The 112,176-nt window shown below is 51.3% G+C and overlaps 5 protein-coding genes and 2 long non-coding RNA genes across 11 annotated transcripts; 2 read left to right on the top strand and 5 right to left on the bottom strand.

The window, feature by feature from the left end:
- Positions 1 to 13,910: 13,910 nt before the first annotated feature.
- Positions 13,911 to 14,972, bottom strand: LOC144285330 (uncharacterized). The gene is made up of 3 exons (XR_013353634.1): positions 14,693 to 14,972; positions 14,218 to 14,416; positions 13,911 to 14,136 (listed from the first exon to the last, which is right to left on the bottom strand). It is a non-coding gene; the product is annotated as an uncharacterized LOC144285330 (long non-coding RNA).
- Positions 14,973 to 45,910: 30,938 nt separating this feature from the next.
- Positions 45,911 to 62,935, bottom strand: OSBPL7 (oxysterol binding protein like 7). Of its 2 annotated transcripts, XM_077852965.1 has the most exons (24): positions 62,344 to 62,935; positions 61,063 to 61,174; positions 59,595 to 59,749; positions 59,338 to 59,463; positions 59,095 to 59,148; positions 58,357 to 58,470; positions 57,932 to 58,042; positions 57,696 to 57,813; positions 56,926 to 57,029; positions 56,472 to 56,564; positions 56,253 to 56,385; positions 56,076 to 56,170; positions 55,787 to 55,882; positions 54,490 to 54,627; positions 53,828 to 53,921; positions 52,910 to 53,157; positions 52,631 to 52,768; positions 49,294 to 49,357; positions 49,109 to 49,187; positions 47,871 to 48,015; positions 47,623 to 47,767; positions 47,409 to 47,535; positions 47,110 to 47,232; positions 45,911 to 46,960 (listed from the first exon to the last, which is right to left on the bottom strand). In XM_077852965.1, exons 3-24 carry the CDS (start codon positions 59,667 to 59,669, stop codon positions 46,852 to 46,854), a joined length of 2,529 nt encoding a protein of 842 aa, XP_077709091.1. In that variant the 5' UTR covers positions 59,670 to 59,749; positions 61,063 to 61,174; positions 62,344 to 62,935; the 3' UTR covers positions 45,911 to 46,851. The 2 variants fall into 2 exon arrangements, with proteins under 2 accessions (XP_077709091.1, XP_077709092.1); XM_077852966.1 differs by lacking the exons at positions 59,338 to 59,463; positions 59,595 to 59,749; positions 61,063 to 61,174; positions 62,344 to 62,935 and adding an exon at positions 58,584 to 58,630 and having other exon boundaries at positions 59,095 to 59,130.
- A 139-nt stretch (positions 62,936 to 63,074) lies between these two features.
- MRPL10 (mitochondrial ribosomal protein L10) lies at positions 63,075 to 68,997 on the bottom strand. Of its 2 annotated transcripts, none has more exons than XM_077852970.1 (5): positions 68,874 to 68,997; positions 66,436 to 66,605; positions 65,429 to 65,593; positions 65,022 to 65,166; positions 63,075 to 64,061 (listed from the first exon to the last, which is right to left on the bottom strand). In XM_077852970.1, the coding sequence occupies exons 1-5, from the start codon at positions 68,923 to 68,925 to the stop codon at positions 63,805 to 63,807; spliced, it is 789 nt and encodes a 262-aa protein (XP_077709096.1). In that variant the 5' UTR covers positions 68,926 to 68,997; the 3' UTR covers positions 63,075 to 63,804. The 2 variants fall into 2 exon arrangements, with proteins under 2 accessions (XP_077709096.1, XP_077709097.1); XM_077852971.1 differs by lacking the exon at positions 68,874 to 68,997 and adding an exon at positions 68,400 to 68,801.
- A 20-nt stretch (positions 68,998 to 69,017) lies between these two features.
- LRRC46 (leucine rich repeat containing 46) lies at positions 69,018 to 74,427 on the top strand. Its single transcript, XM_077852969.1, has 8 exons — positions 69,018 to 69,395; positions 69,495 to 69,600; positions 71,450 to 71,558; positions 72,445 to 72,491; positions 72,764 to 72,873; positions 73,052 to 73,121; positions 73,439 to 73,587; positions 73,917 to 74,427. Exons 1-8 carry the CDS (start codon positions 69,386 to 69,388, stop codon positions 74,282 to 74,284), a joined length of 969 nt encoding a protein of 322 aa, XP_077709095.1. The 5' UTR covers positions 69,018 to 69,385; the 3' UTR covers positions 74,285 to 74,427.
- A 518-nt stretch (positions 74,428 to 74,945) lies between these two features.
- Positions 74,946 to 78,556, bottom strand: SCRN2 (secernin 2). Of its 2 annotated transcripts, none has more exons than XM_077852967.1 (8): positions 78,435 to 78,556; positions 77,927 to 78,100; positions 77,516 to 77,697; positions 76,738 to 76,937; positions 76,073 to 76,288; positions 75,781 to 75,946; positions 75,508 to 75,688; positions 74,946 to 75,250 (listed from the first exon to the last, which is right to left on the bottom strand). In XM_077852967.1, the coding sequence occupies exons 2-8, from the start codon at positions 78,098 to 78,100 to the stop codon at positions 75,092 to 75,094; spliced, it is 1,278 nt and encodes a 425-aa protein (XP_077709093.1). In that variant the 5' UTR covers positions 78,435 to 78,556; the 3' UTR covers positions 74,946 to 75,091. The 2 variants fall into 2 exon arrangements, with proteins under 2 accessions (XP_077709093.1, XP_077709094.1); XM_077852968.1 differs by having other exon boundaries at positions 78,397 to 78,537.
- A 3,663-nt stretch (positions 78,557 to 82,219) lies between these two features.
- Positions 82,220 to 90,196, bottom strand: SP6 (Sp6 transcription factor). Of its 2 annotated transcripts, none has more exons than XM_077852963.1 (2): positions 89,160 to 90,196; positions 82,220 to 85,872 (listed from the first exon to the last, which is right to left on the bottom strand). In XM_077852963.1, the coding sequence occupies exon 2, from the start codon at positions 85,812 to 85,814 to the stop codon at positions 84,684 to 84,686; it is 1,131 nt and encodes a 376-aa protein (XP_077709089.1). In that variant the 5' UTR covers positions 85,815 to 85,872; positions 89,160 to 90,196; the 3' UTR covers positions 82,220 to 84,683. The 2 variants fall into 2 exon arrangements, with proteins under 2 accessions (XP_077709089.1, XP_077709088.1); XM_077852962.1 differs by lacking the exon at positions 89,160 to 90,196 and adding an exon at positions 87,989 to 88,136.
- LOC144286474 (uncharacterized) lies at positions 88,200 to 89,690 on the top strand. Its single transcript, XR_013354529.1, has 2 exons — positions 88,200 to 88,731; positions 89,552 to 89,690. It is a non-coding gene; the product is annotated as an uncharacterized LOC144286474 (long non-coding RNA).
- Positions 90,197 to 112,176: the final 21,980 nt, after the last annotated feature.

Below are 112,176 nucleotides of genomic sequence, written 5' to 3'. Positions count from 1 at the left end.
AGAGGGAGAAGCAGGCTCCATACACCGGGAGCCCGATGTGGGATTCGATCCCGGGTCTCCAGGATCACGCCCTGGGCCAAAAGCAGGCGCCAAACCGCTGCGCCACCCAGGGATCCCTGAAGACTAATTTCTAAGGAGACAATGATCCAGAAGTTTAAATGCCTGTATTTATGATTTACACAAATGCCTCGTGAGTGTCTATGGTTATAGCTATTTCTTAGTTTATTGTTTTATAAGAGCTAATAATAACAAGAGTTATAAATAGCGTGGTTTAAAAGTAACTGTTGGAATTAAGAGGTGAAACCAGATTAAGCACTAGTTTAGTCTTTTCTCAGACTCAGCCAAACCCAGCTTGTATGAATTACTTATACTTAAATTACCAATGGTTTCTCCAAGTAGGAAAATGGGATACAGGAATTATTGCAGGAAATATTTAAGAAAACACAACTGCCTATGCTCATATCATTATATGACAAGTATCCCTTTTTAAAAAAAGAAAGTTTTATTTATTTAAGTAATCTCTACACCCAAAGTGGGACTTGAAGTCTACGCTGAGATCAAGATCTACTCTTCTGACTGAGCCAGCCAGGTACTCCTTATGACAAGTATACTTATCTGATGAAAGAGAAATTGTGGCATAGATACGTGGTTGAATCATATCCAAACACACCAAATCAGAATGGTCTTTCACTACAGTTACTTAGTTTTCCTTCAAATCAGTTGTGCTCTTTAGAGCCTTCATTGAGAGTTTAAATTCTGTGACTGAATTTTAGTTTTCTTTTCAATTTTGTGTTATGTCATCTCTCTCTCCTTTATTCCGGCGTATATTTTTGTATCTCAATTCCCTCCTAAAGATTTCTTTTATTTCTTTGAAAATGTTGAATAGTTCCCTGGAATGTTCTTTTGGATCTTGAAATGGCAAGGTAATTGAGTGAAGCAACTTACTAATTGGTATTATTAACCAAATCAGGGACGCCTGGGTGGCTCAGAGGTTGAGCGTCTGCCTTTGGCTCAGAATGTGATCCCTGGGTTCCCACAACAGGCTCCTCACAGGGAGCCTGCTTCTCCCTCTGCCTGTGTGTCTCTGCCTCTCTCTCTGTGCCCCTCGTGAATAAGTAAAAATAAAATCTTTAAAAAAATAAAATAAACTCTTTAAAAAAAACTATAAGTCAGTCAAATGAGTAGTTGAACTATAATACTTTGGGGGCAGAATAATAGATATTGTATCTTTAGATTATACTCCTCCTTTATGAAAACTCTACCCGCACTCCCTTCTTTCCAGTGATCAGCCCCTGAAGACCATGTTTATATGATCCTGCTCTATCTCAGACCTCATCACAGCTATTTGGAAGAAGGTTGACACATGAAGGAATTGAGGGTAAGGGTCATTAGTTTGGGATATCACTTCAGTTTGGGTTGTATAAATTCTGGTGCAATAGGGAAGGGAAGCTCAGTATTTGAAGATATACTGAGAATGCAGAGAATGCAGTTTGAGGGGACAGGAGCAGGTGATGTGTGAAGAGATAAAGTAATAAAATATGAGAGAGGAAGTGAGTGATTGTTAGAGTGAGAGTAAGGAAGAACTTTCTGGTTCCAGTTCCTCTGAAGGTCCTACTAAACCTCCTCTCTTCCTCTGAGCCATACCCACGTGTTAACTATTTCCTTTTAGTTCGGAGTGGGAGTCTGGGACTACTAAGGGAACTCTGATTAAGACATCCATTCCAAGTCATAACAAGCAAATCACATCATTGTGAGTAAGAGGATGAAGAAAATGCTGCACATTCAGTTCCTATAGTGGGAGGATGTATATCCAGCTCATCCCGATGATTAGGAAACAAGGTGAAAAGATGTGGGAGTGGGTTAGGGTTGGGGGACAGAGACCATATCCTCATTTTGCCCCTGTGGAAATTATTTTTTGATCAGTGAGAAGGTTGATCCTGTCATTCCTAGGTCTTAGTGAAGTATTAAAGTGCAAGTTCTGTATGAGTAGCAAAAGCTTGTAAAGCTTAGCTTATGGCCAATTCTTGTTCACGGAGTTAAAGATGAGAGAAAGCAAAACTTCTAGCTTGGTGGTGAGGACCACAACCATAGTCTGAAGTGGAGGGTACTATTAGAGCCTGCTGCCTACCTGTTCCTCATGTTCAATCCCAGCCAGAGAAACCTAGGGTTGCAGGTTATTGAAAAAGCAGTGGGTGTACATTTGGATGGATGCTGTGGCTTTGGAGAAACAATAGATTGACTACCTTGTAAAAACAGAGAAGACTGAGTGAGATTCACTTGGATGGAAATCAAGCCTTGGGCTGACAGCAGGTTGGTAGGGACCGGAGGGCACTTGAACATCACCAGGGCCAGGAAAGTTTCTTGGATGCTGTACTATAGCATCTTTGACAGCTTTGTCCTTTTGAAATTTGAAATCATGAAAAATTTCAAACATACAAAAAAACTCTCAAATTTAATAATTATTAACATTTTCCCATGTTGCTTCATCTATTTTTTCAGATACATTTTAAAGTTTATTATGGGGATCCCTGGGTGGCGCAGCGGTTTGGCGCCTGCCTTTGGCCCAGGGCGCGATCCTGGAGATCCGGGATCGAATCCCACGTCAGGCTCCCAGTGCATGGAGCCTGCTTCTCCCTCTGCCTGTGTCTCTGCCTCTCTCTCTCTCACTGTGTGCCTATCATGAATAAATAAAAATTAAAAATAAAATAAAATAAAGTTTATTATGAACCTCATGATAGTTCACCTCCAAAAATCGTGGTTTGCATCTCTTAAAAATAAGGATATTTGGGGGACACCTGTCTGGCTCAGTCGGTAGAGCATGCAACTCAGTCTCAGGGTTTTAAGTTTAAGTCCCATATTGGGTATAAAGATTACTTAAAAATAAAATATTTTTGATATTTATTTATTAATATTTTATTTATTTGTTCACGAAAAACACACAGAGGGAGAGAGAGGCAGAGACACAGGCAGAGGGAGAAGCAGGCTCCATGCAGGAAGCCCGATGTGGGACTCGATCCCTGGACCTCAGGATCACTACCTGAGCCAAAGCCAGCCTCTCAACCACTGAGCCACCCGGGCATCCCCAAATTTTGTTATATATTCAGGAGAGACACGCAGAGAGATGCAGAAACATAGGCAGAGGGAGAAACATGCTTCTTGTGGGGAGCCTGATGTGGGACTCAATTCTAGGACCCTGGGATTGCTACCTGAGCCAAAGCCAACCTCTCAACATTGAGCCACCCAGGCATCCCTTAAAAATAAAATCTTTAATGGGATGCCTGGGTGGCTCAGCAGTTGAGCATTCTGCCTTTGGTTCAGGGCTTGATCTTGGGGCCCCAGGATTGAGTCCCATATCAGGCTCCTCGCAGAGAGCTTGCTTCTCCCTCTGCTATGTTTCTACCTCTCTCTGCATCTCTCATGAATAAAATAATATAAATATATAAATAAAATCTTTTTTAAAATAAAATAAGATCTTTAAAAAACATAACATTTTCTTACACAGCCACAAGGTCATTATTACACCTTACAAAATCAACGATAATTCCTAATATGCCCCCATATTAAGTCCCTACTCACATTTACCTAACTAGTCCATTAGTTCTTCACTTGCAATGCCATCATTATCATATGTCAAATTCCAAAGTATATATGGGTATCTTTCTAGATATTTTTTCCTTTTATTCATCTATTTGTCTATTACTATGCCAATAACACATTTTTTAAATAAAATATTTTACTTTGAAATAATTGTATATTTACATGCCATTGTAAGAAATCATAGGGAGATTTCATATACCCTTTACCCAGTTTTTTCCAATGGCAAAACTGGCAAAACTATAATACAGAATTACAACTTGAATATCAGCATTAATACAGTCAAAAGACAGGACGTTTCCCAGACCACAAGGATCCCTCATGATCCCCTTTTATATACAATTCTCACTTTTCTCCAGACCCAACTGACTCCTTAAACCCAGAGGGTTAGTCACTGATTAGTTTGCTGTCAATTTTTCCTTGGTATGTTTGAGGGGCTCTCTTATTAGGTGTTTATATGTTTATTATTGTTATTGAAAATTTTATCAGTATATAATGTTCTTCTTAGTCACTTATAACATTTAAAAACAATTTAAAATCTACTGACAATGATATAGCCACATCAGCTCTCTTTTGGTTACTATTTGCATGGAATATTTGTTAGATATAAGGACATTATTATGCCCTTATATCTAACACGAATCTCTTGGAGACAGCATATATATATGGATATTTTTTCAAACCCTATTGTAAACTCTGTCTTCTAATTGATGAATTTGGGTAATTTAAATTTAATGTAATTATTGATATATTATTGCTTAAAATTAATTGAAAAGTGTTTCCTCCTTTTCTGTTTTCTGGGAGAGATTGTATGAAATTGATTTTTTAAAAAGATTTTATTTATTTATTCATGAGAGATACACAGAGAGAGAGAGAGAGGCTGGGACATAGCAGAGAGAGAACCAGGACCCCCGCAGGGAGCCCTATGTGGACACGATCACCAGACCCCAGGACCATGCCCTGAGCCGAAGGCAGATGCTCAACCGCTGAACCACCCAGGAATCCCTGAAATTGATATTAATTCTTCTTTGAATTTTGATAGAATTCTCCAGTGAAATGATCTGAGCCTGAAGATTTCTTTTTTGGAAGTTTTAATATTATGAATTTAACTTAATAGTAGTAAGTCAAATTAGATTTCCTCTTTTATATTGGGTGAGTTGTAGATTTTTTTGAGAAATCAGTCCAGTTTATCTATATTATCAAACTTATGTGTGTAGAGTTATTCATAGTATTTTTATTATCCTTTCAATGTCTGTAGTGTCTATAGTTATATACTCTGTTTTGTTCCTGATATTAGTAATTTGAGTTTTCTTTTTTTCTTGCTAGAGTTTTTAAATTTTTATTTCTTTTTTTTTTTTTTTTTTTTAATTTTTATTTATTTATGATAGTCACAGAGAGAGAGAGAGGCGCAGAGACACAGGCAGAGGGAGAAGCAGGCTCCATGCACCGGGAGCCCGATGTGGGATTCGATCCCGGGTCTCCAGGATCGCGCCCTGGGCCAAAGGCAGGCACCAAACCGCTGCGCCACCCAGGGATCCCTAAATTTTTATTTCTTTTTAAAGAGTCAGTTCTTTGTTTCTTTTTCTTTTGTAAATTTTTATTTATTTACGTTAGTCACACAGAGAGAGAGAGAGAGAAGAGGCAGATACACAGGCAGAGGGAGAAGCAGGCTCCATGCATCGGGAGCCCGACGTGGGATTCGATCCCGGGTCTCCAGGATCGCGTCCTGAGCCAAAGGCAGGCGCTAAACCGCTGCGCCACCCAGGGATCCCCAGTTCTTTGTTCCATTGATTTTTCTCTATTGTTTTTCTGTGTTAAATTTCATATATGTCTCCTCTTTATTACTTCCTTCCTTTTGCTTGCTTCAGATTTATTTTGCTCTTCTTTTTTTAAGTTCTTGAGGTATGGATTTGAGACTTTTCTTCTTAAAAAAAAAAGATTTTATTTATTTATTAGAGATAGAGAGAGCAAGTAAGAGAGAACAAGCAGGGAGAGCTGCAGAGCAAGAAGGAGAAGTAGGCTCCCCGCTGAGCAGGGAGCCCAATGCAGGGCTTGATTTTAGGACCCTGGAATCATGACCTGGGCTGAAGGCAGACACTAAACAACTGAGCCACCCAGGCACCCCTCCTCTTTTCTAATGTATACTATGTGTTATAAATTTCTCTCCCTCTCTCTTTTTTTTTTAAAGAATTTATTTATTTATTTATTTATTTATTTATTTATTTATTTATTTATGAGAGAGAGAGAGAGAGAAAGACGTGGCAGAGGGAGAAGCAGGCTCCCTGTGGGGAGCCATATGTGGGACTTGATTCTAGGACTCTAGGATCATGGCCTGAGCCAAAGGCAGACACTTAACCACTAAGGCACCCAGGCGTCCCTAAATTTCTTTCAGCACTACTTCATTCCATATGTTTTATGTTTTTTTTTTTTCATTTTCATTTAGTTCAATTAAAATTTAAAATTTCCTTTGAGACTTCTTTGACCCATGGATTATTTAGACATTTGTTGTTTACTTTTCAAGTGTTTGGAGATCTTCCTATTATCTTTCTGTGATTGATTTCTAGTTTGATTCTAGTTTGATTCTCCAGGTGGCTGAAGAACACATTCTATGATTTCAATTCTTTTTAAATTGTTGCGTTTGTTTTATAGTCCAAGATATGATCTATCTTAGTACACATTTTGTGGACACCTGAATGTATATTCTGCTGTTGTCCAGTGGCGTGTTCTATAAATATCAACTATATTCTGATAGTTGATGGTATTAAGTTCTGTATACTTGCTGATTTTCTGCCTACTTATCCTATCAATGGTTGAACACACTGAAGTCTCCAGCATAATCATGAATTTGTCTATTCTTTCCTTTCAGTTATATCAGTTTTTGATTCACATATTTTGTAATTCTGTTGTTGGGTGCATACACAATTAGTATTGTTACATCTTCTTGGTTGATTGCTCCTTTCATCATCTTTGTTCCAGTCACTTTCTTTGCTTTGAAGTCTACTTTATGATATTAATATAGCCACTTCTGATTTCTTTTCATCTCCTCATGACTTATATTTTTCCATCCTTTTATTTTCAACCTGCCAATAATATTATATTTGAAGTGAATTTCTTGTAGACAGTGTATAGTTATGTCATAGTTTTTCATCCACTGTGCCAATCTCTGTCTTTTAATAGGTTTATTTATACCACTTGTATTTAATGTAATTACTGATATATTATGGATTAAATCTGTCATTTTATTTTTTGATATAAGATTGTTCAATTTTTCATTTTGGTTTTGTTTTTTCTGCTTTCCTGTAGGTTACTTGAATATATTTTTAGAATTACCATTTGATTTATCTATCTATATGTCTAAAAAATCAATTAATTTTAAATTAAAAATTTTAATGTTATTTATTTGACACAGAGAGAGAGCACAATCGGGGAAAGTGGCAGGCAGAGGGAAAGGGAGAAGCAGGCTCCTCAATGAGCAAGGAGCCCAAAGTGGGGCTTGATCACAGAACCCTGGGATCATGACCTGAGCCAAAATCAAGAGCTGACCACTTAACCAGGCACCTGCATTCATTGAGCTTTTAATTTTTTTTTTTTTTTATTTACAATAGTCACACACAGAGAGAGAGAGAGAGAGAGAGGCAGAGACACAGGCAGAGGGAGAAGCAGGCTCCATGCACCGGGAGCCCGATGTGGGACTCGATCCCGGGTCTCCAGGATCGCGCCCTGGGCCAAAGGCAGGCGCCAAACCGCTGCGCCACCCAGGGATCCCCTCATTGAGCTTTTAAAATTTCTGCTACTACATTTCCATCTGGTTCTTTTTAATGTCTTCCATTTCTTGCTAAAATTTTCTATTTCTTGGGGTGCCTGTGTGTCTCAGTTGGTTAAGTGTCTGACTCTTGATTTCAGCTCAGGTCATAATCTCAGGGTCATGAGTTTGATCCCCACATTGGGCTCAGTGCTGAAGATGGAGCCTGCTTAAAATTCTCTCCCTCTGCTCCTCTCTCACTTTCTCTTTCTCTTTCTCAAAAATAAAAAACTAAAAATAAACATTTCTATTTCTTTAATGAAGGTTTCTGTATTTTCTTTTTTTTTATTTTTATTTATTTATTTATTTATTTTTGGTTTCTGTATTTTCAGTCATTTCATTTGAACTATTTTTATCATGGTTGCTTTATTTTTTTTTAATATTTAAAATATTTTTTAAAATATTTTTTAAATATTTTATTTATTTATTCATGACAGAGAGAGAGAGAGAGAGAGAGGCAGAAACATAGGCAGAGGGAGAAGCAAGCTCCACACAAGGAGCCCAGCGCAGGACTTGATCCTGGGACTCCAGGATCACGCACTGAGCCAAAGTCAGATGCTCAACCGCTAAACCACCCAGGCACCCCTATCATGGTTACTTTAAAATCTTTGTCAGATGACATTAACATGTCTGTCATCTGTGTTGGCATCTGTTGACTTTCTCTTCTACTCAGTTTGACAACTTCCTTGTTCTTGACATGACAAGTGACTTTCTACTGAAATTTCTACATTTGGGTATTATGTTATGATACCCTGGATCTTATTTAAACTTTCTGTTTTATGTGGCTTCTTCTGACACTGCTCAGATAAGGAAAGAGGTGGTATCCCTTTCTTACTTCCAGGTGAAGGTGAATGTCCAGATTCTGTACATCATTTCCTCTGATATTGTGTATCTTGGGGGTGGGGATTGCCTTCAGCGGGGATGAAATTTCTGACTCTAGATTTAGCCTTGCCTTGACACCAATCCAATGGGTTGGAGAAAGGGAAAGTCAATCACCTCTTTACAGCCTGGCAAGGTTAGAAGTCTAGACTCCCCACTTGGTCTTTGCTACATGCATGGGAATTAGACCATAGTTTTTACTGTACCACTTAGCTCTAGTAACGTGGATATTGCCCAAAATGATCTGTATTGCTAAGTTGATATCCTTTAGCTCAAGAGAGCAAGCTTTCATAGGGCTTGTTGTTTGTTTGTTTGTGTCTGTTGGTGTTTCCAGGTTGCTGGCTTCTTTAGGGATATATGGAGCAAAAAGAAAACCCAGAGATCTCACCACCGTATCATTTTTCAAGTCACTATCTCCGTACGCCAGTCTGCCTTCTTTCCATCTTTCAGAGCCTTGTAATTTTTGTTTTATATATAATGGTTTTATATATATATATGAGATCCAAGGTTTTGTTTTGGTTTGGTTTGGGTTTTTTTTTTTTTCTGTATTTATTAGGAGACTAAAGAAAAATATGTCGAGGTGCCTGGGTGGCTCAGTTGGTTAAGTGTCTGCTTTTGGCTGCTCTGCGGGGAGCCTGCTTCTCTCTCTCCCTCTGCCTGCCACTAACCCTGCTTGTATACACACTCTCTCTCTGTGTCAAATAAATAAAATCTTTAAAAGAAAAGAAAAGAAAAATATGCCTCCTCCATCTACCTGGAAACTGAACCATGCCCAATAACATACTTTTAATTATTGATTATGTTGGGACCCCTGCGTGGCTCAGCAGTTGAGCATCTGCCTTCCGCCTAGGGCGTGATCCTGGGGTGCCGGGATCGAGTTCCGCATCGGGCCGCACGGAGCCTGCTTCTCCCTCTGCCTGTGTCTCTGCCTCTCTCTCTGTGTCTCTTATGAATAAATGAATAAAATCTTTAAAAAATAATATTATGTTTTGACATTTGGTAGCAATTCCTCTCTTAATTCTTTTCTTTTTTTTCTAATTGTCTTGGTTGTATGCATGCACTTATCTTATAGATTAACTTTAGACTCAGTACTTCACGTTCCCTTTTAAAAATCCCATTTTTAAAAAAGATTTTGATTGAGATTATGTCAAATTTATAGATTATTGGAGGGAGGAATGTACTGCATTGGAATATCGAATCATTCCATCTAAGGTCTCTACTTTTATTCATACCTTATTTTATGCCTCTCATTGAAGATTCAGTTTTCTTGTACAATTCCTATTTTTTTTTTTTTTAAGATTTTATTTATTTGTTTGAGGGCAGCCCAGGTGGCTCAGCAGTTTAGTGCCGCCTTCAGCCCAGGGCATGATCCTGGAGACCTGGGATCGAGTCCCACGTTGGGCTCCCTGTGTGGAGCCTGCTTCTCCCTCTGCCTGTGTCTCTGCCTCTCTCTCTCTGTCTCTCATGAATAAATAAAATCTTTACAAAAAAATATTTTATTTATTTGTTCGAGAGAGAGAGTATGAGTGGGGGAAAGGAGCAGAGGGAGAAGCAAGCTCCCCACTGAGCAGGAAGCCCGATGTAGGGTTCAATCTCTGGACCCCAAGATCATGACCTGAGGTGAAGGCAGATGCTTAACCGACTGAGCCACCCAGATGCCGCTGTACCATTTTTTTTAAGATTTTATTTATTTATTCATGAGAAACAGAGAGAGAGAGGCAGAGGGAGAGGCAGGCTCCCCACTGGGAGCCCAAAATGGCACTTAATCCTAGAACTCCAGGATCATGACTTGAGCCAAAGGCAGACGCTCAACCACTGAGCCACCCAGGCGCCCCCCTGTGCCATTCTTATTAGATTTGTTCTTACATAGTTACAGGGTTTTTGAAAATTATAAATGGCATATTAACTAGCACTTTGTAATTGGTATTAATGTATATAGAGTCATCAGTTTCTATATATTTATATTTCGATATATTTATATTTCGATATTTCGATATTATAACTTGCCACTGTACTCAATCTTTTCTTTCACTTTCCTCAGTGGCTGTTTTTTTTCCTCTACGAAATGTCCCCTTCCCCCACATTTCTTCAGATAACAGTCCTTCAGGTAACTCCCACCTCATTTTTTCAGGTAACTTCTGAAGAGCATGTGTAATTTGTTACAAGTCACAGCATCTCATGCTCCTGGATGAAAGGTGGGCATACAACCCAAGACAAACCAATCAAGACCCTTTCTGGAATTTTTATGGCTATGGTTGACAGGGAAGAGGTTTGTTTCTTCTCTGGTCATAGAGTTATCAGATACAATTGTGGATGCCAGCAGTAGCCAATGTTCTCTAATTGCATAGACAAAACCATTCTAATTTGGAAGACAATGAAACTGATACAGAGTATGAAACCAAGACAATGAGAGAAAGAGAGAGAGAGCAGTATTTATCCTCGTTTCCAATATACCCCTGCCATTCCTATTCCATGAGTCAATAAGCCACCTCTTCTTCAAGTTACTTTGACTGTGGTTGCTTTATTTGCAACTAAAAGAATCTTGACCATACACCACTGATACCAGAAGTGGGGTGTTGTAAGCAACAGGATTTTTTTTTAAAGATTTTATTTATTTATTTATTCATGAAAGACACAGAGAGAGAGAGAGAGAGGCAGAGACACAGGCAGAGGGAGAAGCAGGCTCCATGCAGGGAGCCCGATGTGGGACTCGATTCCGGGACTTCAGGATCATGCCCCGGCCAAAGGCAGGACCTAAACTACTGAGCCACCCAGGGATTCCCAGCAACAGGATTTAAAAGGTGGACCTGGATAAGTGGTAAAGTAATGAGTAATCATTTCTTAACCAATCTGGGAAGATTATTATCCTCGAAATGGACCATCTAGCTTATTTCGTTTTTAAGGTTTTTTGTTTTTTGTTTTTTGTTTTTTTTTTACTTTTAAGTAATCTCTACACCCAGTATGGGGCTCTAACTCACAACTCTGAGATCAAGAGTTGCATGCTCTACTGACTGAGCCAGCCAGGCAACCCTGGATCACCTAGTTTAATCTCCTACTGTACTTTAGGGCTCAGACTATGTGCCAAATGGTATTGAAATCCCTGGGGATTCGATAGAAAAATATGATATTTAAGGTGATATACTATTGGGGGGTCTTCAGTATGGTGCTACAAAATAACAAAAATCTATCTTTTAAACTAGACCACCAGAGGAGGTTGGAAAATTAGCTTTGTTAAGAAAGATCTATTCTTGGGACGCCCGTGTGGCTCAGCGGTTGAGCGTCTGCCTGTGACTCAGGGCGTGATCCCAGTCTGGAGATCCATACCCACATTGGGTTCCCTGTGAGGAGTCTGCTTCTCTCTCTGCCATGTGTGTGTCTCTGATGAATAAATAAATAAAATCTTTAAAAAATATGCCTCTCTCTGTGTGTCTCTCATGAATAAAATCTTTAAAAAAAAGAAAGATCTAGTCTCTTTGTGACCAATGATCACTTAGAAACAATTCTGTGCTACATGTAATTGCAAAAGCTAAATTTTATTTTCTATGCTGAAGTAAGGAGGAGCCAGAGAAAACAATCCATAGTAATCATAATCTGTTTATTATCCCTTCTCTTTTCCATCTTTCTCTTATCCTACCTCAGTGTTGGGTAACTTGCCTCATAGTCTCTATAGCCCTCTTGGCTGACAGCAGCTTCTGTGGCTACAAGCTTTCTTATTCAATATCATGAAGAAAGAGCAAGATAATGTCCTAGCATTTTCAGCAAAAGTCCTGTGATTCACTCTGATTGACCTGCTATAGATCAAGTGTCCACTCCTGAACAATCATTGGCTGGGTAGATGGGAAGAGACCGACTGGCGTACCCCTAGATTTGGAGGTAGAAAGCAATCCCAGATTAAAATCCCAAGATTCTCTTGGCAAAAAATGGAGGTGGGGGGAATGGCTCCCAAAGTAAATTCAAGGTCTCAGTCCAGAATGGATGCTGGACAGTGTACCCCAGAAGTCCATATACCAAGAGAGAATCTTAACTTAAGGCCTAGATGGATAATCAGAGCCTGTTGCTAAGAGACAAACCACAAGAGGCCGGCTCCGAATCAAGTTTCATGACTGGGCAAGATTTCTGGCATTGGTTACTTGCACATGGCATCCCTAGGAATTGAAATGGCAGACAGCCAACTAGGATTTAAGGGAGTTGTATCACTAGAGAAATCCCAAGCCTGGCAAACAGGGGCCTCTGATTGCTCAGTCCTGAGATCATTCCAACTCTAACTATGCCAGAGGAAGTGGGGCACTTGAGCAGGACACCTCCCAAGAGGGGAATTCTCTTTAAACTCCTCTCAGGTCTGGCCATGGAGGACAACAGATGAGATAAATCCAGGCAGCAACCAAAATCAGGGGCAATCAGACTTGCTAAGAGACACCTTATTTCACTGCTAGGGAAGTGAGTTCTTGTAGGTCCTGTCCTTCTGCTTGTTGTGTTTTCTAGACTACAGATCTCTATTATTTTCCCTTCTTCATTCTCTTTAAAAAATATATGTTTAGGGCACCTGGGTGGCTCAGTGGTTGAGGGTCTGCCTTCCGCTCAGGTCATGATCCTGGGGTCCTGGGATTGAGTCCGGCATCAGGTTCCCCACAGGGAGCCTGCTTCTCTCTCTGCCTATGTCTCTGCCTCTCTGTGTCTCTCATGAATAAATAAATAAAATCTTATTTAAAATTTTTAAAAACTCATATTTTTTATGTTTTATGCATCCCTAAAAGATATATGTTCACTTTTTTCCCAAAAATTATAAGTGCTCATTTTTATAACACCAAATTTAATAGAGAGAGATTATTAAGTGAGGTCTTTATCTGTTTTCCAGACCTTCCTCCATTGGTCCCCTCCTGCCCACTGAAGGGTTACACCATTAAGAGTTAGGTATGTGTCCTTCAGAGGTTCTCCTACATACACGCAAATACCAACACACATCTAAACTGTGCAGGAGAGTAAAATTGAAAAATTAAAGTTTCCCTCTATCAGTTCCAAGGCCCGTTCCCTAGAAGTAATCATTTTCAAGCATTTCTCTCTTTAGCCTTCTGAAAGTACTTCCATAATGCCAGAATATATGTTAATATCTCTGGGCTTAATTCACCAAATTTAAACAGTATCTCCTGACCCCCCTGCAGTGAAAGGTGATGTATTTAGCTTTCTCCCACTGCTTCTCTTCTTTTCCTAATCCCTGCCAGTCACATACCTATTTACTTCTTCTATCACTTGCTTTTAGGGATTTAAACAATATATTTAAACCTCTATGTCCTAACTTCTCTTTGGATTGTTACCGCTATAAAAATGACTTTATTTTATTCTCATACTTGATTGTTATTTTGACTGGGTGTAATTTCTCTCTAATATCAGTTAGGGTTAAGTTTAGCTATCTATGGGACGCCTGGGTTGCTCAGTGGTTGAGCATCTGCTTTTGGCTCTGATTGTGATCCTGGGATCCTGGGATTCAGTCCTGCATGGGGGTCCCCACAGGAGGCCTGCTTCTCCCTCTGCCTGTATCTCTGCCTCTCTCTCTCTCTCTCTTTGTCTCTCATGAATAAATAAATAAAATCTTTTTTAAAAGTTTAGCTATAAATAAGAGACCCAAAATAGCAGTGGCTCAGACAAGTTGAAGTTTATTTTATTCTCATGTAAAAGACTTCTGGGGACTAGGCTCCTCACAGTTTTCTACTCTGACACATGTAAGATGTGGTTCTTGTCCTCATGGTCCAAGACGATGGCCTCATATTGGCTTTCCAGGAGGCAGGATGGATGAAAGAAGGTGCAAAGAAGGAAAGGGACAGCTGGAACTTAGGTCACATGGACACACTTAGCTTCAAGGGAGGCTGGAAATGAAACCTTGATTATGGATGGCTGTGTGCCCAGCTAAAAACCCAAGGTTGTATTACTAAGGAAGAATTACTTACATGCTGCAGCAACTGTCCATTTGCTGGCCATCCTCTGGGGGAACAGATGCTAGGGATAACAAGTAGTCTTGCCATTTTCTTTGCCATCGGCAGGTTTTGCTCCACCCTTTTCTTGTATCAGGGTTGCCAATGAGATGTCTGATGACAATCTGATTTTCGTTCCTTTGAAGGTTAATTTGTTCTTTCTCCTGGATGCTTTCTTTAAAAAAAAAATAAAAGATTTTATTTATTTATTCATGAGAGACACCGAGAGAGAAAGAGATAGAGAGAGGCAGAGACATAGGCAGAAGGAGAAGCAGGCTCCATGCAGGGAGCCCGATGTGGGACCCGATCCCGGGACTCCAGGATCATGCCCTGGGCCAAAGGCAGGCGCTAAACCACTGAGCCACCCAGGTGTCCCTCTCCTGGATGTTTTCAAATGAAAGAGAATTGCACATGCAGAGGACAAATCGGGTGCTCACAATTTGCTACTAACCTGCACTTGTTCTTCTCTCAGACGCCTTCCTTCCTGTGCCCTCTGCGTTCACCCCTCAGCTCCTGTGGGTGTTCCCCAGCTCTGCAGCTTTCCGCACTCTCCCTGAGCGAAAGCATCCTCCTGTGGCTCTAGCTGCCACCCAGTGGGATGAATCCCAACGATCTCCATAGCTTAATCTTTTTCTTCTACCTCTAGATTCAAAACAATCCACTCATCCACTGACATGACTGACCTACAGCCAACCTCCTCCCCCTCCACCCCACCGCTGCCGCCACCAAATCTGCCATCTGAACTCACCACTTCCTCTCCCTGCACAGAATGTCCTTCTTTCAAGGAAACGCCAAACACTGTACTCTTTTGCCCATGATAGAATCCTGCCGTTTCTGTGTGGTCTAGGACTCTGTATGTTCCTCCTTCTTGAACTTTGTTCTTCCTTTTTCCCTTGGCTTTTTTTTTTTTTTTTTTAATTTGAGAGGAAAGAGAGAGAGTGGAGTGGGGGAGGAGAGGGAGAGGGACAAGCAGACTTCCTGCTGAACCCAAAGCCCAATGCGGGGCTAGATCTCATGACCTGAGTTGAAACCAAGAGTTGGATGCTTAATCCACTGAGCCACAGGGCGCCGCATTCCCTTGGCTCATTCTCATTCATCTTACATAAGTAGGTCGGGGATACGTTTGGGGGAAGTGTTTCCCTGGGTTCTTTTTGCCTTAGTCTCAGTGGGGTGCCTCTTTCTTGGGTTCTCAGGGTATCTGGAGAGTCCCCGTATGCCATCGTCATCATGATACTTTCTAATTCTCCAAACCCTCGTCTGGATTGGGAGCTATCCGACAGTAGAGAAAGGATCTTGTTTCTGAATCCCCAACATCTAGTAGAACACTCGGCACACAGAAGTGGTAGCTTCTACATTCTGCAATCTGGCTCATTTCCCACATACCTCCTGCTAACAGCACCCCCTTTTCTTTGGGGGGGAACTCCTTCATCCACTTCACATGGTCCTGAGGAGCTGGGCTGCTGCCTCTGCTCCTGCCCACTCTACGGTGGTAGACGTGTGGTCCAGGCTGAATTAAGCACGGTCTCCCACATCCCGGCCACACATATCAAGGACCCGAGCAGGACCAATAGGACTCCTCCTTGGGGTCAGACAGGGGAAGGAGGTCCTCTTCATGCTGAGATCACTGGTTGAGGTTTTATAGGCATGAGGCCATGGGTGGCATCTTCCTTCCACGGGAGAGGAGTCTGCAGAACAAAGCCAGGCGGAGATGAGTGGAAGAAAGTCATGGGCAGGGATGGAGGCCTGGTGGCCTTGAGTCTCAGCTTCCAGCAAGGTCAGTTCCTGTGCTCCCTCCCTCCCTCTTTCTCTCACAGTACCTTCCCCAGCTATGCAAACCGACAAATTCCCTTCTCAGTTTAAATTGCTTTGAGTGGGTTTCTAACACTTGAAAGTGAAAGAGTTCTGACTAATAAGGAACTCCCTAACAGTTTAATGAAAACTTTAATAGATGAAGTGAGCCATCCCCAGTGCTTCTCTCCCTGACCCTCGCTCCCCCTGAGTATGGCCAGATGCCTCCTCATCTATGCTAGTTGGAGAGGGTGACACCACTTACAGCACCAAGTCGGAAGTCCTCAGCCTGGCAAGTGAGAACTTTGCGAGCTGACCCCCAAAAGCCAGCCGATGTCCTCTCCTCTCCCTAGACAGCTTCTGTTCCCGCCAGATAAATGCTCGCCACCATGTGCACTTGCCCTGTTCTTAAAGACTGCCACATGTATGCATGAGCCTCAACCAAGAGTACTTTTCTGCCCCTCCATGAATCCCAATCCACCATCCAAGACCAATCCCAAGGGGTATCGTCTTCACAGCCTCCCTGTCCCAGCCTCAGCAGAGTCCAATCTCCTTTGCTGTAGCAGTCACCCCCTTGTACCCACCACACTGACTGCAATTATGATTTCTTCATCTGTCCCTCCCTCGTGAGAGAGTTCCTTTAAGGGCAGAGAGCTGCTCTTCGCCCACCTCTGTGTCCCTGTTTCCCAACACCCACAGTGGACTGTCAGCTAACATGTGGTGAGTGAGTGGAGGTCTTAGGAAGAAGCTTCATTTCCTTATCTGTATTTCATAGAAAAGGAGTTCGTTCTTCTGACCACACACACCCATGTTTCAGGTTTCAGAAGAGAGGCAAGTCCTACGGTCACGCACCAGGACCTGCTCCATGCCACGAGGGTAGAGAGTGGGAAGGCAGTGTGATGCCACCTGACTGGCCTGCATCTACACTGGCTTCTGCTTTAGTTAGTGATGGCACCATATTGTCTTAGAGAGCCCTGATGCTCCCTGAGATTCTGAGTTTTAAGCAACCCTGCCTCCTTCCTCCCTTTCCACTTCCCAGCAGCATTAGAAAAAACCAATAAGTTCAAAAAAGAGGGGTTCTTGTAAATCCCTCAACCCAAAAAAAAAAAAAAAAAAATCCCTCAACCCATTCACATGGTAGGACAGACTCATCCCAGGGGGGCATGAGGTAGGCTTTGAGAGAGTCAGAGGAGAAGACTGGGGAGAGTCTTCCTGTCACATGCACACCCGTCCTTTGAGTGTGCCTCTGTGTTGCTGTATGAGGCTTCCCACACCAGTGAGAGGCAGCGTGGTGACGGTCTAGAATCGAGTGGCTGTGTGACCTTAGGTAACTCACTTAACTTCTCTGGGCCACAATTTCCTCATCTGTAAAGTAAGATTGATAACAGTACTTACCTCACAGGGTAGCTGTGAAGAATAAATAAGCTGATATTTGTGAAGTGCATAACAAGTCCTATGTAAATGCTTGTTTAAACTATATTAGGATTTCATGCATTGAAATCCAATTTTGGGATCCCAGAAGACTTTTTGTCCTTAATAAAGAGACCCCCTCCATAGGCCTGTGGGTGGAGTGGAGGTGGTGGTGGTGGAAATGGTCATAGAACAAACTCTGGGGGATGGAAAAGAGAGAGTGAAATTTCCCAAGTGTCCACAAGAGGGCACCCAATTGCGCAAAGGAATTCACTTCATAATGGGGCACCCAGGAGCCTATTGCTTTCATTTACTGTTCCAAAGCAGGTCAGTCAGACCCAGACCCTAAATGTGTGATAATGGCTGACAGTGATGCCTAGTCATGATAAATGACTCCTATGGAAACATCTCAAATTCAGGCTCTATTTACCCCAAACACACCACTCTTGGTCCTTAGAGATCCAGATGTCCCAACCCTTAGCGCTGTCCTTGAACCTGCTATCCTGAGGACTGTCTGGATATTTAGGAAAAGGAGTGTCAGGTACTTCCATGGCCAGATATGCTGGTCCTCTCACCTCGGCCCTCACCCCTGGGAGTCAGACCCACCCACGAGCCTCACCCATTGGATCCTCAAATGGTCCTAAACACACCGTCATGGAGTCTTCTCCTACCCATCCCCTAGCTACCTGAGCCTGGGAGCCACCAGAGCCTGGGCTGGGTCACTTGGATCCAGTTCTGGTTCTCATCTATAGTTTTTCAGAGAGAGAGCTGTAAGGGGGGAATGGGGGAGGTAGTGGGACCAAGAGGCCTCCATCTGCCCACTGACAGGGGGTGGCTGAGGTAGAGGAGAACAAGCCCAGTGCCCGATTCTGTAGAGAACTCCTGAATGACAGGAGACATCACTGCCCTTGGGTCACCAGAGGTAGGGAAGGTGGAGGATTAGGGAAGGGAGGTCGCACAAACTCTTTCTCCTCCTCTCCCTTCCTCCCCACAGTCCAGGCCCAAGGCCACCTTCCCCGCAGCCAGGAACTCCAGGAGGAAGCCCTCCAGCCCAGAGAGGACAGGGTCCCTCCTGACCTCTGCCCACCGACTCCCCCACACCGAGGGAGTCGGGGGCAGAGGAAAAAGCGCCGGGCTCTAGAAGAGATGGGCTTCCACCCCTGGCACCGTCATCTAGGGCTGCGGCCGCCCTGAGCCCGGCTCCTCATCTGTAAGGGGGAGGCGTATGTGACAATAAGGATGCCACCAGCTCAGGCAGTGCAGCGGCAGACTGGTTCCTTCGGGGGATGGAGTCGCCCTTGGAAGGTTGGGAGGATCAGGGATCCTGCCAGCCACAGGTGGAAGCCAAACGCAGTTCCTAAAACCTGCCTGACAGTTTAGTTGGGGCGGGAACGGAGGAGACGGTCCCTCATCTCCGCGGTGCGCTCACCAGCAGCGTCCTGTCCGGGAGCTGTCTGGCCCCTCCCCAGTGAGGGAGCCTCGGGCCGCGGACCTCGTGGCCCAGCCGCCTCCCACGCCCCGGGACACCCGGCCACCAGGGGCCAGAGAGCCCCCAGGCCCGCCGCCCGGGCTGACGGCGGGGCAGGTCGCGGCCGCGGAAATGCGCGCGCGCTCCCGGGCAGCACCTCGGGCGCGCGCTCTGGGGCCCGCAGCCCCTGGCCTGGGCGGGCGCGGGGCCGGGGCGCGTGCGGACGGCGGGCGCGGCGGGAGCCCGGGGCGGAGGCGCGCAGCCCAGCCCGCCGGCCGCTGCAGCCCGCCCGGCGGCCGCGGGGCGGAGCCCGAGGACCGGAGACGCCCGAGCGCCCGGGCCTCCCTCGGCCGCGCGGACGGAGCGGGCGCCTCTGCCCCGGGCGGCGCGGACGCCGGGGTTGTCCCGGTCGCCCCGGATCCGGGCTGCGGGGCTGCGGGGCTGCGGGGCTGCGGGGGGAGGCGGGGCGGCCGTGCTCGCACCCGGGGCCCGCGGCAGGGAAGCCCGGCTGGGACGCGGGAGGGAGGCGGCGGGGAGCCCCGGCTCCGGGCGGGACGGAGGGGGCCCGAGTCTCCGCGCCCGCAAAGGCGGGTCCGCTCCCAACACCGGCACACGGGGCCGCGCCCCCAGCCTGCACCCCTGCACACAGAGCAGGCCCGCCGCACCCCTGCCACTGACAGCCACTAAGGGGAGGGGGAGGCTACGCGACCAGACGGACGAAAAAGGCACCTCGGGTCCCACAAATTGAACGACGGAGGGTCCAGAGGTGGTGGGATTGGGGGCGCGGGCACTTTGGAAGAAAAGGTGTGTGTGTGTGTGTGTGTGTGTGTGTGTGTGTGTGGCGGCGTGGGAGGTGTGGGAGGTGTGGGAGGCACGAGCCTCTGCGAACAGCATTTTATGCAGGGTCTGTGGACCCCTTCCAGGCTGAAATTCTCTTTGCATGTTTCTAATTAAATCGCGGTTGGTTTTTCTCGTGCAGAGAAGAGCGATGCAAATCGATTGCAGAAAATTTGAAAATCTGCAACAGAATTCAGAAAATTCTGAACTGCTCCTAATCTTATCACCCAGAGACGGCCATTTGTAACCAAACTGTATTTAAATCCCTATCCTGCTTTTGAGCTGTAACGTGCTATCAGGATCATTTCCCCATCTCATCACATACTTTGTGAAAGCATGCTTTTTGAAGTTGTATCATATTTAAGTGGACCACTTGTTTAGCCAATTCTTTATTTGCTGGAAGGTTAGGCTGTCAATCTCTAAATAGTCTCCCTAGAGCTGCAGCCAACATCCTCTCACAGGAATCTGTGCCAACGTGTAAGCTTAGTCTGTTAGCATAAGAACTAAGAGGAGGATCATTGAGTGAATATACAAATTCTCTTCCTCAAATTTATCTGAATTCTAAAAGAAGTACCAGCTCCTTGTGAAATAGAAAAACAATTCTAAGGGTTCAAAAGAGAGCACGGACACCCTACCCCCCACTCCTTGTCTAACTGCCTGGGAGGTGATGCTCACTGTAGGTTTGTAGTGAAGGTTCAAGATTTTCCCATATGCACCGAGAGAGAGACATAGCCTATGGTGTGTATGTGTATATGATAGGGCAACACAGATCACACAGCCAAAAGTCAGATTTACTTGAAATTAAATACATCATTGTAAGAAAAATACATATTCCCTATAGACAGAAACAGCTAATCCAGTAACATTAGGAAAGAAAGCAGAGTCAGGACTGAGAGTCTGTTTCTGACTCCCAACGTCCCCATGTCTGCTTTGGTGGGCATAGTGGTAAAAGCCCTATCCACTCTCTGTGAGGGTCTAGCAGAGAGGCCCTCGGACTCCTGAAGCTGGGGTGTCAGAGGGGAGACCCCAGAGTGGGTTGGTGTAGGTTGGATGTAAGCTATGATACCAGTGCCATTTATGGCTCATGATTCTAGAGGACAGGGGCCCCAAGGGTCGGGGGAAGGACTAGTCTTTTTGTGGGAACTGGAGCAAAGACTTGCAGGTTCTTGGCCCACCTGGGAGCCTGGCCTTCCAAGCCGAGAGTTGTTTTCCCTGTCTAGATATGGCTGCCCCTGACCCTCACAGCCCTGCTGGACTAAACTGCTCTCTTCCAGGTGGCTGGGGAATAAGTGCCTCCCCTCCCACACTCCCATAGCAGCATGAAAGACCAAAGGCTTCCTCTACTTTCCTCAGGCAGAAAGACATCTATCTTTATGTTAACCTCAGAGCTGAGAAAATTCCAGCAACTGGACGAGCAAGCTGAGCCTTGTGGTCACAGGGTTTAGTGTATGTGGGGAAAGAAAGGTTACAGATCATTTAAGATGACACAGTAGTTTGAGGGATCATGTAGCAGGGTCCTGGGGAAGGCTGGAGCAGTGGGTCACCAATGAAGGGGACCCCCAGGCTACCAAACCCTGAACTACCCTCAGAAAATGTGCCATGGCCCCGGGATGGAAGCAGATGACCAGCAGGTTGGCCAGGGCTGCCCAGCACTCTGTGCTTTGAGTATCAAGGCAGAGGGCCGTTTTCAGCAGGCACATCTGGGCTTCTAATGTGCTGGGGTAGGGGGGTCTGTGTCCCCGTCTGTGTAAGGAATGTCTGTCCTCTGCCAACCCTCACTGCATATAGGACAGCACCCTCCAGCACGGTCCTTTCCCAGGGCCTGGCTCCAGACTGGTGGAGAGCTGAGCCTAGGAGGGCGCCCTGTGCCAGTACTGAGGGCAGTGTCTTGTGAAGCTCTCTCACCCCGGCCCTGGCCACACCCTAACGTGCCCTTCAGGCCAGACTTCTTCTTAGAAGCCTATATGTATCCCCTTGCTCAGCATGTTCCAGGTGCCCCTGCCTGGGCCTGATAAGAGAGCTTCAGTTAGATTCCATCATTTGGAATCACAGCTGGGACATCATCTGTGGTCTCAGGGATGACAGGGCCCTACCTCCCAGGGCTTGTGTTCTGGTGAGGTGCCAAGATAGATAATGATACAGAAAGATGAAGAGGTCCTGGGTGTAGGGAGGACATTGGCCTTGATTTAGTACTTTTTCTTCGTAAAATGGGGAAATGATGTTCACCAAACAGACTGTTACAAGGATTAGAAACAAAAAGGCATATGAGGTACTTCAGCTCCTCCTCAGTGTGTTCCTTCCTTTTCTGGAATGTCTTTCCACCTCCTACTTAAGGGACTTTTAGATGATGCTTATGACAGTGCTTGCAGAGACGTGAGTTTTTCACACTGCCTGTTGACAGTGGTGGGTCTGATGAGGTGGACTCCCTCCTGCTCCCTAGCTCTGAAGGCAGAGTTGACATCCTCCAGTGAGCCCCCAGGGTGGGGTTCCCCCCTCCCAGCTAGGCGGGTGAAAGGGCAAATGACTGCAAGTCTCAACTCAGCTTGCACCTAATTAAGTTCTCAGGTATTCATCATTACCATAACAATTATGTTCTTTCCTAATGTTATTGGATTAGCTGTTTCTGTCTCCAGGGAATACTATTTTGGGGGTGAAGCCTGAGTGGCTCAGCAGTTGAGCATCTGCCTTTGACTCAGGGCATGATCCTGGAGTCCCAGGATGGAGTCCCACATGGGGCTCCCTGCATGCAGCCTGCCTCTCCCTCTGCCTGTGTCTCTGCCTCTCTCTCTCTGTGTGTCTCTTATGTATAAATAAATAGAATCTTTAAAAAAAAGAGTGTATTTTTCTTACAATGATGTATTTAATTTCAGGTAAATCTGACTTTTGGCTGTGTGATCTGTGTTGCCCTATCATATACACATACACACCATAGGCTATGTCTCTCTCTCGGTGCATATGGGAAAATCTTGAACCTTCACTACAAACCTACAGTGAGCATCACCCCCCAGGCAGTTAGACAAGGAGTGGAGTGGAGGGTAGGGTGTCCGTGCTCTCTTTTGAACCCTTAGAATTGTTTTTCTATTTCACAAGGAGCTGGTACTTCTTTTAGAATTCAGATAAATTTGAGGAAGAGAATTTGTATATTCACTCAATGATCCTCCTCTTAGTTCTTATGCTAACAGACTAAGCTTACACGTTGGCACAGATTCCTGTGAGAGGATGTTGGCTGCAGCTCTAGGGAGACTATTTAGAGATTGACAGCCTAACCTTCCAGCAAATAAAGAATTGGCTAAACAAGTGGTCCACTTAAATATGATACAACTTCAAAAAGCATGCTTTCACAAAGTATATGATGAGATGGGGAAATGATCCTGATAGCACGTTACAGCTCAAAAGCAGGATAGGGATTTAAATACAGTTTGGTTACAAATGGCCGTCTCTGGGTGATAAGATTAGGAGCAGTTCAGAATTTTCTGAATTCTGTTGCAGATTTTCAAATTTTCTGCAATCGATTTGCATCGCTCTTCTCTGCACGAGAAAAACCAACCGCGATTTAATTAGAAACATGCAAAGAGAATTTCAGCCTGGAAGGGGTCCACAGACCCTGCATAAAATGCTGTTCGCAGAGGCTCGTGCCTCCCACACCTCCCACACCTCCCACGCCGCCACACACACACACACACACACACACACACACACACCCCTTTTCTTCCAAAGTGCCCGCGCCCCCAATCCCACCACCTCTGGACCCTCCGTCGTTCAATTTGTGGGACCCGAGGTGCCTTTTTCGTCCGTTTGGTCGCGTAGCCTCCCCCTCCTCTTAGTGGCTGTCAGTGGCAGGGGGGCGGCGGGCCTGCTCTGTGTGCAGGGGTGCAGGCTGGGGGCGCGGCCCCGTGTGCCGGTGTTGGGAGCGGACCCGCCTTTGCGGGCGCGGAGACTCGGGCCCCCTCCGTCCCGCCCGGAGCCGGGGCTCCCCGCCGCCTCCCTCCCGCGTCCCAGCCGGGCTTCCCTGCCGCGGGCCCCGGGTGCGAGCACGGCCGCCCCGCCTCCCCCCGCAGCCCCGCAGCCCCGCAGCCCCGCAGCCCGGATCCGGGGCGACCGGGACAACCCCGGCGTCCGCGCCGCCCGGGGCAGAGGCGCCCGCTCCGTCCGCGCGGCCGAGGGAGGCCCGGGCGCTCGGGCGTCTCCGGTCCTCGGGCTCCGCCCCGCGGCCGCCGGGCGGGCTGCAGCGGCCGGCGGGCTGGGCTGCGCGCCTCCGCCCCGGGCTCCCGCCGCGCCCGCCGTCCGCACGCGCCCCGGCCCCGCGCCCGCCCAGGCCAGGGGCTGCGGGCCCCAGAGCGCGCGCCCGAGGTGCTGCCCGGGAGCGCGCGCGCATTTCCGCGGCCGCGACCTGCCCCGCCGTCAGCCCGGGCGGCGGGCCTGGGGGCTCTCTGGCCCCTGGTGGCCGGGTGTCCCGGGGCGTGGGAGGCGGCTGGGCCACGAGGTCCGCGGCCCGAGGCTCCCTCACTGGGGAGCGGATAAGACTTAGAATATTTGATGTAAAATTTTGCTTTCTTCGTGGAACGCACTGTGTTCAAGCGGGGGGTTGGTATTCCTGCCTGACTACCAGAGAGAATGGGAACCTGACCAGGAGGCAGGTGGGCGCAGAAGGGATGACTGTCCAGGCTGATAAGATCTCTAGTCTAGTGTCCCTTTCTTTTTCTTTTCTTTTCTTTTCTTTTCTTTTCTTTTCTTTTCTTTTCTTTTCTTTTCTTTTCTTTTCTTTTCTTTTCTTTTCTTTTCTTCTTTTCTTTTCTTTTCTTTTCTTTCTTTCTTTTTTCTTTTCTTTCTTTCTTTTCTTTTTTCTTTCTTTCTTTCTTTCTCTTTTTTCTCTTTCTTTCTTTCTTTTATTTTCTTTTATTTTCTTTCTAATTTTGTTTATTCATGAGAGTCACATAGAGGCAGAAACACAGAGAGAGAAGCAGGCTCCCTGCAGGAGTCCCAGGCATGAGTCCATCCTAGGACCCCCAGGGATCAAGCCCTGAGCCAAAGGCAGAGGCTCAACCACTGAGTCACCCAGGCATCCCATAGTCTAGTGTCTTCTGAAGCACACTTACTGCTTGTCTGGCAGTCCAGTGTCTATATTCTGCTCCGTATCACCACCGCCTTAGACATCTCTGTCAGCTCCTGGGAGGGCAGTGGGAGGAGAGGTCAGGATTCAAGGCTGAGCCAGACAGGACGGAGAAACAGATTGTCCTAGGAGTACCTTTTGCCTGGGCGTTGTGGAGGAAACTGATTGCGCAGGTTATGGCAAATCTGTGCCCTGGATTTGCATTGGCATGGCAGATTAAGCACACCTCTGCTCCTTCTTTCACACCAGTCCCACGGAAGGACAGGAAAGATCGGTTCCTGGGAAAGTATGTGCAAACTGGAAATGCTGAAGAATGTCTATACTATGCAAATCAGTCAAGATCAACCTTCCTAAGGAAGAAAATGACAACACACGTTTATGTAGGAGGCTGCTCCAGAGCATGAGTCAGGGTAGCTGGTAGGTGCTGCATCTGGAGCAGTGAGCAGCACCGCGCTCCCCCTTAGTCACTGCTGCTGAGCAGCAGGCGTGAGTGACACTTTGCAGAAATGTTGAAACAGAGTGTGGGCCCCATGATTGGAAAGGCAGGATCTAGATGTTCTCGCACACAGAAGGCAAACTCCCAGCGCGTCCCTCCTGGCAGCACGTTGTGCTGCCAATGGGAGGTCCAACATCTTAAGAGTTAACTGAGCAAACGTGAGACATATAAAGAAGTATACTTAGTACTTCCAGAAGGGTGAGTGGCAGTGAGACACATGAGCAATCCCCAGTGAACCATAACTCCTGATGTCCTTGTCCTTGGTAGTGACCTCTCTTTCACGTTGGCCCTGGGCTAGCCCATGACCTGCTTGAGTTGGTACACGATGGCAGAAGTGTGCCAGTTCCGGGTTTATATCTTATGTTCCGTGTTTGTGCTCTTGGCAGCCCTGAGTCACCATTTAAGAAGTCCAGATACCCCGCTGGCAAGATGAAGTAGAGACGGAACAGAAAGGCCCTTAGGGCTACATGGAGACAGAGGCGCCTGGCTGTCCCCGCTGACCCCGCCTCAGCTGACCTGCCAGCTGAATGCAGCTATATGGGCCACCAGCAAGACCCAGAGAACTGCCCACTGAGTCTGCCAAGGGTACAGAACCACGAGCAAATAGTTGTCTGAAGCAATTTGGTTTTGGGTAGCCTGTTAAACAGCGAGTAGCTGAAACAGGATGCAAGGTAACATTACACACACACACACACACACACACGTGTGCACACACACAGAAGTCCTGGAAATTAAACATTTGATTGTTGGGGGGTGAACGATGTTTCAATTTTTTTTTTCTAAGCAGTCTCCTGTGTTTATTCTTCTAGAATACCAATAACATTTAGAATCCCACTGACAAGTTGCAAAGAAGATGCCATTAAAATTTTTTATTACAAAAGTAATATATAGGGACGCTAGGGTGGCTCAGTGGTTGAACGTCTGCCTTTGGCTCAGGGCCTGATCTCAGGGTCTTGGGGATTGAGTCTCGAATCGGGCTCCCTGCAGGGCATCTGCTTCTCTCTCTGCCTGTGTCTCTGCCTCTCTCTCTTTATGTCTCTCATGAATAAATAAATGAAATCTTAAAAAAGTAACATATATATTCATAATAACAAATCAAACAATGCAAGAAGCATAAAGATGATTGTAGTAATTTCTCTCTCTTCCTGCCCTATTCCATCCCCCTGACACAACCACTATGTAGAGTTTAGTATGTGTCCCTACCTACCATTCTTTATGCTTCTAAAAACATGAAAATATATACATGCAGTCACGATTTTTTCTTTTCTTTTCACTTTAAAATAATGAATATTGGATCATATAGTTGACATTACTATGAAATTTGCTTTTCTTATTCAAGAGTAAATCATAGAAATACTTCCTGGTCAATAAATATAAATCTTCTTCATCATTTAATTTTTAAAATATAGCTTTCCTTTCTAACTTTTATCATAGAGTAGTTTAAAGAGCTCAATTATTCTGGAAGGCTCACTGTGAAAAGCTTTGGCCTCTCAGACCCCCATTATTTGTTCTCTGAGGCAACCTCCCTCAATTCTTTAGCTCAAAATAACATGTTGTTATAGCTACTTATTCGTTTTTCAATTTGGAGACATTATCTATTTACTTCCTAATATGGAAGATTAGGATTTACCTTCCTCATCTCCAATCCTTATATCATGAACACGCGTACTTCCCCACACATTCTCAATAGAATTGTATCCTAAATACGGCTGGAAATGTGATACATAAGATCAATATCCCGTGTTTACGTTATTGGGACCATGTAAAACCCTACTCATAACTGAAACTCATAGAATTCCTTTCCTGAACAATTATTTACGAGTAATCTCTATGCCTAATGTGGAGCTTGACCTCACAACCCCTAGATCCAGAATTTCGAGCTCCACCAACGGAGCCAGCCAGGTGCCCCTGAACAACTTTTTTTCCCTTTGAAGTTAGTAATTGTTTTTGCTTACCTGTTCTTCTATATCATTACTCCAATCCCAAACTCTTTGCCAATTATCTAAATCACGTCTCAATACTCTTGACACATCAGGTATTTTCATTCATTTCATCTTATGGAAGAATCTTTCCCAAACCGAATCTTCCCTCCTGCTCTGATCTGAGCTGACTGCTTTCCATGCTGCAGCCCATTGTCACCCTGGGGAGTCCTTTTGCTTCTCTCTTGAGTTGGATTCCTGATTCCCATGTCCTATGTCTTTTCTTTCTTGGCTTCTGCTCTCATTTCAGTACAGTATACACTGCAGTAGCTTCCTGGGAAGGCCTACGTGGCAGGTAAGTATTTTCAGAATTTGCACATCTTGAACTTTTTCGTTCACTTCACACGAAATGATGAGTTTTCCTGGGTACAAAATTCTAAGGAATAACTTTCCCTCAGAAAAGTTATGGTTCATGGCCTTCTAACTTCCAGTGTTACTCTTGAGGGGTCTAAAGCCTTTCTGATTTTTTTGATCTTTCACATGTGGGCTCTTTTATTCTCTCTCTCAGGAAGCTTGTAGGGTCTTTTCAGGATCACTAGCACTTGTGTTTTGTGATGATGTGCTTTGATATGAATCTATTTTATCTTTGCTGAAGAAATCTCTTCTGAAAGCTTTTGACCTGCTCCAACTTAAAATGGTCAAAATCCACATTTGGTGATGGGCTAAAGCTTGAGAGAGACTTGCCCCGAGGCTTGCAGAAACCCTTTTGTCTGCATATGTTTGAGAATGGTGCTAAAAACGTATTGGAATAGCTGAGTTCATGAGCGGGTTTATGTACAGTGGACTCATGTAGAAGTCAGGCTGGACCTTTTGTAGAGAACCCTTGTGCGTCTTTCCTCATGAGCTAGTCAGACTCTCTAAGAAGGATCCTTTGACCTCTTGTTCATAGGACTTAAGCCTCATGGCCAGAGTCTGTACACTAAGTGGAAAATGGAGTTTGGGAAGGCGGTCTCAAAATTTCACACATAAACATCACTTTTTCCTCCTGATTCTTTTCTTTTGTTTTGTTTTGAGCAAGAGAGAGAGAGGGAGGTAGAGAGAGAGGGAGTGAGAGCATAGATGGTAAGAGAAGTAGAGGAAGAGGCAGAAGCAGACTCCCCACTGAGCAGGGAGCCCAACGTGGGGCTCAATCCCAGGACCCTGGGATCATGACCTGAGCCGAAGGCAGACACTTAACCGACTGAGTCACCCAGGTGCCTCTCTTCCTGGTTCTTGAACTGTGGTCCTGCCCTCAGCTACATCTGGTATCTTGCAGTTCAGAGACCATTTATTCTAATCTCTCCACACAATAAGCCCCCAGTTTCTTTGGGGAACTGGAAGGGAAGTTTGCTCAGCTGTTTTGAGTGTGAAGAGAATCTGAGGATGTACCTGTTTTTTAAACAGGCTCTTAAATCATCCTCTCATTCCCTTTTTTCCAACCTTACCTTCTTCTTCATTTCCAGAAGTACCTGGTACCTTCCATGCCAGCCTTTGGGGAACCATGTAAAAATCAGGGTCACCCTAGGCTTTTTCCACTGCCAGGTCTACAGGCAGCTTTCTCAGATCAGTTACCACTCACTGTTAGTTTTCAGCTTCCAAAGTGTCAGGGCTCAAAGACAAACAAATGGCCAACAGACACATGAAAAAATGCTCAACATCACTTGGCATCAGGGAAATACGAATCAAAACCACAATGAGATACCGCCTCACACTAGTCATAATGGCTAAAATTAACAAGTCAGGAAACGACAGATGTTGACAAGGATGCAGAGAAAGGGGAATCCTCTTACACTGTTGGTGGGAATGAAAGCTGTTGCAGCCACCCTGGAAAACAATATAGAAGTTCCTCAAAAAGTTGAAAATAGAGCTCCCCTACAACCCAGCAATGGCACTACTGGGTATTTACCCCAAAGATACAAACTTAGTTAACCGAAGGAGCACCTGAACCCCAAAGTTTATAGCAGCAATATCCATAATAGCCAAACTATGGAAAGAGTCCAGGTGTCCATTTACAGTTGAATGGATAAAGAAGATGTGGTATATATATATATAAATACAGATACTCGGCCATAAAAAAAAACAAAACCAAAATCTGCCATTTGCAATGATGTGGATGAAAACTAAAGGGTATTATGCTAAGCGAAATGAGTCAATCAAAGAAAGACTATTATATGATTTCACTCATATGTGGAATTTAAGAAACAGAACAATGGGGTGCCTGGGTGACATATATAATGGACTACCACTCAGCCATAAAAAAAAAAGAAAGAAAGAAAGAAAGAAAGAAAGAAAGAAAGAAAGAAAGAAAGAAAGAAAGAAAAGAAAAAAAGAAATCCTGGCATTTGCAATGACATGGATGGAACTAGAGGATATTATGCTAAGTAAAATAAGTAAATCAGAGAATGAATTATCATATGATCTCACTCACATGTGGAAACTAAGAAACAAAACAGAGGATCATAGGGGAAGAATAGGAAAAATAAAACAAGATGAAATCAGAAAGGAGACAAACCATAAGAGCCTCATAATCATAGGAAACAAACTGAAGGTTGCTGGAAGGAGGGATGGGGTAACTGGGTGATGGACATTAAGGAAGGCATGTGATGTGATGCGCACTGGGAATTATATAAGACTGATAGGGACGCCTGGGTGGCTCAGCGGTTGAGCGTCTGCCTTCAGCGCAGGGTGTGATCCTGCAGTCCTGGGATTGAGTCTCACATTGGGCTCCCTGCATGGAGCCTGCTTCTCCCTCCGCCCGTGTCTCTGCCTCTGTCTCTCATGAATAAACAAATATTTTTAAAAAATTAAAAAATAAAACCCAATAATAAGAAAACGAATGGCCCAATAATAAATGGGCAAAAGATTCGAACAGGTGCTTTCGTAAAGGAGGTATATTCCTGATAAACAAGCACATAAAAAAACTAAGATATTACTCTTTAGTGAAAAGCAAATTAAAGCCATGATGAGATACCACTACACATCTACTGAAATAGCTAAAAAAATAGAAACCAAATTCTTGACAATAACAACTGCTGATGAAGATGTGAAACAGAGATCTCACACATTCTTAGTGGGAATGCAAAATGGTGCAGCCACTCTGGGAAATGGTTTGGCAATTTCCAATAAAGTTAAACATACGCTTAATTTTTGTAAAGTTAAGCATATACCTAATGTAAGGTTCAGCAATTGCACTTTTTTTTTCACTTTTCAATACACTCACACACATACACACACGTTTCTTTTTTTAAAAACAGAGGTGTGGGGAGCAGCAGAGGGAGAGGGAAAAAGAGAACCCCAAGCAGGCTCCATGCCCAGATCGGAGCAGACATGGGGCTCAATCTCATGACCCCAAGATGATGATCCCAGCCGAAATAAAGAGTCAGATGCTTGGGATGCCTGGGTGGCTCAGTGGTTGAGCATCTGCCTTTGGCTCAGGGCGTGATCCTGAGATCTGGGATTAAGTCCCACATTAGGCTACTCCTGGGGAGCTTGCTTCTCTGTCTGCCTGTGTCTCTGCCTCTCTCCCTCTGTCTCTCATGAATAAATAAAATCTTTTTTAAAAAAGGGTTAGATGCTCAACTGACTGAGCCACCCAGGTGTCCCTCCACTCTTCAATATTTATCTAAGTGAAGAGAAAACTCAAGTTCATACAAAAATCTGTACAAGGATGTCTATCATGGGATGCCTGGGTGGCTCAGTGCTTTAGAGCTTGCCTTTGGCTCGGGGTGTGATCCCGGGATCTGGGATTGAGTCCCACATCGGGCTCCCTGCGAGAAGCCTGCTTCTCCCTCTGCTGTGTCTCTGCCTCTCTCTCTCTCTCTGTGTGTGTCTCTCATGAATAAATAAATAATATATATATATATAAAGGATATATATAAAGGATATCTTACATATATAAAGGATATCTATCGTGGCTTCATTCATAATTGCCAAGAACTGGAAATAACCTCAATGTCCTTAAACTGGTAAATAGATAAATTATGATACATCTAAGCAAAGAAAAACTCAGTAACAAAAAGAAGTGAACTATGGATGTGTACAACCACATGAATCTCAAATGCATCATGGTGAAGTGAAAGAAGCCAGGCTCCAGAGGCTATGTATTGCATTATTCCAAGTATATGCTATTCAGGAATAGGCAAAACTATAAGGTCATAAAATAGATTGGTAGTTGTTGGGGGTTGGGGGTGGGAGAAGGAGTTGACAACACAAGGACACAGAGAATTCTGGGGGGTGATTGTGGTGGTGGTTTCACAGTTGTATGCATTTGTCAAAAATAATAGAACTGTACTCTAAAAAGGGTTAATTTTACTGTATGATAATTATACTTCAATTAAATGCATTTCATTTCATTTTAGTGGTGCTTTGACAGGGAAAGAAGTATGTACCCACGCTCAATCTGTAGTCTTTACCTGAAAACCATTCCATGTGCATTTTTAAAGTATGGGGAGTCTGCTTCTCCCTCTCCTCACCTCCTGCTGGTGCTCTCTCTAGCTCTCTCTTGCTCTCTTTCTCAAATAAATAAATAAAATCTTTTTTTAAAAAGTAGCTTCAGGGATCCCTGGGTGGCTCAGCGGTTTAGCGCCTGCCTTCAGCCCAGGGCGCGATCCTGGAGTCCCGGAATCGAGTCCCGCGTCGGGCTCCCGGCATGGAGCCTGCTTCTCCCTCCTCCTGTGTCTCTGCCTCTCTCTCTCTCTCTCTCTTTCATTCATAAATAAATGAATAAATGAATAAATAAATAAATAAATAAATAAATAAATAAATAAATATTTAAAAAATAAAAAAATAATAAAAAAATAAAAAGTAGCTTCAGGGGATCCCTAGGTGGCTCAGCGGATTAGCGCCTGCCTTTGGCCCAGGGCGTGATCCTGAAGTCCTGGGATAGAGTCCCGTATCAGGCTTCCTGCGTGGAGCCTGCTTCTCCCTCTGCCTGTGTCTCTGCCTCTCTTTCTCTCTGTCTCTCATGAATAAATAAATAAAATCTTTAAAAAAAATTAAAAATAAAAAATAGAAAGTAACTTCATAATTTATATTGTTAGTTTTACTACACTTTTATATTGAAAGCCATTATATGGAATAATACAATATATCATAGATATTTAGAAATACTACTTTGCCACTCTCTTGTTTTATGAAACGATTTTTTATGTATTTTTATGTATTTTTTTATAAATTTATTTTTTATTGGTGTTCAATTTGCCAACATATAGAATAACACCCAGTGCTCATCCCTTCAAGTGCCCCCCTCAGTGCCCGTCACCCACTCACCCCCACCCCCCGCTCACCTCCCCTTCCACCACCCCTAGTTCGTTTCCCAGAGTTAGGAGTCTCTCATGTTCTGTCTCCCTTTCTGATATTATTTCCCACTCATTTTTTCTCCTTTCCCCTTTATTCCCTTTCACTATTTTTCACTATTTTTTCACTATTTTTTATATTCCCCAAATGAATGAGACCATATAATGTTTGTCCTTCTCCGATTGACTTACTTCACTCAGCATAATACCCTCCAGTTCCATCCACGTTGAAGCAAATGGTGGGTATTTGTCATTTCTAATAGCTGAGTAATATTCCATTGTATACATAGACCGCATCTTCTTTATCCATTCATCTTTCGATGGACACCAAGGCTCCTTCCACAGTTTGGCTATTGTGGACATTGCTGCTATAAACATCGGGGTGCAGGTGTCCCGGCGTTTCACTGCATCTGTATCTTTGGGGTAAATCCCCAGCAGCAATGCAATTGCTGGGTCATAGGGCAGGTCTATTTTTAACTCTTTGAGGAACCTCCACACAGTTTTCCAGAGTGGCTGCACCAGTTCACATTCCTACCAACAGTGCAAGAGGGTTATGAAACAAATTGATTCAAATTGCTCCTTTGGTATCATTATTCTTGTCTTCACTACTAGGACTGTTTGAGCAATTTCATTGGAGCTACTTCAAAATAAGCCATTTTGCATCATGCAGGATGCTGCCCCTGGAAATTTTATTCCAAGATGCCCACCAATTATTTGTGATCTTCACCTGTTCCATAAATTTTTAATTTTTTAAAAAGATTTTATTTATTCATGAAAGACACACAGAGAGAGTCAGAGATACAGGCAGAGGGAGAAGAAGGCTCTACAAGGGGAACCCGATGTGGGACTCGATCCTGGGACTTTGGGATCATGCCCTGAGCCAAAGGCAGACGCTCAACCACTGAGCCACCCAGGCATCCCCATGAATTTTTAATTTTTATGATGAAAATATAAAACAGACAATGTAGAGGGGACAATGAAACCCCATATTCTTGTCCCTCAAAGTTAGCAATTATCAAGATTTTGGCACACTTGCCTAATCTATTCTTTCTGTTATTATTGTTTTAAACTCCAGAACTCATATCTCTTCAACCCTACATTTCTAACATATGGATTTTTTTAAACCAAAGGGCCATTATGATGCCTAATAATAATAATAATAATAATAATAATAATAATTCTCTGGTGTCATCTAACAGTCCATTTCTTTCCAGATTTTCCAAGTGTTCCAAGAATGTCTTTTTACAGTTGGCTTATTTGAATTTAGATCTGGTCAAGTCCACACACATTTTTTTTCTTTTCCAAGAGAGAGAGTGAGCAAGAGAGAGAGAAAGCACAAAATGGGAGGCTGCGGCAGGAATAGCAGAGGAAGAGGGAGAAGCAGACTCCCTGCTGAGCAGGGATTGATCCCAGAACCCTGGGACCAGACCTGAGCCGAAGGCAGAAGCTTAACCAATTGAGCCACGTAAGCACCCCAAGTCCACATGCTTTTATTTTATTTTTTTAAGAATTTATTTGGAGGTAATGGATATTCTTTTTTTTTTTTAAGTTTGCTTATTTATGTTTACTTATTTAAGTCATCTCTACCCGACATGGGGTTCAAACTCACAACCCCAAGATCAAGAGTCATGCCCCTCTAGTGAGCCAGCCAGGTGCCACACATCCACAAACTTTTAATCTTCCTTCCTCCCAACCTTCATTTTATTATCTTGTTGACGAAACTAGGCCAGTTATCCTGTACAATGTCCCGTATTCCAGATTTGTCTGTTTTGTACCTTTGTCCTCTGTATTTCCTGTTAACATGAAGTTAGGTCTAAAGCCTTGATTAGATTCAAGTTTAACTCTTGTATTGGAAAAAGAAGACACATAATGTCAGGTTGTCCCATTCTTAGTGATGCCAATATTGATCTGTGGCTTCAGCTGGTAATCACTCGAAGCCTCTGTTATAAAGTTGCCTGTCAACTTTTCATTTATGCCATGATTTAAAAAAATAAGTCGATCCTCTTAATGCATAGAAAAATGTGGAAATGCCAAAAGTAGAAAATAATCATTCATGTTCCTGTCGCCAAAGACCACAATAAATGCTGCCTTTTAGATTATTTCTTTCCATTTAGTGCATTCATTTTTCCTTGCTGTGGTCATACTGATCTAAAATTTTCTATTCCACAGGAGCACTTTCAGGTGTTACTAAAGCTTTGAATTTAGATCTGGTCAAGTCCACACACATTTTTTTTCTTTTCCAAGAGAGAGAGTGAGCAATGTTGCTTGGATGTTGCTTTTTCTTTTTTTAATTTATTTATTCATGAGAGACACAGAAAGAAAGGCAGAGACGGAGGCAGAGGGAGAAGCAGGCCCCCAGGACTCAGGGATCACAACCTGAGCCAAAGGCAGATGTTCCACCACTGAGTCACCCAGGTGCCCCTGAATGTTGCTTTAATTGCAGCAATGTACTAATTGTAAGCGCTGCTAAAACCTCTGGGTGTGAGTAGGGTAAGGCTGGCAGGCAACAAGGAAGAGGTTTGATTTTTCCAAGGTTGGAGGTTGGGGGCTGGGGGAGTGAGGGGCGACAATGAAGAATTTTCCTCTTGTCCTGAGCAGCACTCACTCCTGCCAAGTCCCTGAAGCTTTGAAGTGTCACTGCCTGCTTTCACTCACTTGTGGAGAGAAGTACCCTTTGACCCTGGCACCCTAATCTTGAAACTATCCCATACATAAGCACACACGAAAGACGGATATTTATGACAGCATTGGTTTTAATAGCAACAACTCTAATGGCCCCCCCCCGAACAAACGAATGAATAAATAACAATAGAAATTCTAAAGTTACTTTAAAAATACGTGTAATAGAGTGGTTTTCAGGTACAGATCACAAATTGAATATATACACATACTTTTTTCCTCTCGAATTTGCTTCAATAATATTAATTGAAGTATCATGATCATAAAGTATTGTTCCACATGTAGGAGCAGACTGTGGGAAGATCTGAGGTTGGAGACCAGCAGGAAAGAGGGGGACTAGAAGCAGAGGGGTCCATTGAGAGGCTGGTCCAATTGGTGAATGTGGAGTCTAGGGGCCGAGAGAGAAGCAAGGTGTGGATAGGGTTCGTTGGTGAACATGGACACCAGTGTCACCACCCCGGCTCATTCCTTCAGATGCCATAGTACCATATGGGTGGTTTATCAACCACAGAAATTTAATTCTCACAGTTCTGGATTCTGGGAAGTCCAGGATCAAGGTAGCAGCAGCTCTGGTGTCCAATGACCGTCCACTTCCTGGTTCATAGATGACCATCTTCTTGCCGTGTCCTCACCAATGTGAGGGGAAGGGGCAAACCAACTCTCTGGGATTTCTTTATAAGGGCACTAATCCGGGATCCCTGGGTGGCGCAGCGGTTTAGCGCCTGCCTTTGGCCCAGAGCACGATCCTGGAGACCTGGGATCGAATCCCACATCGGGCTCCCGGTGCATGGAGCCTGCTTCTCTCTCTGCCTCCCTTTCTCTCTCTCTCTCTCTCTGTGACTATCATAAATAAAAAAACTTAAAAAAAAAATAAGGGCACTAATCCCATTTATGAGGACCTCACCCTCACAACCTAATTACCTCTCAAAGGTCCCATTTCCTTTTTCTTTTTTTTTTAAGATTTTATTTATTTATTCATGAGGGACACACACACACACACACACACACACACACACACACACACAGGCAGAGACAGAGGCAGAGGCAGAGGGAGAAGCAGGCTCCATGCAGGAAGCCCAATGTGGGACTTGATCCAGAGACTCTGGGATCACACCCTGAGCTGAAGGCAGACGCTCAACCACTGAGCCACCCAGGTGTCCCTCCTTTTTCTTTTTAAAGTAATCTCTACACCCAACATGGAACTCAAACTCAGTACCCCAAGTCCAGAGTTGCATGCTCTACTGACTGAGCCTGCAAGGCATTCCCCCACTTCCTAATCCCATCACATTGAGGATTGGGTATTTATTTGTTTGTTTGTTTGTTTGTTTGACAGAGAGGAGAGAGAGCACAAGCAGGGAGATCTGTTGGCAGAGGGAGACAGAGAAGCAGGCTCCCTGCTCTGTGGGGCACGATCCCAGGACCCTGAGGCAGAGACACAGGCAGAGGGAGAAGCAGGCTCTCTGCATGGGCCCAATGTGGGATTCGATCCCAGGACCCCAGAGTCACAACCTGAGCCAAAGACAGATGCTTAACTGAGCCACCCAGGCGCCCTGAGGGGATTGGGTTTCAACATATGAATTTTGATGAGAGGAGACATGAACATTCAATTTATAGCAATAGCTAAGTGAGTGCTAGCTTTTGCCGGAAGTAGTGCAGTTTGCTCTTTGCTGGTGTCCCCTTCATTCCATCTTCTCACAAAACCCAGTGTTCAAAATGCAATTCTTATAATGGTTGGGTTGGAATTGTGGTTTAGTTTCAATGGTACTAGGTTCAGATTGCCAGCTGCCTGATTTTCTTTCATTTGGGGTACCCTATTATTTTATACTACTATATTGTTTGATTTGTTTTTATGATGAGTATGTATTATTTTATTTGTTTATTTGTGTGAGGCAAACAACAGTGGGGGACCACTGTTGTTTGCCTCACATGCCATGTCCTTATCATATATGCATTTGTTTTTTAACACACACGTGTATTTATATACACACATAAAAAGGCAGGGCCACCAGCACCAAACAACTCATGGGGAACTCAGGAGTAAGAGAGAATGTGGGGGCAGGATGTTTATTATGTCTCAGGTCTTTTATACCTTCCTTTTGGTTTGAATATTTTTCCTAGGAGTATATATTACTTTCAGAATAAAAATAAACTAAGATGAAATATTCTTACCCTTAAACCAGTGGTTGCAAACCCCAGCTATACATGAGAATCACCTGAAGAACATTTACAAAATAGCAAGACCCAGAGGCACCTGGCTGGCTGTCAGCAGAGCAAGTACTCTTATCTCCCTGTGGTGAGCTCAAGCCCCACCTTCAGTGATGAGCTTACTTAAAAATTTGAAAGAAAAAAAAAAAAAAAGGCCCTGGCCCCACCCATGGCCTTTTGTAAAAATTCTCAGAGCAATGGAATATGCGGCCAGGCTTGAAACCACTACATTAGATCTAATAATTCCAGTTTTAATAATTTAGCTTAAAAGAGCAGATTAGGACAAAGATTCAAGGACTTTCATTACTATATTATTATGATATATTTTAAAGATTAGAAATCTAAGCCTCTTATTCTCCAATGGAATATTCCATATACTTTTTAAAAATCATGGTCTTGAAGACTATGACATGGGAACACGATCTTGATGTAGGATGCAAAGCTATGTATGGCATGGTCATGTAACATATATAGAAGAAAATGTTAATTATTGAAAGTCCCTGGGGGCACCTGGCTGGCTCAGTTGGTGGAGCCTGTCACTCTTGATCTCGAGGTTGTGGGTTTGAGCCCCTCTTGGGTATAGAGATAACTTAAAAATACAATCTTTTAAAAGGAAAAAAAAAGAAAAAGAAAAAGTCCCTGGGATATGAGACAGTGAGCTCTTTGTATTTTTTCTTTCCCTTTTCTTGTTATTTTCTAATTGTCCAACAATGAACATGCATTTTTTTTATTTTTAAAGATTGTATGTATTTATTTATTCATCAGAGACATACAGAGAGAGGCAGAGACACAGGCAGAGGGAGAAGCAGGCTCCCTGCATGGAGCCCAGTGTGGGACCCAATCCAGGACCCCAGGATCACGCCCCGAGCCAAAGGCAGGCACTCAACTGCTGAGCCACCCAGGAGCCCCTAACATGCATTATTTTTAACAGAGATGAGGAGGGGTAAAACAAAAGACTTGTGCTATGTCATCATTGTGGGTTTTTTTTTTTTAAGATTTTATTTATTTACTTATTTAGAGAGAGAGGGAGCAGGGAGAGGGGCAGAGAGAGAATCTCAAGCAGACTCCCTGCTGAGGAGGACTGAGCCCAACACAGGGATCCATCATGAGCTGAGCTGAAATAGAGTCAGATGCTCAACCCACCGAGCCACCCAGTCACTGCCATGTTGTCCTTTTAAAGAAATAGAAGGAGAGCGTGCAGCTAGTGGGCAACAGAACAATATTGGAATTGTAATAATATGAGGAAATAGTCTTAGCATGTTAGAAGTTTTGGACCAAGTGTAAACGGTGGGTGTGTTCACCGGAAAAAATCGACTGCTTCCACATGTCACCTCTCCATAACACCTGTTTTACTACAATATAAAAATCAGGTCATGGGCAGCCCGCGTGGCTCAGCGGTTTAGCGCCGCCTTCAGCCCAGGGCGTGATCCCGGAGACACTGAATCGAGTCCCACGTCGGGCTCCCTGCAGGGAGCCTGCTTCTCCCTCTGCCTGTGTCTCTGCCTCTCTCTCTCTCTCTCTCTGTCTCTATGAATAAATCAAAACTTTTTTAAAATATCAGGTCATGTACATTTTCTATTGAACTTTTTTGTTAAATAAACATTTGTAATAGAAAAGAGAGAAAAAGAAAGAAAAGAAAAAGAAAAGAAAAGAAAGAAAAGAAAAGAAAAGAAAAGAAAAGAAAAGAAAAGAAAAAAGAAAAGAAATACAAAGAGAAATTGACAACCTAGAAAAAGAATTTGGTCACCGCCTCCCCTCCAGACACGGGTCCCTAAATCTTTCTGCCTTCAGACAATCCTGCTTCCGCGCCTCTTTTTCTCACCGTCTGTGGCTCTTCGGAGCCGTGCTAGGACCCCTCTTGTCGGGTAGTCCTCCCCTGACACATCCCAAATCCATCGAGATCAAAGGGGCGAGGGTGTAGAGGGTGCTGTGCTGGAAGAGGCTGTCCAGGATAGGGGTGCCCTGCTCTGTGTGCAGGGGTGCAGGCTGGGGGCGCGGCCCCGTGTGCCGGTGTTGGGAGCGGACCCGCCTTTGCGGGCGCGGAGACTCGGGCCCCCTCCGTCCCGCCCGGAGCCGGGGCTCCCCGCCGCCTCCCTCCCGCGTCCCAGCCGGGCTTCCCCGCCGCGGGCCCCGGGTGCGAGCACGGCCGCCCCGCCTCCCCCCGCAGCCCCGCAGCCCCGCAGCCCGGATCCGGGGCGACCGGGACAACCCCGGCGTCCGCGCCGCCCGGGGCAGAGGCGCCCGCTCCGTCCGCGCGGCCGAGGGAGGCCCGGGCGCTCGGGCGTCTCCGGTCCTCGGGCTCCGCCCCGCGGCCGCCGGGCGGGCTGCAGCGGCCGGCGGGCTGGGCTGCGCGCCTCCGCCCCGGGCTCCCTCCGCGCCCGCCGTCCGCACGCGCCCCGGCCCCGCGCCCGCCCAGGCCAGGGGCTGCGGGCCCCAGAGCGCGCGCCCGAGGTGCTGCCCGGGAGCGCGCGCGCATTTCCGCGGCCGCGACCTGCCCCGCCGTCAGCCCGGGCGGCGGGCCTGGGGGCTCTCTGGCCCCTGGTGGCCGGGTGTCCCGGGGCGTGGGAGGCGGCTGGGCCACGAGGTCCGCGGCCCGAGGCTCCCTCACTGGGGAGGGGCCAGACAGCTCCCGGACAGGACGCTGCTGGTGAGCGCACCGCGGAGATGAGGGTGCTACCCCCTCTCCCTTGACCGACCGGTGTGCGAACCTCCTCACCGTTTGGGGTGTATCCTTCTCTTGGCAAAAGTGTTGGGAACCAGGGCAGCGACCGGCGTCTGCACACCCACACTCCTTCCGAACTCTGCTTTCCTCTCAGGGAGGACTTGCAATGGGGGGGGGGGGGGGGCTGCAATGGGGGGAGGGGGGGGCTCCGGGTGTAGGGGCAGCAGAGCCAGCGGTGACACTGGCCACCATTGCCTGTGCTCCACTGCTTAGAGAATGCGGAGTCCCGCGCTCTCCTTTGACAAAGGAGAGAAATCCAAGAAGGAGCTGGACTATTAGGATTATGGCCACAATGCGAAGGGGAAACTACAGAGCCAGGCCCTGAACTCAGTAGATCCACTGGCTCTTAGTTCAGTGCTCCTCCCAGCCCATGCTGCCTGGCAGGTGGCAGAAGGGAAGTGTGGTGGCCCCTGGTGGCGCAGCTAGGAGGAGAGAGGCTACCCTGTGCCTGAATGCTTTGCTAAATGACAGAGAAGGGAGAGAGGGCCAGCATGACCTGTCTTCCCCACCTCCCACCTCCGCTGGTTCTCTCCAGGGGTCCAGGTGAGATGGCTTCCCACACCAGCCAAGACTTCTTGGCCACACTGGCAGTGGCCTAGCTTCCTTCTTGTCTTCAAACTCATTCCTAATCTCATCCCTCCCAGGAGGCCACAAGGGACCCTCCCTGCTGCCCCATACCCTTCAGGAGCACAATGCAAAGAATCTTCTCAGGCCTGCAAACATTTGGAGGGCCATATATCATTTGGTTAAATACTTAAAGATTACAAGCCAAGCTAATGGCTTAAAATATGTTTTATTTTCCAGGCTTCACAAAATATAACTTCATTATGACCTGAAAAGGCTGGTTGGAATGTACAATTCTCACACTCCCCTGAGCTCCTCACCAGTGTAGGGAGACCCAGCCGTAGGCCAATGGCAGACCCCCCCATGTCTGTCATGCATCAGAAGGGGGTAAACACAGTGGCAGGCACAGTCAATCCTTGACAGAGTGTACCTGGAAAAGATACCTGCACTGTGATCTAGAAGTTGATCAGGAATTCCAGGGTCCCAGGGACCCAGAATGTTATCTATGAGGGCTTGGTCGGTAGAACATTCTCTCAGCCCCATAGATCCTAGCCCCCTGAGGCACTGTCATGATTCCTGATCCTATGTGTGATAGCTCTTGGGGCTGCAGAAGCAGGAGGAGTGTTAGTGGAAGCCCAGGGGAAAGTTCTCGCATGAAGGCAATGTGTGTGTATGAGGGGTCCTGGACTAGCTGTCCTTGCAGGCAGTGACCTGCAGGGAGGAGGCAAAGGGGGCCTGACCGCTCTCCCCCAGCCCACCTGGGCAGTTTCTAGCAGAGGTTGGGCACTCCCGGGTCTCCCAGAGAAGGGGTTTCCTGACTCAGTGTTCTCTGCAGAGTGTAGGTGGGCAGTGGTTGAGCGCCCTGGCAATCTGCAGGATTGTGGGCCGGACAGTGTCTGCACTGTCATTCATCACTGCTGAGTTGTGCCCCGACCACTGCCAGATTCTCGGGGACCTATACTCTGAGCAGACAGTGGGTGCAACCGCCTGCCACGTGGGCTCGGGATGTGCCTGAATTGATCCTTTCAAGAGACCCAGGCGCCCTCTTGAGGACGCTTGGAGAATTTCACCACCTTGGTCCTCTCAAGCCAGCTCTCCTCCCGGATTTCCTGTCTTGCTCCTGCCCGACCTTCCAATTTCTTCTTCCACCCATACCTTTCTCACCCAACCCACCCATCATTTTGAGAGGCCCCTCATATTAGTAACCAGGAGGACCTAGAATACTCAGGGTCCTGGCATCATGGGGCCAAGTGACTAGGTTTTGGACTTACCTGAGGTTGCTGAAGATGCTTCCAGCACCCTAGTGTACAGGGAAGGAATCCTTTCTGCAAACAGGATTTTGTACGATGGCGTCAGTCAGGATCTCGGGGCACCCGCCACTGCTCCCACTGCTTACCTTCTGCTGCAGAGTGAGGGGAGCCCCTACACCATCCACCTCGGTACATGCCATCAGGTGAAGCAGGGAGGCAAGTGTGGGCCTGTTGGCCTCCTTCTGCTGTGAACATCCACTCCAGCCTCAGGGGGATCAGGTCCTCACTCTGATCTCAAGGAGGGGACGTGAAGTGCCCGTGAGAACTGCAGAACCCAGCATATGACAAATCCATTCAACCACCTGCACCAAACTCTAGCACAGGGTACAAAAGCATAAGGCCATATCCCTAGAATGTCCCTAGGATGACCCCAAACCTTCTCTAAAGTGCCTGAGAGAACTCAATACTGCCGGGAGAATTTAGTGTTTGTTCTAGCAAACACCTGCTGATAGGCCCCTGACTTACCTTTCTTAGAGCATTTGCCTAAAAGGGCTTATAATTATGACTCCTTCCTCTGTCCCTTTGAGGTTTGCTTGTATCTCCTACAACTCAGGAGTGTCTTTCTCAAGGACCTAAAAGCCATTCCTTTGAAATGTGGCCATCAAGAAGGATATGGCCTGTCTCCCAGTCTCTGTGGGAGGAGAGAATCTGGACTTTGATCGTTGCCAGCTAGCGGGCACCCCTTGCCTAATTGCATTTACACTGGCCAATCCTTTGTTGGATTTTACTTCTCTGACTACTGGAGCCGCTGCTCACCCCTCCCTCCTCCCTTCACCTTCATCCCTCATCCCTCCTCCCTTGAAATGCCCAGTCACCTCTGCACAGATTGAAGGAAGCTCAGCTCTTCCCCCCCACTGTCAGCAGTTACTGAATAAAATCTGTTTTCACCCCTTTAATGTCTGCCTGTGTTTATCTTTGACACCTAGTTCCTTGGCTGGCTCAGCAGTGTTTCCTGTCTCTGGTTTCTTACAGACACATGCACACACACCCTAAACCACCTGTTTTTTCAGAAAATTCAGGGAACTTGAGAGGCATACGTATTCTTGGCCTTTTTGCCCCTGGTGACCCAGGCGTCCCCATCAGCTATGCAAGAGCTAAATTTTAAAAGGCCATTTTTGGGCACCTGAGTGACTCAATGGTTGAGTTCTGCCTTCAGCTCAGGTCATGATCCCAGGGTCCTGGGATCGAGTTCCACATCGGGCTCCCCACAGGGAGCCTGCTTCTCCCTCTGCCTGTGTCTTTACCTCTCTCTCCGTGTCTCTCATGATTAAATAAAATCTCTAAAAATTTTTTTAAAAATTAAAGGCCATTTTTACCTCCCTTTGGATGGAGAGGTTGGGGCTGGAGGGCCCAGAGTGGATGAGATAAGGACTCATACCTCTTGTGCGCCTCCTCCTCTCCCTCTGCCACTTTTTTGGGCCACAATGTTTCCCTGCTTCTCAAGTTCTGACCTTTACTCATCCAGGGAAGTAGGTCCCCGGCTTTACAAACTGGGTGTGTTCTGCTTTGCACCTTTCCCAAGTTGAGATGTGGGGCCATTAAACCCATATTCCTCCCCTTTGCCCCAGACCCACCATATCCTCCAACCAAGACTGGGAGGTCCAGGTCTGTGGTGGGCTGCCCCAAGCCCAATGGTGAGCAGTGCTCCTGGATGTCACCAGATTAGACTGAGATAGGCTTGAGAATGGGGCCCACCATTCCTTCCTCAGACCAGACTTGAGCACCCCCCACACCTGTCTTCCCAGAAGCTGAAAGGCTACCACTGTCCTCTGTACCCATGGTTGCTTTGGGACCTGCACGTACTGTCCACAGAGCATGGCCCTGGGCCAAAGCTCCAGACCCCCCTCAGCCTGGCCTGAGCACCCTGTCAGGGATGACCCACCATACCTTGGCCAGAGGGAGAGAGTTTCTAAGAAGACAACAGCTCTCTGGCAGGGAGTGCCACCACAGGAGTAAAACCAATGTGCCCATTCTCTTGCCAGTGAGCTGGCAGCTGGGGCTGGGGGAAGATGCTGTTCGGGCCACAGAGGGCCTGGTTCCCATGGGCAAAGAAGTTCCTAGTCTCTTATCTCCATTTGAAAAATAACTTTTAAGGTGCCTGGGTGGCTCAGTGGTTGAGCATCTGCCTTTGACTCAGGTCACGATCCCGGGGTCCTGGGATCGAATCCCGCATGGGGCTCCCTTCATGGAGCCTGCTTTTCCCTCTATTTGTGTCTCTGCCTCTCTGTGTGTCTCTCATGAATAAATAAAAAAATTTTTTTAATCTTTAAAAAAAAAAAGAAAGAAAACTAACTTTGGAATTCAGTCTATTTGGAACTCCAGTTCTTAAAATATGTGCAAGTGGAATGTAAGCTGGCCAGCCGGAGGCTGTGTTGCTCTTAGTGGAAAGGGTTGGGGAGGAGGGCAGTGGACCCTGTATTTAAAAAACCAGAATATGTGCAAGCTTTGGCTTTTTTTGGAATGGGTTGAGGTTCTCTGGTACATGGTGTCAGGATGAGTGTATTTGTTTTAACTTTCACACCCTCTGGAAATAAACTGTGGAAATGTGGGGAGGGAGGGGAGAAGAAAAGGAGCAGGATTGGAAGGGCTGCCATAGTTTAGGGGTCCCCTCTGTTTTTGCCACACACACTCCCACCCAGGGAAAGTGGGGCTCGCTCTTGACACATCCATCAAACCAGAGCAGGGCTTGGGGGGCCCATTGTTGCAGTGGGACAGGGTGAGGGGCTAAGAGACAGCTAATGAGATCAGGAGACTGGGCCACTTCCCATGTATTCTCCTCTGACATAAAAGAAGCCGGAAGAAGGGAATGAAGTCTCCAAACTGACAGGGAAGGCACTTGACCAAGAAAACCACACAGCTTTGGTAGCAGAGCTGGGATTTGAACTGTTTTGGGTTGGGTGGGGAGAGCAAAACTTGTTCTTTGGTCCCTTCCACCCCGCCCCCCAACTCCCACCTCTCCTTGAACACTCATCAATCTGGAGTGGGAAGAGACCTGACCATAGATGCTGGGGGTGGGGGTCAGCACTCTGTACCAGAGGGAGACAGCGCCACACAGTTTTTGGTCTGGTTGAAGAGTATAGGTTTCTCCTCTAGGTATTCAGAAGCAATGGATGTATTTGAAGCAGGCATGAGGCAACCTATCTCCTCTTATAAAACAGCACCCTAAAAGTCAGCATTAGGGGTGCCTGGGTGGCTCAGTTGGTTGAACGTCTGCCTTCAGCCCCGGATCATGATCTTAAGGTCCTGGGATCAAGCCTCACGTCGGACAATCTGCTCTGTGGGGAGCCTGCTTCTCCCTCTCCCTCTGTGCTCTCCCTCTCTACCTCAAATAAATAAAATCTTAAAAAAAAAAAAAAACAAAAAAAAAAACAAAAAAAAACAACCAGTCAGCATTAAAATGGAAGTTCCCTGAGGGGCTTCAAGGGGATAGTCCAGGCAGGGGCTGCAAAGGGCCCAGCCTAAGCAAGGGGCAATCCAGAGAAGGGGCCAGAGGCGAGGCATCTGAGACAACGGACAGGATGTGAGGATTAAGGGAAAGAGGACATAGGATTTTTAGCGCAGGTGAGTGGGTAGCTGTGGGTCTCCACTGAGCTTGTGCATATGTGTTTTTATTTTTATTTCTTTCTTTTACGGGGGGGGGGGGGAGTAGGGGGGGCAGGAGAAGAGGGAGAGGGAGAGAGAATCCTAAGGAGGCTCTACACCCAGGGTGGGGCTCTATCTCCCGACTCTGAGATCATGACCTGAGGGGAAACCAAGAGTCAGATGCTTAACCCACTGAGCCCCCCAGGTGCCCCGTGCATATGTGCTTTGAAATGAATGGTCTCAGGCCAAAGTTTGGGACAGTCTTTATTGGAGCTTGGAATGTCACTGCGATTCACCTTCATCAGAGGCAGACCGTGCGGAAATGAGCAGCAACCGTGACGGACGCCCAGCACGGGGTCCAGGCTACATGGGGAACCCTGCTCGCCTGCAAGCAGTACGCGGGCACACGCACACATGCACACGCTCCTACACAAACTCGCACTCTCACACGTGCACACTCACTCCCAGTGGGTCTGAGGCCAGGCACCCTGTCCACTCAGTTGGCTCCCTGCCTCTTGGACAGGCCTCATCCACTCGGGGGGGAACTGCTGAGCCGCGACTGAAGGGAACCGTTTGAAGACGAGGCCAAAGGAGCTGGAAGCCGCAGGCATTTAGCAGTTTGGGAGAAGGGGATCCAGGGGGATAGGAGAGATTGCCAAGGACCAAGCAAAGAGAGCCCTGCTGGACCAGGGCATGGGGGAGAAGATGCTGGAGGGGGGGATTGGGAGGGACGGGGATGGAAGAAAAGGCTGTCTCTTCTCCTTCACTCCTTCACTCCAACAGCACAGCTGGGGCCAGCCCTGGGCATAGGAAGCCTGGGAGCATCAAGGGATCCCCTGTGTCCTAGGAAGGCACTGTATGGGGAACAGATCCTGGAGAGCCGGGAGTCTCCCCCAAGTACCCCAAGGGGGTGAGAAGGGGAAATGACAGAGCAAGAAGGGGCGTACATGCTGGTTGTCCAGGGAAACGAGACTGGGGAAGCACAGATCCTGCTTCCCACCCCAAACCTGGGGTGGGCAACAGGCTGAGATGCAGCCCCTCTGGCCGGCAGAGGGGACAGAGTCAGGGCCAGGGCTGCCCCTTTGGTCTCCAGGGCAGTGAGGGAGGGAGCCTGGCCTCACCCGTGTGTCCATGGGGGGCAGAGGCAGGAAGAAGGAGTGTGAGCCTCCTGCCCCCAAAGGCCAGGGCTACCAGAGCACGGCCCCATCCAGGTTCCCGTAGCCTGGCTCGGCCCGCAGCCTCCAGTACGTGTTGTTAGTCACCCACCACTCCTTCCCACTGCTGTCTGTCTGCCGCCTGGAGGAAGGAGAGGGGTGAACATCTAGAATGAAGGCCAAGATTCCCGGGTGCTGCCTTCCACAGCCGGCCCCAAGCAAAGCAAGAAGGTGCCAGGGGAGGCAAAGAGGAGCCTGGATTGCAGACACCCAGGAAGAGGGCAGAGTTACCTGAAGAAGCGAGCCTGGTGAACGATGTTGTTTTCTTCCATCACTCTGCGTCTGTCCCGCTGAAGCTGCTCGATCCTTCTCTTCTGGGCCTCAGCAGCCTGGATGTTCCCCTCCTCCAGGTACCTGAGCTTCCAGACGGCAGTCAGTGGATGGGTCCCCTCAGACCCCAGGCCTCGATCCCCCGCCCAGCTGTGCCCCCTGAGCGGCTCCAAGAGGAAGGCTAGGCACAGCTCTGTGGAAACCCAGGCGGGGTAGGGGGGAGCCCAGTGGTTTTAGGGTGGGTCCCACGTGCCACTGACCTCTGGTCTGGCCGGAGCCGTGTGTCCGTGGAAGGCAGGGACCGTTTCAGCTCTGCAGTCAGCTCGTTCAGCTCCAAGGCAAACTGAGTGAAGCCGAAGTTTCGCTCATGGTCTGGGGGCATTGAGTCTGGTGGGAAGGCATGGGGCTGGGGCAGGTGGACTGTGTCGTAGCTGCCTTCAGCCCTGCCTGGCCCTCCCTGACCACCATACTTACTGGGTTTCCAGATGCACTGACCGCCAGGCAGGGTCCCCCGGTAGAGCCCTTCATGCCACTTCCCAGAGAGGCGGTGAAGGACACGGCCACTCCGGCTGAACACGGCACCCTGCACCTCATGAACGTTGGAGCTCCAGTACTTGGCCTAGAGTGGGGGTGGGGGCAGGGGACTTAGGGGCATGTCCCTGCCCCTTCCCCTGGGGTGAGCCACTGGGGGCAGACAGGCAGGGTTGGGGTGCTACGCCCACCTTGCAGAAGGTGATCTTGCAGTGGCAGGAGCTGTCCTGCGTGTTCCGGATGAGCACCTCCCCATAATGCTCGATCCAGCGCTGGCCGCTCAGGATGTTGTGAATGCAGGACGTCACCTTGTTCCACTCAAAGTGGTCCCCAAACCTGAGAGAGATGGAGCGGGGGAGGGCAGCTGACCGGCCCCAGGGAACAAGTGCCACCCCGAGCCAGGGAGCGGGTCATATGGGTCTGTGGGGTCCCAGTTCTGCCTCTGTCATAAAGGATCACATATCCATAAAGCAGAGAAGCTGTCACTGCTGTTTGAGCCGACACGTCTCCACTCACTTGATAAAGCTTCTGAGAGCCAAAGTCATGGGGATAAATACATAGACAAGAGTCCCTGCCCTTAGGTGCCAGGGACCAGGGTAGGTCTGGTCACATGTACTGTCCTCCTTACTCCTGACTTCTACTGGGTACTACTCACTAGTCTTTTTTTTTTTTAAGATTATTTATTTATTCATGAGAGACACACAGAGAGAGAGGGAGAGAAGAAAAGGCTGAGGCAGGCAGAGGGAGAAGCAGGCTCCATGCAGGGAGCCCAGTGTGGGACTCGATCCCGGGACTCCAGGATCACGCCCTGGACTGAAGGCAGCGCTAAACCGCTGAGCCACCCAGGCTGCCCTCACTATTCTTATTTTATAGAAGAGCAGATTCAAGAGGCTGGGAGGCATCAAGTCTCTTTGTTGCTCACGTAATTATGAAGTGATAGAATCAAGACTCCCGGCCAGGACTTCTGACTCGGAAGCCGGGGATCCTCCTGCCTGTGGACCGGCCTCTGCCAGGCAGGCCCCCTTCTCACTCTGGCTGCGGTCCCCACTTATAAAATGACATGAGCTAATAAGGTATTTCAGTCCTGAGATCCACTTAGTTTCTGTGGAGATGTGTGTGTATGGGTGTGCCTGTGCATTGGCGTGAAGTCTCAACTGCATTTCTTACTGTGAGTCACGGTCAAAAGAGTGTGAAAGTCACTGCATCAGATGACCTCGATGGGCCCTCCCAGCTCTACTATGCTAAGATTTTTCACCTTTCTTCATACATAACACTGTAAATACAGGTGTAAATGTATAGACACTGACCCACCTCAAGCAGCTTCTGGCCAGCCCTTTCTATCCTGTCCCTCCCACCTCATCACCCCAGCCTGGAGGGTGGCCTGTGGGCTGAGCCCAGCTGCTGAGCACCTAGGAACCTAGGAACACACCTGGGCAGGCTGACGTTGACCGTCCCCACAGGCACGATCTCCAAGGATTTGCCCCAGAACTTGTTCTTCCACTTCATGTCTGGAGGTGGGTTGGGAGAGGGAGAAATTAGACCAGACAATGTTATGGCCCTCACCACGTGCCCTGCACCCCCACACCCGCCCCCCCCAAGCTCCCCACTCCTTACCTTGCCAGAAGATGAAGTTCTCTGACTCCGCATGGCACGCCGAGATGGGGGGGTGGTGGGAGACCTTGGTGAGCAGAGGAGGCCTCTTGAATCTGCCCCTGAGGACCGTGGGGTCTGCTCCTGACCCCACAGCTTCCCAAAGTCCCCGACCCCCATCCCCAGATCCCCTTCAACCCAGAAGACTAGTTAGTTCCAGGGCTCTTGTCTCTGTTAGCCTTGGTCACCACCCCAAATTCTCTGGTTCTCTCTCTTCTCATGAGGTCTCATGATCCCTCTTCTCATTCACTCCTCCCAAAGCCCTAGAACCCGTGTTCCGGCCTATCAAGTCCTCCAGCAGTGACAGGTGGGTCCTCCCCTGTGCCCTGCCTGAAAGCCAGCCCTCCCGAGGACCCTCTCCCTCAACATCCTCTCTTTCAGTACTGTCACAGCCTCCACACCACAGCCTTGGAAAAGCCTGGCCTTGTCCTCCTTGGAACGGTTCTGTATCTGGAACTTGAACTTGGGTATCCCACAGCCCGCGGCCTTGCCCCCTCCCCTTTCCCTGTGGCCCATGGCTCCTCCCAAGACTTCCTACTGCTCTGCTTTGTCGTGGCCCATCGCCCCAGCTTCACCTTCTTCCCACCTGGCTGGGATCGCTCCATCACCTCCACTCTCTCACCCAGTACTCTTGACAACCCGCAGCCCCAACTTGCCACAACCCCTAGCATGGCCTCTTCTGGTTCCCTGTTGTTCCCTCCTCTGGTCCCTGGTTCCCTGACCTTTAGACACTGCCACTGGGCCACAGAACACACAGAGCACACAGTGGGAACTTCTAATTCTACACTGTGTCCACACCTGCGCCTAATCCTCCTCTGAGGACTGACACCCAATCTGTCCCCTTCAAACCACATTAACCCCCCACACACACACAATCAGAGGGAGAGCAGAGCTGGCAACTCCTTCTACCAACTTACGGCTCCCACGTTGACCCCAGCCTCCTGAACCCACTGCCAGGCCCAGGCCCCCTCCTCCTCCTGCTGCCTCTCACCCCTTCCTGCAGGTTCCTCCCTCCTCCCTCCCCTCTGTCCTGCAGCCCTTCCCTCTGTATTTCTCTTTCTCTATATGTAGAAATAACTCCTGTTCTTCCATCTTAAAAAAGAGTAAACCTTGGGGTGCCTGGGTGGTTCAGTTGGTTAAGTGACCGACTCTTAGTTTAGGCTCAGGTCATGGTCTCAGGATCCTGAGATGGAGCCCTGCATCCGGCTCCTCACTCAGTGCGGAGTCGGCTTGTCCCTCTGTTCCTCCCAACACCTGCCCTATTTCTGTGTCTCTAAATAAATAAATAAAGTATTTTTTGAAAAAAGAGTAAACCTTTCTTTTCCATACACACACCCCTTTGATCACAGATGCACAAAACCAACAGTGGCAGCAGCAGTCCTCTCAGAAGGGTGAGTTGGGAGTCATTTTCTACCGTACTATTGGACTGTGTGAACTTTTCACTAAAAAAATTTAAAATCTAGAGTGCCTGGGTAGCTCAGTCGGTGAAGCGTCTGACTTCAGCTCAGTCATGATCTTGGGGTCCTGGGATCAGGTCCAATGTCAGGCTCTCCTCTCAGAGAGAATCTGCTTCTCCCTCTCCCTCTCCCTCCTCCCCCTACTTGTCTTCTCTGTCCGTCTCTCTCTCAAATGAATAAACAAAATCTTAAAAAACAAAACTAACAACATTTAAAATCTAAACAAACCAAAAAACAAAACAAAACAAAAAAACACTTCAACTCTTTATCCCTGCCTCTGGCTGAAATCCTTTTTCCCTCCTGGTAAAATCTTTTGGAAATAATCTGCATTTTTCTCTATTTTAATTTAATCTAATTTTATTTATTTATTTACTTATTTACTTAGCTCACACATGAGCTGGTGGGAGGCAGAGGGAGAGAGAGAATCCCAAGCAGGCTCCCCACTGAGCATAGAGCCCCACACAGGGCTCAATCTCACGATCCGGAGACCATAACCTGAGCTGAAACCAAGAGTCAGACACTTAATTGACTAAGCCCCCCGGGTATCCCTAATTTTATTTTTATAAGTAATCCCTTTGCCCAACATGGGGCTTGAACTCACAACCCTGAGATTGAGGGTTGCATGCTCTACCAGCTGACCGAGCCAGGTGCCTCATTTACCTTAATTTTTTTTTAAGTAGCATTCTTCTCTATTTTACTTCTTAGTACACACCCACTGTAACCCAGCCTTGGCCCCCAGGCTTTCTCTAAAGCCTCCCTCAGTCAGTAAACCAATGACACCTCCTTAAAGTCCTGTGGACCATCTGCCCACTCCCTTGGCCTCAGAGCTCCTCTGCCTTCCCTGCCGCCTCCCCTCCACACCCTGTCCCTGGAGCCACCCATGATGTCACCCATCCTCTAAGCTGGTGACTCTGGGGCTGCCAGCTCCCTGAGGAGCTCCAAGCTCATGTGGCCCAGGGCCTACTGGACATCTCCTCCTGGAAGTCAAGCCCACACAGACAAGGAGCCTCCCTAATTCTGTTACCTTCCTCATGTCCTTTCCATCTTGCTCATTGGCTCTGCCACATACCTGCCAAATCCCCCAAACCATAAATTCAAGGCCAAGCCCGACTTTTCCCTATCATTGACCATCTCCCCTCTCTCTTATGTGTAACAACATTCTGTTGACCACCAAGTCCCATCAAGATCAATGCAAAACAGCTCCTGAATCTAATGTCCACGCAACCCGGTTGCCACAGGCTAAGTACAGGTCCTCAGCAGCTCTTAAAGGGGTGACCACAATGGCCTCCTATTGGCCTTCTCTGACCCATCCGCACACTACGGCCTGAGTGTTCTTTATACAGTGCAACTAGAAGCGTGTCACTCCACTGCCTAAAACCCTCCAATGACTCCCCATTGCCTTCAGCATTTGAAAACAAGCACTTCACCTACAGGGATCCTCAGAGTTTGGACCCGTCTTGTCTTCCAGCTGCATCTCTTACTCTTCCTAAACATGCTCCATCTGTCCCTTTACACTGCCTGGAGCATCCCATTCTCCACCCCCACCTTCCTCATGGTACTCCCAGCCGCACTTCACTTCCTCCCCCCTCAAGACTTAGCTCAAGATCGGCCTCTAGAGCCTGTCTTCCCAGGTGGGGTTGAATAGCAGCCTGTGAGCTTCTGGGTCCTGGCCACCCTCAGCAGGGAGCTTCCGGAGCAGAGAGTCCTCTGCCCCTGCCCCCGCCATGTGGCACAGTGCCGGGCACAGAGCCAGCGCCCCTCTCCAAGCCCTGGCCCCTCAGAAGCCTGGGTGCTTCCCTGCCCCAGGGCCCCATGAGGCTACCCTCTTCTTCAGGGGCCCACACCTGCTCACTGATGAAGCGGAAGCCCCGGTCAGGCCGCTCGCACTCATAGGTCTCCCCCAGGACAGGGTTGAAGGGCTTGCAGCCTGCTCGGTGGTACGTGGACGAGTAGGCAGAGACAGCGAAGGCCGCGATGTACACCTGCGGGGGGAAGGGCAGGGAATTGCTGCTGGGTGCTGGAGTGGGGGTGGGGTCAGAGGAGGCGAGGCTCCACCCCACCACCTGCAGGGACTGGATCCTGGGCTGAAGTCAGGAGTAGCCCAGCTGGGAGGTGCGAGGTACCATGCGCTCGCAGGGGTCGGCCGTGCGGCTGGCCTGGTCCAGGAGGCTGCTGTACTCCAGCTCCTCGCAGAGCCGCTGCAGGGTGTTGAGCGGCTCGTTCAGCTGCACAGGCATGGACACCTTGGACAGGTCCTTGCCGATGTTGTTCCGCAGGATGTTCCATAGGCTCACGTCGGCTCCTGGCCCGCTGGCCGCTGGCAGGCAGCGGCGTCGTGGGGGTCCTGCAGTTCGCCCTGGAACACATGCCCCTGGGGCCCACCCGACACGTCACTCTCGCTCCCTGGGGCACAGGCCAGCCCGAGGCACGCCCCGCCCCCACTCACAGAGGGGCTCCTAGATAGAGTCACTCCCAAGCCCCCCTCTGGACTCAGTGCAGGCCGGGGCAGCTGGGAAGCCAGTGGCAGCTGAACCGGGGACTTAGGGGGGCAGCTGGACCAAGAACCACTCAGAGAGGGAGGTCCCCACTGCTGGAACCCTGCACCCCAGAAGCCCCTCCTGAGTCCCTGCCCTAACCTTCCGCTCCCCTACATAAACACAGAAATTGAAGCCACCATAGAGATTATTCAGCCCATTTTATAGGTGTGGAAACAGGCTCCAAAAAGTAAAATGACATGTCCAAAGCCACGCTGCTACAGAGAGGCAAGGTGGGGGCTTCTGCCCTATGTGAAACTTCTCAGAAGACTGCACTGGAGGCTAGCCCCCAGGCCTGAGCCAGACCCACCCACGGAGCCACTCCTGGAACATTCTGTAGCTCATAGCTTAGCCTTCCTCCTCTCCTGAGATCACTTCTGGAGTTGGCATCCAAAGCTATCAGCCCACCCGTCACCACAAGAGACTGCCTCCCAAGGGGCCTGGGTGGTAGACAAATACCCTTTCTACCCCTCCTCAGCCCCTCCACAGCTGCACACCCAGCAGCACCTTTCTGATAGTGGTCAGCTCCCCTGAGGTCCAGCACTTCCTCGGACAGACTGGTGGTGATTTCACTCGTGCACGACTCCTCCTCCTCTGAGCCCTGGGCCAGGACAGATGACAGGCCGGGCAGACCAGGCCTCTCCAGGCAGCTGGGCAATGCCCAGGGCCTGACAAGCCTCTGCCCAGCTAGTCCTTTGATGGGAAGGGGGAAGACATGTATTTGGGGTGGGGGAGGGTCTGAGCCGCAAGACCGGCATCATGGAGTGTGCACTGCCACTTTGGGAGGGGAACACCTGGCCCTCCCACTGTGGGGAGAAAGCTCAGGGACTTGGTGGTACACAAGGAAAGGGCAGCAGGGCATCGCTGAGATCCAGGGTCTGAGGGGCAGGGGTCAGGGGAGTGCAGGGGCTGATGGGCTCGCAGGAGGATGGCTGGGATGGGGCTGAGGCAGCAGTCTCCGGAGAACCCAATGTGGATAAAGCACACCAAACTGGAGGAAGGGTCACCAGCAGAGATTTCTGAGCAGGGCCACATAAACCCAGTGGGTCTGGACATGTTACCAGAGATAGCAGCCAGGGCGTTAGGAAAGTATTTGGGAATCTACAAATACTAGTCTCTCTGTACCCCATCCAATTTTCCCAGCGTCCTGCCCTCCCCCCGCAACTCACCTCATTCTCAGAAGAGCTAGCCGAGAGGAGAACCTCACAGGCATCGAAAAACTCTGTGTGGGAATCAGCAAGGGACAGGATGCTGCTCTGGGACAGCTGGGGGGTCAGCTCCCGCCCCTTCATGTACAAAGCTTCTTGCTGTGGGAAGGATAGGTGTCAGGCAGGGCTCCCCAGCCTGACAGTTCCCTTGAGAGGGAAGCACCTTGGGGCTCACTGCCTGAGTCTGAAAGCCTGCTGAGCAGAAGACGGGAATATGAAGGTATGATGGAATGAACTGGAAGCATAGAAACACGGGTTCCATTACAGCTGCTCTTCCTGCCTGGGCACAGACTCTGAGCCTGGGTCCAAGGCTTCCGTGTATAGGAACACAATCCATCCTGACCCTCATCCGATGCAGTGGGTGTAATTATGATTCCCCCCTCCCAATTTGCAGATTGGGACACCGAGGCTCAGGCTCACAAAGCCGGCATGCGACAAAGCCAAACTGAAACCCGTGGAGCCTGGCCCCCGAGTCTGCTCAGAACACCTAAGTCCCAGTTTTTCTGGTTTTTGTTTTTAGTTCTTTTTTTCTTCTGGCAGTCACTGATCTATTTTATTGCATGCTCATCAAGATTCCAAATTATCACTGAAGAAACATCTGTCACCTTGATAAAAGAAAAATGAAAATTTGCATTTCTATAATTACTAACATAGTAATTTTTATCACACGTATATGGGTCTCTTTTTTTCTTGGTACGTGAATTAATTACATGGGTCCTTTTATATTTCCAATGAACTTGCTAAAAAGAGTCTCAAAGAACCTGTGAGTTGCCACATGTTGTAGTCACTATGTGAGTGGTAGCTTCTAGCTCCACGAAGAAGTTCCAATTGTGAGAAACTCCTACAGCAAGCCTTTTATATCATTGTCCTTGCTCTAAGTGCACTTCCTTTTCTCTGATCATCCCAAGTCCTGCTGCTCTGACTGGCGAGCCTGCCTCATGTCAATTTGATTCTTAGTCCCCCCAGTCTGCAACTGTGGGAGCCTGGGCCCCCATTGGTCAGATTATATGAGTCTCTGTTTTCTCCACCATGAATTTGAGGATCATGGCCTCAGGGGACCCCAAATTAACAGTAAAAGCACTCTGTACACTGGCAGGGCAGGAATGACCACAATGAGGCTGCTGCCAATGTTATAGGAAAGGGGATGGAGCTAGGATTTCTGGGCATTGTTTTGGGGCTGAAGACCAGCTGGGCCTTCACTTCTGCTGTGGAAGAAGGTACAGAAGAAATGGTCCCCACAGCCCAGCCTGGCTCCTACCTCCTCAGGGTTGAGGGAGCTGAAGGAGTCGGCAGTGGTGTCTGAGGACACGGAGAGGGAGTGGAGGCGCCTTGGGCCACCTGAGGCCTCAGAGACCTGCAGGGAGAAGGTAAGGGGCCAGGGGCCAGGAGGACAAAACCCTCCCCACCCTACCACACCAATCTCTGCACCCACTGCCTTTGCCAACCACGCTCTCCCCAGGCCCAGCTCTGCTCTCACCCCCAGGCCTATGCGCCTCTCTCAGACTCAAGCCCTCTCCTCCCACAGCTCCCCGGTCCCTGAGCCTCACCCCTGTCCGTGACAGCTCTGAGCCCTGGTGCAGGTCCTTGAGTCGGTCCCATTCGGCAGTGAGGGCAGCCAAGACGCTGCTGAGGGAGTTGTGCACTGTGGGGCAGGGCACGCATCAGACTCCTCTCCCTCTCCCCTTCCCTGCCTGCTCCCAGCTGCCCCTCCTGCACACACTCACCCTTCTGGGCCAGGGCCCAGAAAGTCCGCTGCAGGTGGGCGTAGTCTGGAGGCGGCAGCCCACGAGGGCCTGAGGAGTCCCGGGACTCCAGGTAGCGGGACAGGTTGGGAACAGAGCCGTGGAGACGACCGACCTGTAGGTGAAGGGCAGGGGTCGGAGGTGACAGCCTCCTTCTTCAGGACATCCCACCGAGTGACCTTGTGTCCACACCCGCCTCACCCGTCCAATGGTGTCGTCCTTGGCAAAGCTCTGTGTGCACCACATGCGGCTGGTGCGCTTCCCTTTCCTGGGTCTCTCGGTTGTCACTGAGGCCTGGCAAGTGGGGAGGCGGGGGGGTGAGTCTCAGTCAGGGTGAGGAGATGGGCAGCAACCACAAAAGCCAGGAGGGAGACAGATGGCCATGGAGGGGGCCTCAGAGACATCTGACATCCCAGAGGAAGAAGACGGACACCCCAGAAATGTGTGTGTGCCACAGGTAGGGGTCACCCCAAAGAGGCAGACAGCCCCAAGACAGTCTGGATATGGGACGTGGGTCCACTAGGCAGATACATGGCTCTCCAGGGAACTTCACATACAAGGGGACTGGGGATCTGTCCCAGGGCAGTGGTGGACATGAGGGCATCAAGCAGAAGAGTCCCCTGAACAAGACCCTGCCTCCTCCCATGGCTCTCACCTGGTGCGTGGGGATTACAGGGGCCGAGGGGATTCGGTGCAGGGACTCCAGGCTCTGGAGGAGTCTGTGTAGTTCCTGGAGCTTCCCCTGACACTCAGAGAGCTCTGCGGGAAAAATAAATTACGAAGTCCCTTTCCCAACATTGACCAGGTACCCCAAAATCTGTCCCTCAGCTTCCCTTCCTCCTCCAAACACTCTACCCGGCAGCCATAGAAACTCTGACACTCTATCCCCCTCCTCAGCCCACGAGCCCAAAGCAGTTCCCACTTCTCACCCCTGGTTTGGCTTCACACTGGTTTCCTGAGGGCTGGCACCCCCAACCCCCACTGTCTCCACAACACACCTTAACTCTGCTGCCTCCGCACAGACTGACTCCTTCTGTCCCCACTGGCTGGCACTTCACCATCCCAGGCCGACATCATAGCTGCTCACTCCAGGAACCACCTTCTGTAGCATGCCCCGTCCCTGGCGCTACTCCTCAGGACCCCTCCCTGTACTGGTTTTCTGTATCTTCTTGTTCGGAAGTCCGGGCCCTGCGTCCTGTCTATGTGCCTAGGGCACAAGCCCTGCCCTCCTCTCTAAGACTGGCGCTCCCCAGGGCAGGCTCGACTAGACCCAGTTGACTTGGAGGCCATGGCTATCTCCTCCATCAGCCAGGTTCCCAGAGGCAGGGATGGAGCTAACAGTCCTCCTCCTTGTGGCTGCTGATGTCACCTGGACCCAAGAGCATGGGCTCTGCCTGCAGAGGTGCAGTGCTACAGGCCCCTCACCATGAGAGCAGCGGTCAAGCCCATCACTGTCCCTCAGCCAGGAAGACACCTTCTCCCGAGGTCCAACCCCCGGTAGAGCCGAGGCGCTGCCTGCTGCTGGAAGCTGGGCACCAGGAACCTGTGCAGTGAGTCAAGGATAAGGCAGGGCAGTGCCCACCTCCCCAGGGCTCATGGTTCCCTGAAGCCACCACCCCTGAGTCCCCATGGCAACTGCCCCTGTGCAGGGCCCTTCTTACCTTCCGGTGAGTGGTGCCGGGCAGTGAACCTCGGGGCATGTCTAGGCGCTGGGCCAGGCGGTGGGCACGAAGCTGGGCCACCCATCTCTGGAACAGGTCCTGGGATTTGATCTGCAGAGGTGATGGAGATGGGCAGGGAAGCATGAAAGGAAGGACAGCTTCACAGGGCAGGAAGTCAGGGCTCTGATCCCCAGGCAGGGAGGGTGTCTCCCTGTAGTCCCCAGCTAGTGTAAAGGCTCCTTGCAGGAGGCAGAGCCTAGCTTCCCCAGGTGTCTGAGCCCTCATTTACATGACAACCAAGAAAGGCAGTTTGCCATTGGCCACTGTATAGTCCTCAACCTCAGGGACAGATCCTCTCTCCTGTGTGCCTTGGTGTCTCTGCTAGGCTGGCACCCAAGCCACCACTTGGCTCCCAGGAATGTCACCTTGAGGTGGTAGATGTTGTCTTCGGTGTCAAGGTCAATGCGCTGGGCCTTTTTGTTGATGGACATGACAGAGAGTCGGACATCAATGGAGCCATGAAGCTTTCCCTTGGTGATCTGGAGTGGAGGGTTGGAAGGGGGTAAATGGGACTGTTTTTAGGTCCCCAGGACCACAGAGCCACCATCTTCCAGAGATGACTCTAGGCTCCAGGGCTGGGCAGCTGACTCACCCTGAGGCCCAAGTCGCAGTATCAGCAGGGACTTGTTGGTCGGCCTCCTGTACACAGAACACCCTGCTACATCAAGTCACATTCTGACCTCAAGGGAGTCACAGAGCCAGGAAAACTACTCCCGGGACCCCCAAGGCCCAGAAGGCAAACACCCCACCTAAGCAACAGCCTGAGCGCAAAGGCCTTCAGCTCCTATTCCCAGCACGGGAATGGGATGAAGACACAGATGATAAAGCTCCCGTTTCCTGGGCACTTATTTTTGTGCCAGGCACCGTCCCAAAGGCCCTCACCAAGATGACAACCCTACAGATGGGAGAGCGTACTCTCTCCATCTTAAGAGACAAGTTTGTTGAGGGCCCTGAGAAGGAACGTGCCCAAGACCCCTCACCCAGCAATGTGTGAGAACCTGGTATTCGGACCCTGCCCTGGTGGATTCCAGAAGTCCTCTGCCTACTGGGAGCATTCTGGGGCCACACTCATCCCACAACCCCCAGCAGGGTCCCTGACTTACATCTTGCCGAGTGGTCGCATAATGAAGGATTCCATCCTCCAGCACAAAGTATCTCTGTGATGTTGCCCATAAGGAACAAGAACCCAGGAGGCAGAGAGGAAAGGGCATGAGGAGAGAGCAAGCAAACATGTGGACTGTTTTTCTGTACACACACGTGCACTCCCTAGGTTGCCCACACCCTCCCCCGCCTCCCGCCTGGCCTGCCCCAGCATCTGGCCCCTCCCCTTGCCCTGCCCACTCTACCTTGTGCCAGCCCTTCAGAGGCCACTTCCTTTTCTTGAGCAGGTGGCCTTCCTGCCTCTCTGGCATGGTACCCTCTGCTCCCAGCCTTCCCCGAGGGTCCTCTAGAACCTCCCACAGCTCTGAGGCCTGCAGTCCAGGACAGAGAGTCAGGAGAGCTGCTGGGAAGGTGACCATGTGGGAAGCCCCCCCCCCCCCAACTTTAGGGCCAAGCTCTAGCCACCCATTGCCTGCCTCCCACCCCGTCCCTCCCCCCAGACCTGCTGGGCACTGCTCAGCTTCGCAGACTGAATGTTCTCGGCCAAGGAGTTAGGGACCCTCTCTTGGAAGTCCATGGAGAAGGGAGCAGCCACTCCCTGACGAGAAGGTAGAACAGGGTGGAAGGAGAAGGATGTCACCTTGTTCTGAGGGGACCCTGGAAGCAAGAGGGAGACCCCATTAGCACAGACCCTGCTATCACCTTCCCCACCCCAACTCCTACTGCACTGTCTGAGCTAAGAGCTCATTTGGCAGGCCTCTCCGAGTTTGTGCCTTCCCCACACCCTGGGCCAGTCTCCCTGCCCACACCCTCCGGCTGCGGCCACTGCTCACAGAGGTGAACTAGCTGAACGAGCACACAGCCCACAAGCTGGTGCCAAGAGAAAACCACAGAAGTCCACCCGGCCCCACCTCGGGCCCACATCTCAGGCTCTAGGAAACACTCAGTGCTTTCTCTGGAGGATTCCCTGGGAGTGAAAAAAGCAGCTCTAAACAAGGACAGAGGAATTCAAAGACTGGACAAACAAGATCTCAATCAGGCTTCTCCTTCAGGACCCCCAGACATCCCTTCAACCTGCTGTCATGGGCTGGAGACACCTCTGCCACATTCCTCCGTAGAGCACCCCAAACCCCTTCATCCCAACTCCCCACCAACGGTCTCAAGATCCTCTATTTCTGCATGGGGAAACTGAGGCCTGAGACAGCCCCACTCCCCCTCACTCCCCATGCCTCCACCCTAGGATGCTCGCCTGAGACCCTCAGTCCCCCGACCAAAGCCTCCCTTCTATCATCCCAGTCCCCGGGGCTCCTGAGAAGCACCATCCACCCAGAGAGAGCAGGGCACCAGGCCCATGGAGGCACTGTGTGCAAGAGAAAAGGTGGCCAAGAACATGCCAAGGTCCACACAGGTCCCGCAGCAGTGCCCACAGACGCCCTTGGCACCAGCCCCGGGCCATCCTGGCTCCACGGGGAGATCAATAATGCATGAGGCTCCGTGTGTGTGAGACAGGGAGGGGACCAGAGGGGCGAGGCTGGCCCGAGGCTGGGCAAACAGCTCAGATCTTCCAATGGAGGCAGCAAGCACCTGAGGAGCTGAGGCCAGGAAGGGACAGGACACGGTGGGGCCGTGGCGGCCAGGAGGTCAGGACGGAGGGGCACCGAATGCAAGAGGCTGACTGAGGGAGGCGGGGGTGAAACTCTTGCATCTGGCCATTGAAAGTTCCCAAACTCTTCTGGTGTTTGGGTACCCCTGTGCCCTTTTCCTGGCCCCGGAGGATCCTGGCCCCTCACGGCCGGCGGGAGGAGGGGGACGCTCTGTCAGTAGAGGGTGCGGGGTCGGGGTGAGCCAGGTCGGTGCCCCATCTCCACTTCCATTCCCACCCGCAGTCTCCGGAGGGGCAGACCCACCAGCTTCAGGTGGGAGGAAGCTTGTCCAGGGAATGTCAGCCGATGCCCGCGCAGCCCCCTTACCCCAGGGTCCATGGACGCCAGTGCTCCGTGGCCCGCGCGCTGCTCTGCCTCTGAGTCACCGTCTCCGAGTGGCCCGCTCCCTCCTCACGGAGCCGAGCAGTGGCAGCAGCTGCTGCAGGAACCAGGAAGGAAGGAGACGTTGGAGCCTCCCCTCCAGCCGGATCTCCCCACCTCCCCCTCCCCGGCCCCTCCTCCCGCCAAGCTCCGGGCGGCCGCTCAGCTCTGCCCCCCTGCTCCCGGGAGGACTCAGGGCTGAGCGGACTCCCCAGCACCGCGGTAGCTTGGGAGTGGGGGCAGAGTCCCCACTGGGCTCAGTTCCAGACAGATTGTGGGGGCCTGGGGAGCTGCTGGCCTCAAGCCAGTGGTGGGAAAGGGTTCACTCAGACAGCATGGCTTGACCCCAGTTAGTACCCAAGGCCATTTCCTTATTAACCGCCCCCCTCTCGTTTTACATCTGAAAATAGATTGCAAAATTTGGAGCTAGCAGAGGTATCGGGTTGACGGGAAGGGATGTACACCCCTGGGGAACCACAGTAGACTGTGTCAACAGCACGGTCAGCAGGGCAGCCACGGCTGGGGAGGGCCAGGCAGCGGCCCCACAGAGGCTGCCATTGCAGGTGATGCCTCACCAGGGCGGGACCCACGGGAGCTGGAGGCGTAACCCACAACCCCCAGCTCCCAGAGTCTCTGGATCAGGAGTGGGTCTGCAGCAGTGACCAGCTGGTTGTTAGAAAGGGCTAGCTGGAGCCAACTCAGGTACCCCACGCCTCCCTTTCTGAGCATCTCTGCTCTTCTACTGGAGTACTGTGTTCAGTACTAATTAAATCAGCTCTTAAGAAAGGTCCAAACCTCAGGTTTGGCACCTGGATGGCTCAGTTGGTTAAATGTCTGACTCTTGATTTTCGGCTCAAGTCATGATCTCAGGGTCTTGAGGATGAGCCCTATGTAGGGCTCCGTGCTCAGCACAGCATCTGCTTAAGATTCTCTCCCTCTGCTCTTCACCCACCCACCCCCACTCATGTGAGCTCTTTTAATAAATAATAAAATCTTGAAACAAAGGCCTAAACCTCATTAAAATGAATGTGAAATGGACTGATAGTCTTAAGGACAGTGAAGCTGCCTTCTGGAAAGAAGTGAGTTTTTAATGGCGGGGCCTCAGGCATCACCAGCAGGTGAAGGATGCAATGTAGGGTTCTTTGATCCAGGAACGATGTGGGCCACACACATCCCCCTGCCCACCTCAGCCCCACCCAGGCCTTGGTTTACCCTACAGGATCTTACACATCTCTCAGGAGATGCCTGTTTTCTTCATCATTCAGAACCTCAGCACTGCTCCTGCTGTCCCAGGAGGGTGTTGTTGGCACTTGGCAGGGTTCTGGGAGTCAGGGAGAGCACTGGGCAGCACTAGCCAGACCAGCTCTGACATCCAGGAGCCTCAACGGCCTTTTAATTCACTTCATATTGATCGAGCATCCCTTGGGCATATGGCACTGTGCTGGGCACTGTGGGAAATTGTCCTGGACCACACCGCAGAAAAGTTGCTGCAGATATTCACCGCCAGATTGGTGTCTGTCCAGTGCTAAGGAAGCTGTGGCACTGCCCCAAGTCTGGGAGGAAAGTTCAACAGCCATCTTCCCTACTCCAATCAAGGACAAAGACTGGCTTCTAGTTAAACATTCTCTCCCCCTTCATTAGGGACTTCTGGTTCTCCAAGATTTGGATGACGCCTCTCATTTGAGAGCCGCCAGACCCCCTCATTAATACAGAATTCTGGTTTACCCCAGCTCTTGCTCAGAATCACCTGGGACGTGTTAGTGACTGAGCAAAGCTGGCAGCTGCCTTGAAATGGACAAACGTGTAAGAGATGCCATTTGTGGGATTGCCCCAGAGAGATAAGAGACCTCGGACACAGAAAGAGGAAGGATTTTCTAGGAGGGGAAGTGAGAATCAGAGGGGGCCCTGAGAATAAGTCTACAGGGAGGATAAGCTTGCAAACAGCAGAACAGACTAAGTAAAATGCATTCCATTTTATCAGAAAGCAGTACTCCCAACCTTTCCATAACATGACACACCCCAAGGGCGGAGAATTAACATTCCAGCACACACAGAACCCTAATGAGGAAGTTCTAGGGCAGAAATCCAGGGCCTGGTCTTCAGAGCAGAGAGCCTGGCTCAAGTCCCTGTTCAGCCTCCTATTAGCTGCAGGACCTTGGGTAGACTATTGAACTTTTCCACCCTTTAGCCTTCTGTAAAATGGGGGTGATATGGTTGCATGGTGAGAAGTAGAAGAACTGATGTGCGTAAAGTGGTAAGCACGCAGCCCGGCACAGCAGGCTCTCAACAGATGCCACTCTTAGCACAATGACTTGGGTGAGCTATTCCAGCACATCAGATCCACAAGGGGATAGGCTGGGAGACACATGTGACAAAGGACTGTGGGCCTGGAGGCAGAAGACAATCTCTGTTCAGCTTCTCTGCCCTGGGCCTGGAGAGCCAAAACCCCACTCCTGTTAGGTCTCAGGTTGGGAAAACTAGGGACAAAGACAGTGATTAAGAGCCTCCATTTGGAAATGGAGTGTCTCTGCAACCCCAGGTGGCTCTGCATCTGAGGAAGTTGTGGTCAGTGAAGTCAGGTAACAAGTGCCACTCCCCACACTTCCCTCTGTATCTCTGCCAGATGTTGGCACAGCCAACAGGAGTACAGCATGTTTATGGGCAGGCAGGCTGGGTGCAACAGGCTGGCTAGGAGTTCGGAACAGGGTCAGGAGAGGCAGGTTGCTCGCTGGCTGGCGTGACGGAGTCCCCCTCCTGTTGCTGTCTGATGTACTGATCCAGCAGGGCAGTCAGTTGGAAGGGCTGGTGCTGAAGCAAGAGGTGGGTCTGGGCCATACGGAAGGTGAGTCCTCCTACCAGTTCCCCCTGTGCCAGGGCCAGGCTGGGAAGCTGGGAATAGTTGATGAAGCCCTGCCTGCTAACGATGGTGTCATCGATGCAGCCACCTGGAAGAACACAGGGTCAGCTGGAGCCTTTCTCCTCTAAAGACAACATCCCAACCCAATGTTCCAATGCATGTTCTGTTGCTCTTCTGCACCCCTCAGCCTTCCCCCAAATCTGGTTCCCACTCCTGCCCTGCCCAACTCCCTTCCTTCCTAACTGTTCCCCAGAAAACTCTCACATAAGACATTCAGCTGGCCCAAATCCCACTAAGTCGGGGTTTCCTAAACTTTCCTAAAGAACTGCAGAGCATGTGTGTAGTGGGGTGTGGGGGGCCCACGGAGACTCCCTATGAAACCAGTCTTCTCTATAGAAGAATCATCCCTGGGGATTCCTAGCATCAGGGGAGTCTGGAAAATGTTGTTCACCCATCAGTGCCCTTTACCTGGGCTATTTAAGTATCTTCATCTGTGCGGCGTTCCATACCCCATTGCTAGACTCAAGGTGTCTGAACTTCCTCTCCCTCCAGAGCCCTCTCTCTGCCTTCCCTTTTCTTCCCCCTACTGCAGAAATGATGCAGGACCAGAGCGCCTGGGTGGCTCAGTCAGTTAAGTGTCCCAACTCTTGGTTTGGGCTCAGGTGATGGCTTCAGGATGGTGAAACTAAGCCCCTCACAGGGCTCCCTATTCAGCACAGAGTCTGCTTCTCTCCTCCTACTCCCTCTCCCTCCCTGCCTGGATTCTCTCTCTCCCTAAAATAAATGAAAGGAAAGGAAGGAAGGAGGGAGAAAGGAAGGAAGGAAAGAAGGAAGAAAAGACAGATGCAGGGTAGTGAGCCAACACAGGTTCCAGAGTGACACCGGCAGCCCTTGACAAATGGTGCTAGTAACTCAGGCCCTATCCATTAGAGGATGTCCCCCCAAGAATGTCCAGTTTTACCCACATGTACCTAGCAGATGGCATGAGGCTGCTGTGGCACCCACTCCCTTTCACCCCCATCCTCAACCCGCAGGGGTGCTTGCTCACCTAGCAGTGGCAGGAAAGGGACACTCTTCAAGATTCGCACCATCTCCTTGACCTTGGGCTCCTCACTGACCAGCAGCAAGTTGTGCCCCACAAACAGGGGCAGCAGGTTTTGGTACTTGGAATCCTCTAGGAAGGGCTTCAGAACCTGAAACAGCAGAAAAGAGGGCTTCCTGTGGATGAGTGGGAGGAAGGGCTGCCAACCCCAATCACAGGCCACATCAGGTTGAGGGTGCAAACCGACAAGTCTCCTCGGGACCCAACCACAGTTTAGGCACCAGACTGTAGGGTTGCTTGTGGTGGGGAAGGGGTGGGAAAGGTCAAATGCACCCTCTCTGGGGAGGGACCCTGGGGTCTGAGTTGGTGGGGGCGGGGGAATAGGGCACCCGCATCAGAGGGCTGCTCCCTACCTGGTTGGGGAAGATCTTCATCAAGATCTTGTGCTTCCGCAGCCGGTGCCGGATGAGAAGCTTGTCCTCTGCACTCAGGGCCACATTCTGACACACAGCTATCATTCGGTTCTCTCGGAAAACCTCATTTATCTCCCGACGGAGGAGCCGGATGAGGCCTGTCTCCTGAGACCGGGAAGAGAGGGATGATTAAGGGGACAGATACCACCCTTCTCCTTGTCTTTCTGTCCCCCTGGGGCACGGGTGCTGGGGCTCCCTGCAGTGCCCAAATGTGGGAAAGATTGGTGTGCTGGAGGAGAGAGGGGGCCCTGCCTTTCAAGAAAGGCTACAAACTCCACCCCATCCTTCATTTTTACCAGATGACCACGGTCTTTAGAGCAGTGGTGTCAGACCTGACAAAGCTCGTCCCCTTGACCAGGTCACCAGTCTGACCCAGTCAACATTATGTGACAATAATGACGTAAATATCACTTTATCCCTCTGACATTATACTCATGTTGAATAATTTTACCAATTATAAATACAAGATAACTCTTTCACAGTTATAATTCAGAACCGAGGACAAGACTTCATTTTCTGAAGACAGTGTTTCTCAAAGTTCACAGCTTGTGGGCCTGACCATGAGCATAAAGATACAAATTCTTTCTGTTATTTCTTAGGACAAAAAAACCTCACACCATTCCTCTAGGAAAACATACAAGCTTCAAGTCCTTTCAAGACAGGAGAGATACTCTCCCCTATCCCCACCTGCTTGGAGAGCTTTTACACAATTTTTGGAGACAAGTAAAGAATAATGGAAATCCAGGAGGTCCATCCGATCCACAGAACCCAAAATGCCAAGCAGAATCAAGTACACATTTCATTTTAATGCATCTGGCACACAGGGTAAAGAGGGGAAGTAATGATGTGGAGGGCTGTGTCCTGGAGAGCCACTTCATTATGGCTACAGAGACCAGATCACTTAAATCCACCATCCAGGCACCAAGGACAGGCAGTCTCCTCCTTACCTCCTGTGGGGGACTGGGAGGACTCGGTAAGCATCTTGGGTTAACAGCAGGTTTAGGGGGGATATACTCAGTCAGAGCCATCAGCTTCTGCCGTTCAAAGTGCATCACACGACGATGGCGGGTAACAGCCTTGGAGCCATAGCGGACAGTCTGGAGGGTGGGCAGCCGGCCTGGGAGAGGAAATGGCAACATTGTGACATGCAGTTTCTGGGAGTCCTCAGGCAGCTTCAGGTGGAGAAAAAGCCCACCTCTGGGCAAGACAACTATGGCTCATAGAGCTAGATGCGACAAGAGAGTGGGACAAGAAATTATCTACCAGGAATCCTAAATTCCCCAAACTTGTCTTCTCTTTAATGGGTGACCTTAGGTCAATTGCTTGCTCCTTTGAGGCTTCCATTTCTCCAGCTCTTCTTTATGCACAGAGATGTGGAAAAAAGATGAGAATGAAGAAGAAAGTACTTTTGAACACATTAAAAAGGGGGGGGGGGGTGAGCGTATTTTTTCTTAAATGGCCAAATAGTAAATATTTTAATTTGAGAACCGTACAGTCTGTCACTACTCAACTGTGCCATTGTATCATGAAAGCAATCACAGACAATATGAACCAAGTAAATGTGGCTATATTCCGATAAAATTTTATTTATAAAACACGGTGACCAGTCCTGCCACAGTATGCCAACCCCTGGTCTAAGCCAGTGGTTTTCAAGATGTGCTGCTGCCACCAGCCAGTGACATCAGCATCATCAGGGAACTTGTTAGAAATACAAGTTCTCAGGATGCCTGGGGGGCTCAGTGGTTGGGCATCTGCCTTCAGCCCAGGGCGTGATCCTGGGTCTAGGGATTGAGTTCCACATCAGGTTCATTGTGAGGCGCCTGCTTCTCCCTCTGCCTCTCTCTGTGTGTATCTCTCATTAATAAATAAATAAAATCTTTAAAAAAAAAAAAAAAGGGAACTACAAGTTCTCAGGGCCTGTCCCAGACGTACTGAATCAGAAGCACTGGGGGGGGGGGGGAGAGGGGAGGACCAACAAACAGCGGTTCTAATAAGCCCTCCAGGTGTTCCAGATGCATGCTGAAGTCTGAAAACCACTGCTCTAAAGCCTTCTCCTATGATTTGAAGCCCTCACAACTCCCCCAAACAAGCCTCTTTTCCCTCAGTTCTTGTTTACAGACATTGGTGGAGAGCACCCCTCAGAAGACAAGGGAGCCACTTGAAAGCTGTAAGCCTAAGTGACCCCTACATCTTCAACAAAAGGACCCACACTAGCATTTCCCACTTCCGGCCCTTCCCAAGATTGGGATGGGATCTCAGGGAAAAGTGCAGCTAGAAGGTGGCTTTAATAGAGAGCACGGAGGTTTGCTGGGGGGAGAGGTTTTACTGCCAGCAGCCACAACACCTAAGTTAAGAACACAGGTTTTGGATCGGATGGAACCAGATTTTTTTTTTTTTTAATGAGAGAGAGAGAGAGAGAGAGAGAGCGCGAAAGCAGGGTAGAGACAGAGGGAGAGAATGCCAAGCAGGCTCCAAGCTCAACAGCAAAGAGCCCTATGCAGGGCTCAATCTCACGACCCTGATCTCATGACCTGAGCTGAAACCAAGAGCCCGATGCTTAACCGAATGAACCACCCAGGCACCCCACAGATGGAACAAGAGTGTAATTTCTCTTCAGTCACTTACTAGCTGTGACCTTGACCGGTCACTCATTGAAAATTGAATTTCTTCGACTCTAAAGAGGAGCACCTCTTCTCGAGGTGCTTTAAGATTTAAATGAGATAATACTAAATCATCTGTCACTGTGCCTGGCCTGTATTCTGTGCTCAAAATTATTCATTAAACAATGTCTATTGCATACCTAAGGCCAAGCACCACGCCACCTGCTGGCTATGCTGAATGAACATGGTTCTGTCCTTACCGAGTTTGAAGTCTAATAGAGGAGACAATACAAAGACAAATGCAAAATTACCGATTGTGAAAGGTGAAGAGGGGTCCATAAACAGGATGCAAAATACAGATTTAACAGGGGAAAGCTGCTTTGCAGAATGTGGCCAGGGCAGGCCTGAGCGGGGACTTTGGGGCTGAGACCGGAAAAAGGTGGCAGAGCGCCAAGATCGCGGCGGGCAGTGGTTCAAGCAAAGGGAACTGGAGGTGAGCAAGAGCTGGGTGGTGGATTATAAAAGCCCAGAGAAGGAATGGGGACTCGGGCGGAGGGAAGAAATACTGCGGTCGTCGCAGACGTTGTTGCCGCGCTGCTCTTACTACTAGCGTCTGCAGCCACAGGGAATGAGACGGAGGGAGGAGGCCAGCAGTCTGGCGGGGCCAGGAGTCACCGGGAGCAGTCTGGAGTACGAGATTACGGGAGGGGATCAGTAGTGGAGGACGGGGGAGAACTAAAGAGCACTGGCCGGAACGCGCCGTGAGGACCTGGGCCGCTCCTTACCCGCCTGGGGCAGGAGACCCCCTCGCAGCATCCCAGCCACGGCCGCAGCCATCGCCACCGGAGGGACGGACGGGAGCCGGGAGAGACAGAGGGAGCTAAGGATTGTGGGAAGTCCCGGGGCCGGAAGCGGCCGGCCGGAGCAGTAATCCGCATGCGCTGAGCCCGCCGGCCCCGGCGCCCGACCTGGCGTCCAGTCTCCTAGCAACGACGCTCTGCCCGTTGAGCTCGGCTCTTTCCTCTCCATCCGCACCCGCCACTCTCTCTACCCACAATCCGCCAGGTTTGCAAACCCCTTCGCACCCCTCAAAACACTCTAGAGCTCCCGCCTCGATTTACTTTTGTCTTCTACCCCACCTCATTAATTGGCTCTGAATTAGCCACCTCCCCTCGTCCCTCGAGTCTCCGAGCTTCTCTCGCCTGCTACCATCCTGAGTTCCGCCATCCCCGAGGTGGTTCAAGTTGGTTGGCTTCCCTTAGTTCTCTTCCTGTGCCAGGCCAGTAGCCTTTAGATCATGCCCGGAGGTGAGTAGGGGACTGGGTGACGGGTAGAACAGTTGGATAACGGTAGGGTCAGGCTTCCAAGAATAAGGAAATGGAACAATCGGACCAATCTGTTCACAGCTAAGCTTGCCCAGAGTCCAGAGGAAGGGAGCGTGTGCATTACCGAAGCCCTTATCACTAAGAGGAACTTGGCCTTCCCTGAGGATGAGGATCTGTCGGAGAAGATGTGAGTGCCCGGGGGGTAAGAAAGGGGTGCTGGACGATTGAAACAGGATGACCAGTCCCCTGAGCTGTACTGGTTGTCAACTCATCTTCGTCCCTCTCTTTACTTACTCCACGCATCCAATCAGTGGTAATATCCAATTGATTCTGCCTCCTTAAACATTATTCTTTTTACCGTGCCCACTCAACTGCCTTAAATGAAGCCCTTAAGCCATCACCTTTCAACAAACTTTTAATTAGTCTCCCTGCCCTCAGTGGAGACTCACCATACTGTTGCCAAAGCAATCCTTTTAAATGACAAATCTGATTGGGCACTCCCTGATAGAGCCTTCCTTGCCTCTCTAGTACTTCCAGAATAAAATCCAAATGCCTTAGCATGAGTCGACGCCTGCTCCCTTTTCATCCTTATTTCCTTCTGCTTGAAATGCTTCTCCTCTTCCCCTTCTCCCCTTCCTGGCTAACTCCTACTTATAGGTCATCTCCTCCAGGAAGCATTGCCTGTTCCCCTATTCAGGACTCACTGCACAGTCCATGTACTCCCTTAGTGCCTTGTATTTGTGTCTGTCATCCACTTGTTGTAAATGTTTGGCCTGATATATTAATAATGAATGCCTTACTGATGAGTAAGATTGAACCATATGGCTATACCATAGTGTTGATGAATATTTGGATTGTTTCTAGTTTTACACTGTTGGAAGTAAAGCTACTAGGGACATTATTAGAAAAGTCTAATGCTTTGTATGAACATGTGCTTTTATTTTTCTTGGTTTTATATCTAAGCAATAATATGAATATATCATTTGTGTATTATTTGCAATGGTATTACTGAATTTTGAATCACTTGTATGCTATGGTACAGTATTTTTATCAGATATGTTATTTGCAAATATATTGACTCACTCTTTAAAAAAATAAAATTAGGGCAGCCCGGGTGGCTCAGCAGTTTAGTGCCGCCTTCGGCCCAGGGCGTGATCCTGGAGACCTGGGATCGAGTCCCGCATGGGGCTCCCTGTGTGGAGCCTGCTTCTCCCTCTGCCTGTGTCTCTGCCTCTGTGTGTGTGTGTGTGTGTGTGTGTGTGTGTGTGTGTGTCATGAATAAATAAAATCTTTTAAAAAATAAAAATAAAAAATAAAATTATGGGTGCCTGGGTGGCTCAGTTAGTTGAGCGTCTGTCTTTGGCACAGGGCACAACTCCAGGGTCCTGGGATTGAACCCTGCATCGGGATCCCTGTTCAGTGGGGAGCCTGCTTCTTCCTTTCCCTCTGCCTCTTCCCTCTGCTCGTCCTTTCTCTCTCTCTCTCTCTCTCAAATAAATAAATAAAAACATAAATGAATGAATGAATTTATGTATGTTTTGCCTGCTTCCCTAACACTGATGGGCAGGGACACTCATTTGTCTCTAGTGGGCACTTATTAAATGTTGTGGAATTAATGAATGAGTGAATGGAACAAGTGCTTTTCCTTCCATGGGCCACTCAAAGGGAAATGAGGAAGGATCCTCCTGCAGAGATTGTCTTATCTTCCCTGGCCCCTGCTTCCACCATCTGCGCTGGCCCAACGAAGGCTTTCCTTGCCTCTGAGTCTCTCCAGGAACCCATAAGCTGCTTATCACCCATTTCCCTGAAGGGCCCTACTCCTCTCACCCTCTGATCCATCTCAGTGCTACTGACCAAGATCCAGGTCTCCAGGTCAACCCAGTTCATGAGCTGGACACTGCCACATGAACCAAGAAATTGTTCCTGACATACCATCAAAGCCACTTAGCTTGAAACACCTCCCCCCACCCCATCTTCCCTGCAGAGATGCCACAGAAGTGGCGCTGTGTTAAAACATCTGCTGGCCATTCTTCCAGGTTTCACACTCTTGCTGAACTGCAGACTGTCCGCCTGGACCGGGAGGGGATTACCACTATTGGGAACCTCGAGGGCCTGCAGAAACTTCACAGCCTTTATCTGCAAGCGGTAACTTCTTGCCTCCTGCCCTTTCCCCCCTTAGTCTGTTTAATTCTGAAAGCAACCAATCAGGTCATCTTGCCCATTCCCAGGCGTTCAGGTAGGCAGACATTCATTGAAACTTTTCCCAGATAGGGCACCCAGCTGGCTCATCTGTGGAGCATGTGACTCTTGATCTTGGGTTTGTAAATTCAAGCTCCATGTTGGGTGTAGAGATTACTTAAAAATAAAGTCTTAAAGAAAAAAAGAAAGAAAGTAACTGTTCCCAGATGAATCAGGAATTCTCTTGAATTGAAAAACCTATCTTCCCGAAAGAGATTCTGAGAATGCTCTTGAATCACTGTCAGACACTTCTCTTGGTCTCGAAGTTCTTTTTGGTGTCTACCCTAAATCTCTTGCATTATATAGCTCGAGCCCATTTCCTGTTTTGAAGAAGTGGAAGAGGGAACCAGAAGATTCCTCTGCATCCTTCATAATCTTGAAGATTGTTTGGTGGTGCTGGTTGACTGGCTGATTTTCAGTCTCCTCCACATTGAATATACCCAGCTCCTTTAACTTTTCCCCACAGAAACTTCACAAATCAAAATAATATATATTCATTACTCCCTGTGTGTGCATAAGCCACCACCAAGGCCTTTTGTATTTCCCCATGGCCCCTTGGCTTCTTTCTTGATTTCTAGGTCCTTCTTCAGCTGTGGGGTGAGCACGGTATACTTAAATGAAGTTTAGCTAACCCCAAGTTTATACCCTTTATCATCCACGAGAAAAAGTAGATCATCCCCAGGTGGTGAGAACCGGTTCAGGGAGCAGGATGGTCATTCCCAAAGTGCCAGCTCTCCAGCTGCGCAAGTAGACATGGTCTACTCGGTTTCCCTAACTCTTTTGCTTTCTGCAGAATAAGATCCAGCGAATTGAGAACCTGGCCTGTATCCCCTCTTTGCGGTATGTGGTGTCAGGGCTCAGGCCTGGGGTAGGGGGTAGGGAGGGAAACCTGGTAATGCCCCCAGAGAACTGGTTCAGACCTCTCCTAACCTAATGTCTTGTCCGCTGAGGATGCAGCAAGCCTCACTCTGCTTCCCTCACCTGGGAGGCTATGTGTCCCCACTTGTCATCAGGCTGCTTAACCAGGGTTGCCGGGTACCTGGTGCCCTCCTCCCTTCCTCTGGTAGTTCTGTGATTCAGCTCTGTCTCTGTGCCCCTCCCTCCCCCTGCAGCTTCCTGTCTCTGGCAGGAAACCAAATCAAGCAGGTGGAAAACCTCCGTGACCTCCCACATCTCCAGTTTCTGGACCTTTCTGAGAACCTGATAGAAACACTGAAGCTGGGTAAGAATGCCCTGGCCCTGGCTCACGGGATAAGCCTCCCCCCCCTCTCTGCCACCATATCCCTATGCTTGCATTGGCAGCACAGCCTCTGGGAGTCTGGAGAGACTGTACAAAGAGGCAGTGGCTTTGGGCCAGAAGGTGGATATGGTACTTTCCTCCCCCTCTCTGGTGCATACAGATGAGTTCCCCCAGAGCCTTCTCATCCTCAACCTGACTGGAAACAGCTGCACCAACCAGGATGGGTACAGGTGAGGAGGACCTAAGGGTGAGAAGAAAAGGGGTGATGGCTGAGCTCCCCCTCTTAACTCCACATGGGTCCCTCTCGGCCTGCACACCTGGGATCACCATCCACGGCACCTCCTCCTCCACCACCCCAGCTCACATCACCCCCAGGGGTCCACATGAAGCCAACACTTAGCTCTCTGGGGCTGACTGCACCCCTATCTCCCAGCTCATGAACACCGCCCCTCCCAATGTGGTTGCTGTGGCTTGTGTCTGCACATCCTCCCAGGCTCCTCACTCATGGGTGCTCTCCTGGGTGGCCTCTGCTCTTTCCACACTGCAGGGAGCTGGTGACAGAAGCCCTGCCATTGCTCCTGGACCTGGACAAGCAGCCTGTGGTAGAGCGCTGGACCTTGGATGAGGAAGATGAAGCCTCAGGCGATGAGGATGAGGAGTTCCCAGAGCTGAGCAGCCCATTCTGCACAGAGCGAGGTGGCCCTGCTTTCCCAGACTTGCACCCTCCCTAGAACTCAGCTCTGGCCTGTGTGCCACTGGGGAAGCTAAGATGGCTGTGGCAGCTAGGGAGGCAGCCCCAAGCCCAGATCAGCATCTGGGCCAGAAAAGGACAGTGCAGCCAGGACAAGCTGGCATGCGAGTGACTTGTCCTTCCCCACCTCCAGCCCTCAGCCCCCAACCCCGAACCCCTCCCCATGAGGGACAGCAGAGGGTTAGTTTGCCCAGGGGACCAGAGACCTCCCTTCCAGGGGCCTTCCTGCCAAGCCTGGGCCTCCATTACTATCCGCTGCCTTGGTCCCTCACAGGCTTCCTCAAGGAGCTAGAGCAGGAGATGAGCAGACACAAGGAGCGCAGGCAGCAGGCAGCCCTGACCGAGCACCTTCTGAGGATGGAGACAAAGCCCGCCCTCACTGACCTCCCCCAGCTGCCTGGGGAGCCCATGGCAAGGGACAGCAGTCCTTCTGTCACTCCCAGGCAAAGGAAGGAGACATCCCCCAAGCCCACTTCCTTGTCACAAGCTACCTCTGCCACCAGGAAACTCTGCCCGCTGGTTTCCAGCCAGCAAAGCATCACTCAGGCAAAGAAGGGGACCAGAGCAGCCCTAGTCCCTAAGGCCTCTCTGGCTGGGGCCCCTGGCACAAACAAAACTGTGACCAAGAGAATCAAGAAATGAAGTACATACAGCCTAGCCTTATCAGCAGTACCAGGGGAACAAGGGATGGGGAAGAACAGGGCATGAAGTGGGGCCTCCCCTCCTTCTCTGACCCCTCACCTGTGGCAGAAACCTATCTCAGTAAAATGTTTCCAGGCCCCAAATATGTCTTTTATGTCATTGGAAGCATCTCAAGGGAAGCAAGCAGTCAAGGCAGGGGGAGTCACAGAAATACAGGACCTGATTCTAAAGAACAAGTTTCTGACCTTTTGGGAACGACCTCAAGAATTGGCGCACCTCGGGTCCCCACCTGGCTTCCTGGGTACTGAGTGGGCATCACCTTGTGGAAGATGCCATCTTACAGAGGCCACATCTCACTGCCACTCTTAGGGAGCCCTTCCAAGGTTCAAGCCAGGGACCAAAAACCCGTGGTTCTAATTCTCCCTAAAGAGTAGCCCCATATTATGCCAGGTATGAACTCTTGTGCACACCCACTCACACACCTGGGGAGGCCACCTCTCCTCAAGGGCTCCTTCCACAACTTTCTCCATCTGTTCCCGATCACCCAAGTGAGAAGACTGTGCTGCCCAGCAAGACAACCAGAGGCCTTGTGGTCAGCTCAGGGCTGCCCTTCGCCCTCATTTGACTCTCCCACCGCCGCTACACCTGGGATCAAGTCCACTGACCAGGAAAATAACGTACTTTATTTGGGCAAAGGCCGAGCTGGCTGCCCAGAACGAGGCTGAGGGGAGTGAAAGGCTTGTGCTGATCCTACTACCCTACCCCAGGGGTCCTGTGCACACCCTAGCCCAGGAGGAGCCGTGGTGCTCAGGCATATACGTGGCTCTCCCTCTCCACAAAGGCCTGGAAGAGGGCACCCAGCTTCTCTGCAGGTGGAGCCCACTCCCCGGACAGCAGCCCCCGTGCAGCCTCCAGGCCTTCTTGCTCCAGATCCCGCTGCTTCTGCCGGAGCTGCTGCCCCTGATCCTGCCCAGGAAAGGTGGACATGAGTCCCCGGGACAGGCTTCCCTCCAGATAGAGGGAAGATACCTGCCTCCCCCCACAAGCGGGAGAAAGGACAGGGTACCAGACATTCTCCTGGGCAGCTAGCTCTGAAGGCAGACTCCTCTCCCCAGCTCTAGAGTCTCTCCCCAACTGCCAGGTCCCCTCATATTTCCAGAGTCCCAATTGGGGGTGCGAGAAGTGCATCATGCCCCCAGAGTAGCCCGTTCCCTGGGGGTTACCTGGTCACTCTCCATCAGCCCCAAGGCCACCTGGTGTCCACGGTAGAGGGTGTGCCGGCGATCCACTTGAGTCTGGAATCGGGGCTGGGTCCGAACAGGGTCCTGTGCTCCAAAAGTGGGGGACAGCACCTGGGGGACTTGGGCCGCCCCCGCCCCAAAGATGAACGGTTTGAACACTGACCTGATGGGACAGAGATGGAACGAGCAGAGGCTGTCACATCCCCGCAGGTCCCCTGCCTGGCCCTCTGCCTTCCCCAGCCTCATTTGTGTTACCGGGATGGGTCCGGTGTAGCAGTGAGGAAGTGGACGCAGGGCTGTGTGGGATCCTGGGGCAGGATGGACACCATGCTGGCCGTGGTGCGAAAGCCTCCAGAGTCCATGCAGATGCCACTCTCCTTGTTCCTGAGGATGCTCATCATCACCTCCGCCGTGAGGCCCCCTGCGAAGGAGCACAGGCTGAGGGGCCGCCGCGGCAGAAGGGGGGACCCTGGCCTTGGGCCAGAGCCGTGGGGGAGGAGAGAAGGCAGCCCCGCTGCGGCCCTCCCTGCCACCTCCCCTCACTGACCTTGCTCCTGCCGCAGCAGCTCCCGCCCGGCCTGGAAGCGGGCTTTGGCCGCCTCCATGCGCACAGGCTGCCGGGTCAGGGAGAAGACCTGAGCGAAGTCAAAAGGGTGCTGCCCACCCCACCAGCCCTGGGCCAGGGCATGGGTCCGCAGCTCCGGGTGTTCGGCCGAGATGTCGGTGCCGATGCTCAGCTGGTTGGAGATGTTGCGGGCCCCCTCTGTGGAGGAGGTGGGGGGGTGGCTCATTGATCACTAAGCACCTATGCTGTGCCAGGTGCCCAAATCATGGTGGGGAAGAGATCAGCCCTGCCCTCACGGGGAGGCAGACAGAAAAAAGGATCACAGAAATAAATGTGAGTTCACAGCTGTGATGAGTGCAATGAGGAGGCACCTGCTTGCCTAGAAGGGGGAAACCTGACTGCCAGGGAGTCCAGGAAGGCACCCCAGAGGAAGCGGCACAAGAGGCTAGAGCACAAGAGGACCTAAGCAAGTGAAGGGAGGGGGGAGAAAAGTCCCCCCAGTGGACTCATCTCCTACCTCCTTGGGTGTGCCTCCTATCCAAGAGGCTTGCACCTGGATCCACCCTGCCCTGCATCCATCCCACCTGCTCCCAAGGCTGACAAAAAGGGACACCTCAAGGAGGCAAGCCCCAGGGCCAGGCTCTCACCCTGGATCCTCTGTGCAGCCCACAGCCTGCCTGCTGTCTCCAGCACCCATGCCTCAGTCCGATCAGTCAGCAGGAAAGTGTTGTGGTAGCAGAACGGCGTGGGGTCCTCCCGGCAGCTGCCCCCTTGCCCATAGCTCTCCAGCAAGCCCGTGATCACACGCAAGGCCTCCAGGGCAGAGCTGCTCCGTTCTAAAGCCAGCCTGGTATGAAGAGAGGTGCAGGGAACAGAAGGGCAATAAGGTGTCAGCAGCTGGAGACAGAAGTTCCAGTGGACAGAAGGAGCCCGGAGAGGCCCAAGTCACATAAACAATCTGCTAACAGTAATTGTATTAAGCACAGTTAGGCCAGTGGTTTTCAAGCTCTGCTCTGAGGGTCCCATGAAGAGGCCTGAAACAGTCTCAGAGAAGAAGTTCACTGAGTCCCCCAGCCTCTCTTCAACCAGAGCTGCTCTGCCTTTATTGGTTTTTTAAAATGGGACTCCATATGAAATTTCATTTGGGGGGTGGTGGTGGAGGGAAAGCACTTCTATTGAAAAAAGAAATTTGAAACCACTGCCCTGTTTTGGGACCAGGAGAGGCACAGAAGTGGCCACATTTGGGAGCTCTTTACCGGACTGGAGGTGGGACCAGGAGAAGGGAGAAGCAAGGGCAGCCTCTCTGGTGATGGCAATGGGGACAAAAAGCTGGAGGCCCTTGGGAACCTGGCTTGGAGGAGGGGAGGATGGCCTGAGTCAGTACTCAGCTCTCAGACTCCAGATGAGGGAGGGCAGGGTCCCCACCTGAGCAGATCCATGCCCAGCAGCGCTTCCCCCTCTCCAACCGGCTCCTTGGTCCACACTGCCTCATTGCCAATACAGACACCATGTTCATTGGCGCCCATCTCCGCCCCCCACAGCCAAGAAGGGCGGCTCAGGATGACAGCGTGAGTCTTTGGCACCTGCTCCACCTCAATGTAGGTGCACTGCAGGTAAGGAAGGAGAAAGGGAGAGTCCACTCAGAAAGGGTTTTATTCTTCCCACTTTACAGAGGAGGAGGTTCAACAATAGGCTAAGTCCAGCTCGGGAGACTAGAAAGTCATGCTCTTTCCACCACCTGTGGCAGTTTTCTGGGTGTGAGCAGCAGAGGAGCAAGGTCTTAGCAGAATGTCTGGATCTGCTACACCTCTGCCACTCCCATAAGGCCTAACCCACCTGGAGGCGGCTCCCAGGGGCGTGCGTGCTTGCTGGTACAAACACCACCTCCTGCACCTCGTCCCGGGGCCGGTCAGAGTTCTTGGCAAAGATCACCGCTGGGATGGCCGAGGCCGGGGGTACAGACACAAAACAATCGCAGGAACACGGGCTGTCCGGGGCACACGAAGCCATCTGGGGAGATGGTAGAGATGAGCTTGTCCCTCTGGTGCTACCTCTCCACCACCCTGGCCAGGGCTCAGCCCCTGGGAGCCCCTCTCCCACCACGTGTAAACAGACACGTGTGGGGTTCCGGACGCTCAGCACCGCACACACACTGCATGTACGGTGTGCGCGGCAGAGGCACGGCTCACTCGTGCGCACGCTCCCAGGGCCCTGCCCCACCCAGAGCCCGGCGCCCCGAGGTAGTGGCGGGACCCCCTCCCTCGTACCCCGCCTCCCCAGGAGTCCCACGCCCCTCTTCTGCCCACCCTTTCTCGCTTCCCCAATACGGCGGCGTGCCCCTCACCCTCCCTCCCTGCAAGATCCCCAGATCAGTCCCGAGCGCCACCGCCTCCGCTTCAGGTCATTGGGCGGAGGCTCGCAGGTGACCTGGAAGGCTTTGGCCCGGGGGGCGGAACCGGAACCAGCGGCCGCAGTTCCCCGGCTTTCCACCAGGGCGCGCGCCGGCACCGCTTCTTGGAGCCGAGCGGCCTCGGAACCCGCGCTAGGCCGCCGGCCCTTCGCGGCGCCCCTTCAGGCTGGACGGAGCCTGCGATGAAGGGGGGCGGGGGGGGGCTTCCAATGGGGCCACTGTGGGGAGCGGAGGCTGGGGTGGAAAGGAGCCCACGTGAAAAGAGAGGAAAGAGGGATCCCTGGGTGGCTCGGCGGTTAAGCGCCTGCCTTCAGCCCAGGGCCTGATCCTGGAGACTCGGGATCGAGTCCCACGTTGGGCTTTACATGTAGTTGCCTTTACATGTAGTGAAACTGTAACAGCAAAGAAGTCTTAGCCAAGGGTGCACATGTTAGTGTGTGAGTGGACTCTGATCCCAAATGTTCTGCCTTCTGGGTCATTTTCCTCTATAAACTATCTCCATAACCAGCATTTAAGCAAATGCATTTCACCTTTTTGCTCTGTGGAACCCTCCAGGAATGGGGACGGGAGAGATACTGCAGATTATCTACTTCTCCCACACATCCATCCTGCCAACCCATCAGGGCTGCTGCTTGGAGGGGGGGGGCGGTGTGCACAGCATCCCAGCATGGGGTCACTCCTGGGATGAGAATGAGAGCCAAGGCTTTCCCAGGAGGCAGATTGTGGGCAGATGTACCAGATAAGGCTGTTGGGGGATCTGAAATCTGAGATGTTTCCTAATTGCCTATAGGTATCCAAGGCTGATTCTGAAGAGGAAACTGTCCCTGAGGAGGGAGCTGCCTCTGGGCTTTACTTTCAAAAGGGGGACTGCCCCTAACAGAGAAGAATTGACTTAGAAGCTGGGCTGGAGGCACAAAGAGCATCACCTGGAACTCAGAACATAGGCATCTCATCTTGCTTCTGCTATGGATCTACAGGGTCTCTTTGGGCAGGTCATTTTACTCTTTGAGGGCCTCAGTTTCCCCAATGGCAAAATGACAGCATTGAGCTAGATCTGTGGTTCTCAATCACGGGTGGGGAGTGGAGGGGAGGGATGAGTTTTCGACAACAACCCCCACTGCACAACATCATACTTTCATACTCTGCTACTCAGTGTCCATGACCTGCCAGCATCAGCATCACCTGGAAGCTTGTTCAAAATGCAGAATCTTAGGGCACCTGGGTGGCTCAATAGTTAAGCATCTGACTCTGGATTTCAGCTCTGGTCATGATGTCAGTGTCCTGAGATTGAGCCCCCAGTGGGCCCCCGCACTTAGCAGGGAATCTGCTTCTCTCTCCCTCAGCCCACACCCCCACCCCTCTCTCTCTCTCAAATAAAAAAATCTTTTAAAAAAAGATGCAGAATCTTGGGCCGCACCTCAGACCTACTGAATCAGAAGTTGCATGTTAACACCCCCAGTGTAAAGTTTGAGAAGCACTGTTCTAATGCGCCACCAAGGACATAACTTGGTGGGGTGTTGGAGAGTTAGTGGGGATGTCTTGAGAAACTCCATGGGTGACTCTAAGATGCCCTCTACCAGGTGAAAACAGCTAGACTGGTTCCTGAGATGTTTTTCAAACCCATACTGCTAAGATGCTGAGCTGTCGAGGTCACCAGAATTTTTCTTTTAAGATTTTATTTAAATAAATAAAGAGACACACAGAGAGAGGCAGAGACAGAGGCAGAGGGAGAAGCAGGCTCCCTGCAGGCAGCCCGATGTGGGACTGGATCCCAGAACCCCGGTATCATGACCTGAGCCAAAGGCAGACACTCAACCACTGAGCCACCCAGGTGCCCGAGCTCACCAGAATTAATGGAAAGTGAAGATTGGTTCAGGTGTGCTGTTGGGGAGGTGTCATGTGGTTGCTGTTGGAGGTCATTCCAGAAGCAAATGTCAAGGCTGCGCGCTGACAGACGTGAGCTCCCAAAGCAGCCTGCAGCCAACCTGGCCTCCCTCCTGCACTTCCCTAGCTGCCCGCTGTGGGGCACGAACGGGCAGCAGGAGAAGCATGTGTCTGTGGGCCACAGCGCAGCCCCAGGCGGCAGTTCCCAGGCTGCCTGCTCCTTGGGCACTTTCTCATTCCTGATTTCACTCACCCATCCTAGTGAGCCTATACTCCCACCTCCCAAGAGAAGAGGTGGCCACTCAGAGAGGTTGCCCAAAGGGTCAGCCACGTGGCCTGAGTTCCCTAATTCCTTCCTGGTCCCTCTAGGATCGTCCCACTGGGGGTGCCAGATCTGAGGGGTCAGTGGTGGCCTTGGGTTCCCTGAGGGGGGGGGGGGGAGGCCAGCCAAGCAGCATTACTGCCAATGTGAGCCAGCGAGCAAACATCAGAGCCCCACCAAAGGCCCCCGCTAAGAATGCAGGTCAGCAGGAGGAGCTGCAAGGGGAGGAGGGGTGGCCCCAGCCCTGCCCAGACAGGCCCAGCCGGCCCCACAGCTGCCCTCTTGTCCCTGGGGGCAGCGATGGGCTAAAGGAAGAAAGGGCTCATCAGGTTCCTGGGGGTCTAACTCCCCCAGAAGTAGGAAGACAAAAGAGGCGCCCCACGGAGTGGGGCGGGCACTAGGTCACCGGAGTATATGCCTGCCCCTCCTCCTCTCAGGTTTCTAACTCTGGGAGCAAAAGAAAGCAAATAACTACTCCCCATAAAATCAGTCTGCGTCTATCTGTAAGCCCTGAATCATTGATACTCCCCATCCCCAAATGGCCTTAACTTTTGTGACCCCAGATTCTCCCAAGCATGTGATGGGATGAGCCAATTGGGTACCAGATTTGGCTCCAGGAAATTGGGTTAGGGGTGGAGTGGGGGAAACAGGAATCCCACTAGTGAAGATAAGAATTGTGGTCAAAATGTAGGCTGGGACGGTGAAAGGACGCAATACTCGACCTGCCCCTTTCTAGCCAAATGGCTCCTCTGTCGACCTTCCTAGCTTCACCCTCTGGTCTCCTGAGGTCTTTTATTCATTTCACCCGAATTAGGCCCCAGCCGCATAGCAGGCATTGGGCAGCCCAGGAAAGTGCGTACACATGGGCGTTTCTGCACATCCCTGGCCACCCGGTGGGTCCAGTGCGGGTGCATTCGTTTGTGAGCACTGTTTGTGTAACTGTGGCAGGCCCTCTAGCTGGGAGTTGCAGGAGGATCCTTCCCTCATACTTTCCAGCTGGGCGGGAGCCCATCAGATATCTTGGCTGCCTTTCATCGCCTTGTCCCTGATAGGGATCATCCTGGGTGAAGAAATCACTGCCAGTCACCCCCGCCTCACTCACAGCCAGAGGGACCCATCACACCCCCACGGGGGTGGGGTGACTGAGTAGGGAGGTTGGCTCTCTCCCGGAGAGGCAGGGAACCCGCGTTCTTGACAGGGGAGGGGAAAGAGGGGGCTTATGTGTGGAGGAGGAAGGAAATATCTAGAACCTTCTCATCCCCAGGGAGGGACTGTCAGCCCAGTGATCAACCCTGAGGGAGCTCCTCCCTCCCCCGGGCACCAGCCACCTCCCGGTAAGGATCTGTCCCTTCAATCAGCTCCGCTTTGCCCCAAACAAAGGGAGGAGAGGCTGCAGCAGAGCTGCGGGATCAAAGGGAAGTGTCCACCCCACCCTGCAGCCCGGCCTGGTCCTCACCACTGAGGGACACTGAGTCAAAAAGGAAACCAGAGCTGAAGACAAATGAAGCAATGATGTGGTTGATGACTTTATTATGGCATAAAAAACAGGCTGTTTCTTCCTCCTCCTCACCCCCCAAAGTGGGTTCACAGCAGTTAAAGGAAAAAATCCTACATTTCTCCTCTAGGGGGCTGCCTAGAAGGGGGCAGACAGCCAAGCAACCTAGATCTATAAAGGGGGGGAGCAGAAGAAAACCCATCCAAAGCCCTCACCCGCATCCTGAGAGCTCAAGTCCTCCACAGGGGCAACACCAGTACCCCCCCAGCCCCAACACCCATTCTGGAGTTCCCTTTAGAATGGTCACTGGGGAGGGCTGTCCTGGTGGCACAGGGAGGGGGTGGCTGGTTTCGATGGGTGGAGAAAGGCATCCTACACCCATAGTGTCCTCCCTCTCCCCCCCCCCCCCACCTGGCCCGGCAACCTGCAGGCACTGCCAACTCTCTCCTGTCCCCAACCCTCTCAGCAAGGAAAGGGACCTCTGGTTGGGGTAGCAAGAGGTAGGGTAAAGAGGGAGCAAAAAGAAAGAACATAATTTCTTAAACTACCCCAGGCCCATGAGTCTCTCAGGGAGAGTCACCCTGTCCCTTTTAAGAAGGGCTCCCTTCTACACAAATGCATATTCCTACCCAGACCCCAAACCTACTTCCCTTTTAGCTCCCAGTCCTGGGACTGGGCTCCAGCATCCCCAAGGGAGAAAGAGACACTGTGGGCCTAAGTCCTAGGACCTTGGACAGGTGAACAAGGTGGGGTCTCTCCAGCTGGAGACCCCAGGCTCAGTAGAGAAACACACATACACACACACATACACACATACAGGTACAAACAACATGCACACACACATGCCCTAATATTAAATAAAATACCTTTTGCTTATAACTTAAAAATCAATACACAACTAATCCTCACATAGGGCTCTGGGTGGAGAAAGAGGGGCAAGGGATCAGGGGAGGTCAGAGACAATCTTACAGCCTCTACCTCTAGCCTGGAAAAGGCTACCAGTTCCAGATCCTTACCCCTATCTGCTTCCTTCCCTTTGCCTGGCCCCACCCCTGCTAGGCTTTCCCCAGCCCCCACTCCAAGATCACAACCAGGATGTATTTCTAGCATCTAAAGGAGGGGACAGGGATAGCTTTCTGGACATCACCTCAGAAGGCAGACCCCTTCCAGTGGGAGAACACCTCCTTCATATGAAAGGGGAGTCCCCCTGGCCGGAATTGAGATGGAGAGAAAGGAGCCCCCTAACACACACCCTACAGGAGGGGCAAGGCTTGCAGGGCAATAGAGAAAGGAGAAGGTAGAGAAAAGGAAGGGTGAGCCTTAGCTTCTCAGTGAACAGAAGATGGCTGGGCAGGGGCAGAGTCCTCCACTCTGAGTGGGGACCACTGGATGTCCCTCCACTGGGACACCCCACCTACTTCCCAGACAACCAAGGTAACCCTTTTCCTTCTGTCCCTACGGGAACGGCAAATGATTGAGGGGACCCAGGACGAGGAACTACATCAATGCTAGAGTGGGGGCTGGGGTTTCTGGTTGCCTTGAAAACCTAGATCAAGTAGCAGGTGGGGAGTGGGAACTATACTGAACTTTATTTTTCAAAAAAAAAAAAAAAAACAAAAAACCATGAGTTATTAAGGACTGAATCCGAGTTAGAGAGGTAAGGGGTTAGTTCCTTCCATTAGTTAGTTCCCACCAAATCTATTTCTCTCATTTTAGAAGGGGCCTTTTTGTGCTCCTCCCCCCAGTCTAGCTCTCTCCACCCCACCGCTCTGGCTGGGAAGCTGTCTGCGGTTCTGGCCTCTTCCCCTTCTTCCTTCATGGCTCCATCAGAGTGGGTTTGGAAGGGTTAATCAGGAGGCACATCAAAGGAGTTATTTCTACAGCAACAACCCTCCCAACCAGATAGAGACCCCTCCCGAAGGGGGACCCCTGTCTCCCCCACTCCACCTTGGCTTTCCCTGGGGAAACCATGGGGATAGAAGCACTATAAGGGGGGATGAAAGGGACCTGGGCCGCAGGGCGGGTCCAGAGGCGCTTTTATGTCCCGGTTCCCAGGCGCTGAGGACGTGTCCAGGCAGCTACCCCCAGCGCCCGCGGCGGCCCCACTCCTCTCTGCTCCGGGGACGCGCCGTCTCTCCCAGCAGGTCCCCTCCGCCCTCCACTCCAGCCGCGGCAGGGGGACCCCACCCCAATCCCCCAGCAGAGGCACAGGAGTGAAGTAGTGAGGAAGGGGAGGACAGAGAGGCTTTTGCTCCGCTCCTCCCAGCCCAGCCAGTCAAACACGTCTGGTCCAGCCCCAGAGACTAAAAGAACCCCTAGCGCCCCGTCTCCCTGACCCCGCACCCCTTCTTCTCCCCCTCAATAAATAACCACCTCCTCCCCGTACACAAGGCGCCCCCCACGGGCATCGATCAGCCCAGGGGGACATCTCCTCTCGCGCCGCCAAGGGAGACCAGCGTGGGGGGAGCGGTACCGGAGGGGCTCAGTTGGAGGGAGCCGCGCTGCCCTCCGCCTCCCGCTTGCCTTTGCCCCCGGGGGGTTCCACCGCTCCGCCGGCCTTGCCCTCGCCTGGGGCCGCCCCTGCCGCCTCCTCTTTGGCGCCCTCGTGGGTTTTCATGTGCTTGGCCAGGTGGTCGCTGCGCATGAAGACGCGGCTGCAGACCGCACAGGGGAACTTCTTGGTGCCCGTGTGGGTCTGGAGGTGGCGCTGCAGCTCGTCGGAGCGCGTGAAGCGCTTGCCGCAGAAGAGCCAGTTGCACACGAAGGGACGGTCGCCGCTGTGCCAGCGCAGGTGCGCCTTCAGGTGCGACGTCTTGGCGTAGGCCTTCCCGCAGCCCGGGATGTGGCAGTTGTGCAAATGCTTCTTCTTGCCCCCGTCGGGCCCGCACGGAGCCCCCAGTCGCTCCGCCTCCAGGCAGTTGGGGCAGCGGCACACGGTCTGGCCCGAGCTGCGCGGCACTGACCGCCGGGAGCCTTTGGGCCGGGCGGCTCCGTCCAGACTGGAATCCAGGCCCTGGGACTCCGGCGCGGCCGCTTCCAAGGCCTTGGCCCCGTCGGGAGGCCCCAGGAGGTGCTGCCCTCCGGCGGCCGGGAGGAGGTGGTGCGGGTGTGGGTGGGGCGGCGGCGCGCAGAGCTGGTGGTCTCCGACATAGCCCCCCAAGCCGGCCTGAAGCGCCCCGGGGTGGCCGGGTGAGGTCAGCGCGCCCTGAGTGTGGGGGAGGTCCATCCAGCTGGTGCTCGGATGCAGGTCCCACCACGAGCCATCCTCGGCGCCGGGGTGAGTTGGCCGGAACCACGATTCGTAATGGTGTGACATGTCCGGCTGCAGGAGCTTGGAAAAGGGTCCCGGGGCCAAGGGACTGTCGCTTTCCAGGTCCTCGCAGGTCACCCGAGAGGAGGCCCCCGGCAGCTCATAGCCCTGCGAGAAGTCCACCTCAGGGCCCAGCGGGAGGCTCTGCAGCTCTCCAGGCTGCAGCGGGGAGGGGTAGTCCCCGGCCTCCGGGCTCGTGTGGCCCTGGTATGTTTGGAGAGGCTGCAGGTCGAGGCGCGGTGGGGAGGCGTGAGGCGCGTCCGTGTGCTGGCTGCCCAGAGAGCCGCAGACAGCGGTTAGCATTGCCGGGATCCTGGGTGGGGTAGGGAGCAGGGATGGTCAGGAGCACCTCAAGTGGAACCTAAGGGAGGCAAAGAAGAGGTGAAGTGAGCAAAGTCGCCAACTCACTTCTAGTCCTAACTCAGATACCCTCCCTGCACAGTGCTCCTCTCCCGCTGGGCTGGGCTGGCAGCTGGCCGGCAAGCGAAAAAGAGGAAGGCACCTCTGAGTGGGGACTAAAGACTCGTAAACAGAATTTGAGAGTCATAGGAAGGGTTGAGGGTATGAGGTTCTCAGCCAAGGATGGGGGGGTGAGTCTACCTTCATCTAGCTGATCCCTCCTGTGGGGACTCCACAAATCCTGAGAGTTGGGCTGGTCCCAGGCTGGTAGGTCAGATACACCTACAGTACAGCACTCAAACTATCCCCACCCCAGGTGCCCAGGCTGGCGCAAAGGGCGGTGGCATTTACCCCCTGCAGATGGGCTGCCACCCCACTGGACGACGGAGACTCCAGATGAGGAGAGGGTGGTGGTCTGTTTCTGAAACTCAAAGCTTGAGGTGACCTGACTTTCCAAAGCCCAAAGCAGGTTCTGAGATATTAGAGAAAGAGACCTCATTCCATTCCCCTCAGCTCTCTGCCTGACTGGGTTGCCATGGCCCTAGCAAATCCCCTTCCACACTGGCCCCCACCCCTTTCCCTCAGGCAAGGACTTCACCCCGCCACCCCACCCCCCCTCGGGTATAGCCACAGTGCCCATTCCCAGGGGACATCTCCCTACCAGAGAAAGTTAAGCCTCCTCTGCTGTCCTGACCCACACTGGCGCCAGCCAGCTCTGTCTGGCTGCTACCCATCCCTTCCTTCAATTGAGGGGAGACCCAGATGTGAAGCTGGGAGGGGTCAGCTTTCCCAGGGAAGGGGGTCAGCCAGAGAAGAGCTTACTAACAAGCTCAGGAAGGTAAAACTGTCACCCCGGTAAAGGATGTCAAAGTAGGGACAGCAAGGGGGAACTAGAAAAACCAGAATCACAGAAATTAAGAATTACCCCAAGAGATTATATAAGGGGGTGCATTCTAGGCATGGATCATTTTTAGGAGTTCTGCAGATGGTTCCCAGATGCTGCAAAGTGTTGAGAACCACTCTTCAAGCCAACCCTCTTATTTAAAAAAAAAAAAAAAAGAGGAAACTGAGGCAGTATTTGGAGAGGTGACTGGAACAGACATTCATTTACTTGTTCAATCAACAAATATGTACTCTGTGAACCAGATCTCTGGACTCCCGGTCTGTTACCCTTTCCCTAAATTGTGGGGAGCCTAAAGACGTCCACCTCATTCTTAACCACGTATCTGTGATTTGAAGGTCCTCTTTCTCTCACCACCTCTCTCTAAGGCCTGGGAGCCCTGGTGCTTCAGGTGTGAGTCCTTCAGGTGTGCGCCTGGCCTTCTCTGATGGTGGGGGAGGAGGTGCAGTGGCTTAGGGCCGGGACGTCTTTCCAAAGCACCGCTGCGCTGACCCTACCACCTTTGGCCTCTGCGACCAAAGAAGTGGCCCTGGTAGTTTGGGAGAGGGGGGGAGAGGGGGACTGGGGCGCCTACTCAGGCTCCGGCTGCTTTACCACAAGAAAGGAACTGGGTGAAGCAGCAGGAATGGAGCCTCGGGCCCAGGCGCGGCAGCCCAGGAGGGGCCGGGCGGGAGCCGTGAGGCCTAGGACCCTAATAGCTTTTGGCGTCTGGGAACTGCCCCAGGGACTGGCGTGGGGGGTAACGACCCAGGCTCCAGAGTGGCCTCTCCCGACGCAGAGCCAGGGAGCCCAGTCTCGGGATGCCAGGTTTCGGGAAGGGAGACAGCAGGGCGCGCACTCTCGGCTTCCCGCGCCCCGACGCAGGAAGCCGGGTAGAGACACCCTTCCTCCCCCTTCCGCCGTCTCCCTCTCCCGATCACCGGCGCTCAGGTGGCCAGGGCTTCCGTGCTCCCAGTCCCCAGGGGCCCAGGCCTCCGGTTGTCCCAGTCGCTCCAGTTTCTCCGGTCCCCCGTCTCGCCCTTCCGCCCAGTTGTCGTTCGGCCGGGGCCCTAAGCTCCTCGGATTCTCTAGGACCACCTCCCCCGAGGCCAGCGGGGGCTGCGGCGAGTTCGGGGCGCTGCTTTTCGAGAGGATCCCCGGGGCGCGCGCCCCTCGCCGCCCCGACCCTGGCTCCTACCTCGAGGCTGTGCTCGGGCTCCGGGCTCGGCAGGCTGGCGCGCTACCGACGGTTGCTCATGGGCCCTGCGCGCCGGCGGGCTCTCCAGCGGCGAGGGGCCGGAGCCGAGGACAAGCGGGGGCCGCGACCAGCCCCGGCGGCGGGCGGCGGGCGGCGGGCGGCGGAGGAGCGGCGGGCCGGCGGGAGGGCGGCGGGCGGGCGGGAGCCTGGGAGCGAGCGAGCGAGCGAGGCCAGCTCCGCCCGTGACTCACCCGCGCTCTCTGCCTTCATCCTCTGCCCTGCGCTCCTTTTTCCCCCGAGTCCGCGGCCCCGCCCACCTCACCTGCCGCCGCCTTTAACCCTTGCGGGCTCGGCCGGACCCGAGGCCGGGGCGGCCGGGCCGGCGGAGAGGGGGCGGGCTCGCATGCCGGGTCGCCTCCCGCCCCTCCCTCGCTCCTCCCCGGCCCCTCGGCTCCCCGGGCGGGGGTCCTGGGCGGAGCGATTCCCAGGCTCCGAGACCCGCCCCTCGCGCGCAGAACTGCCCCGGAGCCGGCGGGGGCTGGCGGGGGACGCGGGACTCAGACCCCCGGGGCCCGGAGAAGGGGGCGGGGTCCCGGGGTGATTAGGGGCGTCCCTCAGGGCGCCGCTTGCTGCCTCGGCGCTGGACCCACCCTCCCGGGCGGGCAGCGCTGCCCAGGTCCTGAGAGCAAAAGGAAACCGGACTGAGCGCCAAGGATGTGTCGGGTGCACCCCAGGCCTAGGCCGTGAGAACCTCCCCCCGCCGCTTCGCTCCAGCACCACACCCCTCCCCCGGCCTTTCGTCCCGGCTTTCTGCCTCTCCCTCTCCGGTCACTCGCCCTTTTGGGTGGCCTCCTCTTCTCTGCCCGCTCCCCTGCTCTCCCACTTGCCCTTGTCTGCCTACCCCTATTCGTCTCCCAGGCCCCCCCACATCCCTCACTCCCCATGTCCCCTTGGGCAACAACCCCAGCGCCCCCTAAGTCCACCTCTCAAATAGGCGACCCCTGCGTCCCGGAGCCGCGCGGTCTGCGTCCGCCCTGCCACCCCTTAAGCGCCCCCCCGACCCCCCCCCCCCCGCTCCCTTCTCTGAAAGTTGGGGCTAGGCGCCTGCCTGAATGACCCTGGGTAGGGACTCTTCTGGAAAGAATTGATCCACCCCTTGCACAATTCTCACCTGAATCTCTAAAGCGAAGTTTTTTAAGATTCCGGGATTCCTTTGAGGAAAACAAATACACGCACACACAATGCAATATCCTGGCAAAATTTCGGGGCGTTCAGGGCGCCCACCGAAAAAATTCTCTCAAGGTCTCAGTTGGTCGAGATTATCGAGCGCCAGTGACTAGGAGAGTCCCTCCCTCCTCCTCGCCCGACTGGCCTGTGCGCCCGGGTAGCCGAGGCTCCCCTTCCGATCGGCGCCTCCTCCACCCGCCGCGCTGACCTCCCGAAGGGACTCCTTTCTTGCAGGGGAATTCTGATCGATTTCCGTATTTTTTTTTCTTTGCGCCGTTTGACTTTACTTGTGCGCTTTGCCATCGGCTTTTTAAATTTCGTTTTTTGTCTTTGCAGTCTATTACGCACAGCAGGACCAGAATTTAGGATGATTCAATCTCACCTCTACAGCCTCGATTCCACTATTGCTTGATCCGGCTCGAATTTCCGTTGGGGACCTACTCGAAGTGCACTATAAACGACTAAACTGAATCCACGAACCACCTGAAAATCAGCCTTTGCATGTGTGGTTTTCCCCCTAAACCCGCAGTCTTATATCCATCTGGGGTCAATGTCTGATTGTTCTGTTCATCTCCCTCTTTCCTAAAACAATCTAGGCAACCTGAGCTCAAATTGGGAGACTTTCCTGGAGCATAAAAGAATTGATGTACCTAAAATACTTAGCCCCTGGGTCCCCTGGTAAGCTTAAAAAAGCAACGGAAAGATGCTGTTATAATTATTAAATAAGTGGGTTCCCAACAAATATTTGTTGGATTAAGGTAATAGTCACAAGATCTTTGGACGAGAAGTTGGTAGACCTAAATTCTAGCCCCAGCCCTGGACTTGCTAAGCTGACCTGGTGGGTCAGGTTGCTTGGAGCCTCAGTTTCTTCCTGGGTTAAAATGCAGTTAGAGCAGTTGCCCTGCAGGATAAAAAAGACAGGTGCTTGGGAAGCCTGGAGGCAATCCAGGGATGTCAGGGATTGTACTTTATGATCAGTCGAGAATTTCCTTCTTCTGGACCCTCAGACCCCTGTGATGTAGATTCCCAAGAACTGCTCTGGATTTTTCTGGCCCCTGCTACATCCACAGCTTTCTAGCAACATGGTTTTCTCTCTGCTCACTGGGTTCACTCACAGCCATGTCCAGAATGGAGCCTGTAACTTGGACTCCCGTGTTAAGTGTGATTTAACCCATAGGCTAATTAATTCTCTGCCTCCTTCCTCCTCCCTGCCGCCCACTGGCCTTCTATCTCTGAAGCTACTGCTCTTTGTTTTTAATTTTTTTTTTTTTTTTTTTGAGAGAGAGAGAGAGAAAGGGAAAAAAGGGAGAGTGAGAGAGCACAAGCAGGGGGAAGGGCAGAGGGAGAGGAAGAAGCAAACTCCTCAGTGAGCAGGGAGCCCAAGGGGGGGGGGGGGCGCGGCTCAGGTTGAGGCCCCTCCTGGGATAGTGACCTGAGCCAAAAGCAGACACTTAATGGACTGAGCCACCAAGACACCCCAAAGCTATTGCTCTTAAGGTGCTAACACTTGTGCAGTGATAAGTCCCCCCACCTCCCATTTTTTTCTAGGCACCAGATTATTTTATCTTCCTGGCTCCTTCCGTCCTTCCCTGGAAAACAACAGGGAAAGGAATCTAACCCCTGGATGGTAGACTTCCCACCCCACTTTCACCCCAGGAGCGAAGACCCTCCAATCTGCCTGTGGCTCATACTAGAGTTGTCTCAGAAAACCCAGCCATCTGGCTTTCCTGACCTGCTTAGCTTTCTGCCTCTGATTTAAGGTACTGTCTTCCAGCGCCACCCCTACCCTTGTATTCTTCTGATTCCAGTCCCTTCCATTTCCCACTTGCCAGATGTTTTCCTATTAAACAGTGCCCATGGTCTGATATTGACACAACTGCCAACATCACCGCTGCCCAGTATTCTTATGTCTTCTCAAAACTGAATAATGCTGCCCGACCACGTCTCGCACACAAACTATTTACCCAGGACTTGGGCCATTCCTGGTCTTTCTCCTTATTCCCCAAAAGGGGTAAATAGATTTCGCCATAAGTGTCCAATCCTACCACCCCTCTTCTCACACCTCATTTATACTCAGCTATCATTTTGTACCCAGAGCAGCCTCATTAGTCTCCATGGTCATCATGACCACCATTTATTTATTGAGCATCTACTTGTTCCTGTTGCTTTACACAAATACCTCTAATTCTCATGGGCATGCAGAAAAGTTGTTATTATTCCCATCATACAGATGAAGAGTTCTGCCAAGGATCAAAGAAGTTCAATGACCTGCCCATGATTTCTGAGCTATTGAATGAGACAGAGAAGGAAACTGAGTCCAGATCTGTCAGGCTCCAAAGCCCTGTTCTGCCTGCTATTCCATCTGGCCTCACTAGAGCAACAACATTGGACCCAGGAGTCCGGCTCCCTTAGATGCTGAAGGTGAAGGGGATACCATTCTCAAACTGATCCCCAGACCAAAGCCATCCAGGATCTTGACTTTAATAGGACAAACTGGTCCCATCTTGGATTGCTGGGATAAGTCATATTCTATCCGTGGTTCCTTCTAAATGTTAGTTGTCCTTCTGTGGAGGCTGCACTATGAACATATCAAAACTGGTCTGCCCATAAAAATTGTCTAGTATAAGTCTTCACTTTACTGGTAGGGAAACTGAACCCCAGAACAGGGAGGCAAGTATCTCAAGGTCATACAGAAAGTTAGAAGCAGAGTAAGGACCCGAACCCCAGTCTCCTAATTCCTGGTCGTCCACTCTTCTTCTCCGCTTCCCACCCCGTCCTTCAGGCTGTACTTGGAAACCTGCAAAGTAATGATCCTGGATACCAACACATTCCCCCTTTCCTTCCCTCATCCCACCCTGCCCAACCATGTTCCTAGGAACCTGGACAGAATCCAGAGCTGGGACCAAACGGTTCTCTTTCATTCGTCTGTATTCATTCAGCAAATACTTGCTGAGGGTTGACCCAGGGCCAGGCACTACGCTGGACACTAATTCTATTACAGATCCAAATATCACTAGCATCCATATCTGTTTAATCTAAAAGATGAACCCAGCTGAGGATAATGCATCTGTATACGTGTGTGTGTGTGTGTGTGTGTCTACACTTGTGTGTGCATACCCATCATGCCCTATATGTGTACCTTTGGGCTTGGATATGGGGTGTCTGTCCCCTCTCCTCCATCATAAAGGGAATTACCCATGGGATATGTACAGAGGTTTCTCCTTTCTTCTCTGCAGGTGTTCTATCATGCATGAACTTCTGCGTGATAAAGTGTGTGCCTTGTATGTCTATCAACATCTGCCCATCTTTTCTCTCAGAATGAAGCCCCTGGATGACCACTCCACTTCTCCCCCAGATCTCAGCCCAGTCCAGTCCAAAGACTTCCAAAGGAATCCTCTTTGATTCTCCATACAGAGCCCCCCAGGACCTCCCTCTTATCTCCTCCTCCCAGATTCAGAATCAAGCCTTCCAAACCCTTCTCAATGATCCCTTTAGAGTGGAGACTTGGTCCTCTTGCCTCCTGAACTGGACAGGGTATAGCTAGCCCCTCTTACCAGTCCATGGAGCCCAGAGCTGGCAGCAGCAGTGAGGGGCAAGTGGGGGTGATGGGAGAGCCAGGCTTTATAAAGGAGGCGACAGCCAGAGCCAGAGGGGGGAGGTGAGAGTCGCAGGCAAGGCTGCTGCCAAGTCCTCACGGCCTCTCGGAAGCTTTTAGGATAATCCAGGAAACAGTGGCCCCCAGCTCTCCTGGGGGAGTGGTAGGGGGTGAGATCTGAGTCTCTGAGGTCTGCCAGGAAAGGAGGATTTCAGCTGGAAGAGGCAGCTGGGGGTGGGGGATGGAGGAAAGGACTTCCTTCCCTCCCCAGAGGTTGGACAGGCAGCCAGAGAGGGACAGAGTGGTTCTCACAGGATCCAGTGGAGAGATCTCAGGTGGCTACAACTCTCCATGTTACATCTCCCTGCTGCTGGGATTTTCTCCATGGATTTGGTGGGAAAGAAAGAAGTACCACTTTTAAGACTTGACACACACACACACACTCTCTCTCTCTCTCTCTCTCTCTCTCTCTCTCTCCCTTCAAGCTTCTCCCTCCCTGCAGAGCTCCCCTCTATCAATGATGGCTGTTCAGGAGGGTGGCTCCTGCCTCTGTGGGAGCCTGTCTTCCCATTTCTTTCACCCCCTTTCCAGATATTTCCCAACTCAGAACCCCCAGGATCCATCCACTTTTTGGGGTTGGGGACTCTGGTGAAATGAGGTGGAAAGACTATCTTCCGGACTTCAGATGGGGTGAGGACAGCTTGGGTTGGACAAGAAGAGTCACCTAAGACCAGAGGCGGAGCCTGGCCAAGAACTTTTATAGACTGTGATACAGGAATCCCAGGACTGCAGGAGCCCACAGAGACTGGGAATATGGCCTAGAAAGGGAGATGAGGCCTGGAGGGGAATTGAGTTGGTGGCCCCACATCTCCAACTATTTACATGAACTTAATTTTAGGGTGGTGGTAAGTTTAGGCATGTTGGCTAACAGGAACATGTCCTGGAGCAGAGGGGGACAAAAAACCAGGAAGGAGAAGGGAGATGAAACAGAATAAGACGGTTTCCCAGAGCTCTCTGAAGCTAGGAATTCTGACCTACATTGGAGAGTAGCCTGGAGACTTTACAAGGCCGTAGCCGTACAATCCTCAGCCATAGCCAGGACCCTTGGCACTGAAGACTGGCGCTGCTGTGCACCCCTCAGCACATGTACAGTGACCAGGCTTTGCATGCCACCTCCCCCACTGAGCCTAGCACAGGGTGAGCCAGGGAGCCTTCATCCTGAACTCCTCCAGGCCCCTCCCCCTGCACCCCCAGAAATCTCTAGACTGGGGATTCCCAGTCCCTTCATTAGCTTTTCAGTAATTATCTTGTAAAGGCCCTGACAGGTCCTTCCTCTCCCCCATTTCAGAGATAGGAACACTGAGGCCTATAACAGCTAAAAGGCTCAGCAGACAGCTACCCAGCAGGCAGGAGAGAGTAGAGCGGCAGGGGACTTGGGAGGCAGAGCTGCGCCCCTTCCTTCAATCCTAGGCCAAGTTGGGAGGACAGGGCCAACACAAATCCCCGGGAGAACCCAGGCGTCAGGACTGTGGCCGGCTCCAGGGAGGGGCTTCCCTGTCCCTCCCCACCTTCCAGCCCAGAAAATCAGAGTGAGGGGGGGAAACAAGCTGAGGAGACCACACAGGTGGAGTAAATAATGTTAATACGGGAGCATTATCACTAGGGCATTTCCTCATGGATAAATGTCTCAAATACCAAAGGATGCCTCCAAATTATAGTTAATTACAGAGTTGATTTGCATAAATTATAAGGTGAGCATACAAATTCTTTCAATCGGTTCCATATGCTTAGGTAGCAGGTCCAGTCCAAAAGATGGGAGAATCTTGGGGTGGGGGGAGTTTTGGGGGAAGAAAGAGACTCAGCCCTTGGCCTGGACCTGCTGGCCCACACCCCTTCCCCCAGCCTTTGGATCAGTAAAGGGTAGTATGGAGACCCTGACTGGTTTTGAGAGAGAGAGAGAGAAACTATTAACACGACCCAGACCCCACTTGGCAGGGGACCACCTTTCCTCTTCTATTCACACCTCCGGAACAACAAAATGACAACAGCGTGCTTTCCCACCACCGATGAGGGAGGGAAAGATGAGGTAGGATTGCCAGTGGTGGGCACAACGGGGCCTGGGGCCTCCAGCTCAAGCTCCGTGCAAGGGGGTGGGACTCTGGAGTAGCCTCTGGTCTGCACAGGGAAGGGGAGGAGTGCTGGAGGGAGCCGAAGACCAGCAGGGTGAGTGGCGCATCCAGGCCTCTTTCCTGCTCTTGGCTCCCCCAGAGCCACCCCCTCCCCCAACTGCAGTCCTTCCCAGAGCCAACCCAGATCCCAAGTTTGATGTTGCCGCAGCCTGCACCTTCCAGGTGGCTCCTCAGAGGCTCAGACTCCCAGACTTTTGTCTCCAGTGCCTGGGCCCATTTCCTCTGCCCTCGCCTCCTCCCTCACCCACTTCTAGTGACTAAGACTCTACTTCCTCCTCCAGCTCTCAGGGTTCACCCCTTTCTCCCTCCCAGCCCCCATCCTCACCCAGAGGCCCGCATCCCTCTGGTCCTCCATCTTTCTCCTGCTTGGCCAGCCCCCCTCCCTCAGGCACCCCGTCTCCTCCATATCCCGTGGTCAACTTTGCTCTTCCCATCCACCAACAACTTTCTGCTGCCCCAGCTGCTCACCCTCCTGCTGTCAAACTTTCCTACCTCACACCACCCCACAAATCCTTACTGCACATAGTTCTCTCATTTTTTCCCCATATGCCTGTTCCAGAGACCAAAGCTACTGGGTCTCTGAGTTTACCCTTGCCTTCTCGTCCAAAAGTCAGCAAGACAGAGGGATGCATAAAGAGCCTAACACAGCTCCTGGTACTTAGTAAGTGCTTAATAAATAGGTGTTGAGTGAACGAAGGAAGGAATTGGAAGTGGGAATGGGTCTGTGAAAATTCTAGGGAAGCGTCAACTGGGTTACAGGCATTACTTCTCTTCTGGATTATTTTTCAGGTCTCCTATGGGCTTTCTACCACTTCTTGCCCAACCACCTAAGTTGTCCTTGAAAACGAAAACAGATTAATTGGGACGCCGGGGTGGCTCAGTGGTTGAGCATCTGCTTTGGGCTCAGATTGTGATCCCAGGGTCCTGGGATCGAGTCCCATATCAGGATCCCCACAGGGAGACTGCTTCTCCCTCTACCTATGTCCCTGCCTCTCTCTGTGTGTCTCTCATAAACAAATAAAATCTTTAAAAAATAATAACAGATTGATCATGCTGAAATGCCACTCCAGCTTGGCCCTCTCCATCTCAAACACCTCCAGTGGCTTCCCAGTGCTACCTGTGACATACAAAACCCCCTTTTCGGCCTCTTTCGCCTTTGTAATCTCTACTTTCATTGGTCTTGTACAAACCCTCCAGGCCAGCCCAGCATGTCCAGCCTTCCTACTTTTTGCTCCAACTCTTTTCACCCCTGCTGCCCTACCTCTGCCTCAAGAAAATATATCAGCCTCCAGCTCCTGGCACAAAGCCTGCTTTCTCTATGAGGTCTTCTTTTATTATCACATCACTGGCTCACTCCTCTGAACTTCCCTAGTACTAATTGCCACATGCCCTGTTTCCATGGAGTTGTTTTCTTATTTTTCCTACTGGTCACTAGGCTCCTGGAGGGCAGGGACTGTCACATTCATGCCACACACTCCGCCTGGCACGTTTCTCTGGGAAAAGCGAATAAGCCCCTGCTGAGTGACTTAGAAAAATATTTCCCTGGAATCAAGGGCTCTAGAAGCTCCTCAGTTGGAGAGGACAGCAGTGAGTGTGGAAGCCTGGGTCAGGTGCAAAGACACAACAGAGGCACTGAAACCCAAAGGTCCATGAAGGAAGTGAACCCAGCTTCCCTCCATTCACACCACCACCCACCCCCTGCCGTCCTCCCCCCACCCCAGACCCTGGTTGTGTGCTTGAGGTAGAGGGACCCAGCCGGATGTCTGGGACATGCAGAGCTTGAGTGAAAGCTGAGGGATGGTGAAGGGCTTGGCTTGTGAGCCTGCTTGGAACGAGCTGCAGGTTTGGGGCAAAGGGAGCAAGGACAGTGAGCAGGAGCTGGGATATTGAACTGCCTGGCCAGCAGCCATGAAGAAAAGCAGAGGCAGAAAACAACAGAATTCCCTTTGTCCCTCTGTGGGCAGTTAAAATCCTTACCTGGGTGGCAGGATCATGATCATGTTATGCCTCAGCTCAAAAACATTCACTAGCTCCCTATTACCTACAGGAGAAAGTCCATACCCTTCAGCCTGGAATGTAAGCCCCATCCTCCATCTGATCTCAACCTACCTTTCCAGGCTCACCCCTCTCCCTCCCTAGGTCCCGGCCACAGGGGACTTCTACTCCAACCTTATTGTCCACATATTTTTTTAAAAAGATCCATTTATTTATTTTAGTGGGGGAAGAAGGACAGAAGGAAAGAGAGAAATTCAAGCAGACTCCCCAATGAGTGCAGAGCCCTACTCAGGGCTGGATCTCATGACCCTGAGATCACGACCCGAGTTGAAATCAAGAGTCGGTCGCTTAACCCACTGAGCCAGCCAGGTGCCCCTGTCCACATATTTTTATGACACATCCTGCTCCTTGTCTGAAATGCTCTTCCTCATTTCTCTGCCTGGGAGCTCCTATTGATCCCTTGAAGCCCAGCTCGTATGTCCTCTTCCTCTATGAAGCCTCCTCCAGTTCTCTAAGTTCCCCTTTCCTATGTTCCAGAGTCCTAAAATACAGACGGCTTAATACTGATGGGTGATAGAATTAGTGGTATGTGTGTCAGACTGCGAGCCCTTTAAGAGATTGGAATTTCCTCTGGTCTTTTTCTGGTCATCTTTGTAAACCACCACCACCCCTGCCAGCATCTCATACAGTGACTAGTACTGTATGAGTGACTAGTGACTAGTATACAGTAAATATATGTTGCACTGGATTTATTTGCATCTTTTGCAGAGGATAAGGGGCTGTTGGCCAGTGGTTGGTGGGTTCTCTATAAATCCCTTTGTCACAGCCACCCATAGTTTGCCTGGTGGGCATCAAGATGCTGCACCAAAAGCATGCCTTGACCCTTCCTCTTTCACCCTTCCCCCACTGTGCCCAGTGCTCTTTCAGGACTCCAAGATCAGCTGGCAGACAAGGCTCACTGAGAGGCCCCGCATCCCGTGTCCTGGGCCATCAGGCACTGCCACCAACCTGCAACCAGGGTCGTCCAGAAAACCTCCAGTGGGATCCCATGAGAGAGGAATTAGAGGGGAGGGCTTGGTATCAGGACTTGGCAGGCAAAATCAGGCGGGTAGTAGGGAGGGCGGGCAGTGCCCTGGAAAGGGGGCCGGTCTCATTGTTGTGGTCTGTCTGGGAGATTCCTCCCCTTTTTAATTTGCTTCCTGATTGAGGGGTTGGCTCTGCCTGCCCAGCTCCCCCATCATTATCTGCTGCCGGTGGCTCAGGTGCTGGCGAGCCTGGCGTGGCCCCTAGGTTATTACCTGGAGCTCTGGGGGTGGCAGAGGCTGCCCCTCTGGCCGGGGTGGGGGCCTGTCTGGAATCTGCCCTGATCCTACCACCCACAGGACAGCCATCCTGATGCCTAGCATAGTGGACACCCTCAGGGGGAGGGGCTGTTTTTATGGGAGACAGCTGGTTTCGGGGAGACTTCAAAATCTGGAAGAAGGTGGGTGCCTGGGTGGCTCAGTGGTTGAGCATCTGTCTTTGGCTCAGGGCCTGATCCTGGAGTCCCGGGATTGGGTCCCACATCGGGATCTCCACAGGGAGCCTGCTTCTCCCTCTGCCTATGTCTCTGCCTCTCTGTGTGTGTCTCTCATGAGTAAATAAATAAATAAATAAATAAATAAATAAATAATCGTTTAAAAAACTCTAGAAGAAGGTCCATCTGTAGAGCACCTACAGTATTGGTTCAGAACCTGAGACAGTTCACTCCAAATCAGAACTATTCCCCAGGCTTGAAGTTAGACATCTAGAAGGACTCTCCAGCCATGTTGAAAATGAAAAAGAGACAGCAGTGAAGCTTGGTGTTTTCCACCCTGAACTCTCCCTCTTCTGCAGTGTTCAGAAAGCCGAGAGTCAGAGAGGAGCTGGAGGGCCATTGAGCCAAGAGTCCATGACCAGAACCCAGAATCTAGGAACTTCCTGTGGTGGGGTGCACCTCACTGGGTGCCCTGGGGCATTAGACCTCAGACCTCTGGCCAGTTGCCCTGGGGCACAGCCTAGAGACCTCCATACAGGGGAGAAGCCCTGCAAGGCTTCTCCCTCTCCCCGAGAGTCCCCAAAGCTCCTGCCCTTTGCCCTGTGTCTGATTGGGCCCCATGGGCTTCAAGGACAGGAGATAATATCAAGACAAACAGGAAGTGCTGAATTAGAGACATGAAGTTTGTTGTTTTAGAGGGCGCCCAGCGCCAAGCAGCGGTGCCAGGTTGGCAGCCCCGGAGCCTGGCGTCTGCTCTCCATGCAGCCAGCTGCCCCTTCACACCCTCACTCAGGACCATGGCAGGAGGGTTCCCAGGGGAGGAAGGGGGTGGGGAGGCAGGGCATGCAGGGTAGGGGTTCGACAAGCGAATGTTTTCCCCTCACCAGCTGAACATCCGTAGTGTCACCTCTGATTCATACTGGACATTTAGTCACTCATTCAGCAAATACTTTGAAGTGCCTACCCTATTCCAGGCACGTGCTGGGCACAGCCCCTTCCCTCCGTCTCTAACACACGGTTCACTCAAATGGAAGCTTCACAGAGGCAGGAGCTCCAGTCCACTGCACTCCTAGGACTTGGAATGGTGCCTGGGACTCTAGGAGGGCTTTAGAAGTCTGTTTAGTGGATGAACAGGAGCAAGGATGGATAGGTGGAAGGAGGAAGGCAGGAAGGCAGGAACCCTTAGAATGGGTATTGCAGGGTCCCATGATTTTTCAGTCCACTGGACTTGTTAATGAGGGCATCGATGATCCACAGAGGCTCTTCTCCCCATCCTGGCTGACCCGAATGAACCTTTGAGTTTTGTTGTTTTTTTAAGGTTATTTATTTATTTATTCATGAGAGGCAGAGACATAGGCAGAGGAAGAAGCAGGCTCCCTGCGGAGGGCCCGATGTGGGACTCGATCCCAGGACCCCAGGATCACACCCTGAGCCAAAGGCAGATGCTCAGCCACTGAGCCACCCAGGCGCCCCTGAATCTTTGAGTCTTGACACTTGTAGGTGGCCTTGGTCCACTTTCTTACTCGGACGCCAGCAGTGAGTTCTGCCTCTAGACTGCCATCAGAAGATGAGGAAGGAGGGCTGGTGGGGCAAAGGGGGGCAGTGCATGCTGGAAAGCCCACCAGGCCCCCCCTGGGGATGGAGATGCTCTTGGTCGCCCCAGGCCTGGGGGCTGACAGCTCTCCTGGGCCCTGGCGAGCCGCCCTCTGCCCCAGCCCCACTCTGCCCTTGGTAATGGTGCCAGGCGAGGCTTCGGGCAAGGCAGAGGCTGAACCGAGAGCTACCCCACCTGGTTCCTGTGGCTCCATCCCCCCCATCCACACCCAAGAGGTGAGATCCTGGGGCAGTTGGCATCTGATAGCCTGGCATCGACTCATGCCAACAGCTTGGAAGCTGCAGTAATTAGAAGGGAAGAGGGAGAGAGGGGGGGGGAGAGGAGAGCTCGGAAAGAAACCTTCTCCTGCCTGCCGCAGGGCAAACTACTTCAAACGAATTCGTTTCGCTCTTGTGAAACTGAAGACAATTTCCTTTTCTGTCATAAAACAAATTATTGCTCATCAGGAGTGCTGGGCTAGTCTCTCTCCCCAGGGTTTGCTCCTGCTCCCAGGCAGGGCCCCCAGGTAGGCAGGAAGATGGGGAAGGTCCAGGGAGGGGGCCCAGAGTGCAGGAGAGGATTCAGTGGGAGGCACTCTGACGAGGGGTAGGAAAGAAGGTGTGGCGAGATTAATGTTCCCATCAGGAGTGAGACAGCCCTGTATCCCCCTCATCAACCTCCTCCACGGACCAGGGAAAGGGCCTAGGACCATCTCACTGGCCCTCACCACCAGCACCGAAAGGGGTGGGGGAGATCATCCCATCCATCCTCCTGCCTCAGAGCCAGCCTGGAGGAGGCTCCACCTCCTCCCTCAGGCACCTGTTCTGTGGGGTGGAGGGGCGGGAACAGGAAAGGGGGACCCAGAGAAGCTGAGGAACTTGCCAGAGATCACTCAGCAAATTAATTAATGGCAGATCCAGGATTAGAATCCACTAGGTTCTCTTGCAGGCCAAGATTGCAGGATGCCTGGGGACTTTGTTAGCACTTTTTATGACTCTGGATTGCTCCAGCCAGCCCATGGCATGGCATCCGAATACTAATGTTAGACGAATAGGGCTCAAGAAAGAGGGGACAGATGGATGGGAAGGTTCCTTCACCCTCAGCAACTGGCTCCCAAAGCAAGCCTAGGCTCTGGTGAACTCTTCCAGGGAACCTCTGCTCAGACACCCCAGAGGAGCCATCAGACTTTTTCTCTTCCCACTCCACCCCTCCCCACAAAGTTTTGATAACTCTTCCTTTCTCTTTTGCTGCCCCGCAGCATGGGCCAGACCTCAGGGGAGAGACACTTCTTATTTCTGCTTGCCCATTCTTTCTCATCACCTCCCCTGACAATCGCCCTCATCCCCTCCCTCACCTCTTCAAGCCCTGCTGTCACAGACTGTTCTGGGGGCGGGGGGGGGGGGGTTCTAATTGGGGTGGGAGGAGAGCCAAGCCCCATCCTCTGAGAACTCCTGGCTTACCTAAGCAAGACCCAGCACACACGCCCGGAGAGACGCTGGCAGACTCTGGTTGAGAGAGTGGGGGGCATCAGGACTGGGGAGATGGGCCAGGGCAGGAAGGAGGAAGCAAGGCCGGGGAGGGCTTCCTGGAGCAGGATGGAAGCAGGATGTGAGGACGTGTCTGGAGTAGACCATCCAAGCTGCAGAGCTCTTGGAGATGAGGAGGAAGATGGGCCCAGCTTGGGGAGGCATCATGGTGCCTGGGGAGGGACCGAGAGCCAGGACACAGGGTCAGGCAGGAAGCTGGGAGGGTCCAACAGCAGCAGCCACTTCCAGTGATGTGGAAACCAGAGTTTAAGCCAGGGTGGATGGAGAAATGTTTGGGACTGGCTGCCAGACCGGAGCAGCCAGACATCTGTAGGGAGCAAAGCGTTGGGGATGGCGTCTGAGGGCGGAAGGGAGACTGGAGAAGTCACCCTGCCCGCCTCTCTGCCCCTGGGCACACCGTTCCTTTCCCTCCCAACCCGTTGGCCAGCACTCTGTCGCTCCCAGGGAAAGTGGGACCTACCACCTGCCCGAGAGTTTTCTCCTCTTGATAGCACCCCTAGAATTTCTCCTTGTGTCTAACCACAATTCCCCTGGTGGCCAGCGGGGGCTTGGCAAGGAGAGGGGCAGGAGGGAGACTGCAAGCAATGTGATTCCCCCCCACCCCCCCACCCCCCCCCCCCCCCGCAGTGGTTTCCCCTTGGCCAGGAGAGAGACAGGGAGGAGGTGAGCAGAGGGCAGGGCTGGGAGAGGATCGTGTCAGGGCGAAGACTCTGGCTCATCGGACACGCCACGCTGGGAATCCGAGAATCCGCGGTGGGAATGGGCCGGGCTGGTAGGAACAAAGGATGAAAGGGAGGTTGTGCGGCCAGCTGGGACACCCACACCCACTGCTGACGTTCGTCAGCGCCAGTGACCTCAGCTGGCCGTCAGACCCCATCTCATTCCACGATTCCAGCAGGGTTCTCCTGCACCCAGCCCCTTAACAGGGCCTGAGAACTTAAGGCAAGTGGGTCTGCTGTCAGGACAAGCTTGGGGAGTGACCTTTCCTGAGATGGACAGGGTTAGAGGAGGGGATGCAGGAAGGTGAAGAGAAATGACAGGGCTGAGAAGGAGATGGGGGGGGCATGTGATAGCAGGGCCCCTTGGCTTGAGGATCAGACTACCCATGATCAAAGGTTCATGTCTAGGTAAGGATTCTGACGATGAGAGGGCAGGGCCCAGGTTAGCCTGGAAGATGGAGGATTTGGGTTAGATACTCAGAACTTCCTTGCTTTAGGGTAATAGGACCCCCGAGAGCCTGAGTGCAAGACTCCATAGACAACATGGGAAGTGTACCATCATGCATCTTGTGCAAGGGCAGATGGCCACTTGCCCAGATAGCCAGTCAGGGAGCTCTGACTCCCCCCACTCCCCGCAGGTCCCCGGGCCCACACAGCTTCCTAGGCTTCCCAGAGAAACCTGTCACCAGCACCTCACCTGGTCCCTTGGACCAGGAGGATGTGGAAGACTGTGATGTTAGGGTGGTGGCTGCCTCCCACTTACCCCAATCTGGGGAGGGGACGGGCTCTTTGCATTTTCCTCTCCCAGCCTTGATACAAGGGGCCTGGGAAGAGAGAAGCCCTCTGACTGGGGCCCTCATCTGCTTCTAAAGAGCTCATCACCACTGGAAGCCAGAATCTGACCCTCAGGTACAGCCACACCTGCATGCTCCTCCCCTCCACCCCTCACACTTGTAGACACAGATGAATATGGCTCCTCCTGCACAGAATTTCACACAAGTAAGTCCTCTGCCATCACACACACACACACACACACACATGCATGTGTGCACACACCCCGCTTACCCACATATCTTCCTTGGTCATCACTCACTGAGGGGCTCATTCAGATCCCAGTGCAGATAGGTGCTGCAGAATCATCCACTCATACAACCACAGCAACCACTTATGCACACACAGGCACATGCACATATCCCCTCTCCTTATGTTACTGGGACATACGATGGTCACACATACTCGCATGCTGACACAAGACCCTCCCTCATTCCAGAGGATCCCTTTGCTCATGTGTTTCTATCACACTCTCTACTCCCACACTGTGGTCCTTGTAGTGTGCACCTGCTACCTATGTTCCAGGCACGTGGCTGAAGACAGTTACAATATGGCACTTCAAGGGATTTACTTGCATGGTGAAGGGAGACTGGGACTAATTTTTTTTAAGATTTGTTTATTTTAGAGAGACAGACAGGGATCCCTGGGTGGCGCAGCGGTTTGGTGCCTGCCTTTGGCCCAGGGCGCGATCCTGGAGACCCGGGATCGAATCCCACGTTGGGCTCCCGGTGCATGGAGCCTGCTTCTCCCTCTGCCTATGTCTCTTCCTCTCTCTCTCTCTCTCTCTCTCTGTGACTATCATAAATGAATTAAAAAAAAAATAGAGAGACAGAGAGTGTGAGGGGGAGGAGGGGAAGAGGGAGAGGGAGAGAGAGTCCCAAGCGGACTGTGCTGAGCAGGGACCATCTAGGGACTGGATCTCATGGCCTGGAGATCACGACCTGAGCTGAAACCAAGAATCAGATGTTCAACCGACTTTGCCACCCAGGCACCCCGGGAGACCGGGACTAATTTAACAGATGGTTGCAAAGCAGCGCATGAAGTGCTGGAAGAGGAATAAGCATAGAGGACTGGGGAGACCAACTCATTCTTGGGGGTCCAAAGAGCCTTCCCTCATGAAGTGACAACTTTCCCATCCTCAAATAACCCACTGCTAGAGGCTAAGTGTTGCACATACATTGTCTTATCTATTCTTCACAACCACCCCTCGAGGTAGGTATGCATATCCCCATTTTACAGGAGAGAAAACTAAGTCTTTAAAAAGTGAGCAGCAAAGTCATGCAGCTAATAAAGTAGTGCAATACAGATTCCAACTCAGAGCTGCCTGAATCAGAGCCCACGTGCTCATGGCCACCATTAAACCACCTCCGACACAGATTGGAACTTTCACACTCATGAGGCCCTCACCTGCTCCCTGGTGCCTCTCAGCATCCCTCCTAATGCTACTCAGACCCTCTAATTCCCATCCCTAGGTCAGGTACACACGCAGGTCCACCCTCTGGCCTCTGCTCTCGGACACCCTCCTTCCCAGAAGACAGGGCCACTTGTCACAGAGGAGCCATAATTGGCAGGTGCTGAGGCTGCCGCCAGAGCTTTAGAACTTTTAGAACGAGCAGAAGGGAGGGAGGAGAAGGGTTCCTGAGGCAGGGGGCTTGGGAGCTGGGACGGGGGAAGAGGGAGGGGCTGGCTCCAGTGCCCTCTCCTCTGCTCTGCAGGTGTAATTAGCCCTGGCAGATGAAAGGGCGTCTTTGAAAGCGGGTGAGATCCTTGTCTGTCAGCAGGGCGCTCTGGGTGGCATCGGCAGCTTATCCTGAAACCACACACGGCACCAGAGCCGGGCTGTCTGGGTGCTGCCCGGGAGGCGGAGAGGCGGACACCAGAGGTGTGGGCCCTGGACTCCCCACTCCCCAATATCTCAGCCCTGCGCACCCTGTCTCTTCAGGCAGGAGCCTCTCAGAACAGAGAATCCTTCAGAGCCTGATGATGCCAATTCTGTCGGCTGCTGCCCCATCTCTGGGGCCCGAGGGGATGGGTACTCCCTCCCCTCCCCCGCCAAGCTGGACAGGAGGCCAAGGACAATGGCTCTAGGCAGTCCTTTCATCCTGAGATCTCAAAGCGCCATCTAATTAACCCCGCCCAGGTCGGGGACTTCCTCTGGAGTCCCTTTGGAGGGGTGTGGCTCTGGGACCGGCAGTTCCCAGATCCCAGCTTGGATAGGAGCCCCAAGAGGACAAGGTCTTCCAGAATGCTCATTCTATTTGGGACCTGGGAATCTAGAGGACCGGGAAAATGGGGGTGCTGAAACCAAATTCTGAAAGAGGGGTGACAGGATTTCAAGGGAGCCTAAGTTTGAGACCCAAAGGGGATAGTCTCTGCTACATCCCATTTTTCCCCTCATAGATGGGTTCAAACTCAAGCAAAGGGTGAACCTTACAAACACGCGGGGTGAAAGAGGCCAGACACAAGACTATGCAGTACATGTCTCCACTTAGATGAAGGTCAAAAATAGGCAAAAAACAAACAAACCAACAAAACCAAAAAAAAAAAAACAATCTATGTTCTTTGAAGTCAGAGATTCCATTACCTTTGGGGGGCGGGGGGTTAGTTCAGAAGGGGGCACAGTCCAGGCTTTGGGACAGCAGTAATGTTCTCTTCCTTGAGCTGAGTGCTGGTTACCCAGGTGTGTTCACTTAGTGAAAGTTCACTTCATATCTGGCTTAGACTATTTTTGTAGGTCATGTACTTATGACACTTTTCTATTTGCATGTCGTGGTTCAGTAAATGTTCACATTAAATTTTTTACACATCAAACCAAAATTTTATTTTATGATTCCTTTAAGGGGCTTTCACAACTGTCTCCTTCCTCAGCTGGAAGATCATAGGGGTCACTCCAGAAGGAAGACCTGGGGAGGCCAGATTCCCGGAAAATTTCTTGACTATGTGTGTGCAGGTAAGAAGGGGGGTATGCAAAGCTGTACAGAGTCAACACATTGGCATAGGATCCTGCACCCCATCGCCTACTACCCCTCCCCAACACTCACACAAACACGCTAATCAGCTCTACTTTGCTGAAAGCCAATGGATGCTTTGATGCCAAAGGAGCCAATGAGATTGCCGGAATCCCTGCTGGCCTCTGCCCCACCCCCTCTATCAGCTCCTGAAATCCGTTCCCAGTCAGGTCCCACCCTCTCCACCCCCCACCCATGGTCAGCTCTGTCCCTTTCATCTCCCTCCTTGGCTTCAGGGCCTAAAAGAGTTAGCTGGGGAGAGGTGGAGGGGTGTTTGTGAAGGAGCCTTTGGTCCCCACCTCATCAAATGACATCCTTGCTTCTTTGTCCTTCTTAGACCCTGGAGGAGGGCAAGAAGCATATGGCATTCCTCCACTGCCACTTCGGGAGAGGGCTTTGAGCTGGACCTTTGGGACAGCTTCCCGATAACAGAGATGTTAAGAAATCCTTGGAGAGAGTTAGAATAGAACCAGGAGAGAGATGAAGGTTGCTTTGAATGCTGACCTGCCTAGAGATGAGATCTCCTTCCAGGCTCCTAGGCTTGCTGATGATCCACTGCAACGAACCCCTCAACCAAGCAGGAACACAACGAAAGTGCTTGCTCCTGAATTGCATCTCCAGCTGGAAGGGATCCTAAATGTCTGGGTTTCCTAGCTGGTGCCCCACAACCCCCAGCCATACCAGATACTGAAATTCTGCCTATGTTATGTGATCTCAGGAGGGATTCATCCTTTCCTGTTTTGAACTCAGTGGCTGTTCCACTGGCGACCTGATCTCCACCTCTCCACCGGTTTGCCGGGGTCTCCATAATCCAGCCTTAGAGCTCACCTTCTCTAGCTTTCTGGCAGATTCCAGCACTCCCAACTCATCTTTTTTAAGTAGCTCCCCTACAACATGCTGAGAAGAGAGGCTTGTCCTCTTCCTACCTTCCTTCTACTGGGCAGAGTCCAGAACCTTCTCAAGTATTCCCAAGGATCTGTGTTTGTTTTGTTTGCTAATTGCATCAGAAGCACCCAGGACAATGTCTGGCACATAGTAGGAGCTCTAAAAACACTTATTGTTTGATGAATGTCTTTTATGCTTGGGAAGTCCCTCCAGAGGTCCATCCTACATCCCTAACGCCTCCACTTATTTATTTGTTTATTTAAAACTTTATTTATTTGAGTCATCTCCACCAAAGTGGAGCTTGGACTCCTGTCTTGGGAGATCAAGAATTGCTTGCTCTTCCAACTGAGTCAGTCAGGTGCCCCAACACCCACCTCCCCTAGTTGCTGCCATTTACATTTTCAATTGTCCTGTCCCTGGAGGGGTCCCCTGCCATCAATATGACTGAGCACCTACTGTGTACAAACCTTTGTGATATTCGACTCTCTTCATAATTTGTCTTGGCTTCTCACTGTCTGTCCTCCCGCCTCCCCTCCAGCCTTTATGCAACTTCGGTGGATCTATTCTCTAAAAGTTACCCAAGATTTAATAAACTGTAACAAGAAAAAAAAAGGTTTGCTAGATCTGTTTGTTCATTCTATTTCTTTTTTTGTCTCCATTGAAGAGAAACGAAAACCTCTCCATTCCTCTGTCCCTTTGTCTCTGTGTGCCTCTGGGTCTCTGGGCAGCCTTCTCTATGGCCCCCGGTCTCTGCTTCTTTGCTGAAAGTCTCCACCTTTATCTCTGTGAGTGTCTCTCTGTTTCTTCCTTGGTGCATGGGTGTGTCTCAGGCTCCCAGGCTAGCTCTCTCTTCTCCATCTCCCTTACAACAAATAGGTAAACAGGTGGCTGAGAAATAGGCATAGGGAAAAAGAAAAAGAAAGAAGAAGAAGAAGAAGAAGAAGAAGAAGAAGAAGAAGAAGAAGAAGAAGAAGAAGAAGAAGAAGAAGAAGAAGAGAGTGTTTTCTCCCAGGTATCAGGGTCGCAGGTAGCTCCAACCCTAACTGGGGACAAGTCCCGACAGGTGCAACTCCTGTCCAGATGTTGCGCAACGCGAGGCGTGTGCCCGGAGCCCAATCCTGGGTCTGGTTCCCGGGCTGAGGATGGGGGGTGGAGGGGTGGGGGGTCTTCAGATCAGAAATATTCTTTCAGGTCCCCGGCCTGTCGGCCTGTCCGGGAAACAGATCCCCCCACCCCCACCCCACCCCCACCCCACCCCCACCGCCACTGGCTCTGCTCCTGCCCACCTCGGCTTGGCTTGGCTCGCGGGGGGCCGTAGGGGACGGCCAAGCGGTGGCTTGCCGGAAGAGGACAGTTTGGGACCCGGGAGGGGAGTTCCCTGCGTCTGGGCCGTGGGGGGGAGCTGCAGGCCGGCGGGGTGAGTAAGGCCCAGCGGACGCAGGAGGCTCAGTGGCGGCGGCGGCGGCGATGGGGAGGAGGGTAATTATGCAGGGAGGCTCTCGCCACAGCACGTCCCCACAAATGAGAGGCCCCGGGCCCCAGACACCACACAACAAAGCAGGAGGCAATTATTTGGCTCCAGTGGGAGGGGACAGCCCTTCGCCGGCCCACTGCCGCTGAGCCCCCGGCCTCCGCTGAGGGCGCTGGGGTGGGGGTGACGGCCGATCTCCCCAGCCCCCTGTGAGCCTGAGCCGGGGAGGGCCCGAGGGACTCCCGCTGGGTCACCCTCAGAGGGGGTCCAGGTTGAGGAAGGCAGAGCGGTAGGAGGCCCGGGGCATGATTAGAGCCATCCCTCAGCCCGCCAGGAGCCTCCCACCAGGCCTCAGGGAGGCCTCGTGGACACCCCACAGGAGCGAAGCCAGGAGGGCCCCGGGCGCCTGGGGAGTGGGGAAGGCGCTTTGTTGGTCCTGGGGAAGCCAGTGGCCAACATCTGAACCCCCTCCCGCCTCCCTTCCTTGGCTGTGGCCACACAACTGGCAACCAGGACGCTCAGGCAGGTGGGGAAACCACAGAGGAGGGAGCAGGAGCCAGGGAGATTCCAGAGCACGTGGCCAGTCCTGGAATTCACACAATTGATATGCAAATAAGCCCAAATTTTGTCCTCTTTCCCGCCCACCCACCCCAAAATCTTCAGATGGGCCCCTGTGGAAGTAGAGCAAGCCTGATCAGCTGGAGGGGACCCCCCAAGCCTCTGCTGGCCTCCCTCACCCTCTCCCTCTCCAGCCACCCAGGTTTGCTTCAGGAAAACTACTAGCAAGTCCTACCCAAAACGTTGGATTCATGGGGGACCTTCCTGAAAAGGACTTTCCCTCCTTGATGAAAGAGCCCAAGGTACAGATGGAGAAAAAGAGGCCTGAAGAGATTCAGGTACTTTCCCCTGTTCTGACAAAACACCTGGAGGATGGCAAGGCTCCTGGAACCTTCTGACAACAGCCCTAGGTTATCAGCATGCCAGCTGGGGGAGGAGAATAGAGTTGCTGGCCCAGTAGCCCTAAAATCTGCTCTCTGGTCTCAGTTCTGCCCCTAACTTGCTGGGTCACCTCAACCCGGTCACTTCTCTTCTCCAAGCCTCAGTGTCCCTGAATGTTAAGTGGCCATCTCTGGAAAAGAAGGTTCTTCCAGATGTGGAGTCCTCTTTTTGCTCTGCAGCCATCCAGTGTTGCTGCCCAGAGGCCTCTGAGCCAACTGTCTCCTTTGTCCTTATCAGCTCTACCCTTGCTGTTGTAGACCAACCCAGGATGAACCCCTGACTCCTGTCTTTCTCCATTTTCAAAATCTCACTTGAAATCCACCTGAGGGAGCCTCCTCTGATTAATTCTGCTCAACTAATTGCTCCTTTCTGTTGGGGCCCCCTCCATCTATGAAAGGCTCAGCATTCACAACTGTTTCTTACATTTGCCTTTGCTGGGATGTTGCTGAAAGAGCTTCTAAGTAATTTTGAGAATATATATAGTGTCCCATTGTGCCCCCACCCAACCCCAGGATGGAGACGGGGATTGTGTCTCTTCCATAAGACTGAGGGCTTCCTGAGCACCTGGGTTGTATCACTGGGACTGAGAGCCCCCATCAGGGTGGGACTGAGTCTCTGCCTCAGATTAGGGTGGGACTGTGTCTCTGCCATCAGATTAGGACTTTTCCCCAGGTTGAGGACTTGGTCTCCTCTATCTGCCACCCCTGGATTTGGCAGGAGCCATCTGACAGTGGGCTGGCCACTGGGGACCAGACAGGCCACCTTCCCCAGGTCTTCCCTGGCTGGTCTCTCATTTTTTAGCTTCCCCTTCAGCCCCGGACCACAGCCAGGGTAGCTGCATTTGTCATCACCCTCCTGCCAGGAGTGGTTCTGCCTCTTTCTTCCTCAGGAATCTCTGTTCCCAGTCGGCCTCATCCTCCTCTCTCGGCCTCCTGCCTCCCTCATCCCTCTCCATCCCTCTCCAGGGCCCCAGGGCAAGTATTAAGTATTTGCCATCTGCCATATTGGCGCATTCCTGGGGCAGGCTCCAGGCTCTGGGGGAGGCCTGAGAGCCCTGCTCAGCTGCCCATCACCACCAGGGCTGCCTCACTACCCCTGGAATGCCCGGGTCCCTCCCTCTCTCCTTTCCCAGGGGCCTTGGAATCTGCAATGCTGGGGCTCTGGGAGTTCTAGACTGCTCTCTCCACTCTAGAGCTGGAAAGGCTATCAGAATAAGCCTGAGCATCCCCTTGGAGCCACAAGCAGCTTCCTGTGTGTCCCTCCCCCACACCTCTGTCACCACCCCTGGGAGCCCCTCACTTGGGAACCCTAAGGGTTTATATGGATTTGCGTTCTACATGGATTGGTCCAGCCCCAGCAAATGAATGCAAATGCATTCAGGCAGCAGCACTGGAGGGACCCCGACACAAGGAGAGGACTCCTCATCTGGAAGAGATTCTCCTTTCTTTCCAGAGATGCTAATTTGATGCTCAGGGAAACTGAGGCTGAGAGAGAAGAAATGACTCATTCATGCATTCATGTCTGGGATGCCTAGTCCTTTGGGAAACCCTAGGAGCCACTGACCTAAGTTGTGCAACAGGTGTGCTCTCTTCTTCCCCCAGATCTCATGTACCTGTGGCTCTTCTTCCACAGTTCCAGTACTTTCCTTCTCAATGCTTTTCACGCTCCCTGCCCCCTGCCACTTCTTATCCTCACTCCCTTGCTCCCCGAGTGTGGGTGATAGAGGTTGTGGCTCCTGTGGCCTCTGAGGAGAGCTGAGAGCCCTCACCTGCCCTAGTGAGAGCTCCTCACCAACTTAAAGTCCCTAGCATTCCAGTATTTGCGGGAGTGCCAGTGATAAGACAGATGTGTTCAGCTTAAAGACCTGTGACACTGGGGGGTCTGGCTGACAGATTCTGGCATTACCACCTCCTCTGAGAGCAGGAACTTGGGACCCCTCCCCCACTCCAGTAGGTAGATTTGGGGTTGCTGGAGAGGCCAGGGAAGAAGGCCTGGTGCAAAAGGAGGGGTAGTCAGCCATCTAGAAATACATTCAATCAATGGATTTTTTTTTAAGATTTTATTTATTTATTCATAGAGACAGAGAGAGAGAGAGAGACAGAGACACAGGCAGAGGGAGAAGCAGGCTCCATGCAGGGAGCCTGACGTGGGACTTGATCCAGAGTCTCCAGGATCACGCCCTGGGCTGCAGGCGGCGCTAAACCGCTGAGCCACTGGGGCTGCCCAATGGATGTTTATGGAACACTTACTATGTTCCAGGCACTAACTGGGTGCTGGGGTCGGGGAAGAGAACGAGAGAGAGCCTGCCCTCAGACAGCACGAGGGGGCAGTTCTCAAGCATGGACTGTACCAGCATCACCTGGGATACTCATGGCAATGAGAGGTCCCTCTTTATTCAGTAAGTCTGTGGCGCCCAGGAACGTGCATTTAGATGAGCATTTCTCCTTCTCTTTACCTGTGATGTTGATGCAGGTGGTCTGGGGAACCACACTTTTAAAAGCGCTGGTGGCTTGTCCTGCATTGTAAGGACAGCCTGGAGCTCTCACAGAGCCCTGGGGAGGATCGGGGAGGAGGATGCTGAGAGGAGAGTGAGCTGGGATAGCAGGAGAGAG

Source organism: Canis aureus, chromosome 16, assembly GCF_053574225.1.
Source record: "Canis aureus isolate CA01 chromosome 16, VMU_Caureus_v.1.0, whole genome shotgun sequence".
Classification (NCBI taxonomy): Eukaryota; Metazoa; Chordata; class Mammalia; order Carnivora; family Canidae; genus Canis; species Canis aureus.
The sequence above is the reverse complement of the archived record's forward strand: the minus strand, read 5'-3'. Positions and strand labels throughout refer to the sequence as shown.

What these genes read in the sequence shown, in the direction of transcription:
- OSBPL7 (XM_077852965.1), bottom strand. Translation starts at nt 59,669, where the DNA reads ATGGACTTCCAAGAGAGGGTCCCTAACTCCTTGGCCGAGAACATTCAG. An exon ending in ACAACATCTACCACCTCAAG is followed by an intron (nt 58,043 to 58,356) that starts GTGACATTCCTG and finishes TCACCTCTGCAG; the next exon opens with ATCAAATCCCAGGACCTGTT. An exon ending in CCGGCACCACTCACCGGAAG is followed by an intron (nt 57,814 to 57,931) that starts GTAAGAAGGGCC and finishes CTCACTGCACAG; the next exon opens with GTTCCTGGTGCCCAGCTTCC.
- MRPL10 (XM_077852970.1), bottom strand. Translation starts at nt 68,925, where the DNA reads ATGGCTGCGGCCGTGGCTGGGATGCTGCGAGGGGGTCTCCTGCCCCAG. An exon ending in GGGTCTCCTGCCCCAGGCGG is followed by an intron (nt 66,606 to 68,873) that starts GTAAGGAGCGGC and finishes TTCCTCTCCCAG; the next exon opens with GCCGGCTGCCCACCCTCCAG. An exon ending in CCCTTTCCTGCCACTGCTAG is followed by an intron (nt 64,062 to 65,021) that starts GTGAGCAAGCAC and finishes GTGTTCTTCCAG; the next exon opens with GTGGCTGCATCGATGACACC.
- LRRC46 (XM_077852969.1), top strand. An exon ending in GAGGATCTGTCGGAGAAGAT is followed by an intron (nt 69,601 to 71,449) that starts GTGAGTGCCCGG and finishes CCATTCTTCCAG; the next exon opens with GTTTCACACTCTTGCTGAAC. An exon ending in ACCAACCAGGATGGGTACAG is followed by an intron (nt 73,122 to 73,438) that starts GTGAGGAGGACC and finishes TCCACACTGCAG; the next exon opens with GGAGCTGGTGACAGAAGCCC.
- SCRN2 (XM_077852967.1), bottom strand. Translation starts at nt 78,100, where the DNA reads ATGGCTTCGTGTGCCCCGGACAGCCCGTGTTCCTGCGATTGTTTTGTG. An exon ending in CCCCTGGGAGCCGCCTCCAG is followed by an intron (nt 77,698 to 77,926) that starts GTGGGTTAGGCC and finishes CCTTACCTGCAG; the next exon opens with TGCACCTACATTGAGGTGGA. An exon ending in GGCTGCACAGAGGATCCAGG is followed by an intron (nt 76,289 to 76,737) that starts GTGAGAGCCTGG and finishes CCTCCTCCACAG; the next exon opens with AGGGGGCCCGCAACATCTCC.
- SP6 (XM_077852963.1), bottom strand. Translation starts at nt 85,814, where the DNA reads ATGCTAACCGCTGTCTGCGGCTCTCTGGGCAGCCAGCACACGGACGCG.